The sequence below is a fragment of the Plecotus auritus genome (assembly GCF_963455305.1).
Source record: "Plecotus auritus genome assembly, chromosome: 1".
NCBI classification, from domain to species: Eukaryota; Metazoa; Chordata; class Mammalia; order Chiroptera; family Vespertilionidae; genus Plecotus; species Plecotus auritus.
Genome location: NC_137770.1, coordinates 222901386 through 223045564, shown reverse-complemented (window position 1 = coordinate 223045564; position 144179 = coordinate 222901386). Strand labels below are relative to the sequence as shown.

Sequence of the window (144179 nt, the reverse complement as noted above, 5' to 3'; positions counted from 1 at the left end):
AAGGCTGAAAGGTTTCATTTCTCTCCCGCTCTCCCTTTCTTTCCTTCCTCCCTTTCTGGTAGAATTTTAGTCTTATTTTCATAGGTGTAAAAACCTTATCTCACTGAGAACATTAATTTACTTTTTGAAAAATTCTTCTCCTGTCTGTATTATCTGTTTCCTCTGAGTTCTTTTTTTCTCCTTCTAGTTTATTTATTTTGCTCTCTGTCTTTATGGTTGGAATCTCCTCAAAGATCTGGTGATCCCTCGAAGCTTGTTCAGATTTTAAAATGAATCACTGCAAAGCTGATGGGAAACTGTGGGAGTGTGCAGGTCTTGTCAGTTTTGGGGCTTATTTTTAGATGGAGGCGGCAGTCAGCCAGTTCATGGGTGTGGGTGTGGGTGTGGTCCTCTAATGTCGGTACCTGTAGGTATTTTCTCTGCAGCAATTTCATTGTCTTTAGAGCAAAAGCCTCTCATCTGCTGCCTGGGAAAGATGAGCCTGGCTGTTGGCGCCATAGCACAGGGGGCAGAAGCATTTCACAGCTCAGTACGCAGGCTTTCTTCAGTCCTCACCCTGCCCTCTTCCTACCCGGGAGAGTTTCTCCCCAAATACAGTACTTACGGGAGTGGGGAAGGGCTTGCAGGGCTAACGGCTTCCTTTTCAGTGATTCCACACACCCGCCATTGCTTTCAACGCCTATTCCTACCCCTGCCTTCCAGGCTCCAGGCTTCAGGCTTCAATTCCTAGGCCTTCCTGGGATGGGCTGTCTTGCTTCTTTTTTTGTTTTAATATATATTTTTATTGATTTCAGAGAGGAAGGGGGAGGGAGAGAGAGAGAGAAACATCAATGACAAGAGAAAATCATCTTCCTGCATGCTGGACACTGGGGTTAGCCCGAAACTGGGGCAGGTGCCCTGATGGGAATCGAACCGTGACCTGCTGGGTCATAGGTTGATGCTCAGCCACTGAGCCACACCGGCCCGGCTGTCTTGCTTCTTGAAGGGTGTTCTCCAACAAAATTTGGCTTCTTCTGCGCTGCCAGTTTAGCTGCTATTCTTCCACCTGCTTTTTGTCTTCCTACGTTGTGGGTTTCTGGGTGCAGCTATTTCCCAGTTTTGTTGAAGATGGGGCTTATGTTTCTGTTTCTCGTTCTCATTGTATTGGGAGGAGATTTTCAAAAGAAGAGGTTAGAAAGGTCAATGCTCAGCCATCTTAATCCTGGAAATTGTGGAGGTGACATCCTAGCAGTTGCCGTGATCCTGGCTACCCAAACTTACTTGGAAAAAAAAAATTACAGAAGTAATCTGAAAGCAGTTCTGCCCACACGTTCTCTTTGGACAGTGGTAGTGTCAAGCAGCGCTGTGCCTAGCTATATTGGAGCCTGAGGCAAAAATGAAAATTAGTATACTGACTCTATTTAAAATGTTGATATTTTGTTCATTATGATGGGGGGGGGGTTTGAACCAGATTTGATTTTTTTTTTTAATTCTCACCCCAGGATATTTTTCCATTGATTTTTAGAGAGAATGGATGAGAGAGGGAAAGACGGAGAGAAACATCGATATGAGAGACACACATCTATTTGTTGCTTCCTGCACGTGCCCCGACCAGGCCCTGGCTGGGGAGGAGCCTGCAATCACTGCACGGGAATGGGTATGTGCCCTTGACCTGAATGGAATCTGGGACCCTTCAGTTTGTAGGCCGATGCTCTATCCACTGAGCCAAACTGGATGGGCCAATTTAAATTTTTTAAATAAAAAATATTGCAGGTCACCCCCCCCCCCCCGCCTACCCTCCCCCCCCCCTCCGGGCATGGTTCAGTGGTTGAGCATCGACCTATGAGCCAGGAGGTCACCGTTCAATTCCTGGTCAGGGCACATGCCCAGGTTGTGGGCTGGATCCCCAGTGTGGAGTGTGCAGGAAGCAGCTGATCAATGATTCTCTCTCATCATTGATGTTTCTATCTCTCCCTCTCTCTTCCTCTCCGAAATCAATAAAAATATATATATTAAAAAATTTTTTTTAAATATTGCATCATTAAAATACAATTTATCTTGATTACTGAGTTTTTTGGCACCCCTTAAGTTTTACATCCTAAAAAAGTTTGTTTTTTTTTACACCCTAATTAAATGACCTACTTGATTCACCCTAATCCTAGCCCTGGGGATGGTATTACATTTTTCATCAGCTACACCCCTTATCCCCATGAATGATGACAAACGTACAATCTAAGTAAAAGCAGCTTGCTTGCTATGTAAGCTTTCAGCTTCAAGACAAATCCCACAGTCACCCTTCCCATCAGTTGGCCCTTCTAAGAGCTCCTATACTGGTATTCCTGAGTTCTCTCCTCTGTTCGTGGCATGAGTTGGTCTCTTCTAGGATAATATAGGCTTGGGTTCTATTGTGAGTTCCTCCCGATACAGTAGAGATGCCCGAGCTTTATTGATTCATGTAAAATATAAAAGGAGAGGTGTGACACGGCCATAACCCTTAGTTCCACAACTTGTCTTACTAAGAATATGTGGCAGCTGCAGAATCAGAAGCCTGTCCTCTAAATTCCCTGGTGTTGATTTTTCTGCTAAAAACCTTGAGATAAAGTAAAAGAAGTAAAAATTCTTCAGGTGTTTCTACACCCACTCTTACACAGGGAAAGAATCAGAAAAGGATCCTCCCTGATTATAAGATTTTTGTTGGCTGAGAGGGGGATAGAGCAGGAAGGTATTTTGGCCTGCTTCAGGGCACTCTGATGAAATGAGAGTGAATTTTTAAAAATCTTTTGAGTTCTTGTTTTAACTAACTATGGTGATACAAAGGAGTCTTTCAGGACACTGGGCACTTCCACAGTGAAGAACAGTCACATGAAGGCATTCTCAGTCTTGGTATGTTTATAGGAAGTCTTAACTATTTTGGGATGCTCTGCCTATAGGCCGTAGAGACACCACTGAATAAGACACAGCGGTGACCTCACCTTACTTGCCATAACACACCCTTGAGGAAGATCTAGAGGAGAGTGCTACTCAAAGTCTCCGTGAGCACTGTGGATCAGATTAGAGTTAGTTATTAAACCAGTATTGCCTGTTTAAATCCAGATAATTATGGAAATTCACAACAAGCATTTAGAAACAGTTATAGCATAATTATATATAGACAGAAAAACTCATGTACGTTGAATTTAATAATAAAAACAGCCCTACCTGTTTTGGCTCAGTGGATAGGGTGTTGGCCTGCGGACCATGGGTCCCAGGTTTGATTCTGGTCAAGGCACATACCTCTTGGTTGCAGGCTCCTCCTCAGCCTAGGCCCTGGTCGGGGCTCATCCAAGAGGCAAACAGTTGATGTGTTTCTCTCACATCGATGTTTCTCTTTGTCTTTGCCTCTCTCATCCACTCTCCCTAAAAATCAATAGAAAAATATCCTCAAGTGAGGATTAACAACAACAACAAAAAGACATAGCCCTGTAGCCCTGGTGGGATAGCTCAGTTAGATAGAGCATTGTCTTGATATACCAAGGTTGTGGGTTCAGTCCCCAATCAGGGCCTACAAGAAGCAACTAATGAATACATAAATAGGTGGAACAACAAATCAATGTCTCTCTCCTGCCCCGCCCCCCCATAAAATCAGTAAACAAAAATAAATTTGAGATGGAAACCAAGATGGCGGCATAGGTAAACACCTAAACTGCTGCCTCGCACAACAATTTCAAAACTACAACTAAAAGACAAAACGGACATCATCCAGAACCACAGGAAGGCTGGCTGAGTGGAAAGTCTACAATTAGAAGGGAAGAGAAAAGCACACTGAGACTCAGAGGAGCTGCAGAAGGCAGAGGTATGGAGGCATGCACGTGGAGAGGGCTGGCTTTTTCAATCAGGAGGGAGACAAAAGCTCCCCACTGCTCTGAACTCCAGTTCCAGGCGAGACTCTGGGGACCCAGACTCATACGGGGAGAAGCTAGATTGTCTGGCAGCGGGCAAAACTTGAGGGCGGCTTTCTCTCAGAGGTGCTTGCAGTGATTACCGCAGGACACTGAGACCCAGGGGCCTCTTAGGGCAGGGCTGATGGGAAGCCATTGCTGTCTGCTCTGCCCTGAGACTCCGCCCCATCCAAGCTGAGCACAGAGGCTTTTGCAAGTCTTGTCTCATAAGGCTGTCTCCAGCACCGAAGTTCTCCCAGCATAGACACAGCTGATCCTCACAGCCAATTGGCCTGGAGGTCAAGTCCTCCCAGTGATACCAACAACAATCAAGGCTTAACTACAACAAGACTGTGCACACAGCCCACAAAGGGGTGCACCAAGAGTGTCCACCTCAGGTAACTGGGGAGGCTGAGCCACTGGGCCCTATAGGACACCTAGCACACAAAGCCACTCTGTCAACTCAGGGAAGCAACCAAAATGCAGAGACAAAGAAACAGATCACAAATGAAAGAAATGGAGGAAAACAAACTACTGGATATAGAGTTCAAAACTACAGTTATGCCCTAGCCGATTTGGCTCAGTGGATAGAGCGTCGGCCTGCAGACTGAAGGGTCCCAGGTTCGATTCCGGTCAAGGGCATGTACCTTGGTTGTGGTCACATCCCCAGTGGGGGGTATGCAGGAGGCAGCTGATCGATGTTTCTCTCTCATCGATGTTTCTAACTCTCTATCCCTCTCCCTTCCTCTCTGTAAAAAATCAATAAAATATATTTAAAAAAAAAAACAAAAAAAAAACTACAGTTATAAGGTTTTTCAAGAATTTTCTAGAAAAGGCTGATAAATTTAGCGAGACCCTTGATGATATGAAAAAGGACCAACTAGAAATTAAGCATACACTGACTGAAATAAAGAATAATATACAGCCCTAACCGGTTTGGCTCAGTGGATAGAGCGTCAGCCTGCGGACTCAAGGGTCCCAGGTTCGATTCTGGTCAAGGGCATGTACCTTGGTTGCGGGCACGTGCCCAGTGGGGAGTGTGCAGGAGGCAGCTGATCGATGTTTCTGTCTCGTCGATGTTTCTGACTCTCTGTCCCTCTCCCTTCCTCTCTGTAAAAAATCAATAAAATATATTTTTTTAAAAAAATAAAGAATAATATACAGAGATCCAACAGCAGACTAGAGGATCGCAAGAATCAAGTCAAAGATTTGAAATACAAAGAAGCAAAAAACACCCAACCGGAAAAGCAAAAAGCAAAAAGAATCCAAAAATATGAAGATAGTGTAAGGAGCCTCTGGGACAACTTCAAGCGTACCAACATCAGAATTATGGGGGTGCCAGAAGAAGACAGAGAGCAACATACGGAAAACCTATTTGAAGAAATAATGACAGAAAACTTCCCCCACCTGGTGAAAGAAATAGACTTACAAGTCCAGGAAGCGCAGAGAACCCCAAACAAAAGGATTCCAAAGAGGACCACACCAAGACACATCATAATTAAAATGCCATGGGCAAAAGACAAAGAGAGAATATTAAAAGCAGCAAGAGAAAAACAGTTAGTTACCTACAAGGGAGCACCCATACGACTGGCAGCTGATTTCTCAACAGAAACTATGCAGGCCAGGAGGGAGTGGCAAGAAATATTCAAAGTGATGAATAGCAAGAACCTACAACCAAGATTACTCTACCTGGCAAAGCTATCATTCAGAATTGAAGGTCAGATAAAGAGCTTCACAGATAAGAAAAAGCTAAAGGAGTTCATCACCGCCAAACCAGTATTATATGAAATGCTGAAAGGTATTCTTTAAGAAGAGGAAGAAGAAGAAAAAGGTCAAGATAAAAATTATGAACACCAAATACATATCTATCAACAAGTGAATCTAAAAATCAAGTGAATAAAAAATCTGATGAAGAGAATAAACTGGTGAATATAATAGAACCAGGGGCATAGAAAGGGAGTGGACTGACAATTCTCAAGGGAAAGGAGTGTGGGGGGGGGGTGCGGGAAGAGACTGGACAAAAATCGTATACCTATGGATGAAGACAGTATGGGGGGGAGTAAAGGCAGAGGGTTGGGTGGGAACCAGGTGGAGGGGAGCTATGGGGAAAAAAAGAGGAACAATTGTAATAATCTGAACAATAAAGATTTATTTAAAAAAATAAATTAAAAAAATAGCCCTAGCCAGTTTGGTTCAGTGGATGGAGTGTTGGCCCATGGACTGAAGGGTCCTGGGTTTGATGCTGGTAAAGGGCACACACCTCGGTTGCACGCTCAATCCTCAGCCCTGGGGGCCCATCTAGGAGGCAATCAATGATGTGTCAATGATGCTTCTCTCTGTCTCTCCACCTCCCTTCCATTCTCTCTAAAAACAATGGAAAAATATCCTCAAGTGAGGATTAACAACAAAAAGTTAAAAACACACACACAAACACGAGCTTAGCCCTAGCCAGTTTGTCTCAGTGGATAGAGCGTCCTCAGCCTGTGGACTGACGGGTTGCAGGTTTGTTCGGTCAAGGGCACATGCCTGGGTTGTGGGCTCGAACCCTCATGGGGGGTGTGTAGGAGGCAGCTGATCAATGATTCTCTCTCATCATTGATGTTTCTATTTCTCTCCCTCTTTCTTCCACTTTGAAATCAATAAAAATACATTAAAAAAACAACAAAACATAAGCTTATATTGTTGATGTCTTGTTTATTTAAAATCATTTCTAGTAGTTATTTTTTTTTAAATATATATTTTATTGATTTTTTACAGAGAAGAAGGGAGAGGGATAGAGAGTTAGAAACATCGATGAGAGAGAAACATCGATCAGCTGCCTCCTGCACACCTCCTACTGGTGATGTGCCTGCAACCAAGGTACATGCCCTTGACCGGAATCGAACCTGGGACCTTTCAGTCCGCAGGCTGACGCTCTATCCACTGAGCCAAACCGGTTTCGGCTCTAGTAGTTATTTTTATTATATTTTACAAAAGTTGTCATATTATTGCCCTGGCTGGGTGGCTCAGTTGGTTGTGTTATATGATAGTAAGAAGCTAGGAAAATTCCAGGACCAGAAGAATAGGGAAACTAAGACATATAGTTAAACAGCAGTTTGCAACCACCTAGTAAATCCTATCTTCCCTAAACCAAGGACACTTAGGAGAAATGGTTTGCACTTCCCACCAATCAGAGTGTAAATAGCTTAACTCACCCTACTCTGGGAGACAGATAATAGAAATCCAATCAGTGCCCTTTGCCAACCACACCCAAGGAGAGACAAATTAAGAGAATACTAGTAAATCTCATTTTGTCACATCAGCATAAAGCTGATGAATATTCTGTTGATCCTCCCCTAAGACTTCCTTTAAACACTCAGCCTTTAAAACCCTTGAAAGTGAAGGTCTCAGCATGCCTCTCCCATTCCCTTCCCTCTCTCCTTCCCTCACAGGCAAGTATCTCCTAAACTCCAAGGGACCCGATGAGACTTGCAACCAGGAGAGCAAAGGGCAGCAGCAGCTTGTCCCGGGCTAACCTCCTGAGCCTGTCTCCAAGGCCCCCTTTTCTTTGACTTCCCATTGAGCCAAAGCAGCCCAGCCTAGGGCTCTCCTGTTGCTTTTTCTATGCCCTTCCTACTTTCACTGTCCTAAGGGTGTTTTTGCTGTGGTCAATAAAGTCTTTCTCGTTTTTCTTCTTTCTTTCTTTCTCTTTCTTCCTTCCTTCCTTCCTTCCTTTCTTTCTTTCTTTCTTTCTTTCTTTCTTTCTTTCTTTCTTTCTTTCTTTCTTTCTTTCTTTCTTTCTCTCTCTCTCTCTCTCTCTCTCTCTCTCTCTCTCTCTCTCTCTTTCTTTCTTTCTTTCATAGATTTTTATTGATTTCAGAGAGGAAGGGAGAGGGAGAGAGATATAGAAACACCAATGATGAGAGATAATCATTGATCGGTTGCCTCCTGCACGCCCCCAACCGGGGATCGAGCCCACAACCTGGGCATTTGCCCTTGACTGGAATCGAACCTGGGACCCTTCAGTCCAAAAGCCGATGCTCTATCCACTGAGTCAAACCAGCTAGGGCTACACTTTGTTTCTTGATTGAAATATTTCCTTCTGTCTGTTGATTGAAATATTTCCTTCAAGAAGATAAGAACTGAGGTCTCCTTGTCTCGCTGGTAACACAATGTCATTATGTCAAATATATTTAAGAGAAACCTATAAAAGAATAATAATAGAAATAACCATGCAACACAGTAGTCTATTGGAAAGAGTATCAGCTTTGCAAGGAAAAACATTTTTTGAGATATATTAACATACCATAAAATTCACCCATTTCAAGTGTGCAGTGGTTTGAGTATATTCACAGAATTGTGCAACCATCACCATAATCTAAGTTTGGAACCTTATCATGTTCTAAAAATGAAACTCCATACCCATTAGCACTCACTCTCTATTCCACCCTGCCCTAGCTCTAGGCAATTTACTGATCTATAGTCTGTCTCTACAGATTTGCTTATTATAGACTTTACATAAAAATGGAATAATATGTGGCCTTCTTTCACTTATGGTCAAATTTTGTGGTTCCCTTTTACAGCTATAACATATTTTATCTACCTATTGGGGTGTTTCCACTTTTTGTCTTTTATGAATAATGCTGCTATGAATGTTTGTGCACACATTTTTAAGAGGACAAATCGTGTTTTCATTTCTCTTGGGTATGTATCTGGGAATGGAATTGCTAGGTTATATTGTAACTCTACATTTAAATTTTTGAAGAACTGCAGACTCTTTTCCCAAAGCACCTGCATTATTTTACATTCCCAACAGCAATGTATGAGGGTTCTAATTTCTCTACATTCTTGCCAATACTCATTATTGTCCATCGTTTTAAAATTTTTCTACAACACATCACCACCCAAATCAAGTCTACATCCATCACCATTTATTCCCCCTATACCCTCCTCCACCCCACCCCTCAGCAATCACCACACTGTTGTCCTTGTCCATGAGGTTTTTTTCTCTTTTTTGCTCAATTCCTCCACCCCCCATGATGGATCCCCCCCAACAGCTTTGTTCATCTTTTTGATGACAGCTAACTTTGTGGATGTGCAGATTATTGACTTTTAAGTAAATCAGAATATGTTCAAAATGCAAATATGACCAAATCACTTCCATTCAGTGATTCCAATGTTTTTTCAGAATAAATGCCAAAGGTGTAAGCCTTCCACGTAACCATCCTTACCTCCCTGTCTCTCTAGCTTCATGTTGTATCACTCCTCTTCTTTGCACTTTACACTCTAGCCATACTAAACTGCATGAAGTTTTTTGCATGTACTTTGCTATCTGTATCCTCTGAACCTTTGATTCTGCTTGTTTCTCTGCCTAGATTTCCCCTCCCCCTTTTTTGTCTAATTTTTACTGATGCTTTCATTTTACTGATGCATTCATTTCTCATGGAGTTCTCTAAATTTCCAGTTTTATTTTCTTTTAACTAGGTATTAGCTTATTAGCACAATTTTATGAGGGAGGAAATGTTACTATCCCAATTTTATGCTTAAGGAAATTGTCCTTTAGAAAGAGCCAAAGACAGAGAGAGAGAGATTAAGTAACTTGCCAAAAGTCACATAGTAAGGGAGTCACACAGATTGAATTAAATGCCATTTCTCTGTGTGTTCACAGCAGCCTCTGCACACATGGGTTCTTTTTTTTTAACTTCTCTTTTTTTAAATACATTCTATTGATTTTTCAGAGAGAGGAAGAGAGAGCAATAGAGAGTTAGAAACATCAATGAGAGGGAAACATCGATCAGCCGCCTCCTGCACACCCCCTACTGGGGATGTGCCCGCAACCAAGGTACATGCCCTTGACTGGAACCCTTGACCGGAATCGAACCTGGACCATTCAGTCCATAGACCGACCTTCTTCTTTTTTTTTTTTTTTTTTTTTTTAATATATTTTATTGATATTTTACAGAGAGGAAGGGAGAGGGATAGAGAGCTAGAAACATCGATGAGAGAGAAACATCCATCAGCTGCCTCCTGCATGCCCCCACCTGGGGATGTGCCCGCCACCAAGGTACATGCCCTTGACCGGAATCGAACCCCGGACCCTTCCGTCCGCAGGCCGACGCTCTACCCACTGAGCCAAACCGGTTTCGGCCATAGACCGACCTTCTATTCACTGAGCCAAACCAGTTAGGGCACGCATGGGTTCTTTATCCCATTACATTTATATCTCCCAGTTCAATCATTCATTCGTTTAACTATTCACTCCCCAAATATTTTTTTAAAAATATTTTTATTGATTTCAGAGAGGAAGCCAGAGGGAGAGATAGAAACATCAATGATAAGAATCATTGATTGGCTGCCTCCTGCACGCACCTTACTGGGGATCGAGCCTGCAACCGGGGCATGTACCTGTGACCAGAATTGAACCTGGGACCCTTCAGTCTGCAGGCCGACGCTCTAACCACTTAGCTAAACCAGCTAGGCTCCCCAAATATTTATAATTTACCATGTCAGGCACTTTGGCAGATGCTAGGGACACAGTATCAACAAGACAGACGGGTCCCCTATGAGATCCACTGAAATTAAAGTCTGGGGGATTATGCAAACAATTCAATTACATGAATATGTGCTATAGTGGCAAGTAACAGGGAGGACATAATTAGTAGTTAAGGAAGCCTGGAGAAATGATTTTGAAACTGATAAGGATAAGGATAACTAGGAATTAGTGAGCTAGATTAAATCTTATAATGTTTGCCTTGGAGATTATAGGTAGCATGTCATATTGTATTAGTTCTCTGTTGTTATGCCCCCAAATTTGGTGACTTAAGAAACAAATTTTTATTATTTCACAGTTTTTGTGGTCAGAAATTTGGAAGTGACTTAACTGAGTAGTTGTGACTCAGGATCTCTCATGCAGTTGCCATCAAGTTACTGGCTGGGGCTGCAGGCACCTGGAGGCTTGACAAACTTGACTGGAGGATCTGCTTTCAGATGACTCACTCACATGGCTGTTGGCGGGAGGCCTCATTTCCTCACCACACGAGTCTCCCAGTGGGGTGAGGATCTTTGAAAGGTGGCAGCTTCCCCCAGAGCACGTGATCTGAGATAGAGCAAGGAAGCCACAATGCCTTTTATGATCTAGTCTTAGAAGTCATGCATCATCACTTCTACCACATTCTATTCATTAAAACTGAGTCACCAAATCTATCCCATACTTAAGGGAAGGAGAATTAGGCTTTAAATTTTTAAAAGGAGTAGCAAAGGCTTTGTTAACATAATGTAAAACCACCACATATGCTCAGAAAAATGACAAAAAAAAAAAAAGGTCAGCATGGATAGAATTAGAGTGAAAGGAGGAGAGTGAGGACTGATGAAGAGAAGACTGGTGAGTGATGACACTGGAAAAATTAGCTGGAGCCAAATTCCTCAGTGCTCTATTAATCTTAGTGACTTAGTTTTTATTTTAAGGGCAATGGGAAGCCATTGAAGAGTTGTTTTTAAAAAACTTTTAACAAGTTTATTGAAGAGACTTCATGAACCATACAGTGTACTCATTTAAAGCATTAAATTCAGTGGCTTTTAGTGTATCCACAGAATTGTGCAACTATCATATTACACAATCAATTTATTTTTATAAAGTATTTTATTGATTTTATTTTAGAGAGAGGAATGGAGAGGGATAGAGAAATTGAAACACAGATGACATTGATCGGCTGCCTCCTGCATGCCCCCTACTGGTGATTGAGCCTAAAACTGGACACCAGAAAGCGAAACGTGACCTGGTTCATAGCCGATGCTCAACCACAGAGCACACCAGCTGGGCTCGCACAATCAATTTTAAAGCATTTTTATTACCCACCCCCCCCCCCAAAAAAAAAAACCAAAAAAACCCTATACCTCTTTTTAAAATATATTTTATTGATTTTTTTTTTACAGAGAGGAAGGGAGAGGGATAGAGAGTTAGAAACATCGATGAGAGAGAAACATCGATCAGCTGCCTCCTGCACACCCCCTACTGGTACATGCCCTTGACTGAAATCAAACCTGGGACCCCTCAGTCTGCCGGCCGATGCTCTATCCACTGAGCCAAACCAGTTAGGGCAACCCTATACCTCTTAATGGTTATCCTATATTGCACCTGTCCCTAGGCAACTACTAATCTACTTTTTGTCTCCATAGATTTGCCATTCTAGGCTTTTCATAGAAATGAAATTATATAATATGTGGTTTTTAGTGACTGGCTTCTTTCACTTATGATATTTTCAAGTTTTATTCATGTTGCAGCATATAGCAATACTTCATTTTTTAAATGGCTATATAATGGTCCATTACATTGGATATACCACATTTTATCTATCAGTTGATAGACATTGGTTGTTTCTACTTTTTGGCTATTATGAATAATATTTTTTATTGTTAACAGTATTACAGATGTCTCCTTTTTTCTCCCTTTTTACCCTGCTCCACCCAACCCCCGCCCACCCCAGGCTTTCCCCATATTATTTTCTGTGTCCATGGATTATGCATATATGCATGCATGTTCTTTGGTTAATAACTTCCTGTGCCCTTTGTACCCTGCCCCCCCCCCCACTGAAATCTGTTATTTTATTCCATACATCCATACTTTTTTGGCTCTATTTTGTATGTCAGTTTATTTTGTTCATTAGATCCCACATATAAGTGAGATCATGGAATATATCTTTCTCTAACTGGCTTATTTCACCTAGCATAATAGTCTCCAGGTCCGCCCATGCTGTCTCCAAGGGTAAGGGCTCCTTTTAAAAAATATATATGTATATATTTTTTATTTATTTCAAAGAGGAAAGGGGAGTGAGAGAGAGAAACACCAATGATAAGAATCATTGATCAGCTGCCTCTTGCATGTCCTACACTGGGGATGAGCCCACAATCTGGGAATGTGCTCCGACCGGGAATTGAACCAAGACTTCCTGGTTCATAGGTCGAAGCCCAACCACCAAGCCAAGCTGGCCAGGCTAAGGGGTCCTTTTTACAACCGCATAGTGTTCCATGCTGTAAATGTACCACAGCTTTTTTATCCACTCATCTACTGATAGACACTTGGGCTGTTTCCAGATCTTAGCTATCAATATATATAAAAACCAAGTGACCAGAATGCCCAGAACAACCAGAATGACCAGTCGCTATAATGCACACTGTGGTGGCCAACCGGCTCAATTGGGACCCTGATCGGCGCCCGCCCCCCCCCAACCTCCTGCAGCCCCTCCCCCGAGCTGGCCAACCACCCATGCACAAATTCATGCACCAGGGTCTCTAGTCATAAATAAAACTGCTATGAACATAGGGGTGCATATATTCTTTCTGATTGGTGTTTCAGGATTCTTAGGATATATTTCCAGAAGTGGGATTGCTGGGTCAAACAGCAGTTCCATTTTTAATTTTTTTTTTAAATATTTTTTATTGATTTTAGAGAGAGAGAGGAAGGGAGAGGGATAGAAACATCTATGACAGAGAAAGATCCATTGGTTGCCTCCTGCATGCCCCTCACTGGGGACTGACTCCACAACTTGGTATGTGCCTTAACTGGGAATTGAACCATCACCTCCTGGTTCATAGGTTGATGCTCAACCACTGAGTACCAACCAGGTGAAAATGAGTTTTTAAAAGTATTTGAAAATTTTAAAAGTGTTTGAAATTATTATTAAGGAGAAACAGGTCTGATGACAGGTCGATAACTGAACATGAGGAGTCCAAAGTTCATATGAGACAGTCAAGTGAAAATTTGCAAAAAGGCATTTAGATGTAAGATTCTGGTGCCCACTGGAAATATATAAATTGTAGTTCTAGATTTTGGTGTCATTTTCATACAGCTGGTAATTAAAAATCATTAGATATATTGAGATTATTCAGGGAGCTAATAAGGTAAGAATGGAAGAGGGTGCTTGAAAGGATCGGGGAAGCATCTATGTTTAAAGAATAAGAAAAGGAACTTATAAAGGATCAACCAGAGAGGTGGCAGGAAAACTGAGAGACTCCATAGCACAGATGTCAAGGGAAGAGAGAACTAAACAGTGTGAAATGTTTTTTTGAGAGGCCAAGCAAAAATTGTCTGCTATTTATAGGAACACAGAGATTAGAAGTAAGAGGTGGAGTAGTGAAGAGAGAAGTCAGATTTGCAACGAGTTCAAGAATGAATATAAGAGGAGGAAATGAAGATAATGAACAAAGAAATTCAAGTGTTTTCAGAACTAGGGACTGTAAAGGAAGGAGAATGTGGGATGATAGAACAATGCTTTTTATACGGGAGAAGCATTTAAATGTTTATAAGAAGGCTAAACATAGATATTAAAATACAAGTGAACAGTATTCTGTAGGATTAAAGAAAAAACCTATACAACTCCTGTATTTAGCAAATATGTTTTTCACATTGTATGTGTAAACTAAGATTGAACAAATGGGTGAATATATTGCAGATAATGAGAGCCAGGTTTCTCACCGTTGGAGAAAGAAGTTACAAATAAGGGAAGAAAAATGATAGTTTAAATCTTGTGTTGGATTGGAATCAATGGTGTTAGAGTAAACTCATGGTTTTAAAAAATATCTATACATATAAAGAAGTAATATGCAAATTAGGTCAGGACACCGTAACGGTCATGACCAGCTTAGGAGGAGGGGCCAGGTGCGGCCCCGAGCCTGAGAGAACAACATGCAAGTGCGGCTGGAGCCTGAGAGAACAATACACAGGGGTGTGTGGTCCAAGCCTCTGTGGTGTGGCTGCGAGCAGGCCCCCAGTGGACACACACAGGGGCATGTGGACATCCCCTGAGGGCTCCCAGACTGTGAGAGGGGGCAGGCTGGGCTAAGGGACCCCCCCCCCGTGCACAAATTTTGTGCAATGGGCCTCTAGTCCTATATAATAAAAGCCGAATATGCTAAGTGTCTGATTGTTCAACCAGTTGCCATGACACACACTGACCACCAGGGGGCAGATGCTCTGACTGGTAGGTTAGCTTGCTGCTGGGGTCTGGCTGATTGGGACCGGGCAAGACCGGTCGGACATGCCCTGGAGCCCTCCCGCAATCCCTCTATGGCCCTGATAGTGCACCAGTGGGGCCCCTTGGCCTGGCCTGCATCCTTTCGCAATCTGGGACCCCTTGGGGGATGTCAGAGAGCTGATTTCAGCCTGAACCCCGCAGGCCAGGTCGAGGGACCCCACCAGTGCACGAATCTGTGCACTGGGCTCTAGTATGTTGATATAAGAGTGCCCAGACATGTAAATAATTTTTAATAATATATATTTTTATTGATTTCAGAGAGGAAGACAGAGGGAGATAGAAACATAATGAGAGAGAATCATTGATTGGCTGCCTCCTGCACACTCCCTACTGGGGATCAAGCCGCAACCCAGGCCCTTGACCAGACAAACCCAGGACCCTTCAGTCCCCAGGCTGACACTCTACCCACTGTGCCAAACCAGCTAGGACTAAATAATTTTTATAAGAGTTTATTTGAGCCCAAATTGACTACAATTGCCAGGAAGCAAGATCTCAAAGGCTCTGGAGAATGACAGTTTTGTGTATGCTTTTTTTTTTTAAATGCATTTGGAATTAAGGAGGGAACTATAGACAGTTACATGGAGGTGGGAGAAAGCCACCATTGGACTGGATCACAGGATAGTTAACAAGATTATGTGCTTTTTCGAGGGTGATTACTTTTATTTCAAAGATGTGTTAACCTAAATGTACAAAAACGATAGGCAGGGATCACATAAGGCAAAGATAAGCCTTTTACTAAAAAGTTATATGCCCGAGTGTGACTATAACCTTTTTAGTTAGAAATTTGATTAGATCACCCTGTGAGGTTACTTGACCTTTTTAGTTAGAAATTTATGATCACCCTGTGAGGTTACTTTCCATAGAACCCCTTTTTCATCCACACACATATCATATATAGATAAAAATGTGAAAGTGTGTGCATGTAGGCATTAATATACATACATACATAAAGTTCCTTAGTACTGTTCACTAAGACGGTTTAGGAGCACTGATACCCCAATAGCAATGATCACATCTAGCACCCAGATTGGATCCTTAATAATATTCTTTAACAAATGTAACCTGGGGCTCCTTGGAGAAGTGGTTGATTCCAGGGCTGGGCTAGTATGAACATGGCACATCATCTGGTACCAGAAAATAAAGAAGTGCTCAAAAAATGAAGTAGATTTGTCAAAAGGCCACATAAACCAGCCTGAAGGTGCTCCAAATGGCCAAAGTTGAACAATTTGAGAAATAAAATAATGATAATATTAAATTATAACTCATAGAATAAAGTAAATACCCAGGAATCCATACTAACATAAATATAATTAAACAAAGTGAAGAAACAAACTACTCCTCACAGAGGGTGAAAGTTTGAGGAGAAATAGAATTGTTGCCTACTCTCAAAGTAATCCCCTCAAAATATCCATCAATGCAAAGGAAAAAAAAATAGTAGCTTTATTACCTGGAAAATATCAGCTTCACGAAGTGATCAAGTTTAACACTACCAGTAATAATATGTACTGACACCATGTACACTCTGATATGATACATTGAGAACATAAGATCATATCTGTGGCATTTTTGTCCAAAATGCATAACCTCAATCTAATTATTAGAAAACTAGAGGCCCGGTGTACCGCGCCAGCACAGCCAAGGGTTCAGCGAGCCTGAGGGAGGGCCGGTGAAGGATGAAGAAAAAGACAAAGAGAATAGGCTGGTTCTCGGTGGATCTTTTGTGCCTTGCTGAGGCCACAGAACAGATCCAGACTGCAAAGCTGATGCTTTATTTATAGTCAGGGGCAAACAAGGTAATTTACAATGTTCTTGTAAGTTTCACTTGTTTTGGCAGCACTTGCTGCCCCTCCCACAGCCCATTAGCTACCCAGGAAAGATCTAGGGAGCAGTCACAACATCAAGCTTAATTATGCTTAGAGGACTGTGCCCTCCAAGCTGGGACTTGTTTGCGACTTTGCTAGAAGGTCAGTCTGAGGCTTAACCCTATAACCGCTCCCTACAGCCCGGTGCATGACATTCGTGCAATGGTGGGGGCGGGGGCGGGCCCCCCAGCCCGGCCTGCACCCTCTTGCAGTCTGTGGCCCCTCAGGGGATATCTGCCTGCCGGCTTAGGCACGATCCCCCTGGCAGTCAGACATCCCTCTCGCAGTCCAGAGCTCTCACAGTCCGGGACCCCTCGCTCCTTACTGCCCGCCTGCAGCGGTGGCAGGAGAGGCTCCTGCCACTGCCGCTGCGCTTGCCAGCTGTGAGCCCAGCTTCTGGCTGAGTAGCGCTCCTCCTGTGGGAGTGCACTGACCACGAGGGGGCAGCTCCTGCATTGAGCGTCTGCACCCTGGTGGTCAGTGTGTATCATAGTGACTAGTCATTCCACTGTTTGGTCTATTTGCATATTAGGGTTTTATTATATAGGTCTAGAGGCCCAGTGCATGAAATTTGTGGATGGGTAGGATCCCTAGTTCTGGCTGGCAATCAGGGCCAATCCATGGGGCGACTGGCGGGGTGATATGAGGACCCCCTCTGGCACCCACCTTGGCGGGCCCCTGTGGGCTGGGGGTAGCTCCTGCATTGAGCATCTGCCTCCTGGTGGTCAGTGAGTGTCATAGCAACCGGTTGTCCCCCTGGTTGTTCCGCCGATTTGCATATTAGGCTTTTATTATATAGGGTATCAGATAAACCAAGTTGAGAGACATTCTACTCAATGACTACCAACACTCATCAAAAGTGTAAAGGTCATGAAAGACAAGGAAAGACTGAGGAACTGTTATAGTTTGGAGGAGACTAAGAAAAACACAACAGCCAAATGCAGTATGGGATTCTGGATTGGATCCTGGGACAGAAAAAGGACATTAGTGGAAAAACCGGTAAAATCTGAATAAGGCTGTAGTTTGTTTAATAGTATTGTAGCAACGTTAACTTCCCTGTTTTTTTTTAAAATATATTTTATTGATATTTCACAGAAAGGAAGGGAGAGGGATAGAGAGCTAGAAACATCGATGAGAGAGAAACATCGATCAGCTGCCTCCTGCACACCTCCCACTGGGGATGTGCCCGCAACCAAGGTACATGCCCTTGACCGGAATCGAACCCGGGACCTTTCAGTCCGCAGGCCGACGCTCTATCCACTGAGCCAAACCGGTTTCGGCAACTTCCCTGTTTTGATCACTGTAGTGTGGTTATGGAAATTGTTAACATTAGAGGACTTTTGGGTGAAGGGTATACATGAATACTACTGTCCATTTGTGGGTAACTTTTCTGTAAGTCTGAAGATATTTAAAAAAAAAAGTAAAAAAAAAAAAAAAAAGAATAAGGTGAAGGGTGTGATCTAGAGCACAGGGGAAAAAGTAGCCTGAGTTAGGAGGAGCTATGCCTCTTCCCTGCAACCAAGAGGGCTGGCAGAAAGCATGGATGGTCACTCAGGTAGGGTTACTGGCTTGTTGGCAGGAAGCAGATGGAGTTATTCAAGGCAAGACCATAGCTGTACCCTCCATGCCCATCATAGGGCCTGCCATAGAATAGGGAATAAAAATAATGCTTATTGAATTGGACAGGCTAGGGTTTGAATCATGACTATAATGTGGTTATATATTTCTAGATATGACCTTAGGCAAGTTACTTACTATCTTTGTGCCTGTTTCCTTTGAAAATGGGGATAATAATCCCAGTGTTGAGTCAGAAATTAATATATATTCACCAAAGTCTGTTCCCTTTTTTCCTGGGAAGACAGCTATGTAATGCTTTCCAGCTTCCAATTATGTGAGGCACACACTGACCCGCACACATTGTTGGCTCTTAATGTATATTTAATGAAAGAATATATCACCAACATGTTCCATTATAAACTGTTGTCACCAGTTCTTCTTCTTGATCTTGACTCAAGATGACATCTTGTCTGGCCATGGGGATGGTTACGACCAAATGAAAATTTCTAGTGGATAATTTGTAATGGATATGATTTGTTTTATACAGAACTAATGACACTGATTAATGCTTCCCTAATTATGAGTCATGGAGAAAAGTAATGTATTCTTAATCCCTTGATGCTGGTTAGAACTGAAAGAAAATAATAGTTGTGAAAAAATTTTGCCAGAGTGTTATTTTCCTCCTCACCCCTACTCATCTAATTTAAGAATACATTCTTATTAGAAGCAGTGTGAGGACAGAAGGGTGTGTTGTGGTTAGAGAATGGAAAAATTGAACTATAGCTAACAAAAACTTGGCCACTGAGGTGGGGTTCCTTCAGGTTGTAGTACCTTAGATTAAGCCCGTGGTCGGCAAACTGCGGCTCGCGAGCTACATGCAGCTCTTTGGCCCCTTGAGTATGGCTCTTCCACAAAATACCACGGCCTGGGCAAGTTTATTTTGAAGAAGTGGCGTTAGAAGAAGTTTAAGTTTAAAAAATTTGGCTCTCCAAAGAAATTTCAATCGATGTACTGTTGATATTTGGCTCTGTTGACTAATGAGTTTGCTGACCACTGCTCTAGAGTCTAGAGTAGACAGATCAAATCCTTCTATGTTTTGGAATTAGCCAAAACAAACACACATACACACAAAACAACACACCCCAAAGCAAATAAAGCAAAAAAACCCCAAGGAAACTCACTGACATCATCCTACAAATCATGATTGATTTCTGATTTGGAAGAGATTTTTTTTCAGTAATCCATCCAAGCAAGCAATGAGACATTCTTATGTCTTACCATGAACAAATATCCAATGTAGGACATACTTGAACAAATCACATACCTCTACAAGGGGCCCAAAGAAAAATCTGGCACTGTTTTACACATTAAAAAGTCATTTATGCCGAAACCGGTTTGGCTCGGTGGATAGAGCGTCAGCCTGCGGACTGAAAGGTCCCAGGTTCGAGTCCGGTCAAGGGCATGTACCTTGCTTGCGGGCACGTCCCCAGTAGGGGGTGTGCAGGAGGCAGCTGATCGATGTTTTTCTCTCATCGATGTTTCTAGCTCTCTATCCCTCTCTCTTCCTCTCTGTAAAAAACCAATAAAATATATTTAAAAAAAAAAAAGTCATTTATGTTACCCAGTTGGCATGGCTTAATAGTTGAGCACTGACCTATGAACTAGGGGGTCATAGTTCGATTCCTGGTCAGGGCACATGCCCTAGCGTGGGAGGTGCAGGAGGCAGCTGATCAGTGATTTTTCTCTCATCATTGATGTTTCTATCTCTCTCTGCCTTTCCGTTCCTTTCTGAAATCAATAAAAATATATTTAAAAAAGAAAATTTATGATCAGATCACCCTGTGATGTTATTTGCCATAGAACTCCCCTCTTTTCTTTGGTCCACAAAAGTTTTTGCACAATGCTATTGTAAGTTTAATTGGGAATGAAAACAAGTATGTAACAGCTACCATGTTTTCCCGAAAATAAAACATCCTCCGAAAATAAGACCTACTCACAGGTTTCCTTCTGAGTGAAATATAAGGCATCCCCCGAAAATAAGGCCCCAGGCTGTGTCTCAGAATGAAAATTAATTTACCGTAAACTGGTCGCTAGGGCTGCCCCGACTGGCGTCTAGCAACCAGTGACGTTACGCGGAGTCCTGACGTCACTGCTGTGTGGAGGCGGAGCGGAGGTCGGAGTGAGCGGTGAGCGTGGGGCGGGAGAGAGGAGGAGACTTTCACAGATGCGTGTAGAAGAACAGGAGGATTAGAGCAGACGGGACGCGGCGAAGGTGGTGAGTGCTGGTCTGTCTCTGGTGACACTACCTGATGCTCGCGGCCGCCTTCATGATGACTGAAGGTTCTCAGTCAGTGGCAGACCCTGCTCCAGCCCAGATCCAGGCCCCAGCAAGCCTAGTGACAGTCCCCAGGCAGGCCCCAGGGGGTAAATGTCTGATAAAGGGGTAGGGGGGATACTGGTGAAGGTGTTCAGTGGCACAGGGGTTGGGGGAGGGGGATCACTTAAAATGACACAGGAGGATCAGAGGGGGCAATCAAAATGACACAGGAGGACCAGAGGGGACAATCAAAATGACACAGGAGGATCAAAAAGGGTTACTAAAATGGTAATCCCCCCTCTGATTCTCCTGTGCCATTTTGATTCCCCCCTCTGATCCCCCCTGTGTCATTTTGAGTGATCCCCCTCCCCCCACCTTGATACCCCAATTCCTTTTTTTTTTACCCCTAGAAATGAGCGTAAAAAGAAAAAGCTACTCCGTGGAGTACAAGAAAGGAATCGTGGAAGACTCTTGGGGCCAAAATCTTACTGCTTTCTGCAAAGAGAAGATGTTGAGTATCCGATTGGTCCGAAAATGGCGAGCAGAGTATGGTAACCTCATTGAACAAGTGGACAAGGGAAATGCTAAAAAGCGCAAGTGTGGATCAGGTCGGCAACCATTATTTTCCGAGCTGGAAGACCTGATCTGTGAATGGGTTGTTGACAGGAGAGCAAAGGCTTTGGTTGTGAATAGGGCTCAGATTCAAGAATTTGCCCTTGCAATGGCACCACAGTTTGACATAGCCCCCGAAGACTTCAAAGCATCACAACACTGGCTGGATAATTTCCTTCAGCGAAGTGAACTGTCTTTAAGAAGATCTACAACATTGTTTAGGTTGGAAGATACTCAAGTTATTAAGCGAGCACTTGCATTCAAGTCCTTTATTGATGATGCTGATTTCTCTAAATACAATCTTTCCAACATGATTGCTATGGATGAAACTGCAGTGTTTATGGGCCAATCATCTCAAACAACAATTGAACAGTGGGGTGTCTCCTTGGCGTACATTCCCTCCACTGCTTACGAAAGTGCACGTGTTTCCTGTATTTTGGCAATTCGTCTGGATGGCACTAAAATCCCACCTTTAATCATTTCTAAGGGCAAGAAGGAAAAGATTGAACGTGTTTTGGGCGTTTTTATTCTTGAAACTGAAAAAGCCTGGGCCACACAAGCAGTTATAAGGAAGTGGGTCGATTTAATGCTGCCGCTTGTTATGCGAGGGAGCCAAAGAGGTCTGCTAGTCTGGGCTGCAGCCAGCACTCACCGCGCTAAAGACATGAAGACATTTCTTCACGAAAGAAAAATAGATCAGATAATGATTTCCGCAGGAATGATGGCCTATCTCCAGACTCTTGATATTGCAATAAACAAGCCTTCAACGACAATTTGCGCATGGAAATTAATGACTACATTGAAAATAGAATGGAGAGAAATCAGCGTGGAAACTTTGTGAAACCTAAACTGCAAGAAGTTGTGACTTGGGTGAAGAATTCATGGGAGAAAATCACTGACAGTTGCATTGCAAATGCACTGCGAGCAGGCTACCTTGACAAGTACTCATTTAAAGACAGTGCTATTGCTAAACATGAGAGATTTGGTCCACTGATTCTGAAAGAAATGGAGTCACAAGAAATTCACCAGGAAATTCAGGAATTGGATTGTTATGATGATGTTCCAGAAGATGATGACATGATTGTCATTGAATAAATGAGTAAATTCTTGATACTGTAGGATTCACAGTTTGTCTGGTTTGTGTTGACAACTACCGTACTACCGTACCATATACAGGTAATAAATTTCCTTTATTTTCATTTAACAATAAATGTGTACCGTATTCTTCTTCATGGAAAAATAAGACATCCCCTGAAAATAAGACCTAGTGTGTCTTTGGGGGCAAAAATTAATATAAGACACTGTCTTATTTTTGGGGAAACACGGTATTAGGTAGAAGAGGAAAAAATCCTGAGACAGACTTTCGCTTGATTTGCCATATGCTGTGTCATAGATTAATGCTTACTCATTCTTTCACTCAGGAAATATCCACAGAGTGTTTATTTTATACAAGGCTCTGAGTTTGGTAGTGAGGAATACAAGGCTAAATGGGAGACAGAACCTATCTTTAAGGAATTGATGATCTTCTAAGAGAAATTATAAATATGTAAATATTTAAAATTAAGCAGAATGCTCCAAATCAAAATAAAAGTATAGGTTATTTTTGGAGGAAATCATACTTATGTTCTAAACATAAACAAGCATGTTTAGAAGTTAGCCATTTAATAGACAAAGATGAGTTTGGGCAAAGATATATTTATAATGCATTGACCATTTTATTTACAAAAATCCAAGATGTTTTCTAAAATATAAACTTTATTATTTCCTTAAAGGCTCACTCTTTCACCTAAGGAAATGCCAGCGTTCATCTTATTCAGAATGTTAAGTAGTAGGCATTTTGCCATTCTTCAGATTTATCTGGTATTTTAGAGAATTATATATTTTAACAAAATCAACTGTAACATAACCAATTGGGTTACAGAGAGCAGAGTGTGATCAGGAGTAGTACCTTGGTATTCAAGTTCATAAAGATACTCAATAATTCAGATTCTTAAATTTCTTCTTTGAAATAGAAAGATACATGACCTTGAATAAGAACGAGCATGATAAACAATCCATGTATCCAATGTTTCAACCTAATGCTTATTGATGTCTGACCCTTTAAAAAAATTTGTACTGCCCTGACCAGTTTGGCTCAATGGATAGAACGTCCGCCTGCAGACTCAAGAGTCCCAGGTTCAATTCCGGTTAAGGGCATGTACCTTGGTTGCGGGCAGATACCCAGTAGGGAGTGTGCAGGAGGCAGCTGATTGATGTTTCTCTCTCATCGATGTTTCTGACTCTCTATCCCTCTCTTCCTCTCTGTAAAAAATCAATAAAATATATTTAAAAAAAATTTGTACTTTTCCTATTGGCTTAGAATTTAAACCAATAAGGAAGGAGGAAGTGTTGTTAAATAGTCACAAAGGCAGGCTGGCATTGTGAATGTTGAGTAAAAAGATTGCTTTGTTTTTCATTGGAGTCGGACTTTCAGAACTTTATAATATTGATGTTTTCCTTTTATTGATGTAGGAAGCACTACTTAAAAAAATATTCAGCCTGGGTGATGTCTTGGTGGCTTGAAATATATTTTCCAGTGTTAAGTACACTTCATTTCTTTTTGTTCAGACTCGATGTGATAGTGAAATGTTCATGGGAAAATCAAGAATTTAAATGCCAGTTTTATGGCCATGGTGAACACATTTCCCATGAACAAAACTAATATTAATTTGCTAGACTTGTTTGAAGTTTATAATTACTAGGATTTGTTAAAATAAAACACAAATGGAGATCAACCTTAAAGGTTCCCTGAGCAGAGAGAACCAATTTAGTCATCGAGATAAAGCTTAATTTAGTTTATTTTTCAAGACTAACTTGACCTTGGTCATTTCTTGCTTATGCTTCTGGAAATCCTAAACAAACTTGAACTGTTTCCCAAGTTTGATAGGAGGTAACCAATGAAAATTCTAATAGTTTCCAGGCGTCCTCAAACTACGGCCCATGGGCCACATGTGGCCCGCCGAGGACATTTATCTGGCCCGCTGGGTGCCGCTGCCTGTCCTGCTTAGCAGCCGACTTATCCCAGGCCCACAGTGCGCATAGGAATTTGTTCATAGTTTTTTTTTTTTAAAACTATAGTCCGGCCCTCCAACAGTCTGAGGGACAGTGAACTGGCCCCCTGTTTAAAAAGTTTGAGGACCCCTGGTTTAACCAATCACAGTGTAGAATAAACAGTCATCACTTTCTCACTACATAACTGCTTTATCCTATATAATAAAAAGGTAACATGCAAATTGACTGTCACAGCCTCACACAAGATGGCCACCTCCATGTGGTCAAAAGATGGCTGCCACAAGATGGCCGGCAGGGGAGGGCAGTTAGGGGCGACACGGCCTGCAGGGGAGGGCAGTTGGTGACAACTGAGCAGGAAGGGGAGCAGTTAGGTATCGATCAGGCTGGCAGGGGAGTGGTTAGGGGGTGATCATGCTGGCAGGCAGGTGAGTGGTTGGGAGCCAGCAGTCCTGGATTGTAAGAGGGATGTCCGACTGCTGGTTTAGGTCCAATCCCACAGGGATCAGCAGTTGGATATTCCCCGAGGGGTCCCAGATTGGAGAGGGTGCAGGCTGGGCTGAGGGACACCTCCTCCCCGCCCCCCATTCCCTTCCTCCAGTGCATGAATTTTGTGCACCAGGCCTCTAGTAAAAATATATCCTTGAGCCGCATTCCAAGTTTTGGCTTGAGTGCTCCCAGTTTGCAAACTGTCTTTCTGGTGTGTGCACAGTAACTTTTTACTAATTACTACTTCTACAATTCATTGGTTTTACTTTGGCTATTTCTGAACCTTCGACAGGTTTCTTCATTTGTAAAATGGCATATATAATTGTTATTAGTCTCATTTAATGGCTGTTCAGAGGCAGAATTAGTACTAGGTTCTCAGCAATAGCTATTTACATCTTGTGATTTGGGGTACTTAAAAAAGTTTGCTGTTTTAAAATTAATAAAAGCACTAAAAGTGGTTGTATCATAATGTCTTAACATTGGGACTCAGGGGATCTTTAAAAAAAATCACACAAAAGAAAAAACACCATTTTCCTTTAAATTTTTCTGTGTGGTCGATTTCATGAGAAAATTTACCATCTCGTGGTCTCTGCTTAAATTTTCCTGGTTTCTAAAACAAAACAAAACACACTAGAGACTACTAGACTGTTTTCATTGTGTGTGAGTCGATGTTCCAATTAGACCTAAATGAAGATAAAAATCCATTCGCAATTTTCCCAAATTTCTACTCAAATTTAAAGCAGTTACTATGACAACATTGAAAGCTAGTCTGTCTCTTAGATGTAAAGGAATACTGTCAGGAGGCTATTCATTTCTCTAAGACAAACACTGAAAACAGAATAAAAAGTAATTGCAAAGGGGGGGGGGAAAGAGGGAGTAAAAACCGGATAAGAAAACCACCACCACCACCAGGAAGCAAGAGTGAATCATTCGTGAACCTGAAAACACTGAATGTTTGACGTCAGAACACAGAAGAAACAAACCAAGAAAGCCGAGGGGGACAAGGTACTAACAGTGATCTCAAAAGGAAGGAAACACCTTTGCTTTTACTTGGCCCCTGAAAACTAAAGCTCCAAGTGGAGCAAAGGTCAGGGCCGGCGGTTCCATAAACAAAGGAGCACACATTTTGGTGCTTCCGCCAGCGTGTTCAGACTGCACTTTGCAAGCGCCGGTAGGAACCTGACCTCCTCGGACACTCCGCGGCCGCCGTGGGCCCCTTTGTCTCCGGTTCGCCGTGTCCGCCGCCCGAGCGCGCAGAGGGACCGAGGGCCGCGCGCCCGGAAGCCTGCGGCCACGGGGCGCACGCGCAGAGGCGGGTTCGCGCGCCCGGAGCCCACGGCCCCGTGAGGTCACGCTGAGGCCGTGCAGTTCGGCCCGTGGTCCCAACTTGTAGCCCGGGAATCCGACCCGGCTCCCATGTCCTCCCCGCCTCCCCCAGCGAGTACGACCTTGTGTCTCCGTGTTGCATTTGGGGCTTGGGAGAGAGTAAAGGGATGGAAACTGCGGTGGTTCACGGCGCCGCTGATTTCGACACAAATTTCGGGCTCCTTTATTGTCTCGGCGTAAAACCTGACCCATTGCAAAGGGCTCGCTCCTCCATGTGACCCCCCATCCCCAACCCTGGCCCCCAAGGGAAGAGGGAAACTAGTCAGGCTGTCGGGCGAGGTTTTTGGAAGAAGGAGGAGCGGGTCCCACGAGGCAGGGGCTGCCAGGCCGGACTCGCTGTCCAGCGCAGGCGGAGGAGGCGGGAGCGCCCGGGGGCCCGGGTCCCCGAGGCCTGCCCCGGGGGCGGGCCCACGCGCTTGGCGGAGTCCGGGACGAACCAGAGGTCGCGGCGGGGAACGGGCGGCTGTGAGGGAGGGGGAGGGCGGCGATCCACCTGGGCGACGTGGCAGCCATTCCCTGCTCCCGGAGACCCCTCCCCATTCGGACGCCCACCCGCCCTCTCGCGGCGCGCTGCGGCGAGGCTGCTCTTCCCCGGCCGGGCGGAGAGCGGCAGTGTCTCCCCGCCGGGCGTCCGTCGCTCATCTCCCCTCCGCGCCTGCCGCTTGGCAGCCCCGCGCCGCGCCAGAGAGCGCAGTGGCGGCGGCGGGAAAGGGCTGCGGACCCGCGTCGCCGCGTTGCGCACCCGACGACGCGGCCCCGGTCTCGACGCCCTCCGCGGGCTCCAGGAGCAGGTAAAGTGGCGGGTGGGAGGTGGGGCGGCAGGTCCCAGGCGAGGGTCCCGCCGGGAAGGCGTCCGCGGGCGCCGAGCCGTAGCGGAGGACCGGAGGCAGGGGCGTGCGGCGCTGCGACCGGAACCCAGAGTTCCCAATGCGGAGTCCGGTGCCGGCCGCCTCCAGCCCGGCCCGCGGGCCCGGGCGCCCGGACGGAAGGGAAGTGCGGCGTCGGCGGGAGGCGGGCCCTGGCGCGCCGCCCGAGGCCGGGCGCAGGCGGGGGCCGCGATGTGTCCCCGGCCTCCGGGTTCCTGGCGGGCCTCCAGGCCTCAGCGCAGCCCTCCCCCCGCCGGGGGCTCTTTTGGTTCCCGCCTGGGCTGGACCTGGCGCCTCTCCGGGTGTCTTCGCCGTTTCAGGCAGAGCATTCTTGGAACTTGGGGCCACCCGAGTACGTAGTCCTAACAAAGCTGTTTACTGACTGACTTCTTCACACGTTTTGATTTTGAATACTGCGAGGAGACCTTCGCCTCCCTGGTCCCCACTCCCCACCGCAAGCTTGATCCTCACCGGGACCCTACATGAACCCTCCTGTCTTCCGGAGCCTCTCCGAGGTGTCCGTTTGGAAATCGGGTTTCCATAGAAGAGTCAACTTTACTCTCTTTTGGTTAACACACTTTCTTCCTCACAGAAATAACGCTAAAGTAAGAAAAAAAAGAAAAAGTGTTGGTGCCAGATCACGTTCAGTATTGCCTGTCAATAACCTTCCTTTAGGCGACAGTCTTTAGAACTGGGACCTGGTGTTTGTGGCACGGACGGGTTTGTGTACATTCTCGCCATGCAGTGGTTGTAATGTCTCCATAGCGCAGTTGTGACTGGAAGGCAGGATTGGCTGGTTTTTCTACTCGACACGGTTCAGCCAATCCAGAAGCGCTTCTTGCCTGGAGACTGGTTAACTCTGAAAAGGTGGGGATTGGTTGAGCTCCGAGAAGAAAATCCTGGAGATCTACCTGGCCTTTCACAAAACAGTGATCCGCAGCTGTCTCTCTTCTCCCGCTTCTTAAAAATGCCTCTTTTCACCCCAACACCAGCCTTTTCGTTCTGCTTTTATTCACTGTTTTTCACTCAAACACCAACCTCTCTTTCTGTAACTCGTTTTAACCCTCATCCTTCACTTGTCAATGAAAGAAGTCTTACTCACTTGAAATGTAAACATCATGTGTTTTGATGATCAGTGTGGTTCGATTTTTTTTTTTCTTACGTTTTTAAAGATCAGAAACGACAACAATTTTGATTCTTATGCCAGAACCTTTATGGTTTAAGTGGTTGTGCTAGGATGGGGCCTGCAGTGGTGGAGATGGTGCGAATAGGAAAGTAATGGCTGCTTTTTTTCCTACAAGGAGGCTGCAAATTATTTCATGAAAAAATACTAACGTATAAAAACAAACAAAAAAGCTAACCTCCAGTACAAGTCAGCATACAGTTTGCGTAGCTGTTGTTGCCTTTAGTTGCTTTGCGAACCGTAAAGAGGATGGGAGGATTGTACTTCATAGAAAAAGTTGATTTAAGTTACAGTACAGAATGCTTTTTCTTTATTTAAAGTGGGCATAGTATCTTGTACACGATAGAGGCTAAGTAAATATTTTCAGTGTAGGTCCATTTTATAATACTGAGGATTTTCTTTTAAAAATCTCATTCCTTCATGATCATTTGTAGTTGTGTATGTCTTTTGATAAGCAAACAGTAAATACATGAGTTAGATAATACCTCTACCATCTTTCTTTTTCTTGTTTTCAGCCTTTTATATGCAAATTCACATTGTAAGTCTTAGGGTAGAATCTCAATTTGTGAGGTTATGCATTAATCTTAGATCATGGTTAAATGCCTTTAGAAGTAGTTTGTTGGAATTAAAGAAGAGATTGAACTTTTTTAAAGTAATTACCATGCCAAGGCAATGCGTAAGCCAGATGTCATTACATACTCATCACTCTGATCCTCATAATAATAAAAATGGCTACCATGTTATATATATATAGTAGTTCCCCCCCTCCCTATCCCAAGTTTTGCTTTTGTGGTTTCAGTTACCCATGGTCAACCATGGTCCAAAAACATTAACTGGAAAATTCCAGAAATAAACAATTCATGTTTTAAATTGTGTATGGTTCTGAGTACCTCATTTCATCTCATCACATAGGCATTGTGTCATCTTACATCACAAGAAGTATGACTACAGTACAGTAAGATATTTTGAGAGACCATTTCACATGACTTTTATTACAGTACTAGAGGCCCGGTGCACGAGATTCGTGCACTGGGGGGGTGGAGGGCCCCACAGCCCGGCCTGCACCCTCTCACAGTCTGGGACCCCTCCAGGGGATGTCTGCCTGTCCGATTGGGCCTAAGCTGGCAGTCAGTCAGACATCCCTCTCACAGTCTGGGGCTCTCGTAGTCCAGGACCTCTCATTCCTTACCGCCTGCCACCGCCACTTCGCTCGCCAGCTGTGAGCCCGGCTTCTGGTTGAGCGGCGCTCCCCCTGTGGGAGGCACTGATCACCAGGGGGCAGCTCCTGCGTTGAGCGTCTGCTCCCTGGTGGTCAGTGCGTGTCATAGCGACTAGTCATTCTGCTGTTCGGTTGATTTGCATATTAGGTTTTTATTATATAGGATATTGTTATAATTGTTCTATGTTGTTATTGTTTATATCTTACTGTGTCTAATTTAAAAATTAAACTTTATCATAGGCATGTATGTATAGAAAAAAACATAGCATATATAGGGTTCGGTACTATTTGCAATTTGAAGTATCCACTGGGATCTTGGAATGAATCACCCCTCAGATAAGAGGGGACTGCTGTATTCTTTTGTGGCCTGAACATTTCCCCCTCTACTTTATAATGAGTAATTCAGTTTGCTTATATAAAACCATATGTAGATTTTAACATTACTCTGAATTTTGGCATATTGAATTTACTTTTAAGCACCTTTCTATCCACTGTACTAGTGCCTTTAAAATATGGATAGATGGAAGGTTGGCAGGCTGTTGGAAGAATCTCAGCATTGTCCTCCAGAAATTAATTTTATTAGTACATCTAGATTGAGGTTAATCAGTTTCTGCTACCCAAACTCACATAATTTCAAAAATGAATAGAGCATTTCATTAATTTTCATGGGGGAATAAACTAGCTAAGTAAGCTAGAATTTTATGGCTTTTAGTCACTGGAATTACTGGATTAAAGAACCCACATGTTGCACTTGCCTGAGAAGTGGGTTTGGGTGTACCAATTTCACTAAACCTTACTGACTGATGGTGGACACTTTTTCTAAATATGAATTGTCTGTTCAGATCCTTTGATCATCTATTGGGTCTGTATCTCTTAAAGCTTTGAGCAAAACTCAAACATATGGTTATGTTTTTTTCTTGAAAATATTTTTCTCTAGTTTGCTCTTTCACTTTTTGGTTACTTTTAATTGTCAGAAATTTAAAATGTTCATACATGAATCTATTTTGCTTTGTTAATGCTACATACTTCCAAATTAAGAAATTCCATTGTCCAACAGATGTGGTAGTCAGTTTTTCCTAATATTTAAAAAATTTACTCTATAATCAGAATTTATTTTAGTATAAAGTGTCACATTACTTTAACTGTCTTACAAATTGCTGTTAAATCATTTTGACACTATTAAAAGTTTTCTCTTACTCTCCTGTTTTAGAAAGCCTATCTTATTACACATAAATTTTGAGATGTAATTAGGATTATTTCTGGACTCATAATAGTTTTTGATCTTTTGTTTGATTTTTCTAGTTGTATCACTTTTACTATGTTTTATAGTATGCTCTAGTATTTATTAAGGTGAATTTTCTGTCTTTTTAAACATTTTTATATATCCTTTCTAGTCATTAAATTTAAGAATTAGTTTGGCCCTAGTCGGTTTGGCTCAGTGGATAGAGCGTTGCCCTGTGGACTGAAAGGTCCCTGGTTCAGTTTCGGTTAAGGGCACATGTCTGGGTTGTGGGCTCAGACCTCAGTAGGGGGCATGCAGGAGGTAGCTGATCAATGATGCTCTCTCATCATTGATGTTTCTTTCTCTTTCTCTCTCTCTCTCCCTTCCTCTCTGAAATCAATAAAAACATATTTAAAAAAAGAATTAGTTTGGGAGACTGACATGAATAATATTTAATTTTTCTGTTCTGAAGCAGGGCATCTATTTTTCTTTTTAAAATTCATTTCTGCCCTTGAATTTATTGTTTCTCCTGTCTGGAGTATATTTTTACGGTTCTCCTTATCTTCCTCCCCTTAAACTCTGTGCTAACTTACTTCAAGATTTAAGTGGTTAGTCTTCCTTTCTTTCCCCAGCAAAGATAATCACTTACGATGTATTTCCATTATGCTCTTATTGCTATCATGGGGAAAGGGAAAAATTCCCCCTTTCCTCCTCTGGGTCTTTTGGCTGATGGAATAATCAAATCAACATGAGACAGATTGATGAGAAATTAAATTTCATTCGCATGGGAACTCCACATACATGAGAGGCTCAGAGACGGAAAGGGAAAATGAGGTATATTTGATATTTTGAGCTAAGGATGCGGTAAGATACCTTGGAGTTTCTTCAGAGTGTCATTTGCAGGATGATAAGAACAAGTCTTGGATAATTAGTAGTTTGCCCTGCCATATAGAAAGGTCAGAAGAGGTTATTTCTGATCTCTTATCATGGGCAGGGCCCCTAATTAAAATTCTTTTAGGTAGTTAAGGGGGCTGGGGCAGAAGTTTCTCTGGAGCCAAAGGGTCTTGGTTGCCTTTAGCTCAAAGTAATCTGCATACCACAGAAGCACATCTTGGGGTGACTTGTTCTGAACTCTTACACTACATTTTGAGTTACCTCCTCTCTAGTAATTGTGAGCTTCACTGAAACTTACCCAATGTTCTTTTTCTTAACACTCATCCCAACACTGTAGGTATGTAGGTATTAAATAAATATTGGCATAAAGGAGATGTTTTACTTTTAAAAATATTTCTCTCTATGCTGTTAATTCTCTAATCTCTAGCCCAAAGCTCTTTCCTGATAACGGCCTTTTATATCATCTATGTTCATGATCTGTCCATTTGTATGCTCCTACACATACCTCAAACTTGGCATGTCCAAAACTGTAGTCATCAACCTTTCCGCTCCCATCCTCAAATCAAAAATAGGAAACAAACTGACTGTTTTCTGTCTTTTTTCTAGGGGAAGATTAAATGAGATACTGCATGTGTGGTAAGAATTCAGTAAATAGTAGACTCAGCTAATAATAACTTGGCAGAAATATGGGCTATTTATTGTCTTTTTTTTTTCCTTTTGTATTCTGATTGATCACTAAGCCCTGTTGGATTATTTTTTCTTAATGTCTCTTGAATCTTTGCCTTTTCTTTATCCCCAAGGCTACCATCTTACTCCATGGTTATCATCTCTTAGCTGGATTGCTGCAATAGCCTCCTGAATGTTTACCCTCTTCTAGTCTTACTGCCCAACCCGGTTTTCCCACAGTAATTTGTCTAACACATTTGAGCATGTAACTCCTCTGCTAAAAACCCTTATTTGTGATTTTTTTTATTGCCTTCAAGAAAAGTCTGAACTTCACTTGGCTTTCAGGATTTTCATGATCTGGCTTATTTATCTTTTCATCCTTTTTCACTTTGCCCCCAATGCTTAGTCGTATTCAGTTACTTGCATTTCTCCCTTAAGATTCAAAGTTAGTTAAATTTGGCCTGAGTACTGAAGCTACCCCTGTCTGGAATGCCTTCCCTAGTTCCCTGTTTTTCTCCCTTTGGTTTTGTTAACTCATATTTGTCTTTCAGGTCTCAGTCAGGTGGTATCTCTACGGGGTATCTTTGATACCCACGACTTTGAATTGTTTCTCTACAAATCTGTTTTCTGTTATTATACTGTAATTGCTTGCTTATTTGTCATCTTACCAGGTACTTGTTAGGGTGAAATGAAAGAAAGGTAGATTAAAAAAATGATGTGATTTGCACAGAATATAAGGGAATTAAATAGTAACTTGGGGGTTTACCTAGTAGGAAAAGGAAAGACACATATCTGATGGATGAAAGTTTTCTAAGTTAGGAAAGGCATACTAGGTAGGCCCTTCTACAGCTTCAGTGAAATGTATCTTTTGACATATAATTTTCATCTAATTAGTTTCTCTGTTTATTAGTTAGGACTTGTTGGATTGCAAGTATCAGATACAGTTTGAAATAATCTATGGAGAAAAAAGTTACTGGTTCAGTAACCATACAGGGTGAGGTAAAAGTAGATTTACAGTTGTGAGTACACAGTTTATTATTGTATTATTATTTATCAATTGTATTATCTTTCATATAAACAACTATAAACTTACTTTTGCCCCACCCTGTATAACAGAAATTGTATGGGTAGAGATGGCCAATAACTGATAAGGTGGGAACTTGCCCATAATGAAATTTTCTATACTTACAGTATGTACATTCTGGTGTCATTTCTCCTACTGCTAATATGCTTCTTTACATGGTGGGACCGTGTTTCTGGCAGCACAGGCTTATTTACTTAGAGTCCTATGTCAGTGGCTCTAGATAGATTTGGTCACATGCCCATCCCTTGACCAATTACTACAGTTGAAGGCAGGATGTACTATGCTTAGTTCAGCCTAGGTCATGTGATGTGCCCACGTATGTGACCTAGGGTCTGTTAGCAGAAAATAGATATCTAGGGGAGGGAAGGAGAAGGAGTTCTGGGAAGTTAAAAAATTTCCATGGTAACTCCCCCATCCCCATTATAATTCTTAACCCAGGGAACTGCATCCAGCACGGTCAGTGGTGAACCTGAGGGGGAGGGGGCGGTGAAGGTTTAAAGAAAACAGACAATAGAATATAGCTGGGGCTAGGTGGGACACTGTTCTTGGATGGAGAGATAGTGCCACAGCCTGTAAGCTGAGTCTTTATTTTACTAGTATGGTCAGATCCCACGAGGCAAAGCAAAGGTGTGGTCAAGATGTGTACAATGTTCTCTTGAGTTTCGAATCTACCTAATTACATGCACCTGAGAACTCTGTCAAGCTTTGTTTTGGCAGCACTTGCTGCACCTCCCACAGCCTACATCACTTAGCCACCTGGGACCACAGGTTTGGACCATAAGGTCAAGCTTAAAAACATAGCCTTTGACTATGATTGTGCTGGGAGGGCTTTGCCCTCCAAGCTGGGCCCTGCATGTCGCTTTGCCACGACAGGACAGTGCCCTCTCATTAGTCCGAGGCTTGAACCTGTCCAAACGCTGTAGCCGCTCTCCACAAACCAGCCTTCTGATTATAAATTTACTAGTGGCCTGGTGCACGAAATTCATGCACATTAAAAGGGAATTAATTAGAGGAAATACTTTAATATTGCTATTTGCCCTTTCTCTATAATAGAAGTGTCAGAGATGAAAGAAAATTAGTAAAATGTATATGAAAATCTTCTTGTCAGAGTCTGGGGCATGCCATGGGACCTAGAGTCAAGTCCCTACCTACCACCCGCATGTGCTTCAAAAACGCAGGAGACTCAGACCTGCCAGCCCCACCCCCATTGGGTGAGACCCAGACCCGGCCGGCCCCACCTGCGTCAAGCCCCTCTGGGCAGGGGGCACAGCCTCAGGTCCCCCAGCCCAGTGCTGGTGGGGAGCGTAGCCTCAGGTCCCCCGGCCCAGCGCCAGGTGGGGAGTGCAGACTCAGGTCCCCTGTCAAGCGGGGCGGGGGGTGCGGCCTGAGGTCCCTCGCCCCGGCCAGGCGCCATGCAGCCTCAGGTCCCTGCTGTTCGGTCGTGATGTTATGGCGTCCCAGCTAATTTGCGTATTCTTCTATTATATAGATAGATTTTCCTAGGTACTTTATTTGTGGGAAAGAGATGCCCTGTACTATGGATCTGAGTATTCCAGGTACTGAAATGATAAGTCCAATATTTGAAAGAACTAAATTGGTTTGTGCTAGATTATAACAAATACTTGTTGAGCTGTTTGCTAAACAAGATATCTGTGAGATGCTAATGCTTATAAGCTAGTAGTCTAAACAAATAAATGCAAAGGTGCTAAGGTAGAGGTATATCTAGGGCAGCTGTGGGCAAACTACGGCCCGCGGGCCAGATCCGGCTGTTCTATCCGGTTCTCTTGCTCTCCCCTCCGCTCCTTTACTTTGAATTTATATTAGTTCACTCCATCCATGCTTTTGTTCCGGCCCTCCGGTCCAGTTTAAGAACCCATTGTGGCCCTCGAGTCAAAAAGTTTGCCCACCCCTGATCTAGGGTGTAGTGGGAGCTGTTTCTAAATCAGACTTTGGGATAATGGAGAACTTTCCTGAAGGGAAGTTAATAGAGCGAAGAAATATGGGTTGAGTGGGAAGGGGTAGAAGGACTTGGGGCAGAACCTGTGTAAGACACAGAGATGTGAAATAAGTAATATCTGTGGCATGGTACTTTGGCAACGGCTATATCACTTACCAACCTTTCACCTGATAACTGACTGACATTCTCACTTAACTTTAGATTTCATTGCTAACTGTTGATTCTTTTTTTTTGTTTGTTAATCCTCACCCGAGAATATTTTTCCATTTGTTTTCAGGGAGAGTACAATATAGAGGGAAAGAAGAAGAGAAACATTGATGTGAGAGAAACACATCAATTGGTTGCCTCCTGTGATTGGTTGCCTCCTGCGTGAGCCCCACTAGGGCCCTGGCTGGGGAGGAGCCTGCAACCAAGGTATGTGCCCTTGACTGAAATCGAACCTAGGACCCTTTGGTCCACAGGCTGACACTATCCACTGAGCCAAACAGGCTAGGGCAGTAACTGTTGATTCTTGATCAGCTCTTTAGTTATGGGTTATAAAATGGTAATCAGTTTTGGATTTCATTGTTCCTTTTAATTAGTCTTTTTTAAAAAATGTTTTTATTGATTTTTAGAGAGAGAGTAAGGGAGAGGGGTAGAGAGATAGAAACATGGGTGAGACAGAAACATTATCCATAGGCTGCCTCCTGCGCCTCCGCTACTGGGGATTGAGCCAAGCCACCAATTGGGGCATATGCGCTGACCAAGAATTGGACCTGCGATTTCTTGGGTCCACGCAACAACCGCTAAGCCTCACCGGCCAGGCCATAGTCTTCTTTTACAGAGAGATTTCCCTCATTAAATAGGGCTATTTTGTTACCTTGAAGTAACATTTTACTTAAAAGGCAGAATAAATGCTTAGTTTTTCCTCCTTATATGATCATTTCCAGACTGTAACAGTCACCTCCACTGATGGCAAATGAGGTTGTTTTTTTTTCTTTTTCTTTACTTTTGTGGCTTTCACTTTGGAATATCATATATATTTATATTATAAATACTAGAGGCCTGGTGCATGAAATTCATGCACGGCGGGGGGCGGGGATCCCTCAGCCTGGCATGCACCCTCTCCATTTGGACATTCCTCTCACAATCTGGGACCGCTGGCTCCTAACCACTCGCCTGCCTGCCGGCCTGGCCGCCCCCTAACTGCTCCCCTGCCAGCCTGATTGCCCCTAACTGCCTCTGCCTTGGCCCCTGCCACTGTGGCTTTGTCCAGAAGGAAGTCGGACATCTGAAAGATGTCTGGTTGACCTGGTCTAATTAGCATCTTACCTTTTTATTAGTATAGATTATATACTTTTGGAGCTCTTTTCATTTAAGATTATAGTTTGACATAAACTTTTCTTTATTTATATATTATAATTTTTATATATGTTTTTTGTAGTAAGAAGACATTATTTTGCATAATAGGAAGAGCTGTAGAGTTTGCAGATATCAACTGTGGCCTTAATGAGCACATTGATAGCATCCAGACAGACAGTAAGTATTATTAAAGTCATAGAGGATGACTTTATACATAGGTTTTCAAGCTTTTAACAGATTTTGTTACTAGAATTTCTCAAAGAGCTTGTGGTTGCATAAAACATGTTGACCCAAAAAGCCTTCAGAACTACATTGTGGTCCTGGTTTTAATATGTGTTTTAGTTTCTCTGCTACTAAAATGTCCCTTCTTCGTCCTTCATATTTTACATGTTGTTAGCCATTCACAAATATTATTATGCACCTGTATTTGTGCTTAAGTCCCAGGAGTCTATGTCATAATCCATGTCCTCAGGGAACATGGCCAATTTGGGAAATATGCTCATACAGATGAAAATTTGTCAGTAAAACCAACACTGTGAGACTCTAAAATAAGCAAAACTAATACTCGCAGTAAGTAATGAAGGATTATAGAAAATGTTGAAGAATAATAGAGAAATACACATTCCTACCATTCTTTGGCCAAAAGCTGTATATTGTTCAGCAACTGACTTTTTCCCCTTAAGAATGTGTTTCACATCTTTCTGGTTTTTATATACATCTGTATTTGCATTCCACCTTAAACTTTTTAATAGCTGCATAGTTTTCCAGAAGGTATTTTTCCATAATTTATTTAATCATGTTCTTATCCATCAGTATTTAGGATGTTTTTAATGATCTATAATAATAGTTCTTATGATAGATACATTTTATTTATTTATTTTTTCAAATTTTTATTAAGGTATTATATGTGTACATATCTTACCATTGCCCCCCACCCCCACCCTGATAGATACATTTTAGATTATTGGTTATCTTAATTTGGTTACATTTTTTATAAATTCTCTTTTTCAGTGACGTACTACTTATGCCTTGATGAGATTTAGTATCTACCTTACCCTTTTCACAGCACACTTAAAATCATGTAGTAGATAACTTAATTCCAGGAAAGATTGATTGTTTGGGTTCTTGGTAGCATTTGTTTCTGAGGGAGTTGCTTTTGATCTTGTCTGGGATCATGTCATGTTTGGGTCCCGTAACTTCCCTATGTACTCCTTATAGAGTGATGTTTTTTTTTAATTCTTTTTTTAAAAAATAGATTTTATTGATTTTTTACAGAGAGGAAGGGAGAGGGATAGAGAGTTAGAAACATCGATGGGAGAGAAACATCGATCAGCTGCCTCCTGCACACCTCCTACTGGGGATGTGCCCGCAACCAAGGTACATGCCCTTGACCGGAATCGAACCTGGGACCTTTCAGTCCGCAGGCTGATGCTCTATCCACTGAGCCAAACGGGTTAGGGCTTAAAATTCTTTATTGTTGAATGTTCTTTTTTCCCATAAAGGAAAGTTATTTAAAATTACTATTCCTATATACATATAACAGACTTATTCATAAAATGATATGCTAAATCCTTTTAGTGTTGTGTTGATGATATGAAAGGTTCTTTTTTTTAGTGGAAAGTTTTTTTTTAAAGTGGTATTTATTGGTATATCTACTTTAATGACAGTACTGACCATTGCCGGACCACTGTTAGAAGTTTGTGTTCACTCTACTGCTAATTATAGATTTTTTTTTGTTCACCATGAATTTCTCTTTTTATGTTAAAAGAACATGTCCTTATCTGTTAAAAAACCCCAACAAACTAGGGGTGATAAAATCTCTGCTCACTGTGCTATAACATTTTGATGATGATCAGTAAGCAAGTATATATTGGTTAGGTTCTCTGTCAGGTTAAAATTTAATTATAGAGGTAGAAGAGCTTGAGAACTGTGTACATGAAATGTCTATGTTCATTGTATCACTGTTAATAAAAATATATATTGTTGATTTTTGGGTTTTTCACTTGAGCTAGTCCTTTTGTATTTCTATATAATATATCACACTTTACTTAACCATCCTTTTTCCCCGTATCCTTTTAGAATACACTCTCAATTTAGGTCAGGTATGATATATCTGAAGAAGCTACACAAGCTTGTTTAAACTATTGTATTAATAAGGTTCTCTTTTTGGAAAAAGAAAGATGCATAAGGTCAGGTAATAAAAGAATTAAACATAAACATTACTTAAGTGAATAAATGGGTTTGAAATAAACTAGATTTATAAAGTAAAATTGGTAATTGGAAGGTAATGTCAGCTATGTATGTTTTTATACATATGAGTTTCTTCAGCATACTAAATATTAGTTGGAATTCAGACCACCTCACATATAGTAGATACAAAGAAAAAAGGGGGTGGGAGGGATATATAGTTTATGAGCTGGAGGTAGTATAGAGGGAAGTCCAAGATTCAGCTTTAATTGATAATAGTGATTGTTTTTTTTCCTGATTATTAAAGAATGTATACATAATTGATTATTTAAAAAATATAAAAGTAGTACATAAAGATATAGTGTGTTAAAAATAGTTACTTTTAATCACATTATCCACATATTTTCTTTCTAGTCTAAATCCAGTTCCATTTGGGTGTCTGTATAAATTACATAAGTTTTGTGTCTTGCTTTGTTTTATAGCACTTTATAAAACTCCAATTAGATAATATCTAAAATGTATTTTTAATTATTTATTTACTTGTAATTAAATCGTTGTTGAAAGTATTACATATGTCCCCTTTTTCCCCCATTTACCCCTTTTAGCCTGCCCCCACCCCCTGCCTCAGACCTTCACCACCCTATTGTCTGTGTCCATGGGTTATACATGTATATCTATATAGATATACATAGATATAGATATACTAGAGGCCCGATGCATGAAATTCGTGCAAGGGGCTTGGTCCTCGCAGCCGCTGCTTCGTCTGGAAGGTCGTCTGGATGGTCATTCCACTATTCGGCTGTCTGGTCTAATTAGCATATTATGCTTTTATTATTATAGATATGCATACAAGTTCTTTGGTTGATTACTTCGCTCCCCTACCTTCCCTGGTGTTAGGCAAAATTTTTTTTTTTTTAAATTTTATTTTTACTGATTTCAGAGAGGAAGGGAGAGGGAGAGAGAGAGATAGAAACATCAATAATGAGAGAGAATCATTGATCGGCTGGCTACCTCCTGCACACCCCACACTGGGGATTGAGCCCACAACCTGGGCATGTGCCCTGACCTGGAATCGAATCATGAACTTCTGGTTCTTAGGTCGATGATCAACCATTGAGCCATGCCAGCCAGACGGGATAGGCAAAGGTTTCTTAGGACAGTAAAAGTATAAGTGACAAAAGAAAACAAATAGATAAATTCATCAAGATAAAAATTATTTGTGCTTCAAAGAACACCATCAAGAAAGTGTAAAGACAACTGACCGATGGAAGAAATTATTTGATAAGGGAGTTGTATCCAGAATGTATACTAGTTAATAACTGTTGCAGCTCAGTTATATAGTTGTCAACCTCAATTTGAAAATGGGCAAAGGGTCTAAATAGGCATTTCTTCAAATGTCAATAAGCACATGTAATGATCGTCAACAACAGTTATTAGGGGAATACAAGTCAAAACCACAAGGATAGCATTGGGGTCATAATAAAAAAGATGGATAATAACATGTTTGGTGAGGATATAGAGAAATGGGAGCCTGCATGCATTGTTGGAACTTGAAAATGGTGCAGCCTCTTTGAAAAACAGTCTGGCAGTTCCTCAGAAGGTTCAACATAGAGTTACCGTATGACCTGAATATATTTTGAATTTAGAGCTTGCAAGATTTGCTGAATGATAAGTGTGAGGGAAAGAGGAGGCAAAAAAGACTCTTAGCTAGCTGCATGGAAGAACATATTTGCCAATGATACATCTGATAACAGGTTAACCTCCAAAATTTATAGGAAACTCATACAACTCAACAAAAGGAAGATAAAGAATCCAGTTAAAAAATGGGCAAAGGACCTAAATAGACACTTCTCCAAAGCTGACATACAGAAGGCCAAAAGGCTTATGAAAAAAAGGCTCTAGGTCACTAATCGTCTGAGAGATGCAAATAAAAATGACAATGAGGTACCACCTCACACTTGTTAGAATGGATATCCTATCTAATAAAGAGGGAATATGCAAATTGACCATCACTCCGCCACAAAGATGGCAGCACCCAGTCCTCTTAGCCCCGCCGGAGTCCCCCTGTCCTGGGGGGATGGCTGCTGAGAGCAGGCAGTGTGAGTGGCCACGGCGACGAGGCAAGCGTTCCACCTGGATGTGGAGGGCCTCTGGAGCGGCTGGGGGAGAAGGGAATGCTTGTGTCGTCGCCCCGGCGACGAGGTAAGCATTCTACACCAGGCCACTGAGGGCCTCTGGCCAGGGAGAGCAGTTGGGGGCCATGAGGCCGGCCGGGGAGGGTAGTTGGGGGCCATGAAGCCAGCAGGGGAGGGCGTTTGGGGCGATCAGGCCAACGTGGGGGGGCAGTTGGGGGCGAGCAGGCCAGTAGGCAGAGTGGTTAGGGGCGTTTGGGCAGGCAGGAAGGTGAGTGGTTAGGAGCCAGCGGTCCCAGATTGCGAGAGGCATGTCCTGACTGCCGGTTTAGGCCCAATCCCATAGGGACATCCCCCGGCAGTCGGACATCCCCCGAGGGATCCCAGATTGGAGAGGATGCAGACCGGGCTGAGGGACACTCCCCCCCCCGCCTCCCCACATGCATGAATTTCATGCACTGGGCCACTAGTAATCTCAAATCAACAGGCGAGTGTGACGATGTAGAAAAAAGGGACCCTCATACACTGCTGGTGGGAATGTAAACTCGTGTAACCTCTGTGGAAAACAGTTTGGAGTTTCCTCAAAAAATTAAAAATGGGACTACCATTTGACCCAGTGATTGCACTTCTAGGACTATATCCCAGGAATTCAGAAACACTCATCAGAAAGAATATATGCAGCCCTGTGTTCATAGCAGTGTAATTTACAATAGCTAAGATTTGGAAACAGCTTAAGTGCCCATCACCAGATGAATGGATTAAAAAACAGTGGTACATCTATATAATGTAATACTACACAACTGTAAATAAGAAAGAACCATTTGCAACAGCTTGGATGGACCTGTAGAGAAAGATAAGTATTACATGATCGCACTCATATGTGGAATCTAATGAACAACATAAACTGATGAACAAAAAGAGACCCAGAGACAGAAACATCGAACAGACTGTCAAACCCCAGAGGGAAGGCAGGGGAGGGTGGGGGTGGGAAGAAGAGATCAACCAATGAACTCATGCATATATGCATAACCCTTAGACACGCACAGTGGGTGGTGAAGGCCTGTGGGGAAGGGGGGTAGGTGAGGGCAATGGAGGTGGAGGTGGGGGTGGGGGGGAAGGGGTCATATGTAATACAGCAATAAAGATTTAGAAAAAAGACTTAGTTTTTTAATCTTAGCAATTGAACATTGCTGTTAGCTGAAATTGAAAGGACTGTAGTTAGGGCAGGTCTGCAGTGGAGTATCGTCACTTTTAGACATACCTGGTGTGAGATGTCTATTACACAAAGTGGAGGTGTTCAGTGGGTAGTTTACTGTGGTGGTGGGGTTAGGGAAAAGAGGTGCAGTTAGAGATTTAAATTTGTTAGCATTTTGTTTTACTATCAAAGCCTGCCACGAGACTGGGTGAGTTCACTGAAGGAGTGGGTTAAGTAGGGAAAAGGAGATCCTAGAACTAAGCCTTTTTTTTTTTTTATAGTATGTTTTTATTTCAGAGAGGAAGGGAGGGAGAGAGAGAGAGAAACATCAATGATTAGAATCATTGATCGGCTGCCCTCTGCATGCCCACACTGGGCTTCGAGCCTGCAATCCCGCCCATATGCCCTGACAGGGAATCGAACTGTGACCTTCTGGTTCACTGCAAACTAAGCTTTTGATCACTTACTTCACTGTTTCCAAGTTGAATGATGTGAAAATTCTGAGAGTGGCACTGTCCTCAGAAGATAAATGTGCTTCGGAGAAGGGATTTATCAGCTGTGTAAATCTTGCTGGTAACTAAGTCTGGCGGTTAGATTTACTTTTATTTTCTACTAGAGGCCCGATGCATGAAAATTCATGCACTGGAGTGGGGGGTCCCTCAGCCTGCGTGCCCTCTCTCACAGTCTGGGAGCCCTCAGGGATGGGAGGTGACCTGGCGATCAGGGGAAGGCAATGCCCCATCACACCTTTGCTGCTGCCACTGCCAGCAGTGCAAGCCTCAGCTGGCCCTGGGGGGTTGGGGGCTGGGGGCTGAGGGGACTGGGGGACTCCGGAGGCAGGCGCCCCAGCAGGGCTGAGGGGACTGGGCACCGCCATCTGTGGCTGTGGGTGCTGCCATCTTTGAGGGGTGGGACAGTCAATTAGCATATTCCCTCCTTATTGGCTGTGGGCGCTGCCATCTTTGCAAGGGTGTGAGGGTCAATTAGCATATTCCCTCTTCATTAGATAGGATTGTTGCTGGTTTGGAGAGATGTAGTTCAGCAACCTTGCTAGATTATTTGGGTAATCTAACCGGTAGCCTATAATTTCTTTTGGATTGTATATACATGCAGTCATATTGTCTGTGAATAATGATAGTTGTATATTTTCTTTTCTAATTTTTATATCTTTTCAAGTCTTAATATGTTGGCTATGACTTCTGATACAATGAAGCAGTGTACAATAGGAATGGTAACGGCAGTCATCCTTATCTCATTTCTGATTGCAGAGGGAAAGCTTTCAGCATTTCACAATTAAATACAATGTGTGTGCGTTTTTTTTTTGTTTTTTTTTGTAAATACCTTTTTAATTCCCTTGTATTTTTAGCTTGTGCAGAATATTTTTTTTTGTCTTGAATGGATGTTGACTTTTTCAAACAGTTTTTCTGTATATGTTGAACTGATCATGTGATTTTTCTTTGTTTTGTTAATGTTAGGGATTGATTTTCAAATACTAAACATATATTCTTAAATAAATTCTGATTAATTGTGATGCATTATTTTATAAATCAATGTAATTTTTATATTTTACATATCACATATAATTTATGTATCACTATTTTGTTTAGGATTTTTTGCATCGGTTTTCATGGATGAAATAGGCCTGTAATTTTTTTTCTTTTAATGTCCTTGTAAGGTTTTGGTATCAGGGTTATTCCGGGCCTCATAAAATGAGTTGGAAAGTGTTTTCTCCTTTTTTATTCTCTGGAAAAGTTTGAGATTGGTGTCAGATGTTAATTAGTGGAGTTGACTGATGAAGTTATCTAGACCTAGAATTTTCTTTGTGGGAAGGTTTGAAGTTACAGATTCCATTTCTTAATTAGATACAGAATTATCAGATCTTGTTTCTTTTTATCAGATATGGTATGACTTGTATTCCAAAAAAACAATACATGCACTTCATTTAAAGTTTAAAATTTATTGGCATACATTGTTTATGATATCCTCTTATTTTTTACTAGAGGCCCGGTGCATGAATTCATGCATGGGTGGGGTCCCTAGGCCTGGCCGACAGTTGCGGAGTGCGGAAGGAACGGACGCCTGACGCCGATGTCGGTGCCCCGCCACGGCACAGTTCCCCCCCCCCCCCCACCCTCCTGCTTCCCTCCCTGCCATGCCACCACAGCTGCAGGCAGGCGGCAGGTGGATCAGGGCCTGCCGGCTGCGGGGAGGGACCATGGGTGGTTGACTGGCCGCAGGAGGTTGGCTGTGGGAGTGCACTGACCACCAGGTGGCAGCTCCTGCATTGAGCATCTACTCCCTGGTGGCACATTATAGTGACTGGTCAACTGGTCGGTCCTGTCGTTCTGGTTGTTCGGCCGTAAAGATTGCTTAGGCTTTTATATGTATAGATAATATAGCTGTGGACTTGATAGTGATAAATGCTTTTCTTCATTTCTAATATTGGTTATTTGCACTTTTTTTTTTATCACTTTTGCCAGGGATTTATCATTAATACTATTTTTTAAAATAGTTTTTTTTTTTTTTTAATTTCAAAGAACCATCTCTAGTCTATGTTGATTCCTTTTACTACATATTTGTTTTCTATTTTCTGTTTGTTCTGTAGTTTTTCCTTCTTTCCAGTTTCTTTGGGTATGATTTACTGTGTTTTGTTTTTTCTCCCCTAAATGGTTAGATTGGATGCTAAGATCGTTGATGTTTCAGCCTGTCTTCTTTTCTGATATATGCATTTGTATGCATCTTCAACTATGCATGACTTTAGTTGTATCTCACAAGTTTAGATATGTAACATTTTTTTGGTTATGTCTTTTTCTGCCTTGATTGATATGATTGTGATTTTTCTTCTTAGGCTATTGATATGGTGGATTACATTGATTTAAAAAAATATTGAACCAACCTTGCATCCCTGAATAAATTGCAATAAATCCCTGGCAAAAATTGTTTACATATTGTTGATTTATTTTTGCTAATATATTTTTAAGGATTTTTGCATCTGTAGTTCCTCTCTATTTCTGAAAGGATTGTATAGAGTTAGTGTTAATTTTCCTTAAATATCTTTGGTAGAATTCTCCATTGAAGCCATTTGAGCTTGGGACTTCTATTTTGGGAGTTTTAAAATTGTGAATTAAATTTCATTAAAAGTCATAGGGCTTTTATTTATTTACTAGAGGCACAGTGCATGGATTCGCGCACTGGTGGGTTACCTCGGCCTGGCCTGCACCCTCTCGCAATCCGGGACCCTTTGGGGGATGTCAGAGAGCTGGTTTGGGCCTGATCCCCACAGGCCAGGCCGAGGAACTCCACCGGTGCACAAATCCGTGTACTGGACCTCTAGTATGCATATAAGATCTTTGGTTAATCTCTTCCCACCCTTCCCCCTCCCCCCTTCCCTCTGAGATTCATCAGTCTGTTTCATGTTTCCATGCCTGTGGTTTCCGCTCCTGCATTGAGCATCTGCCCCCTGGTGGTCAGTGCACGTCATAGCTAACGGCAGGTCAGCCGGTTGCTTAGGCTTTTATATATATATAGACTAGTAGCCCTGTGCACGAATCTGTGCGCCAGTAGCTCTCTGTGGGGCCTGGCCGCTCTGCGCCCGCTTCCCAGAGGCTCTCATTGGCCCAGAGGCCCATCCGCAGCCGGGCATGGAATGCTTGCCTCGTCGCTGGGTCAACGCAAGTGTTCTGTGCCCTGGCCTGGCCAGAGGCCCATCCGCAGCCAGATGTGGAACACTTGCCTCATCGCTGCGGCGACAAAACAAGCATTCTGCCAGGTTGCTCATGCTGCCCGCTCTCAATGGCTGCCTCTCCCACCCCGGGACTGGAGGACTCCGGCGGGGCTGAGAGGACTGGGCACTGCCATCTTGTGGCTATCGGGGCTGAGAGGACTGGGCACTGCCATCTTGTGGCTATGGGCGCCACCATCTTTGTGACAGAGTGATGGTTAATTTGCATATTACCCTTTTATTAGATAGGATTGTTAGGTAAGTTGTGGTAGTTTGTGTAGTTTTTGAGAAATGAGTCCATTCATACCTGTTGTCAAACTTTTGTATATACAGTTGTTTATAGGATTCCCTTGTTAGTTTTTTTTTTAGTTTTAATAATTTAGTGTCTGTAAAAAGGATTCCTTAGGTGTCTGTAGGGTCTGTAGTAATATCTCTTGTTTTATTCCTGATATTGGTAATTTGTGTGTTACTCTTTTTTTTTCTTTCTCAATTTTGCCTAGATATTTGTCAATTTTACTGATGTTTTCAAAGAACCATCAATTTATTTCATTGATCTTTTTTCTTTACTTTTGTTTTCAACTTCATTTATTTCTGGTCTTATCTTTATTCCCTTCCTTCTACTGGCTTTGGGTTTATTTTGCTCTTTTTCTAGGTTCTTGGTGGGGGGTGTTGATTATTGATTTGAGACTTTTCCTCTTTTCTAATGTATGCATTTAGTGCTGTAAATTTCTGTCATTGCTGTTTTAGCTGTGTCTACAAATTTTGATATGATGTATTTTCTTTTTTTTTTTTTTTAAATATATTTTATTGATTTTTTACAGAGAGGAAGGAAGAGGGATAGATAGTCAGAAACATCAATGAGAGAGAAACATCGATCAGCTGCCTCTTGCACACCTCCTACTGGGGATGTGCCCGCAACCAAGTTACATGCCCTTGACCGGAATCGAACCTGGGACCTTTCAGTCCGCAGGCTGACGCTCTATCCACTGAGCCAAACCGGTTTTGGCTGATATGATGTATTTTCATTTCCATTTATTTCAATGCATTTTAAAATTTTCCTTGCGACTTCCTATTTGACATGGATTATTTAGTATATTGCGTAGGTTTCAGGTTTTTAGAGATTTTCTTGTTATCTTCTGTTATTAATTTCTAATTTGATTTTGTTGTGGTCAGAGAACATACTTTGTATAATTTCAGTTCTCAAATTTTTTGAGGTGTTTTTTATAGTCTAACATATGGTCTGTATATTATGTTCTGTGGGCACTTGAAAAGAATGTATATTCTCCTGTTATTGGTGGTGTGTTCTGCAAATGTTGATTAGATCATTGTAATGGTATTATTGAATTCCATGTCTTTGCAGATCTTCGGTCTAGTTGTTCCATAAATTGTTGAGAGAGAGTTATTGGAGTCTCTTAACTATAATCGTGAACTTGTCTATTTCTTTCAATTCTGTCAGTTTTTGCTTCACTTCTTTAGTGGCTTTGTTGTTTGGTGCATATACATTGAGGGTTGCTAATCTTTTTGGTGGACAGATATTTTATGTACATTTTTTATATAATGTACTCATGTGGTAATTTTATTTGCTTTAAATTCTACTTTACCTGGTATTAATATGTAAAAAATGTAATTTTAATTTAAATAGGCAAATGTTGTTGGTGGCTGCCATAATAACAGTGCAGTTCTGCAAGATGGAGAGAGCTATGACACAATACATTTAATTAAAAGCTAAAATTTGTTGTATGTTAGAAAGTGTTAAGGGAAGTGGGAATGTGAGGTATTATTTTATTTTTATTATTATTTTTTAATCTTCACTTTAGATCATGTTAAGAGAGAGCGAGAGCGAGAGAGAGTGTTAGGGATTGAGAGAGAGAGAAACATTAATGTGAGAGAAGCATTGATTAGTTACCTTCCTTACGTGCCCCAAATGGGGTTTGAAGCTGCAACCCAAGTATGTGCCCTGACCGAGAATCGAACTGGCAATAGTTTGGTGCACAGGACAACATTCAAGCAACTGAGCCACTCTAGCTGGGCTATGATTTTATTATAATAATTAATTAATTAATTTACTATTATTTTTAAAAAAATACCTTTTTATTTATATCACAGAGAGGAAGGGAGAGGGATAAAGGGATAGAAGCAGCAGTGATGAGAAAGAATCATTGATGGGCCGCCTTCTGCATGCCCCCTACTGGGGGTCAAGCTTGCAACCCGGGCATGTGCCCTGACTGGGAATTGAACCATGACCACCTGGTTCATAGGTAGGTTGATACTCAACCACCGAGTCACACTGGCCAGGCTGGACTATGATTTTTAAATTGTGTAATCAAGAAGAAATTATTGAATGTAATACTTGACCAAAGATTTGAAGGAGTGAGAAAGCAATGCAAATACCTTGGGTAAGAGTATATGAAAGGCCAGCAGGGAGGTAGGCCATTGTAAAAATGTTAGTTTTTACTCTGAGTGACATGGGGAATCAATTGAAGATTTAGAGCAGACCCTGATTCATTCTGATTTATGTTGTATGAAGATCATTCTGGCTGGTAAGTTGAAAATAAACTATAGGGGTCAAGGGTTGGAAGCAGGGAGACCATTTAAGAGACAAGAGTACAGGTGATGGTAGCCAACTAAATGGTTAGAGCAGATTTTCGGGATAATATCAGACATTTAGTTTTAGATATGTTAAGTTTGAAATGTTTATTAGGCAGAGAAAGCAAGTAGACTGCCTGGAGTTCTCCAGATATATGAGTCCCTGTCCTTACAGAGCTTACACTTTACTGGAATATGGGTAGTTAATACAATAAATAAGTAAAACAAATAAAATAATATACTATGTCAGAAGATAATTAAGTCTTATAGGGAAGAAGGATTAAGTAGTGTTAGGGGACTGACTTCCTGAGAAGGTAACATTTAAGTAACGATAGGAAGGCAGTGAGGAAATACTACATGTGAGAATAGTAATTCAGATAGAGCTGTGGTCGGCAAACTGCGGCTCTCGAGCCACATGCGGCTCTTTGGCCCCTTGAGTGTGGCTCTTCCACAAAATACCACGGCCTGGGCGAGTCTATTTTGAAGAAGTGGCGTTAGAAGAAGTTTAAGTTTAAAAAATTGGGCTCTCAAAAGAAATTTCAGTCATTGTACTGTTGATATTTGGCTCTGTTGACTGATGAGTTTGCCGACCACTGAGATAGAGGAATCAAGATGTAAAGAGGCTCCCAGGTGGGCGCATGGTTAGTGTGTTTGAAGAAGAGCAATGAGGGGAAGTGTGGCTGGAGTGACAGTGCTGAGAAAAGGATTAGGGATGACATCATTGAAGTAACAAGTGCCTGGGATACAGGCCCTTTTAAGGGCTCTGGCTTTTACCCTGACTGAGGTAGGAAGCTAGTGGATAGTTCAGCAGAAGAGAGGCATGATCCTACCCTACAGTTTAATCAAGTCACTCTTGATTGCTGTGCTAAGTAGACTGAAGGGGCAAGGGTGGAAGCAGGAAGATTGATGAGACTGTTACAGTAATCTAGGCAAGAGGCTGTGGTAGCAGTGGAGATGGTGAGGAATGTTCATATTCTGGATACATTTTAAGGGTTGTACTGACAAAATTGGCTTACTGATTGGATGTGGGCTGAGCGGAGTCAAGAGCTACTCCAGGATTTTTGACTTGAGTAGTTGGAAGAATAGAGTTGTATTGAGATGGGAAAGTCTGGGAAGAGCAGGTTTGGAGGAGATGATCAGTAGCTCAGTTTTGGATATGTTAAGTTTGTGATCCTAGTAGACCTCCAAATGTGGGTGTTCAGTATTGTTTTATGGTTTTTCTTAATAGAAATAATGATATTAAAACAGTGTAGTCACTGTTCTGAAAATGTTACATTTGTTAAGATCCTAATTTTTAACATGTTCAAACCTGGGAAAACTTGAATATTTTGGAGAAGGAGAAATTGTTTGACTGCTTTTTGGCTTTGCTCCCAGAGATGATAGTACTTTCTTAGAGTTAAATAAGATATTATTCCAATATTGGAAATGGAAATATAACTATATAGTCTGAGTGTTTCTACTTGCTTTTTATTTTAGGTCCTATTACTGCTGGATTGTGCAAGATATTTAACCCTGTTTTCTTTGAGGTATGACTTAAATATTAAACATTTTACATAATAAAGGGAAATATTTTAGTTTTGGAAGTCAGAATGCCAAGGAGAAGGAAAAATCTTGGGGGAAATCCTTTTCGGAAGACTGCAAACTTTAAGGAAGTTGTATCCAGTGTTGCTAGTCATGAGGAACCAACTACTCTTCCTTCCATGTGTGAAACAAAAGTTGATCAGGAAGAACTCTTCGTCAATATCTCAGAGATGTTTTCTGATCTGGATCCTGATGTAGTGTATTTGATGCTTTCTGAATGTGATTTCAAAGGTGAGAAAAAGTTTAGTTTGAACCCTTTGTATCTTATAAGAAGACTTCATGTACTATGCAATGACCGTAGTAATATAGAAAAATGACTGCCTTATTTCTATTTTGTTTATCACTTATTGAGCATCTACTGGGGGAAAGGTTCTAAGTTTGGTATACTGAGGGATGTGAAGAATAAAGCATAGTTTCTGCTTTCAAGAAATGTACAGTTCTTGATGTAAGATGTATATATAGATATCATAGTCCATGCTTATTTACTTTTTTACCTCCCTGCTAGACCAGGTTGGCACTATTGACATTTTGGACTGGATAATTCTTTCCTTTGAGTGGCTTTCTTTGCATTGTAGGATATTCAGCAGCATCCCTGGCCTGTACCCACTAGATGCCAGTAACACCTCCTCCCCCATCCCCAGTTGTGACAAATAAAAATGCCTCCATATATTGTCATTGTTCCCTAGGTGTCAGAATCATCCCAATTGAGAATCACTGTCCTAGAATGTAAGCTCCATAAAGACAGCTTTTTAAAAACTGTTTTGTTTACTGCTGTATCCCCAACCCTTAAAAAAGCAAATGACTCATGGTAGGACCTCAGTAAATATTTATTGAGGGAAAAGGTAACTATAATGGTGAAAATGAGAGCTGATAAGGGTTGAGCTAGTTTCAAAACATTGGCTTTGGAGTCAAGAAACCTGGGTTGTATTTCCAACTCTGCCACTAAACCTCTGTGGGTCTCAGTTTTCTTACCTGTTAATGAGGAAAAATAATAGTATGCACCCCAAATTAGTTATTTGGTCAGGATCAAGGGATGTGTGTGTGTATGTGTGTGTGTGTTGGTAAAACCTTCAGTATAGTAAGTTATTAATGACTTGTAATAAATTATTTAGAAGTATGTTTGCTTCAGAGGGGAAAGTCTCAAAGTTGACTGGATGAATAAATTACATGTTGATTCTTAGTATTGCAATTGACCATGATTAGTAGAAGAAAATTATTCTATATTTGGGAAGTTTTGGTAATGCGTGATAAACTTCCATTTTTATTCATTACATGGTCTGTGATGTGAGTGTATCTATCCTGTTATGATATATATGCAGAAAACCAGTTTTTAGCAGTCCACATGATGCCCAGAAATGATGGTGTGTAGAATTTTTAAGTGTGACTTTAGTATTTATTTCCTGATTTTGATGTCTTTAAAATTTATTTGTTGCGCATAAACTAACATAGCAATGAGGAATTAGAGAAAAATATATTACCCTCAATCCTAACAAAAACATATTTCTCTTTTCTAGGATCTTTTCTACACTTTGTTCATAAATACTGATATTTTGTGTATAAATAGTAGCATTGATGAAATTGTATATTATGCTTTTTAAATTTAAACTAACAAGCATTTTTTTCAGTGTTGCTGGAATCTAAATTTATTTTATCAGCTTTCTAATAGTCCACTGAGTTGTTGTGCTTTAAGTTACTTAATTATATCTAAGTTTTTCATGAATAATAAATATTTCAGAGACCATCGTGGTACAAATTGCTTTTTCTTTCTTTTGGCTTTTTTTCTTAGTCCCAGAGTTTTATTTCTTACATCATGGGTAAGAACAGTTTTCAACTCTTGGAAACACTGTTACATTGCCTACCAAGGAGGTGTGCCAGTTTGTAATATCACAAGCACTGTATAATTATAGTGATTTCACCACTTTTCAGAATTGCGTAGTATTATTTTAATAGGAATAAAACTACTTTTCTCAACTTGTGTTTTTTCTGTTTTTATTTATTTTTTAAGTAAAGAGGAATGCTGGACATTTTGTATATAAATTGTTCATAAATTCTTGTGTGAATTGTTTATGTGTTTTTGTTGTGTGTGTTTTTTTACCATTGTTTTAATTTTTTTCAACAATCTGTGTGAGGACTTTTCATTTGTGTGATCTATATCTTGACCTTTTATTTTAATACTGCTTTTCCTTTTATACACATTACTTTTTTTTGTTCATCTTTTCCTTTGTGGTTTTTCTATCACGTATATTTTCTTTCATAGAAATACCGCTTGTATTTTCTTTCATTTTTTTAAACTTCTTTTTTCTTTGTTTAGGGCTTCTAGCTTTGGTAGTAGTATTGTTGTGATCTCCTAACTGGTCTCTGTCAGGCTTGTCCCCTCCAATCCATCTTTGTTTTTCTTCTTAAGGGAACATTAATTGGGTGCTTACAAGGTGCCAGTCCTTGTGCACAGCAATTTTTCATGGATTATCTCATTTAATCCTCACAGCAACCCTATGAGGTAGGTACTTTTATTATCCCCATGTCGCAAATGAGAAAATCAGGCTTAGGGAAGTTAAGCAACATATTCAAAGTGTCATAGCCGGCAAGTAGGGATTTAAATGGTGGCGTTCTGACTCCAGACGAGAGCTGTTACCGTGCTGTGTTGTTTCCATGTTTATCTTCCTTAAAAGAACAAAAGATAAAAATCTCACATTTCAAATGCTTAATTCTAATGGCTCCCTGTTTGTGTTATAACAGAAAGAGCTCGCCATTGGAGTCAGATCAGTCATGAGTCTGTCACTTGTTATCTGTGTGACTTGGGCCAAGTTAATGTACTTTTTGAACTTCATTTTCTTTATCTATTTGCTAAGAATACTATACCTCATAGCTTTATTTGAGGATTCAGTGAGGTGATACATATAAAACTTCCAGCCCAAATGCTATGATATAGGTCATTTCTTTCCAGTTCTCTTAGAAATAAAATTGATATTTCTTACCATGACATATAGGACACCTGAGTTCCCTTTCCAGTTTTATCTCCTCTTATCCACTGCTATTGTGTGCCCACCAACTTCTCCTAATATCTTAAACATGCTTTCTGTTTTCAGGACTGGCTTTGCCTTTCCCTTTTGTATCTGACAAGTTTCTTTCTATTCTTCAAGTCCTAGTTCACATATCACCTTATGTGATGTCTTTTCTTATCCTCCTATAAGGCTGCTATGACATTTATATATTATTCAAAGTGTGCATTATTTAATCTGTAATGTAATTGTCTTCTAATATAATTATCTTTAATTGCCTCCATTAGACTGTAAAAAATCCTTAAATTTTCTGTTAAATTATTTTTCAATTCCAGTAGACATACAATATTATATTAGTTTCAGGTGTACAACATAGCGATTAGACATTTACATATGTTACAAAGTGATCACCCCCATAAGTCTGGTACCCATCTGGCATCATACATAATTATTATAGTATTATTGATTGTATTCCCTATGCTGTACTTTATATCCCAGTGACTGTCTTTATAACTGGCAATTTGTTTTTCTTAATTTGCAAAGTTCCTTTAAGTGTAGTAAAACAATGTCTTGCTCATCTTTGTACAAAGTATGCCTGATATGTAGGTAGTGCCTGCTCTTACATATATATATATTTTTAATATATTTTATTGATTTTTTACAGAGAGGAAGGGAGAGGGATAGATAGCTAGAAACATCGATGAGAGAGAAACATCGACCAGCTGCCTCCTGCACACCCCCTACTGGGGATGTGCCTGCAACCAAGGTACATGCCCTTGACCGGAATCGAACCCGGGACCTCTCAGTCCGCAGGCCGACGCTCTATCCACTGAGCCAAACCAGTCAGGGCTACATATTTTTTTATTAAGTGAAATTCATGGCATGGATCACATATTCAAATTAGATTTACTAGAAGAGTACCTTAAATACTTACTATTTAAAAGGCCATGCAGTAGGTAAGTATTTTTGAATAGATCAACTGATTTTAGGATTTTTAGAAATAACCCTAGTACATACAATTATAGATCTTTTTACATTTACTCAGTAAATTCATCAGAGAATATCTACTTGATGGCAGTTTATTAGCCTAATTGTTACTGTTTGTAAGTAACAACATTGCATATCTCCATCTTTCTTTATATTGCATTCAGTGCAAAATCCAGTATAATATGTAAGTTTTAATCATTATATTTTAATATTTTCAGTACATGTATGTATATATTTTATTGCTGTTATTGTTCTTATTGTTGTGCAGTTGATAATGCCATGGATTGTCTATTAGAATTATCTGCCACTGAATCCAAGATAGAAGAATCGTCTTCAAAAAGCATCATTGCTTCTGAGAACCAAGTAAGTGCAGGAGTAAATGAAATAATGGAAAAGTGTCCGCCGGAAGAAGAAAGTGAAGATTCAAAAATGGATTCATTCTTCGACATGCAGTTAACTGAAGACTTGGATTCCTTGATACAGAATGCTTTTGAGAAATTGAACTCTTCTCCTGATGACCAAGTATGCTCATTTTTGCCTTTGCAAGATGTTAATAGTTTTAGTGACCAAAGTGCATTCATAAATTCAGATTCAAGTAGTATGACTCCCATTCTTTCTATACAAAATATGGATTTGAACAATGAAAATTTAGAGACTTCTGCCTCTACTTTAAGTTCAAACACCTTAACTTCACAGTCAGTTTCAAATGAGCCCGGAAGTTTTATAAAGCATGACACATTGGAAGATTCTCTTCTCAGTAGTTCTTTAAATGTTGCAGATGACACTGCGGTGGGTTGTAGCAGTAGCAATCAAAGAGAGAATGATCTTTTAGAATCTGAGTGTGTTGAGACTCAGTTCTCTCAAGCCCCTGTAGATTTGGATGCCAATGAACCTCAGGCTCCTTTAAACTCTACTATGCAAAATCCAGGGCTTGGTTTACTGGGTACCGGTGGGAATCAGAAATCTACTTCTATCTCTGATGTGTTTGTACCTTCTGAAGAATTCAATTTCAAGCCACACAAGCATAATGAATTGCCACCAAAGGGGAAGGATGTAAATTACTGTCCAGTGCTTGCCCCTATTCCTCTGTTGCTGCCCCCTCCACCTCCACCAATGTGGAATCCAATGATTCCTGCTTTTGACCTCTTTCAAGCAAACCATGGCTTTGTAGCTCCTGTTGTTACCACAGCTGCACACTGGAGACCTGTCAACTATACGTTTCCATCCCCAATTATTTCTCACCCTTCTCCAACAAAGATATGGAGAAATAAAGAGGGAACAAGTGCTTATCAAGTGCAAGAAACTCCAGTTTCTCAGGTTGTAAGAAAGAAGACATCTTATGTTGGACTAGTTCTTGTTCTTCTCAGAGGGCTTCCGGGATCAGGAAAATCTTTTTTGGCAAGGTATGAGGTTTAATTGAATTTTAAGAACTCTAGTGCATGAACCTGAAGATTTGTAATTGAGTATGAATATGTGCTTTTGCTTAATAGAGATGTTTTGTAACCCCTACAATGTTTCTTTTCTACTGATTTTTTTCTGACTTTGTAGCTGATTCCACTGTTTTCACCAGAATAGAAAAAAAAAAGTGATTCCAAGATTGTGAGTTTGTGAAATCAACAGAAATAACTTTATGTGAAAGAAACTAATTTGAGAGGGAGAAGGATGAGTTCATCTTGGATTAGAGAGTTAAAGAGCCATAATTGATTTGAATTCAAGGAAGTATTAAATGCAAGAATTCTACTGGTAATTGGAAATTTGGAATTGTAGCATTTTGCTGAATAATGCTTTTAGAAATGTGTGATTTGAAGGAAGAGAGCATAGGATGAGTCACTGATTTAATGACAACAATAAAACATTTTAAGCTAATATTAAGGATATTGAAATTAATTTTGATATTACATTTTATGAAAGAGATTGGAATGAAAGATGGTAACTTAAAAGGTAATAGAACTACCTTGGCCGGGTGGCTCAGTTGGAGTGTCATCCCCATACACCAAAAAGGTTCGATTCCTGCTCAGGGCACATACCCAGGTTATGGGTTTGATTCCTTGTCAGGGCGCCGTGCAGGAGGCACCCTATCAGTGTTTCTCGCTCACATCTGTTTTTCTCACTTTCTCTTTCCTCTCTCCGAAATCAATAAAAACATATCCTTTTGTGAATATTTTTAAAAAATGGTAATAGAACTATGACACAAGTTAGATTTCAGGGGCCTTGGAGCTAGAGGCAGCTGCAGTTAGGAAATGGAGAAAGAAGCACTTTTCACAAAGTAGGAACTTACTAATATTCTTTTGCCTTTTAAAAAAGTTTTTATTTATTGATTTTTAGAGAGGGAGAGAGAAAGAGAAATGTTGATTTGTTGTTCCATTTATTTATGCGTTCCTTGGTTGATTCTTGTATGTTCCCTAAACTGGGGATCGAACTGCAACCTTGGTATATTGGGATGATGCCCTAACCAACTGAGCTATGTGGCCAGGGCCTAATATTTTTTTGAAAGAGTAGAGAGTAATAACAGGAAAGTGCAGAGACATAGAAGCTGAGTTTTCTCAGAGAGAATGGTATACAGTATTAAATTAGTGTGTAAGCCCAAGGAAATAAGGGATAAAAAAGGCTTTTGGATTTATTGGAAAGAAGCTCATGAATGGCTATCTTAAAAACAATTTTGTTTCACTGTGAAGGTAGAGGACAAAAGGGTTAAGGACGCATTGATGATGAAACAGTTAAGGAAAGAAAAGAAGTTGGGTAATAGGTGAATGGGGTCCTTAAAGTGTGGTGAAAATTTTTAAAGATAGCTGAAATTTATGCATGTTTAAAGGGAAAGAATTATTAGAGAAGGGAAGATTTAAAAGATAAAAGAGGATAAATGTAGAGTTTCAGAAGGTGGTGAGATCAAGTGAGCATTCATTAGCATGTAAGTTCCATGAATGCAAGAGTTTTTATCTTTTTTGTTCACTGTTGTATGCTTAGCACTTAGTAGATGCTAATTAAAATTAAATTCAAACGACATTTTGGCTTTACATATACTGTACTTACACATATTTTAGAGGAGAGAATAGTGATATTTTCAGTGGATTTTATTTGTTTAGTTTTTGCATGTATTTCAATTATGTAGAAGATAAATTCCAAAATCTGGGAATAGAGATGTCAGAAACCCCTCCCAAATTATTTTAGCTTTGTACAATTTAACAGATTAAATTAGTTATCTATTAATGTTATATTTTTGGATGTTTTTGGCACACTAAATTTATAGAGATAATTTAGAAGAAAAATTAATGAAAATCCATTTATCATTTTCAGGACTTTGCAAGAAGATAATCCGAGTGGAGTCATTCTTAGTACTGATGATTATTTTTACATAAATGGACAGTACCAGTTTGATGTAAAGTACTTAGGAGAAGCACATGAATGGAACCAGAATCGTGGTAAGAATAGACATCAGAATCCAGATAATATTAAGAGTAGAAAAAATTCTCTTAGTATTTATATTTGAGAGACATCCAACTTTAAAAAGTTGTTTAACTTTAATTTATAACTAGATATATAACAAATATGTCTAGTTATAACTGTCACTATTTTTGTGTTCCATAAGAGGTACTCTTATCTCATAACTGTTATGAAGATTAAATGAGTTAATTTTTGTAAAATGCATAGAACATTGCATGGTATGTTTGTTTCATTTATTCAATGGGAATCTTGTCAGAAGTAAGTCAGATTTTCTACTTGGATCTCAGAATAGCTCAAGATGGTTACAGTTGTCTGCTATGCTCTGGTTCCTGTTTCCTAAAATGGAATTTGCATTGTTAACCACCAGTCTTTCCTAGATTGGTTTAATTTTTATGGAGGATAGTGTAAGAGTAAAAATGGCTATCCTCAAACTGAAACTGCAGGGAGATTACAGGTAAAACTTTCATTTCTTTCTTAGTGCAGTGCAACTATCTATTCAGTGAAGACTGTTTATCATGAAATGGTTAGTTACATGATAGTTTAAATTTCATATAGGAAATTCATATTAAATAATACAAACAGCCCTGTCGGGTGACTTGGTTGATTGGAGCATTGTCCAATACACCAGAAAAGTTGTGGGTTCGATTCCTGATTGGGGCACACACCTAGGTTGTGTGTTCCATCCCTGGTTGGGGTGCGTATGGGAGGCAACGGATAGATGTTTCTCTCTCACATTGATGTTTCTCTTTCTCCCTTCCTTTCTCTCTAAAATCAATAAATATATCCTTGAGCGAGGATAAAAAAAAAAGACATAGACAATATTTTACTTAGATTTTCTTTTATGATAAATGCACTATGAAGGAGATACTTGAGTTTATTATCTTCAGATGTTGTTAAATTTTTCTGTACTTCTTGAACTAAATATAGGGGTGGGCAAAAATAGGTTTACAGTTGTGAGTACACAGAACACAGTTTATTTTTGTATTATTATTAATATTATATTATTTTCCATACAAACAACCGTAAACCTCCTTTTGCTCCACCCTTTATTAAAGTGAGAATTTAGGAATATGAAAATGCCAACATAACTAGAAGTAAAGGAAACAGTATGATGTGGTGAAGAGCAGTCTTGGATTTGGCAGTTACTAGTTGGGCGATATTGTGGAAGTTACTTATGCTAAGTCCCACCTGTGTCTTCACTGGTAAATACCCAGGATTGTTGTAAAGGTTAGATGAGAATGAAAAATGCTTAAATTAATAGGCAGAACTCTTTTTTAAACAACTTTATTGAGATATAATTCACATGGTTTTTAGTGTAGTCAGAGTTATACAGCCCTCACCACAATCAATTTTAGAACATTTTTATCACTTAAAGAAGATCCTGTACCCATTGGCAGCCACTGCTCATTTCTTTCCAACCTCTCACAGCCTAGGCAACCATCAGCCTACTCTCTATTTCTATAGGTTTGCTTATTCAGGACATTTCATATAAATGGAATCATATGACATGTGGTCTTTTGTGTCTGGCTTCTTTCATTTAGCACAATTTGTTGTTGTTGTTAATCCTAACTGGAGGATATTTTTTTCCATTTTAGAGAGAGTAGAAGGGAGGGGAGATAAGAGAGAGGGAGAGGAAGAGAGAGAGTGAGAGAGAGCAATATTCATGTGAGAGAGACACATTGATTGTTTGCCTCCTGCACAAGTCCCAACCGGACTGGGGATCCAATCTACCATCCAGGTAGGTATCCTTGTCTGGGAATGGAACCCACAACCCTTCAGTGTGCAGGCTGATGTTCTAACCACTGAGAACACTATGAGGTCCAGTATAATGTTTTCAGGGTTCATTTCTTCTTATGGCTGAATAATATTCCATTGTATAGATATGGTACAGTTTATTTATTTATTCATCAGTTGTTGAACATTTGGGTTGTTTCCACCTTTTGGCTATTATGAATAATGTTGCTGTAAACTTACATGTGTATGTCTAACATTTTTAGGAACTGCCAAGCTGTTTTCCAAAGCAACTGCACAATTTTACATTCCCACTGTAGTAGTTTGTGAGGTTCCAGATTCCCACATCATCACCAACACATTATTATCTGTCTTTTTGATTATAGCTATCCTGGTGGCTGTGAAGTGGTATGTCATTGTGGTTTTGATTTGCATTTCCCCAGTGGCTGATGATGTGCTTATTGGCCATTTGTTTATCTGCTTTGAAGAGCTGTCTGTTCAAGTCTTTTGCATTTTTAAATTGGATTATTTGTCTTTTCATTATTGAGTTGTAAGAAAGTATACAGAACTTTTAAAACTTTGCAAATAATTTCCTTATAAGGCTTATTTATTATGGTTCATTATTAATTTCCTGAGTCGTGTACTTTTTTGGGAAAAAAAGTAGTTTTATAAGAAAATCACTTACACAACAGTGTATGATAATGTTTACTTTATTTCAAAGCTTTACATCTTAGATTGTGTTTGTTTATATTTTTTGTTTTAAAACTTTGGAATAATTTTAGATTTATGGAAAGATTGCAAAGGCAGTATATAGTTCCTATATGCATACCATTCACCCATTTTCTCCTAATGTTAACATCTTCTATAACCATGGTACCTTTCTCAAGACTAAGAAATTAACAGTGGTACTGAAAAGGGCTCCTGAACTCACTTGCAACGTGTGCGTGTGCGTGCGTATGTTTGTGTGTGTGTGTGTGTATGTGTATGTGTGTAGGCTTTCCTACACCAATAAGCAATTGTTGGATTCATCAGGGTGTCCAAGAATTCATCTCAATTCTGTTACTATTTACCCAGAGATAGACTCACATTCCATACGTAAAAGGCTCAGTCTTATAAGACTGCCCTTCACTTTAAATGCCAGTTGAAAGCTTGGGTTGTTACCTGTGCTTCTGACTCATGGGCTACAAATTGGAAGTTCCAATGATCCCCTCCTTAGGTTTGATTAATTTGCGAGAGTGTCTCACAGAACTCAGGAAAACCTGTTTGCTCACAGGTATATCAATTTATTTTTTTTATTTTATTTTTTTTATTTTTTATTTTTTATTTTTATTTTTATTTTTATTTTATTTTATTTTTTTCTCTTTTATTTATTTTTTTTTTAAATAAATCTTTATTCAGATTATTACAATTATTTCTCCTTTTTCCCCCCATAGCTCCCCTCCACCCCTTTCCCACCCCACCTTCTGCCCTTACCTCCCCCCCACTGTCCTCATCCATAGGTGTATGATTTTTGTCCATTCTCTTCATGAACCCCCCCATACCCCTTTCCCCCTGAGAATTATCAGCCCACTCCCTTTCTATGCCCCTGATTCTATTATATTCACCAGATTATTCTGCTCCTCAGGTTTTTAATTCACTTGATTTTTAGGTTGGCTTGTTGATAGATATGTATTTGTTGTTCATGATTTTTTCTCTTTACTTTTTTCTTCTTCCTCTTCTTTAAGAATACCTTTCAGCATTTCATATAGTACTGGTTTGGTGGTGATGAACTCCTTCAGCTTTTTCTTATCTGTGAAGCTCTTTATCTGCCCTTCAATTCTGAATGATAGCTTTGCTGGGTAGAGTAATCTTGGTTGTAGGTTCTTGCTATTCATCACATTGAAAATTTCTTGCCACTCCCGTCTGGCCTGCATAGTTTCTGTTGAGAAGTCAGCTGACAGTCGTATGGGTGCTCCCTTGTAGGTAATTAACTGTTTTTCTCTTGCTGCTTTTAATATTCTCTCTTTGTCTTTTGCTCTTGGCATTTTAATTATGATGTGTCTTGGTGTGGTCCTCTTTGGATTCCTTTTGTTTGGGGTTCTGTGGGCTTCCTGGACTTGTAAGTCTATTTCTTTCACCAGGTGGGGGAAGTTTTCGGTCATTATTTCTTCAAATAGGTTTTCAGTATCTTGCTCTCTCTCTTCTTCTGGCACCCCCATAATTCTGATGTTGGTACGCTTGAAGTTGTCCCAGAGTCTTCTTACATTATCTTCAACTTTTTGGATTTTTTTTTTTGCTTTTTGCTTTTTCGGTTGAGTGTTTTTTGCTTCTTTGTATTTCAATTCTTTGACTTGATTCTTGTGTTCCTCTATTCTGTTTCTGGGTCTCTGTATAATATTTTTTATTTCAGTCAGTGTATGTTTAATTTCTAGTTGGTCCTTTTTCATATCTTCGAGGGTCTCGTTATATTTATCGGCCTTTTCTAGGATATTCTTAAAAAGTCTTATAACGGTGGTTTTGAATTCTATATCCAGTCGTTTGTTTTCCTCCATTTCTTTCGTTTGTGATCTGATTCTTTGACCCCGCATTTTCACTGAATCCCTGAGTTGGTAAGGTAGATATTTGTGCTAGGTTTCCAATATGGCCCAGTGGGTCTGCTTCCCCAGTTAACCTGAGGTGGACACTCTTGGTGCACCCCTTTGTGGACTGTGTGTACAGCCTTGTTGTAATTAAGTCTTTATTGTTGTTGGTATCACTGGGAAGAATTGACCTCCGGGCCAGTTGGCTGTAAGGATCAGCTGTGTCTATGCTGGGAGAAGTTTGGTGCTGGAGACAGCCTTATAGGATTAGACTTGCCAAATTGCAATAGCCTCTGTGCTCAGCTTGGATGGGGTGGAGTCTCAGTCTTGGCTTCCTGTCAGCCCCGCCCCTGCGCGCATGTGCGCTTTCAGTCCTCCGCCTTCCCCAGCTCGAGTCTCCGCCTGAGAGTCCAGACTCCCCCCACAAGAGCGTGGGTCCCCAGGGGCTCGCCTGGAACTGGGGTTCACTGCAGTCAGAACTGGGGCTCGGTGCAGTCAGAATCCTCTGACTCCCCTCCACTAGGGAAAGCCTGTGGCGACCCCCGCAGCCTTTGTGCGCACCGGCACGGCGCGTGTGCGCACTTTCAGTCCTCCGCCTTCCCCGGCTCCTGAGTCTCCGCCCGAGAGTCCAGACTCCCCCTACAAGAGCGTGGGTCCCCAGGGGCTCGCCTGGAACCGGGGTTCACTGCAGTCAGAACTGGGGCTCAGTCAGGATCCTCTGACTCCCTTTCACTAGGGAAAGCCTATGGCTACCTCCGCAGCCTTTGTGCGCACTGGCCCGTGTGCGCCTTCAGACTTCTGCCTTTCCCAGCTCGCGGTCCGAGGCTTCCTTCCCCCTTCCGCCAGAGGAAGTCAGCCAAGCTCTCAGCCGCCCTTCCTCTCTGCGCGCACAAAGCCCCTTTGCCGTACCTCCAATTCTCTGTGAGCTTTTCTCCTTCCTTCTAGTTGTAGAATTTTCACTCAGCCTGCTTTCCTGTGGTTCTGGATGGTGTCCGTTCTGTCTTTTAGTTGTAGTTTTGAAATTGTTGTGCGAGGCAGCAGTTTAGGTGTTTACCTATGCCGCCATCTTGGTTCTATATCAATTTATTAAAAAAGGATATAACTCAGGAATAGCCAGGTGAAGAGATCCACTGGGCAAGGTATGGGGAAAAGGCATGGAGTGTCTATGCAGTGGAGTCCAGGCTCACCACTCTCCCAGTACCATTAGGTGCTCACCAACGTGGAAGTTCTACGAACAGCCCTTTTGGATTTTTATGGAGGCTCCATTACATAGGCATGATTGATTAAATCATTAGCCACAGGTGGTTGAACTCAATCTTCATCTTCTCTCTCCAACCCCAAGGCTGTAAGTTCCAACCTTCTAAACACCAATTAGCTCCACTGAAAACCAGCCCCCATCCTTAGGTGCTTTTCAAAAGTCACTGTATTAATATAACGTAAGAAACATCTTTAAGCTTTCATCGCTTAGGAAATTCCAACAGTTTTGGGAGGTCTGTGCCAGAAACAGGATGAAGACCAAATATCTATTATATCATAATATCAATATCACAGGTACATTACTATTAAATAAAATCCATACTTTATTGGTACAAAAGTCTTTTTGTTTGAGAATCTTATCCAGGATACCTTGTTGCTTTTAGTGTATTTTTAATGATAGCTTTTTAATTATGCTGCTAATACATGTGACACACATGTAAAACTTAGATCATATAGTTTTTATTTAGTAATTTTCTCTGATTATAACTTTAGTGTTTATTATTCAATGTTTTCTTGTATTTTAATTTTTTGTACATTCAAAAGTGCTATTTAGAAGTAGAGTTAAGAGTAAAATTAGCACATATCTGTGACGTTCAAATTATGAAAGCAAGATCAGATTTTTAAAATACCAAGTTCATACTTAATATTGTTATTAAAAATGATTTTCTGTTTATTTGTGTTTTTCAGCAAAAGAAGCATTTGAAAAGAAGGTATCTCCTATAATAATAGATAATACAAACTTACAGGCATGGGAAATGAAGCCATATGTTGCTTTGGTTTGTACCTTATATTGTCATAAGTTTATAATAGTGGGTTTGAAATTATTGGGGATGTCAGTTACATAAGTGAATCTTAAAGCAGTCTATGTATTGTCTTTAACTAAGGTTTCTCTCATCTTCAGCAAAATGAGGAAAACAGTAATAGTTTTTTTCATAAAGCTAAATTTTTTCAATTTTCAATTTCTGAGATTCAATTTTTATTAAATATATTTTTATTGATTTCAGAGAGGAAGGAAGAGGGTGAGAGAGATAGAAACATCAATGATGAGAGAGAATCATTGATTGGCTGCCTCCTGAATGCCCCCTAGTGGGATCGAGCCTGCCACCCAGGCATGTACCCTTGACTGAAATCAAACCCTTCAGTCCGCAAGCCGATGCTCTATCCACTGAGCCAGACCAGCTAGGGTGTGAGATTCAGTTTTAAATTCAAAGATTGTATTTTTGTTGTTGTTAATCCTCACCTGAGGATATTTTTCCATTGAATTTTAGAGAGAGTGGAAGAGAGTGGGAGGGACAGAGAGAGAGAGAAACATTAATGTGAGAGAGACACATCTATTTGTTGCCTCCCGCACACATCCCAACCAGGGATCAAGCCTGCTAATGTGGTACATGCCCTTGACTGGAATCGAACCCAGGACCCTTCATTCCACTGGTTGATGCTCTATTCACTGAGCCAAACCAGCTAGGGCTGTTTGTTTTTGTTTTTTGATGTTTTTTATGAAAAAGTAGTGGTATAAATGTGTGTGAATATATATATGTATATGTGTGTGCATTTTTAATCCTCACTTGGATATTTTTTCCATTGATTTTTTTTTTTTTTTAGAGTGGAAGGGAGAGGGAGAGACTGAGAGAAATACCCATGTGAGAGAGACACATCTGTAGGTTGCCACCCTCATGCCCCCAGGCAGGGTCGGGAGCCTGCAACGGAGGTACGTGCCCTTGACCAGAATTGAACCCGGGACCCTTCGGTCTGCAGGCTAGATATTTTTTCTTACTGCTCTTATTTGGCAGAATCAAAATTTGGTTGTCCTTTGTTATTCCCCAAATTTCTTTTGAACTTTTGCTGTTCCGAAAAATTCAGAGTTCTGTAAACTCCTATTTTCAGTTCTCCAAATTTGCCAGATTCCTTTTTGCCCAGCTTTGATGTACTTTTTTCAGGAAGTTAGCATTCATTAAGTTACTAAAAGGCTGAGTTGGTAATCTTTCTGCTTTCATGGCACCCTGGCTTACCCCTCTTACATCATTAAACACACTTTTTATCAGTATGCCATGGGTTGGGTAACTTTTTTTTATAAAACTCCAAATAAACATTTTAGGTTTTGCAGGCCATATACAGTCTCTATTGCATATTCTTTTTTCCCTTATCTTTCTAAACTTTTTTTCTTCTTATATGTTTTTATTGATTTCAGAGAGGAAGGGAGAGAGATAGAAACATCAATGGTGAGAGAGAATCATTGATCGGCTGATTCCTGCACGCCCCACATTGGGGATCGAGCCCACAACCCGGGCATGTGCCCTGACCGGGAATCAAACCCCAGACCCTTCAGTCCACAGGCCAATGCTCTATTCATTGAGTCACACTGGCTAGGGCAAACTTATTTTTTTAACCCTCACCCGAGAATATTTTTCCATTGATTTTTAGAGAGAGTGGAAGAAAGAGGGAAAAACAGAGAGAAATACCGTTGTGAGAGAAACACATCGATTGGTTGCCTCCTGCAAGTACCCCAACTAGGGCCCAGGCTGGGGAGGAGCCTGTAACCAAGGTACGTGCCCTTGACTGGAATCGAACCCGGGACCCTTTGGTCAGCAGGCCGATGCTCTATCCATTGAGCCAAACCAGCTAGGGCTCTAAAACTTTTAAATATCGTAGACTGTACAAATAAATATTGGCTGGTGGGCTGACTTTGGCCCTAGGCCATCTACATTTTCTTGAGGGTGGGACTGTTGTTGAATTACTAAGGTATAGCACTATGGTTGGCATATAGTAAATATACACTGAGTGGCCAGGTTATTATGATCTCTGAACACATAATAATCTGGCCACTCAGTGTATATCCTATATAATAAAAGGCTAATATGCAAATTGTCCCCTCGACTAGGAGTTTGACTAGCAGGCAGGCTGGCCAACTGCCCATGTCCCCTCTCCCTGGCCAAGCTGGCTGGATTCCACCCATGCACGAATTCATGCACTGGGACTCTAATATATCTATATATATATCTATATATCTATATATCTATATATCTATCTACTCACACTAGAGGCCCGGTGCACGAAATTCGTGCATGGGGAGAGGGGGTGGGTCCCTCAGTCCAGCCTGCACCCTCTCCAATCTGGGACCTCTCGAGGGATGTCTGACTGCCCGTCAGACATCCCTCTCACAATCTAGGACTGCTGGCTCCCAACTGCTTGCCTTCCTGATTGTCCCTAACCGCTTCTGCCTGCGAGCCTGATCACCCCCTAACCACTCCCCTGCCAGCCTGATTGATGCCTAACTGCTCCCCTGCCAGCCTGTTTGCCCCTAACTGCCCTCCCCTGTAGGCCTGGTCACCCCTAACTGTCCTCCCCTGCAGGCCTGGTCCCTCACAACTGCTCTCCCCTGCAGGCCCGGGGCCCCCCCACCTGCCCTTCCCTGCAGGCCCAGTTGCCCCCAACTTCCCTCCTCTGCCGGCCTGGTCACCCCTAACTGCCCTCCCCTGCTGGCCTGATCGCCGACAACTGCCCTCCCTTGCAGGCCTGGTCCCTCCCAACTGCCCTTCCTTGCTGGCCATCTTTTTTTTTTTTTTTTTTTTTAAATATATTTTATTGATTTTTTACAGAGAGGAAGAGAGAGGGATAGAGAGTTAGAAACATCGATGAGAGAGAAACATCGATCAGCTGCCTCCTGCACACCTCCTACTGGGGATGTGCCCGCAACCAAGGTACGTGCCCTTGACCGGAATCGAACCTGGGACCATTCAGTCCGCAGGCCGACGCTCTGTCCACTGAGCCAAACCGGTTTCGGCCTTGCTGGCCATCTTGTGGCGGCCATCTTTGACCACTTAGGGGTAGCCATCTTATGTGTTGGAGTGATGGTCAATTTGCATATTACTCTTTTATTTTATATATATATATATCTACACACACACACACACACACACACACACACACACACACACACACACACTGAGTGGCCAGATTATTATGCGTTCAGAGATCATAATAATCTGGCCACTCATGTATATTTGTTGAGTAAATTGATGAATGAAGCTTTTGTGAGTATTGTTTGGTTATTCCCCCAAGATTAGCACATGACTGGCACATAAAAGCTCAATTTATGTTTTTTTGCGTGAATGAATGTTGTCCTTCCTCTTTCGTGCTCAACACATCTAGCTTCTACCTCCTTTCCTGTGTCTAGTGCACTTGTCCTATTTTGAAGGTGTGATTTTTCACCTTTCTGAAGAAAATTGTCCTTTAAAAGCCAATGTGATTTTACTTTTGTACAGAGGCCAAAGAGGAAACAAAGACTCCATTTTAGTCTAGTGGGAACTGAAATTTGATTTGCTTTCTGGCCTTAGGAGTTCCTAATTTCTACACTAATATATTCACCATAAGGTCATGCTTTCCCCATTAACTTTACTTGGCTTTCTGCTGTGATCTGAGAAAGTTCTTTTTTTTTTTTTTTTCTGTTTCTAATAAATCTTTATTGTTCAGATTATTACAATTGTTCCTCTTTTTTTCCCCCATAGCTCCCCTCCACCCAGTTCCCACCCCACTCTCTGCCCTTACCCACCCCCCCCGCCCCCCGTCCTCATCCATAGGTGTACGATTTTTGTTAGTCTCTTCCCGCACCTTCGACACCCCTTCCCCCCCTGAGAATTGTCAGTCCACTCCCTTTCTATGCCCCTGATTCTATTATATTCACCAGTTTATTCTGTTCATCAGATTTTTTATTCACTTGATTTTTAGATTCACTCGTTGATGAATGTATTTGTTGTTCATAATTTTTATCTTTACCTTTTTCTCCTTCTTCCTCTTCTTAAAGAATACCTTTCAGCATTTCATATAATACTGGTTTGGCGGTGATGAACTCCTTTAGCTTTTTCTTATATGTGAAGTTCTTTATCTGCCCTTCAATTCTGAATGATAGCTTTGCTGGGTAGAGTAATCTTGGTTGTAGGTTCTTGCTGTTCGTCACTTTGAATATTTCTTGCCATTCCCATCTGACCTGCATAGTTTCTGTTGAGAAATCAGCTGACAATCGTATGGGTGCTCCCTTGTAGGTAACTGTTTTTCTCTTGCTGCTTTTAATATTCTCTCTTTGTCTTTTGCTCTTGGCATTTTAATTATGATGTGTCTTGGTGTGGACCTCTTTGGATTCCTGTTGTTTGGGGTTTTCTGTGCTTCCTGGACTTGTAAGTCTATTTCTTTCACCAGGTGGGGGAAGTTTTCGGTCATTATTTCTTCAAATAGGTTTTCCGTATGTTGCTCTCTGTCTTCTTCTGGCACCCCCATAATTCTGATGTTGGTACGCTTGAAGTTGTCCCAGAGGCTCCTTACACTATCTTCATATTTTTGGATTCTTTTTGCTTTTCAGGTTGGGTGTTTTTTGCTTCTTTGTATTTCAAATCTTTGACTTGATACTTGCGATCCTCTAGTCTGCTGTTGAATCTCTGTATATTATTTTTAATTTCAGTCAGTGTATGCTTAATTTCTAGTTGGTCCTTTTTCATATCCTCAAAGGTCTCGCTAAATTTATTGGCCTTTTCCAGAAAATTCTTGAAAAACCTTATAAACGTGGTTTTGAACTCTATATCCAGTCACTTGTTTTCCTCCATTTCTTTCATTTGTGACCTCTTTCTTTGTCTCCACATTTTGGCTGCTTCCCTGAGTTGATAGAGTGGCTTTGTGTGCTAGGTGTCCTATAGGACCCAGTGGCTCAGCCTCCCCAGTTACCTGAGGTAGACACTCTTGGTGCACCCCTTTGTGGACTGTGTGCACAGCCTTGTTGTAGTTAAGCCTTGATTGTTGTTGGTATCACTGGGAGGACTTGACCTCCAGGCCAATTGGCTGTGAGGATCAGCTGTGTCTACGCTGGGAGTACTTCTGTGCTAGAGACACCCTTATGAGACAAGACTTGCAAAAGCCTCTGTGCTCAGCTTGGATGGGGCGGAGTCTCAGGGTGGAGCAGACAGCCTTGGCTTCCCGTCAGCCCTGCCCTAATAGGCCCCTTGGTCTCAGTGTCCCGCTCTAATTGCTGCAAGCACTTCTGAGAGAAAGCCGCCCTCGAGTTTCGCCTGCTGCCAGAAAGTCCAATTCTTCCCCGTATGAGTCTGGGTCCCCAGAGTCTTGCCCGGAAATGGAGTTCAGAGCATTTGGGAGCTTTTGTCTCCCTCCCGCTTGAGAAAGCCAGCTGCGCACTCAGTTGCCAGTCTTCTTCGTGCACGTGTCTCTGTACCTTTGCCTCCTACAGCTCCTCTGAGTCTTAGTGTGCTTTTCTTTTTCCTTCTAGTTATAGAATTTCCACTCAGCCAGCCTTCCTGTGGTTCTGGATGATGTCCGTTTTATTTTTTAGTTGTAGTTTTGAAATTGTTGTGCTAGGCAGCAGTTTAGGTGTTTACGTATGCCCCCATCTTGGTTTTTCCTCTGAGAAAGTTAACACTTGTATTTTCCTACTCAGAAAATAAAAGCAGCCTCAAATTACTGTGTTTCTGTTGTTCATTTAGCCTTCAGCCTTCTATAATGTTTTCTTTTTCCTTTTTTATTATATAGTAACTGAAAATTATTTTTTTAATATTGATGCCTTAGTTCTTCCCAATGCAGAAGTATAAAGGATTCCTTGTTGTAGAGTACCTACTCATTTTTTCTTTGCAAAGAAGTAGACAGGAATTACTGTAGAGTAATTTTTGCTTCTTTTAGTAGCAAGATAATGAGAGCTGTGGAGGGGTGGAATAGATGGGTGATAACCATCTATTACCACCTTTTTTTTTTTTTTTAGGTTAATCCTCACCTGAGGATATTTTTTCCATTGGTTTCTTTAGAGAGAGTGGAAGGGAGGGAGGGTAGAAAGGAGGGGATCGAACCTGCACCCCAGGTACCTGCCCTTGATCGGGAATCAAACCTGTGACCCTTTGGTCCTTGGGCCAATGCTCTTGCCTCTGAGCCAAACCCGTCAGGGCTCTATTCCCATCTTGACTGTCATTTACAAAAGTAACTAAGTAGTGAGTTGGGGATAAATTAGTAGTCAAGTATACTTAGAATAACTGGCAAAACTTATTAGTTTGTCTTAAGTATATATGTATATCTTCCCTTGTAGGCTATCATATAACTTGATCTAAGTCATTCAGAATCCTCTCAAGTAATAATAATACATTAATAAGATTTTCCTGTTGATATGGGACTTGGAAATGTCTTTAAATTTATAGTTTTTACTTTTTTTCTGTTTATTTGCATTTAAAATTAACTTGATCCTAAGAGCTACATGACATCCCTTTAGGCCAGTGGTCGGCAAACTCATTAGTCAACAGAGCGGCAAACCGCGGCTCGCGAGCCACATGTGGCTCATGAGCCGCAGTTTGCCAACCACTGCTTTAGGCAATTAGAGACCCAGGCTGTTGCCAGGCCCTGAATTAGTTGCACTAGTATGAAATTTGGTGCTAAGGTGAGGAAATGAAAGTGATTAGGCTCATTACGGAAATTATGTCTTCTACCTCATTGTCTGGGTTGACTTTTGGGCTTTTCTGTCAATAACGACAGACAGTAGCATCTATCACTTTTGGCATCTTGTCTCAAAATTGAGGGTATCAGTAGTGGGAGACGAGGTGAGAGATGTAATGGTGGTTGGGGAGATGGTAGGGCAGATTATGAAAGGGCCCGTAGATCACTGTAGGACTTTGGGTTTTACTTTGAGTCATATGGAAGATGTATTAGTCTGCTTGGGCGGCCATAACAAAATACCACAGACTGGATGGCTTAAACAACAGAAATTTATTTTCTCAGAGTTCTGGAGGATAGAAGTCCCAGATTAAGGTCTGGCAGGGTTGGTTTCTGGTGAGACTTCTCTTCCTGGCTTCCAGGTGGCCATCTTCTTGCTGCGTTCTCACATGATGGAGAGAGTGAGAGTTCTTTGGTGTCTCTTCTTTTTTTTTTTGTTTTGTTTTGTTAATCCTCATCTGAGGATATTTTTCCCATTGATTTTTAGAGAGAGTGGAAGGGAGGAAGCCAGTGGCAGGGGGGCCAGTTTGGGCAGAGAGAGAGAGAGAGAGAGAGAGAGAGAGAGAGAGAAACATCAATGTGAGAGGGACACAATTATTAGTTGCCTGTCGTTTGATCCTGGGGATCGAACCTGCAACTCAGATATGAATCCATGAGCCTTTGGCTAGCAGGTTGACACTATTCACTGAGCCACACTGGCCAGGACGGATGTCTCATAAGGATCAGTGCCCACCATTATGACCTCGTTAACCATATTTATCTCCTTAAAGGCCATATCTCCTGAAATAGTTAGCTGGTGGGATTTGGGTTTCCACATATGGGGTTTGAGGGGACACAAACATTCAGTCCATAACAGGGTTTTGATCAGAGTAGTGACATAGTAGTGTTGTGTTGAGAATAGACTTGAGGGGAGGGGCGGTGGCGGCAAGGATGGAAGCAGGGAGACTAGTTAGAAGGCTGTAGCAACAAAGAGAGCATGTGGCTCAGACCAACATGTTGGCAGTGAAGGTGCCAGTGAGTAGAGGAGTGATTAGTTATATTTTGAAAGTAGAGCCAACTGAATTTCTTGTTGAATTGATGTGGATGTGGATGTGAAAGAGAGGAGTTGGGTATGATGGGAGCCATTAAGGTTGGTTTTTGGCTGGTGTACTGGAGCTTGTCATCAGCTGCAATGGAGAAGGGTTCAGGTAGAATAGTTTTGAGGTGGGTGTATGTAGGGTAATAGTTCTAGAAAGTTGAGATTTGAATATGTTAAGTTTGCTGAATAGATAGTTGGAGCTATAAGTTTGGAGTTCAAAAATGGATAACAAATTTTGTATTGATTTTTTTTTCCCCATTGATTTTTAGAGAAAGTAGAAGGGAGGGGGAGGGCAGAGAGAGAAACATTGATGTGAGAGACATCTTTTTATAGGCTATTTGAGAGTCATTACCATATGCACTGAGCCAAACCAGCTAGGGCGAGAGTCATTACCATATGGATAATATTTAAAGCCAATGAATGGAGTGATATTACAGAGGAATTGAGTGCTGATCGAAGTAGAGGAGCAAGAACTAAGTGAGGCATTCCATTGTGAGAAGAGGTCTGGGTGAAAAGGAGGGACTAGCAAAAAAGAAAACTCAGTGGGGTAGGAGGAAAAGCAGTAGTTGTAGTGAAAAGTGTAAGAAGAGAGGGATGAATGGTGACAAATGCTAAGGATCAAGTAGGAGAGAGCTGAGAATTAACCATAACATTTTTTTTAATGTGGAAGTAATTCATGGTCTTTGTGCTCAGTTAAAGTGGAATAGTCAATGGGAGTGGGTTTACAAGCCTAGGAGAGAAATTGGAGACAGAATATAGTAATTATTTTGAGACATTTTCCTACAAAGAAGAGCAGGACAATAGGAAGATAGCTGGCAGGGGAAGTGGGATTAAGGGTAAGATGGGAAAAATAACTGAATGTGATGGGATTGATTCAAGAAGGAGGGAAAAATGAATGATGCCTTAGAAAGAGGGGAGAATAGTTGAAATCAGATATCCTTAAGATGGAGAGAAGAGATGGTTCTAGTTAGGGCACAAGTATAGGGTTTGGCTTTTTAGATTACAGTCATATTAGAGTTTAAAAAAATGGAATGAGATATTTTAAATAGTTTTGAAATTATAAAAGTCATGCATGTATATGGTAATATTCAAACCATAAAGAAGAATGCTTAAAGTCTTATTCCTTTGAGGTAGATGCTTTTAATGTACAAACATGTGAATAATCCTCTTTTACCCAGCTGAAAATTCTGTATCTTACTTTCTTAACATTTATATTAAGGACCTTTTCTCATTAATACATACGGAATTTAAAAAATTGTATATTTTCATTGTATGGTTATACACTCACTTATTTAGCTAGTTCCATAAGCTACTGATATATACATATATATATATTTTGCTATTACAAATAATGGTGAACGGGATATCCTGTTGTATACATATCTTTACACTCTTACATAACTATCAATAGCATAAATTTCTGGAAGTTAATTGCTGAGTCAAAGAGATTGTGCATTTTACCAATTTAACATGCTCATCAAGTGGGTTTGGCTCAGATAGAGCATTGGCCCGAGGACTGAAGAGTCCCAGGTTTGATTCTGGTCAAGGGCACATTCTTTGGTTGTAGGCTTGTTCCCTGGTCCTGGAGGCAACCAGTTGATGTCTTTCTCACATTGATGTTTCTCTCTCTCTGTCTCTTCCCCCTCCCTTCCACTCTCTAAAAATTAATGAAGCCCTGACCGGTTTGGCTCAGTGGATAAGGAGCGTTGGCCTGTGGACTGAAAGGTCCCCAGTTGATTCTGGTCAGGGGCACATGACTGGTTGTGGGCTCAATCCCTAGTTGGGGGGCGTGCAGGAGGCAGCCAATCAATGATTCTCTCTCATCATTGATATTTCTGTCTCTCTTTCCTTCTCCCTTTCTCTCTGAAATCAATACAAATATATTTTAAAAAAAAAAAGCAATGGAAAATTATCCTCAGGTGAGGATTAACAAAACCCCCCCCACAAGATTAGATAAGCTTTTGGGTTCTTTCAGTTTTAACATGCTATGAATTGGATACAATGAATTTAATTTCATAAATGTAATTATTTATAAAAGCTTTTTATCTTTTTTGTTTTCAGTCTCAAAAGCATAAATATAAAGTCCTTTTCCGGGAACCAGACACATGGTGGAAGTTCAAACCAAAGGAACTTGCAAGGTAAAACTTGGAGACTACTTAATATATTTTTTATTTCATGACAGTGATAGAAAATCTATTGAGATTTCTCTCCCTTATGAATAATGAATGAAACAAAATGGATTAGATTGCAGCTTAGCCATTTAAACATGGATAACAAATTTTGTATAAATAAAAGCATATAGGCTTTTTATTCAGTTTATGAAGAGTTTGCATCTTTTTGTTCCTAAAATTGAGTTAATTAATAGAAAAATTTCAATTGTCTGTATATAGGCAATACTTTAATACTTACTAATAATATGATGTCATTATCTGAAACTAGAACAGATGCTAAGGTTTGGCATACTTGAACCTTGTGCTACTGGGAGGAACAAATTATTGTAGCTGCCTAGTGACTTAGAATACTGCAAGGAAGTGAGGAGACATAGATGGAAAAGTAGCAAATGCCCAGCTGTTCAGTTGTCCAGGTATTTCACCTCCCCCTTCTTTGTTTGACTTGAATAAAAATGTTACTCAGGACAAGGACAGACAAAGTATTTTTCTTTGTGCTCTGTACTTCCTCAGATAGCCCTAACTTAATTTGGTCAGCTCTCTTGGCAATAATTCCGATACTAACTAAAGGACAACCTAATTTTAGTGTATTCACAATGTTGAGCAACTATTCAAAAAGAAACCCCAAACCTGCTATCATTCACTTCCAATTCCCTCCTCCCTTTGGCAGCCACTAATCGGTTTTTCTTTCTCTGTGGATTTGTCTATTCTGGATTTTGCATATAAATGGAATCCTACAATATGTGGCCTTTTGTATCTGGCATCTTTCACTTAGTTTAATGGTTCAAGGTTCATCCATGTAGAATGGACCAGTACTTTATTCCTTTTTATTCTTTTGATACATTATCTGTATAAATGAGTGAGATTAACCTACAGATTTTTCTTCCTTGCTCTGCCTTGCCTGGCTTTGGTATCATGGTTTTAGGTTCATAAAATTAGTTGGGAAGTATTTCTTCTTTTTCTCTTTTATGAGTTTATGTAAGTTTGAATATTTGATAGAATTTACTTATGAAACTATCTGATCTGGTGTTTTCTTTCTGAGAAGGTTCAGTTGAAATTTTTCCATTACACCAAAGTTTTCAAATTTATTAAGACTTGATTAAAGTAATTATCTTACCATTTAATCTCTGCTGTATCTATACTTAAGTTCCCCTTTTCATCTTAATATGTTTATGTGTATCTTCCTTCTTTTTTCTTGATTATTCTCACCAGAGATCAGACTTTATTAGCCTTTTCAAATAACTCTGCTTGATTGATCTAATATAAGTTGTTTTATATTTAAATTTTTGTATTTCTGCTTCTCTTTTATTCTGTCTTTGCTTTTCAAAAAATTTATTTTGCTTTGTGTATTCTTTTATTTAAAAAAATCTTTACTTTAAAGTTTAGGTCACTTTGTAATATAATTTGGTGCTATAAATTTCACTGGGTACTATGTTAGCTGCTGCCAGAATTTTAATATATAATACTTTCTTTTTATCATTTGTTTTGTAATTTACATTATGACTAATTTTATTCTTTAGCCCCTGGGTTATTCAGAACTATGCTTTTAAATTTCTGAACAGATGGTTTTTAAATTTTTCTTTAAAAAAAATTGGTTTTCAACTTCAGTAGGTAAGATTATGCAGTTTGTGTGATACCAATTACCTGATATTTTAAAAAATGTATTTATGGTCTAGTTCATTGTCAGTTTTTAAATAAATGTTTCATATTTGCTTGATAAGAGTGTATACTGGTTATGGTGTGTTAATATATTATTATTATTTTGTTCACATCTTCCATAGCTTTATTTTTATTTTTAAAAATTTTGCTTGATGGGTTAATGTGAGGAAATCTCCGTGAGAGAGGTGTGTTGAAATTTCTCTGTATTGTGTTGAATATGTTAGTTTTTCCTTATAACTTTGCCTGTTTTCACTCTATATATTCTGAGGATGTATTTTGAAGTGTATAGAAGCTTAAGATTTTTATATACCTCTGATTCATTGAATATTTTATCTTTGTCTAGCAATTTTCTCTTTTTCTTAATATTAATTTTTGTTACAAACTCTAATTTGTCTAATACTAATAGAATTTCACCAGCTTCCTTTTACTTATATTTGAGTGTTATTTCTTTTTCTATACTTTCATTTTCAACCTTTCAGTATCTTTGTGTTTAGGTGTATTTCTCGGAACCAGTATGGTTGGATTTTTAATAAATCCACTCTGTTTATCTTTGTCTTTTAATTGATTAAGCTTAGTTCTTTTATGGTTATTTTGGTTTTTCATATAATTGGTCTTGCTTCTTACTGTCTCTGCTTTCTATTTATCTCACCTTTTCTATCATTGTTTTATCTTCTATCACAGAAAATTATGTATTTGAAAAAATTTTCCTATCATGCTTATTTTTTTATTGAATGAAAATTTTCTTTTTCAGTTTTTTCTTATCTGCTAATTTGGAAATTTTATGTACTTTTTTATTTTTCTAGTGTTACATTAAAAATTTTATCATGCAAATTTTAAAGTTGAAGCATTTCCTTAGCTTTACTCCTCTAAATATTTTAAGTCTAATACACTTACATGCTGTGAACACCTCTCTTCCACCTTACATGCTGTGATTATCCAGAATGTACAGATACTGTTTGATTTTACTCATGGAGTTATCACTTTGTGCTTAATTTTTGTTTCACTATAGATCTTTCATCTGGGAATTTCCTTTTGCCTGACATTGATCTTTTAGGATTTTCTTTACACTCTAGGCCTGCTTTATGTCACACTTTTTTTTTTTTATAATCTGAAAATCCTATTATTGTCCTCATTCTTTTAAAGTACTTTTGCTAATGTATAAATTCTAGATGGACAGTTTCTATTATTGAAGATAACATTTAACTCTCTTTGACTTCCATTTTTGTTGTAAAGTTAGTTGTAATTTTAATTTCTTTGTAGGTGACTTTTTTGTTTTTAATTTCTGGTTGCTTTTGATATCATCTCTTTATCTTTGAATGACCATTTCGGTACTCTGTTTCTAGTTGTGGATTTCTTATTATTTATCTTTTATGGGATTTGTTGGGCTTCTGAAATCACGGGCTTGATTTTTTTCATCAGTTCTGGAAAATTCGAAGCCATTTTTCTTTAAATCGCTTCTGTCCCATGTACTCTCATTTCTCTTTCTGGGACTTGGATTAAACATATACTAGACCTTTTTGCTCTGTCCTCAATGTCTATGTCTCTTAACTTTCCTTTCATATTTTCTCTGTGCTTCTCTGTGATCTGAAACCAGACAAGATCGAGGTAGGTAAAACAAAAGCCAGAGTTGCCAATGGTGGCAAATGCTAATATTAGCCCGGGATCCAGACCCTAAGCCTTGGACCCAACCTTAGACAGAAGAGATGCAAGTAAGATGCTTTCTTTAAGTAAGACTAAAGCATACTATCCTGGAAGATGCAAATTCAGATGCTGTATGAATGAAAGCACTCCCAGTTTAAGCCCTAAAGATCGCAATATGTTAGGTTCCATTAAATATAAGCTCATAAACAAAAACACACAAAGAAATAAACCATCATGAGTGAAGTCACAACTATAACAAACTTCATATTTGGACATCTGAGATTTTAAGTATTAGGGATTTTTTTTCTTTGTTTGAACTTAAAATGTATTAAAATGTATGTTTGCTTTAATTTTGTTAGGTTTCAGTTTTTTTGCAGTAGGAGGGTCCTTTGGAACATCTAGTCTGGAATTTTTTTTACTCACTATTAATAGTAATTAAAACCTTGAAATGGTGGTCATATTCTTATGAGGTTTTTTTTTTAAGAGCTTGAGAATAACTTCTTCTAAAGTTATTAGGATCTGTGCATTTTTTTTCCAAGTTGATAAAGGATATTGGAAAAAGATTAAATGGAATGATTAAGAAAATGATAATTTAAGACATCCTGAATAAAATGAAAATTAGATTTAAATAGTATATATTATTTTCATAATCACCTTTTTTATTTTTATGCATTATAAATATATTGTTTTTTTTATGACATTATTTGTTCTGATTGTTTTAAAAGCTTAATTTCCCATATCCTTATCTTTTTCTCCTCTGGATTTTTCAGGCGTAATATTCATGGGGTAAGCAAAGAAAAAATAACAAGAATGTTGGAACACTATCAACGTTTTGTTTCAGTGCCAATAATCATGAGTTCTTCAGTGCCAGAAAAAATTGAACGTGTTGAGATATGTGCATATTCTTTTGAGGACCGAAGTTCTAGGTAGGTTCAAGTCCCTATGTACAAATTTTCAATTTAAAACATAATTAAAAAAAATTATATTGTGAAATCACTGCCTTGTGAAATCACTGCCAGATAACTTGTATAGCTTATATATATTTTTACCTGAAGCAAGATCTATATGATTAGCAGGGAAAGTAAATGTTTTGAGTGATGATATGAGAGTTTTTTCATTGTCTGGGGGTTTTGTGAGGCCATGTTTATACTCTGAATATTCCTGTCTTCATTATGTAACTTCCTGCTTTTTTAATCTTTATCTGTTACCTTATCTCCTCATTGTATTATTTGTATACTAGAGGCCAGGTGCATGAAATTCATGCATGGGTAGGGTCCCTAGGCCTGGTGGGCGATAAGGGCTGTTGGCCAGGGCCTTCCTTCCAGCTGCTGTCTGGGGCCTCCCTTCCCCAGCTGCTGGCTGGGGCCTTCCTTCGTTCCACGCTGCACCCTTGTGGTCAGCGCACGTCATAGTGAGCGATCGAACTCCCGGTCTCCTGGTTGAACTCCCGAGGGGACACTTTGCATATTAGCCTTTTATATATCCTATATAATAAAAGGGTAATATGCAAATAGACCGAGCGGCAGAGCAACCGAACAACCAATCAAAGCGTAATATGGTAATGATATGCTAACAATGCTCAACCACTCGCTATGACTTGCACTGACCACCAGGGGGCAGATGCTCCAACAGGTAGGTTAGCTTGTTGCTGAGGTCTGGCTGCTTGGGACTGAGTGAGATGGGCCAGGCATGCCCTGGAGCTCTCCTGTGGTTCCTCCCCAGCCCAATTTTGGGTCCCTCAGCCTGGCCTATGCCCTCTCACAATCCAGGACCCCTGGGGGGATGTTATAGAGCTGGTTTCAGCCCAATCCCACAGGCCACTCCCCTTGGGAGGGCGCCAGACTCAGGGCTCATGGCTGGCAAGCGCTGCTGTGGCAGTGCAAGCCTCTCGATTGAGACTGATTGGGCGAGAGCCTGCGACAGGCACAATGGGGCCAGGATGAACTGGAACGGCAGGTAGGAGCTGCAGGCGGCATTGGACTGCGCGTTTCGGCCAATCCCTGCAGGCCACCCAGAGGGACCCCACCGGTGCACGGATTAGTGCACCGGGCCTCTGGTATATAGATAATAATATATAGTTTCCTTAGATATTAGTAAAATAATGCTGTCATGCTAGTATAGTAAAAATTAAAATTTTTAAAAAATATCTATTTTTATTGATTTCAGAGAGAAAGGGGGAGAGAGAGATAGAAACATGATGAAAGAGAATCATGAGACTCATTGATTGGCTGCCTAATGCATGCCCTGTACTGGGGATTGAGCCCACAACCCAGGCATGTGCCCTTGACTGGAATCAAACCTGGGTCCCTTCAGTCCCCAGGCCGATGCTCTATCCACTGAGCAAAACCAGCTAGAGCGTAAAAATTAATTATTAATGGATAATTTTACTAAGTAATGCCGATCATAGACTTTTTTAATTATTGATTTTAGAGAGGAAAGAAGCGGGGGAGAGAGAGAGAGATAGACAGACAGACATTGTTGTAAGATACGTCTATCACTTGCCTCTCATATGGACTCTGGCTGGGTATCAAGCCCACAACCTAGGTGTGTGTTCTGACTGGGAATCAATCTTACGACCTGGTGCATGAGACGATGCTCCAACCAGCTGAGCCTGGGCCAACTCACAGCCTTTGGAAAGTTTGTAATCCAGGAGAGTACTGATTCTGTGAAAAATTTAAGACACATAAACAATTGATTAAAGAGTAAAAAACTTTAAATATATATAGAGGTCTGAATTGTCCATATTTTATGATGGTAATGGATGGAGAGGTTCTATTAAAAAGAAGTTGGGAGTTGGAAAGGCAAAATTCATAAATTCCTTTTCATTGAGGTGTTGCAAAATGGTGAAGAACATGGATTCTTGAGCCTTATTTCCTGGCTTCCACCCCAAGTTTTATAATATGTAACTATACAATCTCTCCATTCTTCAGTTCTTCATTTCTAAAATGGTAAAACAGCACTTTACTCATAGGATTTCATAAGGATTATGAATTAACACTTGTAAAGGACTTAGATTAGCATAGCATCTGGCATATAGGAAACTCAATCTAGATGTGATTTTTGTAGGAAGGTTTTATGGGAGAGGTGAGACTTTGAGAGCTCCTGGAGTAAAGAAAGTAAGAAAGGTTGACAAATTGATAAGGAAAGTAATGATTAGGCAAAAGTGCTCTCTGGGTCTGAAGTTAACATTAAGGATGGTTTTAAAAAATCTCCACTGAGCGCTCTCTTCCCTATCTCTCATTTCTTTTAACTGTGCAAATCATATTGGTTGACTCTCTGTGATTTGTAAATGAAACTTAAACATTTTCCTCTGTAGCAAATGACTGGTAGGTGATATGGAGGCAGACCTAGTTTCACATTGTTAAGCTTAAACAGGTAGGAAAAAAAACAGGGAGGTGTGCCCTTTTCTGGGAACACATTTAGAAACATAACTTTAATATTTATGGATAATAAACAACTTAAAATCTCATATTATTCAGTTCAAAAAAAGTTTTAGTGCTTCTTAGATGCCAAGCATTTTGCTAGGTTGGGGTTACAACAAAGGGATTTGTTCATAGTGTATTACAGAAAGCTTTTATAATTTTAATGTATTATATTTCTAGAACTTTTAGACTAAATAAGTGTTACGTGTCTTTTCAGTTGAATGCTTTTTAAATTTAAGTCACAATGTTAATAGTAACATTAAGAGGCTTCCTTATAACACCTTAAAAAAAATCTTACAGCCCAAGAGACAATGAAGACATTACCTCTGAAAAAGAAGAAAATGTCTTATCTTCATCTCTGAAGCATATAGAATTAATCGAAGAGAAGAAACTTGAAGTGATCAAAGAAGCTGTGTTACCTGAGAATGTCACATGTCTCCCTAGTGCAGATTTAAACAAAGGAAGTGGTGTGAATCCTAACATTCAGAGTGCTTTGATTCAGGAAGTTCCAGACACGTATTTTTCTGATTCTGAAAGCAAAGTAGGAGTAACAGACAAAAGTGAAAAAGAAGAGCAAGTAGAAATGGCTTCTGAAAAAGAATATAGTAAAACCGATACAGATAGTTTTGTAGAGAGATTGTCACAAAGTATTAGCCATGGTGAAAATAATCAAGAAGACTGTGATCTTTCAAATACTGTATCACTTCAGAATGAAAATTCACCTGGTGAAATATTGGGAGAAAGAGCAGCAGTAAAGAAAAAAGCCTTTGGAAAACAAAAAAGCAAATCAACTTTAGAAAAGTTTCCGAGACACGAGCTATCAAATTTTGTTGGTGATTGGCCCGTTGATAAAACTATTGGTCAGAGGACAAAAAGAAACCGAAAAATGGAAAAGGCTTCATCTGTACAAAATGACAAAATGTATAATTGTCCTCCATCATGCAAAGTATTAGATAATGGTATGTCTGTGAATATGGGTAACACCCAGCAACCAGGATGTCCACATGAAAGTGTAGAGGATGACAAGAAGTCACAATGTGATGATGATGCTTCAGAAGCTTTTAGTAGCTGTCACTATGATGCTTACAAAAATACTGGAAAAAACTCATTCAACATTGTGGGCGACTGGCCTTCATCTGATTCTTTAGCTCAGAGAGAGCACAGATCAAGAACGCTAAAGGCTGCTTTAAATGAACCCAGCCTAGAATTTGCAACTAATGATATTATAAGTGAAATATCCTCATACACAGCACATGAGGCCTGTTGGGGCACAAGCCCTGAAGAACTGAAAACGTTGGGTAGCGCTCTTCTAGGAAGTTCTGAAATGCTATCTAGTGAAATGACCTGTGAGAATAAGACTTGTCCAAATGAAATGATTCATGGGCAACACACATTGTCTCTTCCTTTTACCAATAGTGCTCCAACTATTCCTGGTGTAGTAGGAGCACAGACTTCAGCTGAATTTCCAGAGGGAAAGCCTGAAGAAGTCCCTGGGACAGAAGTAGGCATGTGTACCCAGACTGAGCCACAGGATTTTGCTCTCTTATGGAAAATAGAAAAGAATAAAATTAGTGTTTCAGATTCTGTGAGAGTATTAACAGGAAGATTAGATGGATTTAAACCAAAAGCTTTCAATATTAACACAAACTTAGATGTTCAAGAAACAATTCCCTATCGGGTAATGTATGATAAAAGCACGTTTGTTGAAGAAAGTGAGCTTACCAGTGCTGATGAATCTGAAAATCTTAATATTCTTTGTAAACTATTTGGATCTTTTTCATTAGAAGCCCTAAAAGACTTATATGAGAGGTGTAACAAAGATATTATTTGGGCCACAAGCCTTTTGTTGGATTCTGAAACTAAATTATGTGAGGATACTGAATTTGAGAATATCCAAAAATCATATGATGAAACACAAATTGGGCCATTTTCTCTAGGATTTAATTTGAAGGAAATTATTAGCCAAAGAGAAACCTTGGAAGATTCTAATTCTGTGCCAGAATTTAGCCATGAGATTGATATCACTGACATGAATGTACAGTCTACCTGTGATTCAGAAAAGGGAAACTCAGAGCAGGCAGAAATAAGAGCTACAACTACTGAAAAACCTGGATTAATAAGTCTATTTCCTAATGTCACCATGGATCTAAAGAATACTAATGAAGTACTTCCTAATAGTCAGGCAGAACTTCCAGTTGAACATAATATTAACCAGTCTTTTTCAGGTGCTGTAAAAGCTACTCCTGCTCAAGATTGGAGTGAAATGGAGAAGACTCTAGAAGTTACAGAAATTGGAAACAGTATGCATTCTTCTTTGAATTTGTCTGATATTTTAAACTCTGTATCAAGCACTTCAAATCTTGAGTTAAATGAAATTTATTTTCCTGACACTTGTGAAATAAAAAAACATGAAAATCTTCCAAAGGACTATATGAAATTTCCAAACACAGAAGAATGTATGAATGAAGATGAACAGGAAATAGAAAAAATTCTAATGACAGGGAGTACTTTGCCAGCTGGAGTTAGTGAGGAAGATAAAACTGAGATGTTGAATCCCACACCAGTGATGACCAAATCTCTTACCATAGACTGTCTGGAATTGGCATTACCCCCTGAACTGGCTTTTCAGCTTAATGAATTATTCGGCCCTGTTGGTATTGATTCAGGTAAGGAAAAAGTAAAATAGCTGTATGTGTGTCTTTATGTGAATAGAATATAGAGAGTTCTATTTCAATTTAAAAATTATTTCATATGTTAATTGAAATATAAAAGTAATTTGTGTTGTCTACCTTATTTTCTTTTATTTGTGAGAGGAAGGGAGAGAGAGAGACAGACAGACAGACAGACAGACAGACAGACATCAATGTGAGAGAAATATTGCTAGGTTGCCTCCTGTATGTGCCCTGACTAGGGATTGAACCCGCAACCTGGGTATGTGCCCTTACCAGGAATCGAACCTGCTACCCTTTGGTGCACAGGACGATGCTCAACCAACTGAGCCACACCAGCCAGGGCAGTCTACCTTCTTTTTGACACTGTATTTGTAGAGGATTTTAAAAAATGTAATTTGAATAAGTAGTATTTATATAGAGTTTGTATTTATCCCATGCATATATTTGAAAGTTTTCTCTGATACTTACTGCATACTTATTTACACAAATGAACCTTTATTAACCCTTAGGTGTTACTCCAGATACATATAAGGCAAGATTAATTTCTTAGAACACACTTATTGAAAAGTCTCAACTAATGGAAATGAATAAATAAATTTTAGACTAATGGACATGAATAACTTAAATATATGAAGTATTGTATAATTGCAGCAGCCAAGAAATGTGAAAACAGTGACATTAAATAAACAAAAATATTGCAAGAGAGCTAGAAACATAGGTTAATAATGACACAAATTAGTATTATGATACATAAAGTGGTTGAGTATGTGTTCTGCAAATATATGAGTAATGATTATAATTTTCTTTTTTCTCTTTACAAGGGTCTCTAACAGTTGAGGATTGTGTGGTTCACATAGATCTTAATCTGGCTAAAGTGATTCATGAGAAATGGAAAGAATCTGTAATGGTTGGTAGGCTTCTTTTTTTTTTGTAATCCTCACCTGTGGAGATATATAGATTTTAGAGAGGATGGGAAAGTGAAATAGTCATATGAGAGAGAAACATTGATCCGTTACCTTTCCCCTCCACCTTACCCCTTATGCACCCCAAGCTGAGATAAAACCCGCAACCTAGTTATTGCCCTGACCAGGATTTGAGCCTGCAACCTTTTGGTGTATGGGATGACACTCCAACCAACTGAGCCACCTGACCAGGGCTGTAGGCTTACTTCATTTTTATTTTTTAAGATATATTTTTATTGATTTCAGAGAGGAAGGGAGAGAGAGAGAAACATCAATGCTGAGAGAGGATCATTGATTGTCTGCCTGCTGCACGCCCCCCACTGGGGTTCGAGCCCGTAACCCAGGCATGTGCCCTTGACCGGAATCGAACCTGGGACCCTTCAGTCTGTAGGCCAATGCTCTATCCACTGAGCCAATCTGGCTAGGGCTGTAGGCTTATTTTTATAGAGTGCTCCTTTTGTATTCATTTTGTCACCTTTGCTTTTCAATATAATCTGTTATATGGAAGAGTTTTGTTGAACTTCGACTTTGAGAGAGAATAAACTTTTATAATTTAAAAGATTACTGATTCCTCCCGCCCCCCAATATTTTAGATTATTTCTAGACTAGCTAAATTATGTAATTAATGATGAAGCTCAATATTTTGATTTTTTTTTTTTTAAGGGGAAAAGTCATAGTTTTTACTTCCTAAATTAAAGACTTGCAGTACTGACTGATTAAATACAGCATAAGAGCTCTATAAGTGGAAAAAATATATAGATGTAGTCATACTTTATAATTTTATTTACCTAATTTTATTGTATTCTAGAGGCCCGGTGCACGAAAATTTGCGCACTTGGGGGGTCCCTTATCCCAGCCTGCACCCTCTCGGAGTCCAGGACCCCTTGGGGGATGTCCACCTGCTGGCTTAGGTTCGCTCCCTGGGGGAATCAGGCCTAAGCTGGCAGTCAGACGTCCCTCTGGCAGCCTGGGAGCCCTCAGGGGATGTCTGACTGCGGCTTAGGCCCGCTCCCCACGGGAAGCGGGTCTAAGCCATTAGTCGGACATCCTTAGCACTGCCAAGAGGCAGGAGAGGCTCCCGCCACCGCCGCTGCACTGGCTAGCCATGAGCCGGCTTCTGGCTGAGCAGCACTCCTGTGGAAGTGCACTGACCACCAGGGGGCAGCTCCTGCATTGAGCATTTGCCTCCTGGTGGTCAGTACACGTCATAGCAACTGGTTGTTCCCGGTTGTTCTGCCCTTAGGGTCAATTTGCATATTACCCTTTTATTATATAGGATTTAGATTTTAGCAAGAACAATTAATTTTATAAGGAGAGATTATTTCTAGAGAAAAATGATATAATCTTTTTTTTTTTTAATATACCTTCATTTTCCAATCCCCTGTTCTGTATTTGTGTTTAGGAGCGACAAAGACAAGAAGAGGTATCCTGTGGCAAGTTAATGGGAGGTAAAAGCACTTATCTTTTACTTCTCATGATCTTGTCTTGACATTGAAACTTGGTGTGTGTGTGTGTGTGTGTATGAATTTTAACTCATTTCAAGCATACTTACATAAAATATATTACCCAAGAATTTGGATTTGCAAATAAAAGTTCTTTAAAAATTGTTTTATTTTATTTTCATAATGAAGAAAACACACACCCTATAATACAATTTAGCTTTCATGAGTGCTGTGAAACATGTAAGATTTTCTCTAATATACATAGTCAAGGTGTTTCCTGTTAAGATTTGCTCTGAATGAAAGAAAACTGTTCTGGTTTGAGAGCAATAAAAGTGTTCATGTGTTTGATTGAGAGCATCATTGAAATATTACTTGCCTATTAAAATGTTTTCTTGATGTTACTATTATTTGAGCACAAAAGTCAGCCTGCTCTTTTAGGTACATCTGCCAAATTGAAAATATTTGATTCTAGACTTCTCTTTGATAGCATTGTCCTCAGTGATTAGTGCAGGTTGGCAGACCTGTTAATAAGGGTCTTCCGTTTGTGTATGAGTTCCTCCATATACTTGTTTTGTTCACTCCACACTGGGACTGCAGGTTAAAGATTCTTAGGATGTGCTTGTGTTGTAGCTTTAAGAGCTAAAGCTGTTAGAGAACTAGAGGTGCCCAAAGGGTATCAAGAGTTGTATGAATGACAGTATTGACTGTTTTTTTCACTCTCCAGGAAAGCAAAGGAAGGTATCAGAACGTGTTGCTATCCCTTAGAAATGCTGACATTACACATGGTTGTGAACTTCTTAGGATGTTCAGTTCCTTCCTTTTGTTGAATGTTGAGTATCATTTGCTCAATATTTATTGGGTGCCTCCAGTGGATTGGTTACAGATTTGCCCAAATATTTATGTTTCAGTCCTTGGAGTTGACTGGACAGAACTGACCAGAGCTGCTCTCAGTGGTCACTTTGAGTTGGCTGCAACTTCCTGTATTTACTGCTGTATATGTCACTATTTTCTGTGTGTCGATGTGGTATGGAAAAGAGTGGGAAGCGTTGAGTTGATTTTTAGTGATACCTAGTCATGGTTCATTTGAAATATTCCTACATTTACACATGTCATTTCTTGCTTGCAGTTATATGAAGATGTATTTTGAAACTTCAGAGTTGCTTTATATTTAAAAGCTAAAAGTAAAAAAAAAAAAATGTTTCCCCTGGGTCTCTCTGAGGTAAATGTAACAGTGTATAATGTTTAATTTGTATGTTTTTTTGTTGAGGGTCTGACACTATTTATACTGCTTTTGTAGATCCTTCCCTGGTTGGGCATATTGGTCCTGATAATACTGAACAAAAATCATCTCAAAGAACAGGCAAAAAATTACTGAAGACTTTAGCAGCATCTGAAATGCTACCCTTACTGGATCATTGGAATACTCAAACTAAAAAAGTATCACTCAGAGAAATAATGTCAGAAGAAATTGCCTTACAGGAAAAACATGATTTGGTATGAGTTAGTATAAATATTAAGCTTTTGTCTCTGACTCTGTGTTGATCATGTATGTTTACTTTGTGATTTTCATTTGATTATATATTTCCTAATCTGGAATCTGTATTTAACTTGACTGCCCTTAATGTTTAAATTGAAAAATGTTTTAAACATAGTAGAAAACAGGAGTTTTTTACTTCTGGGAAATTAGTTGATATTCTACATCAATAAACCAATCTGTGTTAAAGTATGTTGCTTTAGATTTAATTTTTCAGGCAATTGAGCTGCATATTTCTTAGCTTTTTAACATTTATGCAATTTTTAAATTCTAGAAACACGAAAGAGATCTTTCATCTATATATATATATATATATATATATATATATATATATATATGCCTGTTCAACCATCCAACTGGTAGCTATGGTGCACACTGACCACTAGGGGGCAGATGCTCAACTCAGGAGCTGCTGAGCTGCGGTGACTTGGCCGCTGCGGTTCTTGGGAGACGCACCTGGAACCAGAGAGGAGGGAGCCCGATTCTGGGGTGCGTCACCCAAGAACTACCCTCTTGCAATCTGGGACCCCTCGGGAAATATTGGAGAGCTGGTTTCGGCCCGATCCCCGCAGGCCAGGCCAAGGGACCCTCCCGTGCACCAGTCCTCTAGTTTAAAGATAATTTCATTCATAAATTAGTAATAAGAAATGTCTGTCTGGCTTTTAAAGAAGTATCCACCTTTGGAACAAAATTTTTTAGAGAATGTTTTAGAAATTTAACAATTTGAATTAAAAATTTAAGTACCCTTATCTAACTTTTCAATTAAACAAATTCAAACAGAAACTTCATTTCATTTTGAACTTTGTTTTTGTTCCTTATTCAGTGTATCTAATTATATGAAACTGTAAGTGAATTTTGTTTCCTTTGTATTGTTCTTAGCCTTTTTTGGAATTCTGAAAATTAGTATTAGAGAATTTCAAAATCAGAAGAGGAAAGACCCTAAAAGTCATTTAGTCCCATTTTCAAGGAAAAAAATAACTCTTAGCTGGTGATCTTAACAGTTTTCTTTTCTTTCTTATTCATTTGACTGTTCAAAGGAACACCTTTATATTTGGTTGAAATACATAGAATTGGGGCATAAGAAGAATGATGGGGTTCCTTTACCTTTATATTTACTTTCTCTAATTATGTTGTTAATTAAATTGGAAATGTGCTAGCATTCCCATCTTTGCATGTTTATATAATCCAAGAAACAGTGTCTTCAGTAGGATCTTATAATTTAGTGTTTTTTCATATATCCTAGTTTATTTATGTAATAAATTAGATAAATAGATTTTTTTTTTAAAATAGGGAAGCATAGAACTTACGCCCAAATGGTGTGATACTTTTTGTTGAAGTACAATTTTCCACTGCTAAAACTTGTTTTTACTGTTTTTTTTTTTTTAAAAATATATATTTTATTGATTTTTTACAGAGAGGAAGGAAGAGTGATAGATAGTCAGAAACATCGATGAGAGAGAAACATCGATCAGCTGCCTCTTGCACACCTCCTACTGGGGATGTGCCCGCAACCAAGGTACATGCCCTTGACCGGAATCGAACCTGGGACCTTTCAGTCCGCAGGCTGACGCCCTTCCACTGAGCCAAACCGGTTTTGGCTTGTTTTTACTGTTTTAACCTGCCTTTTAATCTCTCAATATAATAGTGAATGATTGAACATCTTTGACTTCCCAACTTAATGCACTGTTCTTACTATCAGTAATTTTTGCTTGTCTTGTCTGGGTTGTGTAATAGAAAATTATATGCTTTGGTCCCAAGGTAAAACATCCAGTAAGAGAATTTTGTGATGCTTTCTCCTCATTTTTTTGTCCCCAAAGGAGAAATACACTTTTTTTTTTTTAAAGCAAAGACTATAAAATAAACCAGATGTAATGTATGGATAGAATAATTAATTGTAAGATGATTAATACTACGTGTTTTAATTTCTTTGAATTTGAAGTTTCGAAACTATGGCCTGGTAGATTGCCAATAAATCTGATCACTGAATATTTTAGTAAGTTCAGATTATAATGCATATTTTAAATAAAACATGAAATACTTTTAATTCTTGAGGTGTCTCTTTCTCAGGAGAAGTACTTCTCCTGAGCAACTCTGGGATATATGATGCCGTCAGCTTTACCAATCCGTTCTTTTACTGGTCAGATGGTCACCTCTTGTGGTTCCTCTTTTATTATTATTTGGTGTCATAAAAGGCCTAAATATGGTTAGGCTTCAAAACTAGTAACTATTCTAGGATTGTCCTAGATTTACATAATTTTTATATTTAAGAATTTTCAGAATCACCTTTGAAATTTGATAGGAGCTTGTTTTTCAGACATTAGGATCTTTATAGCAAACAAAGATATTTAGTTATATCATAATGCCAACAAATTGTCCTAAAGTTAGAAATCACTTTAAGAATGTTTACTGTAATCCTAGGTTAGGATTAAAGTAGCACAATTTATAAAAATTCTTTTGGTTTAGCAATTTGAACAGGTCCAAATATGGCTGGTGAAAAAGCAACAATTAGTAACAATTTTCATACAGTTATTTTGAAGTAATAAATATGCTTGTGAAACTTAGAAAAATGGTGGATTTTAAGATTTCCTGTCAACCTGAATTTGCAACTTATTTGTACATTGTAGTTTCTTCCCATTGAGAATTTGTTTTTGAGGACATTGTTGACAGCATCACACAGTGTCCCTTTTATGAGGACCCATGGGAGAAATTTCTCTCAGGTCTCAGTACCAGAAAAAGCTGTACTTCTCCTGAGCAACTGGTTTGTTTTTATTTTATGGACACTGAGAATCTTTGTTTCCCCCTTTGCTTTGGCCATGAAGAAGCTCAGAACTGAATTTGTGGCCCACCATTAGCAATTGAACAGGATTTTGTGGCATGCATTTATATACTGATTTTACTTTCTAGCTTTATCTGTATTCTTACATTTATTTTCTCTACTCTCCGATTTATTTATATCCTATTTATTTATATAGAAGATACCTTCATCCTGTTTTATATGTTTAAATGTGTTGAGTGTGTATATGTGAGAGCATGTATGTATATATATATGCATGCACACATATGTATATGTGTGATTGTGTGTATATATATTTATGAGCAGCTTCAAATACTTTGTAAAAATGGGATATAGCCCTAACCGGTTTGGCTCAGTGGATAGAGCGTCGGCCTGCAGACTGAAAGGTCCCAGGTTCGATTCCGGTCAAGGACATGTGCCTTGGTTGCAAGCACATCCCTAGTAGGAGGTGTGCAGGAGGCAGCTGATTGATGTTTCTCTCTCTCATCAATGCTTCTAACTCTCTATCCCTCTCCCTTCCTCTATGTAAAAAATCAATAAAATATATTTTAAAAAAGGGATATAAATAGTGCAAGAATACTTAAATTACTAATTTTAGCCTTTAATCAGTGAAGGAAGTCTGTGATTGCTTTTAAATTATTAGTCTTTTGCAATAAAATAACCATGCTTTTGGATCAGCATAATTAGTATTACAAATTCTATTTTAAGGATTTTTTTTTTTTTTTTTTTTTAGAAAAGGGAGTCATTTATGTTTGAAAAAGATTGTGCCACTAAACTAAAGGAGAAGCAGCTCTTTAAGATATTTCCAGCCATTAACCAAAATTTTCTGGTGGATATTTTCAAAGACCACAAGTAAGTGCTAAAAAGATTACCTGTAGTTTCTACTGTGATGTCATTGAAAGCATATATTATATATTGTAATCTGATATTTTTCTGATAATGAATGTAATATAGGTATGTTATAAACCATTTAATGCAATGTACCTAATGTAGCAAGTGAGCAGTTTCTGGCAATTGGTTTATATGACTCCTCAATTTTTTTCACATGTAGCAATTATACGTACATGTGTACCTCTTTGCTTTTGTGTCTACATACAAATATGTGCTTCACCGAAGAAGAGGTTGTTTTTTATGTACTATTTTGTAGTAGTTTTGCTAGTATTTATTTTTCCCGTCTGTACTTAGTCATCTGCTCTTTTCTTTTTAAAGTCTACAGAATATTCCATAGTATTCATAAAGTGATTTCTTAAATTATTGTAATTTATACATGCTCCTATTATGGACTTTTTGACTATGAGAAAATTGGAAACCATGTTGCTGCACTGAGCATCCTTGAACAACATATATTTTTGTGTACATTGGTGAATGCTTTTGTAAACTAGTTCCTAAAAGTGAAATTACTGGTTGAGAGTGTGTGCATTTAAAATGTTTATAGTTAATGCCAAATTTTCTTTGATATAGGCTTTCTGCATTAGTTATATGTACTGATAGTGTAACCCACCTTGATAATAATAATCTTTAAAATTTTTGCCAATCTGATGGGAAAAATATTGTTTAAATATTTGTTTTCCTGATTATTAGTAAGATTGAGTAATTTCTTTCATTTCCTATTCTACTAATTGCTTGCTTTCTTTTTGTCTGTTTTTCTTTTAGTTGTTTGTATTTCTTTCTATTTTTAAATTTTTTATTTATTGATTTGAGAGAGCGAAACATTGGTTTTTGTTTTACTTCTTTATGCCTTCATTGATTCTTGTATGTGCCCTGACCAAGGATTGAACCCACAACTTTAGCATATTGGAACAACACTCTAACCAACTGAGTTACCTGGCCAGGGCCTGTAATTTTTTTCTAGATTTGCAAGAGCTCTTTATATATTATTTATAGTAATTTTTGTCTGTTAACGTAGATTATAATTATTTTTCCTGCTGTAATACTTACCCAATATAGTCACTTTGGTCATATACATGTTTTAATTCTAATGTTTTATCAGAAAATTATTTTATTGTTTCTGAGTTTTATGTCTTTTTTAGGAAGTCTGTTCTACACTCATTTTATAAAAAATATTTTCTTGCTCTGGCCAGGTGGCTCAGTTGGCTGGAGTGTCGTCCCATATACCAGAAGGTTTGATTCTTGGTCAGGGCACATACTTACGTTGCAGATTCGATTCCTAGTCAGATTGTGGGTTCCATCCCTGGTTGGGGCTGGTACGGGAGGCAACCAATTAATGTTTCTCATATTGATGCTTCTCTCCTTGTCTTCCTCTTTCTCTGAAGTCAATAAAAAGGGTCGGTTGGTTCAGTTACTGCAGTATATACCTGAGGTGTAATTTTCTAGGGTTGAACCCTTCAAGCAACATCAGTAGTGGACACTGGCTTCCAGCCCCATGAGTGGGTAAGCTGGGTGATTTTAAGGACTAGTTAGGATGTAGATAATTGCTGGTAGCTTCCAGGCCCTAAAAGCTCCTGTGTGTTGAGCATGTCTGAGACAGCAAGTTGAGAGAAATCTAAAGTGGAATTGGTGGTTCCAAATGATGCTCCTTCATGGGTTGTCTTTAATAAATTGAAGAATAGGAAAATAATCACATTATTTTAGATAACTAGTTATCACATTTCAAAAATATTTCTTAGTGCTTCAGTTCTTGACTATCTGGCCATTGGAAAAATCAGAGGTGTAAATAATCTGAAATAATGAGCAGTATAAAATCATTTATAATTTGCTTTGGAATGAGTTTCTTCAGATATTAGAACATGAGAATTTCAGATGTTTGTCAATTTCTAGAATTTCTTACTACAGATAATATAATACCACCATGAAAACATGCCTAAGAAATGTAGGGGTGAGAGGTAGGATAGTGTTTCACTTCTTCTTTTCTGTATCCCTGCTTAGATTTCTTTGACTAAAACCCTATTGTGTAAGTAAAAAGTGAAATTCAACACAATAAGAATATCAGTTTAAAGATCTATTGTCTGTATTTGATATTTGAAGGATACTGAACCATGTGTAAATCCAATAAGGGATTTAAGAAGTATTAAGTGATAAGATGAAAGATTTGTTATGTACAATCTAACTAGAATAAAAGATCAGAAAATGAATTATCAATATGTTCTTTTAGTATTCATTTTTAAAAAATATATTTTTATTGATTTCAGAGAGAGAGAGAGAGAGGGAGAGATAGACACATCAACAATGAGAGAGAATCATTGATTGGCTGCCTCTTGCATGGCCCCCACTGGGAATTGAGCTGGCAACCTGGGCATGTGCCTTGACCAGGAATCGAACCATGAACTATGACCTCCTGGTTTATAGGTTGATGCTCAACCACTGAGCCACGCTGGTCGGGCTAGTATTCATTTTCTAAAACAGTTTTTGAGAGCCTATACTTGGTAGTTTCCCTCTGTCATTCTTGAGTCTTTGAGATGCATGATGGGCATTTACTATCTTTTTCTGAAATGTTTAAAGGATTGCTTATGTTAATGTTTTCACATAACTTTTATTTTTATCTATTGACATTATATTTGTACTTAAACTCTCTACAGCTATTCATTAGAACACACAGTGCAATTTTTAAACTGTGTTCTTGAAGGAGACCCTGTAAAAACAGTTGTAGCACAAGAGTTTGTTCACCAAAATGAGAATGCCACTTCTTATACTGCACAGAAGTCTAAGGAGAAAAAGGTATAGAATTGCTTATTTTTTATTATAATGATAAATGTATTTGAAAATATTATTGTTTTATTGAGATAATTTTGATAGATCCTCCCTTCCCCCAACTGGTGGGTGGAGTATGACGTAACCTGAACCTGCGGCCTGGACATACCTGAGTACCTAACCAGGCACCTTATATAGACTATACATTGAACCACCAATCAGCACCTGCCAAATACCCTAAGCCCTTGTCCCTAAGTACCTGCGTGACTAACTATGCACCTTATATGGGCCATACATTAAGCCACCAATCAGCGCATGCTGAGTACACTAAGCCCCCATTCCTTCCCCCTCAGAAGGCGTGTTCACCTCTGCACGTGTTGCAGTTCTCCCCTTGCGAGACAGCCCGGCAGGTCCTTCTCCTCAAACAAAGCCTGTAGTCCTGGTTTTTCGGCCTCTGTCTGATCTTTCATTTGGTGCACCGTTTTGACTAGATTGGAAATTTAACCACTGATACCATATTTGGTTTAGAATGTCTGTTTACTCAAAGTAATGAATTTATAGCTGATTATGATTTTTCCTTCAAAGTCATTGTCATTGTGTACCACTAGCACTTGAATTTCTGTAACTTTTTCTGTGTAGACTACACAATAGAGTATGAGGCTTAATTGAACAGCAGTGGGATTGTAATATAGATGGGTCTTAGGCTGTAACTATGTGGGCAGAGATATTTAACCATTTGAGAAATTGCTAAACTTTTCCCCAAAGTGGCTATTTTACATTCCCACTGGCTGTGTATGAGGGTTGCAATTTCTCCACATTCTCTCTGTTAACTTATTATTGTCAGTCTTTTTGATTATAGCCATCCTAGTGGATGCGAAGTTGTTTTAAGGGTACCTGGTAAGACACTAACACATGGAGATGGCATGAAGGAAGTTTATTACATGCACAGATCTCTAGCAACAGGAGGTATGGCCCACCATCCAGGGCCATATGGGAAGAACCAGGTTGGTCAGGAGCCAGAGGGAGTGGGGGAGGAAATATGGGCAAGAGGCTTTTTTGTAGTTTCTGTGGGAAGGAATGGGTGAGGCAAGGTAAGCAGGCTTAGGATTGGCTAGTTTGAATAATTTCTGTAGGCTTTGGGGCATAGGAACCATCCCTAGTTTTCTGGTACTTGGCCTGGGTGACTAGGGTATGTTGATGGTGGTCCAGAGGATGAGGACTCCAAAACCCAAAAGGGAGTGGTTGCAATATGGATTCTAGATTGGTTGGTTTGCATATGTAAGTTGCACCAGCAGGTGAGTTATTTGTTAACCCCAGGGTTGGGGGTTGGGGGTTGGGAGCTGTTTCTCCAAGGGTTAGCAGGGCCCTAGATGCCAAAGAATCAGAATTCAGGGAATAAAAGATAGGGTTAACACAGAAGTGATTTCTCGAGATTTTGATTTCCCTGATGACTGGTGATGTTGAACATCTCTTCATGTGCTTATTGGCCATTTGTGTTTCTTCTTAAAAAATGTCTTGTTCTTATCCTTTTTCCATTAGAAATTTTTTTTTTTTTGAGGAGTTCTTCATATTAGATTTCAAGTTCCTTATCAGCCATGTAATTTGCAGAATTTTCTCCCATTCTGAGGGTTGTCTTTTCACTTTTTTGATGGTGTTATTTATTTGTTTATTTTAATAAATCTTTATTGTTCAGATTATTACAATTGTTCCTCTTTCTTCCCCCATAGCTCCACTCCACCCGGTTCCCACCCCACCCTCTGCCCTTATCCTCCCCCCTCCCACTGTCCTCATCCATAGGTGTAAGATTTTTGTCCAGTCTCTTCCCGCACCCCCCGCACCCCTTTCCCCCCGAGAATTGTCAGTCCACTCCCTTTCTATGCCCCTGATTCTATTATATTCACCAGTTTATTCTGTTCATCAGATTTTTTATTCACTTGATTTTTAGATTCACTTGTTGATAGATATGTATTTGTTGTTCATAATTTTTATCTTTACCTTCTTCCTCCTCCTCCTCCTCTTCCTCCTCCTCCTCCTCTTCTTCTTCACCACCTTTCAGCATTTCATATAATACTGCTTGTCTCATTTTCGGTTCTTATAAGTGTATTTCTAGTGTCACATGATCTCACTCATCTGGGGGAAATAATGAACAACATAAACTGATGAACAAAAACAGACCCGGAGACAGGGAAGCATCGATCAGACTGTCAAACCTCAGAGGGAAGGTAGGGGAGGGTGGGGGTAAGGGGGAGAGATCAACCAAAGGACTTGTATGCATGCATGTAAGCCTAACCAGTGGTCACAGACAACAGGGGGGTGGGGGCATGCGTGGGGAGGGGTTTAGGATGGGAATGGGGGGATGAGGACAAATATGTGATACCTTAATCAATAAAGAAATAAAAAAAAATACTGGTTTGGTGGTGATGAACTCATTTAGCTTTTTCTTATCTGTGAAGCTCTTTATCTGCCCTTCAGTTCTGAATGATAGCTTTGCTGGGTAGGGTAATCTTGGTTGTAGGTTCTTGCTGTTCATCACTTTGAATATTTCTTGCCACTCACGTCTGGCCTGCATAGTTTCTGTTGAGAAATCAGAAGACAGTCATATGGGTGCTCCCTTGTAGGTAACTGTTTTTCTCTTGCTGCTTTTAATATTCTCTCTTTGTCTTTTGCTCTTGGCATTTTAATTATGATGTGTCGTGGTGTGGTCCTCTTTGGATTCCTTTTGTTTGGGGTTCTCTGCGCTTCCTGGACTTTTAAGTCTATTTCTTTCACCAGGTGGGAGAAGTTTTCTGTCATTATTTCTTCAAATAGGTTTTCAGTATGTTGCTCTCTGTCTTCTTCTGGCACCCCCATAATTCTGATGTTGGTACACTTGAAGTTGTCCCAGAGGCTCCTTACACTATCTTCATATTTTTGGATTCTTTTTGCTTTTCTGGTTGGGTGTTTTTTGCTTCTTTGTATTTCAAATCTTTGACTTGATTCTTGCGATCCTCTAGTCCACTGTTGGATCTCTGTATATTATTCTTTATTTCAGTCAGTGTATGCTTAATTTCTAGTTGGTCCTTTTTCATATCCTTGAGGGTCTTGCTAAATTTATTGGCCTTTTCTAGAAAATTCTTGAAAAACATTATAACTGTGATTTTGAACTGTATATAGTCGTTTGCTTTCCTCCATTTCTTTCATTTGTGACCTGTTTCTTTGTCTTCGCATTTTGGCTGCTTCCCTGAGTTGATAGAGTGGCTTTGTGTGCTAGGTGTCCTATAGGGCCCAGTAGCTCAGCCTCCCCAGTTACCTGAGGTGGACACTCTTGGTGCACCCCTTTGTGGGCTGTGTGCACATTCTTGTGGTAGTTAAGCCTTGATTGTTGTTGGTATCACTGGGAGGACTTGACCTCCAGGCCAATTGGCTGTGAGGATCAGCTGTGTCTACGCTGGGAGAACTTCTGTGCTAGAGACACCCTTATGAGACAAGACTTGCTTCAGTGGGGCTTTGGTGCTCACTGAGTCTGCCCCCTGAGTGTGTCTCTTATGGATCTGAGGAGTTGTGATCTGGATGGTCCTACTGTGACCCCTGGGTACACTGGTTCTTGGATCTCCAAAGAGGTGCTAATTTAGCCTCTGCCTTAGGCCACCCAGCAGGAGCTACCGAGAGATCTGCAGATTCCACTTCTTTGTTTGGGTTTTGGAGGTGCCCAGATGAGGCCCAGCTGTGAAGCAATGCAAGCTGCTGTGGGGCCTTGGGCCTTCTTTTGGATGATCTGTATCTTTCTGACTCAGCTGCAGTTTGTTAGGTAAGTTTAGAATTCAAAGGACCAGGCCATTCATATGCAAAAGCCTCTGCACTCAGCTTGGATGGGGCAGAGTCAGGGCGGAGCAAACAGCAATGGCTTCCCATCAGCCCTGCCCTAAGAGGCCCCTGGGTCTCAGTGTCCTGCGGTAATCCAGGAATTGCTGCAAGCACCTCTGAGAGAAAACTGCCCTTGAGTTTTGCCTGCTGCCAGACAGTCCAGTTTCTCCCCGTATGAGTCTGGGTCCCCAGAGTCTCGCCTGGAACTGGAGTTCAGAGCAGTCGGGAGCTTTTGTCTCCCTCCCGCTTGAAAAAGACAGCCACAAACACTGTGAACATAAAGGGTGGGGTGGGAACCGGGTGGAGGGGAGCTCTGTCTTTACTTCCACAGCTCCTCTGGGTCTCAGTGTGCTTTCCTCTTTCCTTCTAGTTGTAGAATTTCCACTCAGCCAGCCTTCCTGTGGTTCTGGATGATGTCTGTTTTGTCTTTTAGTTGTAGTTTTGATAGTTTTGAAATTGTTGTGTGAGGCAGCAGTTCAAGTGTTTACCTATGCCGCCATCTTGGTTTCTCCCTCTGATGGTGTTCTTTAAATTTTGATGATGCATAATCATCTTTTTTCTTTTGTTGCTTATACTTTTGGTGTTATGAAGATTTACACCTATTTTTTTCTAAGAGTCTTATAGTTTTAGTGTGCATTACGTTTAGGTCTTTGATCTATTTTGAGTTAATTTTTGTACATGGCATGAAGTAGGGGTCCATGTTCATTGTTTTGCATGTTCATATCCATTTGTCATAGAATCACTTGTTGCAAAGACTGTTTTTTCCCAATGAATTTTCTCATCACTCTCGTTGAAAGTGAATCGTCTGCAAGTTTTTTGCTAGACCCTCAATTTGATTCCATTGATCTGTATATCATTGTTGTCAGTAACATACTGTCTTGATTTTGAAAATTAGGAAGTTAAGTTTCCAACTATATTCTTTTTTCAAGATTGTTTTGGCTGTTCTGGTCCACTTGCATTTCCATGTGAATTTTAGGATCAGCTTGCCAGTTTTTACAAAGAAGCTAGCTGGAATTTTTATGGGGATTGTGTTGAGTCTGTAGATCAATTTGAGGTGTATTGCCATCCTAACAATATTGTGTTCCAATCTTTGAACATGGAGTATCTTTCCATTTATTTAGGCCTTCTTAATTCATTCAACAGGATATTGTAGTTTTGAGTATTAAGTTTTGCATATCTTTTGTTAAATTTATTTTAAAATATTTTTTTTTACCTTCAAATATGAAAAGCTATTTTTTCTAATTTCTTTATTTTATTCTCTTTGATGCTATTATAAATGGGATTGTTTTCTTAATTTTATTTTTGGATTGTATAAGTGCATAGAAATAGAATTGATTTTGTATATTAATCTTGTATGTATTAGATTTAGTTTTTTTTTTTTTTCTTTCTTTTACAGACCTTTTGTATCCCACTATTCTTACTTATTCATAAGACCACTCAGGGATAACTTGTGTGCTCCATTTTTACTTTTAATATTTCACCATCACTTAGTTGATATATAGGACGTAGCTAATTTTGATACTCGTGTGATCTGTTAATGCTGTACATGGGGCAAGAACCAAGTGATACCCCTGGTGTCTTGAGTTCATCATAGATAGACGGGTGCAGCGTACTATAAGGTGCAAAGAGTGTATAAGATGACGATGAGGCCTTCCAGGCCAAACTGGGAATGAAGGTAGCCTTTCCTGACAAGAGAGCAAGGCACCATGGATCATTATGGCACTATGGATCATTATGGTGATGGGAAGAAGGTGTATTGCTCAAAGTTGGAGATGATTGGGAAATGTTGGAATCAGAAAAGGAGATTTTGTGTTATGTAAATGTTGGCTAAAATGGAAACTTTAAGTTACTTGGGAGATTATTCTTAGTCTTTGTCACAAAATGTAGTTAGGTATCACAACACTGATAAAAACCTTCTTACATTTGTGAGAATAGTGTGTCTTTGATATCCCAGGACCCTAAGGGACCACATATACTAAAGGGAAGTATCATGGTACCAGTTATGTTTTGGTTTATCTGTTTTCAAGGAATTAAAAATTTACAGCTGTGTTTTATTAATTCTACTGTTTTCCCCTTTAGCCTTTAATAAAATTTATGGGCTTGTTACCATAGGAAATGGTTTTGGTATTATAGTATATCATGTTTTCAACAGAGTAAGTGACACTAATTAGGTGAATTCCTAGGAAGCATATATTTCAATTTCACTTGGCTCCTGTTAATAGCAGTTTTTTTCCTTTAAAAAATAAGAAATGAAGGGTCTCTTCCCAGAGAAGCAAATGTGATTTGCATTTTTTAGTATGAACACCAACTAATGCTATGAAATATTTATGTTCATAGTGTTTGTCACTCTGGGCTTTCAAAAGTCATAGAAAGTGTTTTTATTATCCCCTCCCTGCAAAATTTTTGATTTTATCAGAGATGCCAGCCATACACTCATAGAATATTTAAACATTAATCTGTAACCAGCTTGTGATTAAGTATTGGCAAGTGTGACATAGGATGTAGGTCCTATGAATATTCTATGCCAGAGAGAGCCTTGTGCTCTTTTGTAAAATAAACTGAACATTTGTTACAAAAATAAATTGACTGCATATTTATAGATTTTTGACCCTGGTAATGAATTAGAATATGATGATACCTTTATTTTATTCTTCTCTCTCTTTTTAAATTTATTTTCTATAACTCTTTCAAGCCTCTAGAATTCTTGGGGCTAAGTAAGCAAAATGTAATGCGTGAAAAATTATACAACCAACTATCAAAGGTTTTTTCTCAACCTTTCTTGGCTTCTGAATTCCATTCACAGGCAGAAAGTTTGAAAAATTATTCTTATCAATTAGTGATATATATTGCATAATACATATAATGTTTTATAATATTAATATAAAATTTTATTACATAAAATCCTTACTTGGCATTTATTAAAGATCGTCTTATAGAGTACATTATAATTATAATCCTTCATAATATTTCTAATTTAATGTCAGTTTTTAGCTTTTGGAAATTTAACAATTAAACTAACTGATTTCTTTTCAATTAATTATATCAGAAAAACATGATTTGTTTTTATTTTTTATTTTTTTAATTTAATAAATCTTTATTGTTCAGACTATTACAATTGTTCCTCTTTTTTCCCCCATAGCGCCCTTCCACCCGGTTCCCACCCCACCCTCTGCCTTTACCCCCCCCCCCCACTGTCCTGATCCATAGGTGTACAATTTTTGTCCAGTCTCTTCCCGCACCCCCACACTCCTTTCCCCCCTGAGAATTGTCAGTCCACTCCCTTTCTGTGCCCCTGATTCTATTCACCAGTTTATTCTGTTCATCAGATTTTTTTATTCACTTGATTTTTAGATTCACTTGTTGATAGATATGTATTTGTTGTTCATAATTTTTATCTTTAACTTTTTCTTCTTCCTCTTCTTAAAGAATACCTTTCAGCATTTCATATAATACTGGTTTGGTGGTGATGAACTCCTTTAGCTTTTTCTTATCTGTGAAGCTCTTTATCTGCCCTTCAATTCTGAATAATAGCTTTGCTGGGTAGAGCCTCGGTTTGCCGCTCTGTTGACTAATGGGTTTGGCCTACCACTGGATAGGGGCTTAATCACAAGGAACAACAACAGCCTGTAATTATTGGATTCGAGAGTCTAGGCCAGTGGTCGGCACTCATTAGTCAACAGAGCCACAGTTTGCCGACCACTGGGGTAGAGTAATCTTGGTTGTAGGTTCTTGCTATTCATCACTTTGAATATTTCTTGCCACTCCCATCTGGCCTGCATAGTTTCTGTTGAGAAATCAGCTGACAGTCGTATGGGTGCTCCCTTGTAGGTAAACTAACTGTTTTTCTCTTGTTGCCTTTTTTTTAAAAAAAATATATTTTATTGATATTTTACAGAGAGGAAGGGAGAGGGATAGAGAGCTAGAAACATCGATGAGAGAGAAACATCGATCAGCTGCCTCCTGCACACCTCCCACTGGGGATGTGCCCGCAACCAAGGTACATGCCCTTGACAGGAACCGAACCTGGGACCCTTCAGTCCACAGGCCAACGCTCTATCCATTGAGTCAAACCGGTTTAGGCTCTCTTGCTGCTTTTAATATTCTCTCTTTGTCTTTTGCTCTTGGCATTTCAATTATGATGTGTCTTGGTGTGGACCTCTTTGGATTCCTTTTGTTTGGGGTTCTCTGCGCTTCCTGGACTTTTAAGTCTATTTCTTTCACCAGGTGGGAGAAGTTTTCTGTCATTATTTCTTCAAATAGGTTTTCAGTATCTTGCTCTCTGTCTTCTTCTGGCACCCCCATAATTCTGATGTTGGTATGCTTGAAGTTGTCCCAGAGGTTCCTTACACTATCTTCATATTTTTGGATTCTTTTTGCTTTTCTGGTTGGGTGTTTTTTGCTTCTTTGTATTTCAAATCTTTGACTTGATTCTTGCAATCCTCTAGTCTGCTCTTAGATCTCTGTATAATACTTTCAATTTCAGTCAGTGTATGCTTAATTTCAAGTTGGTCTTTTTTCATATCCTCGAGGGTCTCACTAAATTTATCGGCCTTTTCTAGAAAATTCTTGAAAAACCTTATAACCGTGGTTTTGAACTCTATATCCAGTCGTTTGCTTTCCTCCATTTCTTTCATTTGTGACCTGTTTCTTTGTCTCCACATTTTGGTGCTTCCCTGAGTTGATAGAGTGGCTTTGTGTGCTAGGTATCCTATAGGGCCCAGTAGCTCAGCCTCCCAAGTTACCTGAGGTGGACACTCTTGGTGCACCCCTTTGTGGGCTGTGTGCACAGTCTTGTTGTAGTTAAGCCTTGATTGTTGTTGGTATCACTGGGAGGACTTGACCTCCAGGCCAGTTGGCTGTGAGGATCAGCTGTGTCTACGCTGGGAGTACTTCCGTGCTGAAGACACCCTTATGCAGCTGTGGGCAAACTACGGCCCGCGGGACGGATCCGGCCCGTTCGGCTGTTCTGTCCGGCCCGCAGAGCGGAAAGAGCGGAGGGTTCTCTTGCTCTCCCCTCCGATCCTTTACTTTGAATTTATATTAGTTCACACAAACACTCCATCCATGCTTTTGTTCCGGCCCTCCGGTCCAGTTTAAGAACCCATTGTGGCCCTCGAGTCAAAAAGTTTGCCCACCCCTGCCCTTATAAGACAAGACCTGCAAAAGCCTCTGTGCTCAGCTTGGATGGGGTGGAGTCTCAGGGTGAAGCAGACAGCATTGGTTTCCCGTCAGCCCTGCCCTAATAGGTCCCTGTGTCTCAGTGTCCCGTGGTAATCGCTGCAAGCACCTCTTAGAGAAAGCCGCCCTCTGGTTCTGCCTGCTGCCAGACAGTCCAGTTTCTCCCCGAATGAGTCTGGGTCCCCAGAGTCTCGCCCGGAACTGGAGTTCAGTGCAGTCGGGAGCTTTTGTCTCCCTCCCGCTTGAGAAAACCAGCCGCCTACTGAGTTGCCTGCCCTCTCTGCTCGCGTGTCTCAGTACCTCTGCCTCCTGCAGCTCCTCTGAGTCTCAGTGTGCTTTTCTCTTTCCTTCTAGTTGTAGAATTTCCACTCAGCCAGCCTTCCTGTGGTTCTGGATGATGTCTGTTTTGTCTTTTAGTTGTAGTTTTGAAATTGTTGTGCGAGGCAGTAGTTTAGGTGTTTACCTAGGTCGCCATTTTGGTTTCTCTCCATGATTTGTTTTTAAAAAAAGAAATTGAAGTTTATATTTCTTTGGGGGGGGGGGATTTTGCTTTTCAGTGTTCATAAAATGTATGGCACCCAATACTTGGGATTCTTTTAAGCTTTTAAGAAAATCAACTCAATCATAGTGATTAAACCCCTCCCCTAACCTCCCCACTCCAATTACATGCTAAGGAACATCAGATTTCTGCTTGCAAATAATATTTTGGAGAGTGGGTAAATAAATGAAAGCCAAATTGGATATAGAAGTCACAATATTGTGCTGTTTTTAAATATTGACTTTGATATTTTAGAGACATCTGGATGTGTACTGTATAAGAATTTTCTTCAGAAAAATGGAATTTTCTGTTTGGTGGCAAGCATTAAGGCAAATTTGCATAATTATTATTTCCATTACCTTGTGTTTTAACTTAGAGTTACTTTTACTTCTTTAAATATAAGGTCTATTCTGGATAGCATTTACTTGAAATACCATTTTCCAAAAGCTTATTAGGAAAGTCAACACTACCATAGCAGCTTGTTGGGGGCCAGCTGATTAAAAATTGCTCCTATAAGCCCACTTATGATTTTTACTGCCTACCAGGCATGGTCACTCCACATGCCCTTCTGTTTTAAAAAGAATATAATTAAATTATTTTATTAGTTTTAAAAAAATTTATTGGGGTGATATTGGTTACCAAAAATAGGTAGATTTCAAGTTACACTTCTATAATACATCACCTGTATATTGCATTGTTGGTTTACCAGCCAAAGTGAAATCTCCTGTCATCATATATTTGAGACCCCCTTTACCCTTTACTACTCCCCACCCCTTTCCCTCTGGTAACCACCACCCTATTGTCTGTGTATGAGTTTTTGTTTGTTCATTTGTTGTTTTTAGTTTTATATCCCATATGAGTGAAATCATATGGTTCTTGATTTTTTTTTTCTGACTTACCTTGCTTAGCACGATATTCTCAATATCCAACCATGTTGTCTCAAATTGGCAGTATTTCATCTTTTATGTACTACATCTTCAGTCATCTGTCAAAGGACACTTTGGTTGTTTCCATGTATTGGCTACTGTGAATAATACTGCAGTCAACATAGGAATACATATATTTTTATGAATAAATGTTTTCAAATTTTGGGGGGTAGATACCCAGAAGAGGGATTTCTGGGTCATATTCTTATTTTTTTTTTTGGGGGGGGGGGCGGCAGGGAGGGATCCTCCATAGTGTTTGTACCCATTTACGTTCCCTTGTAAATTCCTTTTTCTCCACAACCTCTGCAATACTTGTTACTTATCTTGTTGATAATAGCCATCTAACAGGTGTGAGGTGGTATCTCATTGTAGTTTTGAGTTGCATTTTCCTAATAGCTAGTGAAGTTGAGCATCTTTTCATATAGTGTTGGCTGTTTGTATGGACAAGTGTCGTTTCAGGTCCTATGCTCATTTTTTAAAGTGAATTATTTTGTTGAATTGAAATATGCCATTACAAAAAGTATGAGTTACCTGCCATTCTTCCTTTCAGTGACTGGACCCTTTGAATGGGTTCACAAACTAAAATTTGAAAAATTTTGCATTAGTCGATAAGTGCATGGCTAACTAGGTAGACACTGGGGAGATTTTTTTGTGTGAGAAGAAAGATGAAAAATAGTAGAACCTAGTTTTCCTATATATTTTTCTGAAGGTAAAGCCTATATTTTCTACTTTCTTTGTATTGTACTTATTGGATAACATCTTATAGGCAAAGAAATCGAAGGAGACTGAAGATACACCGAGTGAATCACCCTTCCAGGATTTTGAGTACCCTGAGTACGACGACTACAGGGCAGAGGCTTTCCTGCATCAGCAGAAGAGGATGGAATGCTACAGTAAGGCCAAAGAGGCTTATCGGATGGGGAAGAAAAACGTTGCCACATTTTATGCCCAGCAGGTAGAGAGGAAAACTGGTCATTGTTTTTTTCTTTGTCACTTATGATGTCTGAATAATCTGGAAGCAGATAATACTTGTATTGTGATGAGATTAAGTTATTCTGGGGAATGTAGATTATATAAGTGACATAAGGTTTCTTGATATATAAGAAATGTATGGTTCTGAGACTTTCCATCTTCTTTGAAATGCTCAGTTTCTGTGGTTGTTATTGCATTCACAGCTTACATGAACTGCAGTTTATTCTGACAGTCCGTATTTTCTTTTAGGTTAATTCCCCCATTCAGTACCACTTCTAAACAGATACAAGTCTTCTGGAGCAATGACAGCAGAATGTTAACATTGGCCATCTCAGGGTGTGATCACAGGGGCCTTGTGCTTTAAATCATGTTTGAATTTTTAGTAATGTATCACTTTTATAATCAGAAAAAGAAAGTTACATTACTATCTTTCAGAGAAGTAAAATTTCATTTGGCAAAGCATTACAAAAAATCTGCTTGATTTACCTTTTTTTAAAAATTTCTTTGATTTCAGAGAGGAATGGAGAGGGAGAGATAGAAACATCCTATATAATAAAATCCTATATAATAAAAGGATAATATACAAATCGACCCAACAGTGGAATGACCAGTCGCTATGACTGACCACCAGGGGGCAGACGCTCAATGCAGAAGCTGCCCTCTGGTGGTCAGTGCGCTTAGCCAGAAGCTGGGCTCACGGCTGGCAAGCACAACAGCGGTGGCAGGAGCCTCTCCCACCTCTGTGGCAGTTGGACATCCCCTGAGTGCTCCCGGACTGCGAAAGGGCGCAGGCTGGGGCTGAGGGACCGACTACACCACCCCCCCCCCCCCCCCCCCGAGTGCACGAATTTCGTATATCGGGCCTCTAGTCAATAATAAGAGAGAATCATTGATTGGCTGCATCCTGCACACCCCCTACTGGGGATCGAGCCTGCAACCTGGGCATGTGCCCTTGGCCAGAATCGCACCTGGGACCCTTCAGTCCACAGGCCAGTGCTCTATCCACTGAGCAAAACCAGCTGTGATTTACCTTTTATTTTTGTGGTTCCATATGGCTTACTTTTTTTGTGATTGAGCAGAGAAAGGCATCAAGCTGGTATAACCTTGTGAGCCCTAATAGCAAACCTTGAGAGATGGCTCCAGGGGTAATTACAAGGTGTTGAAAGGGATGAGACTTGGTGTTGAAAGGGAGGAGACTCGGGATTATCAAAGGATAAACCAGTGGATTCCTTCTTGAGATGGATGGTGTTTAAGTTTCTGTTTTCTATGATTTTGGGATCAGAAAATATGTTAGAAATGATTTAGTTTGAGAACTCTCTTGTTAATACACGGAAATTTACCTAAATTTTGGTGCATTCTTACATATTAGCTCATTGCATTAAAAACAATTTTCAGTGAGCTGTTCCCTTTTTTTGTTCTACCTTTTATTTGGTCCACTATTTGTTTCCTCATTGCCTACCAAGTAACAAGGATTACAAGTGTTTACTGGCGCTATGTTTGTAATTAAAGGGTAGTCTCCATGAGCAGAAGATGAAGGAAGCTAATCACCTTGCTGCTATAGAGATCTTTGAGAAAGTCAATGCCTCCCTGCTGCCACAGAATGTTTTAGACCTCCATGGACTGCATGTGGATGAAGCTATAGAACATTTGATGGCAGTTTTACAGCAGAAAACTGAAGGTAGGACTGTGAAAATGACAAATTTTCAATTCAAAATATGTCTCTGCTCATATTGGTATAAATTACAAATTCAGGAGAGTCTGAATGTGCAAGCTGAGGATATATGTGCCACATTTATAGGCTCTTTCCTGAAGAGAACCTTCTTGGGAAAGAATTGTTATGGGCATGGCCACTAACAGTTTCTTTTTTATTTCCCTGTTTCACTAATATTTATATTTCTTTGATGTGTTTGTTAAAGGAAGGGCACAGTGTAATCTCGGAATCCTGAGACTTATAAAGTGGGACCTTTCAGAAATATTATACATCTTTGTTCAATAGACATTTATTAAAGCTAATAGGTATTTCTTACATGTCAGTTGTTCAATAGATGTTTAATAAAATACAGAAGTAAATAAGGTGATAGAATTTTTACAGAATTCTCACAAAAGGCAGGATTTCTGAGTGTTTGCCTTATGGTGGTTTTCCCTTTCTGCTTGCACTTTGTCTCTGCAGGTCAATACCTGCCTCTTATCTAAATTCTGCCTCTTCCCAGGGCTTCGGATGAGGATCTTTTTCATGTTCCCATTTAACATCATGCAGTTCACATACATTAAAGTATCTTGTTGGTTTAGATTCTTGTTTCTTTTTCATGATCAGATGGTAGCACTTAAAAAAATTCAATCTGTTTTAGTTACCCCAGACTTCAATAGTAGATGTCATCTCCTTTCATCAATAGAATAGTATTTTTGAATTCTTAACTTGGCTTTTTCTTTATCTTCCTTTTTATTGTGAAGTCTCAGCTCTTACTTTGTGGCTCCATAGCCCTTGTCATTTATAGCTGCATTGTTCTGCTTAATTGATTTATATATATTTTAGAAAGCTTTACACTATACTTTATACAGGTTTATCAATTCAACACATATCACTGGTAAATAATACTTGATTAAATATGACTGATATAAAAGATTGATACTCCGTGACTTTGTGAACTGTTCTACAATATTTCGCCTAATTTTAATATCTATTGATAATCCTTGGCTAAATCAGTTATATTGGTGGTTGCTTATGGTGGGGAGGGAGAGAGGGAGGGAAGGAGGGAGAGAGAAACATCAATATGCCCTTGACCAGGAATTGAGCCAAGCTGGCCAGGGCTGCTTACGGTGTTTTATAATTTGTGTCCATTCTGTGTTTACTAGAGGCCCGGTGCACGAAATTCGTGTGGGGGGTGGGGCGGGTTCCCTCATCCCAGCCTGCACCCTCTTCAATTGGGGACCCCTTGGGGGATGTCCGACTGCCAGCAGTTGGACATCCCTCTTGCAATCTGGGACCGCTGGCTCCTAACTGCTCACCTGCCTGCCTGTCCAATCGCCCCTAACTGCTTCTACCTGCCAGCCTGATCACCCCTAACTTCCCTCCCCTGCCAGCCTGGTTGCCCCTAACTGTCTCTGCCTGCCTGCCTGCGTGATCTTGCCCCCAACGGCCCTCCCCTGCAGGCCAGATCTTGCCCTCAACTGCCCTCCCCTGCAGGCCTGATCTCACCCCCCAACTGCCCTCCTCTGCTGGCCAACTTGGTTCTGATTGGTCGATTTCTATGCCAGTCAGTGTCAAAAGTTCCACCTCCTAGGCAGCCATTGGCTCCCCACAGCACCCAGATTTGGTTCTGATTGGTCAGTTTCCATGCCGGTCAGCATCAGAAGCTCTACCTCCTAGGCAGCCATTGGCTCCCCATAGCACCCAGATTTGGTTCTGATTGGTCGGTTTCAATGCCAGTCAGCATCAAAAGCTCTGCCAGCTAGGCAGCCATTGGCTCCCCATACCACCCAGATTTGGTTCCGATTGATTGGTTTCTATGCCAGTCAGCGTCAGAAGCTCCGCCTCCTAGGCAGCCATTGGCTCCCCACAGCACCCACATTTGGTTCTGATTGGTTGGTATCTATGCCAGTCAGTCTCAAAAGCTCACCCTCCTAGGCAGCCATTGGCTCCTCACAGGTCACCCAGATTTGGTTCTGATTGGTTGGTTTTTATGCCAGTCATTGTCTCCGGGCCTATCTCTGGGCCTGATCAGAGAGGCGGGGCTGATCAGCAGCCCCCACGGAGGCCCAGAGAGAAAGAGAGATGCAAGGGCTGATCAGCTGCTGCCACTGAGGCTACGGATCAGACCCTACTTCTCTCTCTGGGCCTGATCCACAGCCCCTCGGCAACCCAGCACTGACTGTAGAACTGACTTCTGGTGTTCAGTTGAGCCTTCGGTCATTACGGTCACTGCCTTTTTATATATATAGATATTCTGTCTAGAGGATGAATTTACTCAATTTGATTATTTTCTATATTCTAGGCATCAAGGATAAAGCAGTGAAAATGATACACAGTTTCTGTCTATGGAGTTTGCCATCTATTAGGGCAGATGATAATGGACAAATAGTTACATAAATAATTAGCATTGTGATAAGAAAGTACAGGTTGCCATGTTTCATTTAGCATAACTTCCCCAAACCCTATATAATCTGTTCCTTGCCTGCCTCTTCTTTTCTGTATGTTTATCTACACTTTCATTTCTTGGCCTATAAGACTAAGTTAGGCTCCCCATTTATAACCTCTCATAGTATTCCCTGTGTATCACAATATTTGTAAAAAAGCTTATTGTATAATTATTAAATGTCTTTCTGGCCTAGAATTGAGCCAGTGATTATTATTGACTCATCATTTGTATATAGAGCCTTTTCAATATTCAAAAAAACTTTTGAATAAATGACTGAATAAAGGGTAGGTATTCCTCATTTTGTAGATGAGGACACTGATTTTAAAAGTTTATAAGTGTTGGTAAGAATGTGGAGAATTGCAACCCTCATATATTGCTAGTGGGAATGTTAAATGGTGCAACCACTATGGAAAGGTTGGCATTCCTGCTAGTGGGAATGTTAAATGGTGCAACCACTATGGAAAGATTGGCATTCCTCCAAAGGTTAAACATAGAATTACCATATGTCCCAGCAGTTCTGCTCTTAGAGAATTGAAAACAGTCCAGTCACACAAAAATTTGTACATGGTTGTTCATAATAGCCAAAAAGTGAAAACAACCCAAATGTCCACCAACTAATGATTGGGCAAACAAATGTGTAATATCCATGCAGTGGAATATTATTCAGCCATAAAAAGGAATGAAGAACTGATACATGCTACAAAATGGATGAACCTTGTAGACATTGTGCTATATGAAAGAAGCTAGATACAAAAGGCCACATATTTATATGATTTCCATTTAGATGAAATTCCCAGAACAGGCAAATTCACAGAAGCAGAAAGTACATTAGTGATTGCTAGAAAGGAGGAAAAGGGCTGGAAAGGGCGGAATAGGGAGTGACTACTAAAGGCTCTAGAATTTCTTTTTGAGAAGATGGAATATTCTGGAATTAGATGGTGTTGATGGTTGCACATCATTAGAATATACTAAAAATCACTGATTTGTACATTTTAAAATGGAAATTTTTATATTATGTGAATTTTATAGCAGTACAAAAATTACAAGAAAAAAGGAGTTAAATAACTTGTATAACCTGATAGATACTTACTTGGTCAGACCCAAGATACAAAACTCTTTCTGGAAGCCACGGCCCATTTTGCTGCCACCTGTGGTGACCTGTAGTTACTGCAGTTACCACCAGGTGGTGATATTGTTGAACAGAAACGTGTCCAGGGGAAAATCTGTGGCTCTGCCCTGAATTGCTTTGTCATAAAAAATGATTGTCAAAATTGGGGGTTAAAAAAAAAAGATATCTGACCCTTCTGTCTTTATGATTGAAATATACACCACCACCACCCATCAAGTATTTTTGTCCCAAAATAAACCAGAAACAAATAAAGCCTTTAGATCTCACAACTACTTCACAGGGATTTACAGGGATCATAGAAACGTGTTAAATGGCACCATGGAAATACAGTCAGTAAAATCCAGACTGGAAATCTAGGATAAATGATCCAATTTTTCCAACAAATTTCAAAGAAAAACACAAGGGGAGGGAGAACCTTTTTTTTTATTTTTTATTTTTTTATTTCAGAGAGGAAGGGAGAGGGAGAGAGAGGTAGAAACATCAATGATGAAAGTCCCAGAACATCATTGATCGGCTGCTTCTTGCACGCAGTCCGGGCATGTGCCCTGACTGGGAGCGAACCGTGACCTCCTGGTTCATAAGTCTATACTCAACCACTGAGTCAAGCCAGTCGGGCAAAGGGGGCGGGGAGAGGACCTTTAGATTAAAAGTTCCTTAAGAAATATATCAACCAAATACAATGTATGGACTTGTTTTAACCCTGATTCAAACAAATCCCTGTAAAAATAGTTTTTGTGACTGGGGATATTTTTAGAAACATGATACTAAGGAACTGTTTTTAATTTTGCAAGATATTGGTGACATTGTGGTTATGTTTTTTTTTTAAGGGTCCTTTTTGAAATAATACTGAAATACTGTTAAGAAATTTAGCATATGGCCGAAACCGGTTTGGCTCAGTGGATAGAGCGTCGGCCTGCGGACTGAAGGGTCCCGGGTTCGATTCCGGTCAAGGGCATGTACCTTGGTTGCGGGCACATCCCCAGTGGGGGGTGTGCAGGAGGCGGCTGATCGATGTTTCTCTCTCATCGATGTTTCTAACTCTCTATCCCTCTTCCTTCCTCTCTGTGAAATATCAATAAAATATATTTTCAAAAAAAAAAAAAAAAAAAAAAAGAAATTTAGCATATGCTTAAAAATGAGTTAGTTTTTTAAAAGGTGGTAAACAGCAGGAATAACCTGAAATTTGTGAACATATACCAGTACATTCATTTGTTCAACAAACATCCTTTGAACACTTACTTTATTTGAGGCATGTGATTCAACTAGACAGTGTTTTCAGAGCAGTAAGTGAACTATTGAAAGGGGGGATTGGTATAAATGACCACCCTAACTGATGAGGGGAGCAGTAGTGAAGGAGTGGCGAGTGAATTATAGCTAGTTAAGTAGTGAAGGAATGGTGAGTGAAATTATACTTAGTTAAGTAGTGAAGGAGTGGTGAGAGTGAATTAGTTAAGAGATTCAAGTTTTGTTTTTTAAAATCCTCTCTCGATATTTTTCCATTGATTTTTAGACAGAGTGTGGAAGGGATAAAGGGGCGGGGTGGGGAGAGAGAGAGAGGGGGGGGGAAGAGAGAGAGAGAGAGGGGTGTGGGGAGGGGAGGGGAGGGGAGAGGGAGATAGGTCGATTGGTTGCCTTCCTCACATGACCTGAAGGGGGCCAGGGATTGATCCTGCAATTGAGGTGTGTGTTCTTGACCAGGAATTGAACCCGTGATCCTTTGGTCTGCTGGCCAAAGCTCTAACCACTGAGAAAACCAGCCAGGGTGAGACTCAAGTTTTTTTTTATTTATTTTATTTTATTTTTTTTATTTTTATTTTTATTTTTTTATTTTATTTTTATTAAGGTATTATATGTGTACATATCTTACCATTGCCCCCCCCACCCCACTCCCATACATGCCTCACCCCCCAATGTTTTGCATCCGTTGGTTACTCTTATATACATGCATATAGGTCCTTCAGTTGATCTCTTATTTCCCCCACCTCTCCCTAACCTTACTGCTGTAATTTGACAGTCTGTTTGATTCTTTACTGCCTCTGTATCTATCTTTTTGTTCATCAGTTTATAATGTTTTTCATTATCCCCAAATGAGTGAGATCATGTGGTATTTTTCTTTCATTGACTGGCTTATTTCACTTAGCATAATGTTCTCTAATTCCATCCAGGTGCCTATAAATGGTAGTAATTCCTTCTTTTTTATGGCAGCATAGTATTCCATTGTGTAGATGTACCATAGTTTTCTGATCCAGTCATCTGCTGACGGGCACCTAGGCTGTTTCCAAATCTTAGCTATTGTAAGTAGTGCTGCTATGAACATAGGGGTGCATATATCCTTTCTGATTGGTGTTTCTAGTTTCTTAGGATATATTCCCAGGAGTGGGATTACTGGGTCAAATGGGAGTTCCATTTTCAGTTTTTTGAGGAAACTCCATACTGTTCTCCACAGTGGCTGCACCAGTCTGCATTCCCACCAGCAGTGCACGAGGGTTCCTTTTTCTCCGCATCCTCGCCAACACTTGTCGTTTGTTGATTTGTTGATGATAGCCATTCTGACAGGTGTGAGATGGTATCGCATTGTCGTTTTGATTTGCATCTTTCGGATAATTAGTGACTTTGAGCATGTTTTCATGTGAGACTCAAGTTTTTTTAAAGCAAACTTTTATTTGTAATATCACACCCATAAATAAAAATGCACAAATAATAATTGTATGGTATATAAACTTTTTACAAAGTGAATACCCTTGTACAGCCAGAATGCAGCAGAGTTGAATTTTGAATAAAACATTGCTTGAAGTATTAGATATAGCTTAAAGTAGAAATGGAGATCTTAAGCAAAGAAGGAATTAAAAATGCAAGAGAAACATGTCCTCTTAAAATTCCAGGCCAAATATTGCCCTGGAGACAAGGAACTTGAAAAACCATCTGCTGTGGATCTGCTGGAGTCTTAGGGCAGCTTGATGAGCAGAATATGGAATGTTTTTATTGTATGTATATGTATTTTATGCTAAAAGTAAAAACTTGTGCTGTTTGTAACTGAGGAACAAGTGTTTATTAAATTCATTATATTGCAGCTATATTGACTTTCAGGATTTATATATTTGATTTTCTCAAGGTCATTGCCAGAGTAGGAGCGGCAGTCTTCTAAGAGGCACAGGTTCACTCAATATTTAAAAGTCACCTATTTGGAAGAAATTCTTAAGTTAATAATTATCTTTTAACAGACTGCAGTCTATGTTATATTTAGCGGATTTGTTGTAGCCATTTCTGAGGGTGATACTTGATAAAGTACTTGCTTTATATCCCTCTTTACTGATGAGGAAACAAGCACTGATAGGCTAAGTAACTCGTCTGTGGTCACAACACTCAGTCACTTAGTGGCAGAGCAGCTAATTAGGCCAAAGCTGACTGGCTTCAGAGCATTTAACTAATAGGGTTGTTGTGAAGATTCTTAGTAAATATAAATCACTTAAAGCAATGTCTAATTCCAGGGGTGTAATAATTTTTAGGTATCATTGTAATTATCGTTATTTCAGAGAGATATTTTGATAGCACAAGGAAATCTCCTTCCCCACAGGGAAAAAGTTTCACTTTAGTTTTTAGGCACATGAATTGCTATCAGGCTTCCATACTTCAACAGTGTAGATAAAACTTACATTTAAAAACATCAGTTCTGGGCTTTTTAAAGTAATGAATCTCTAAATCCCCATGGAAATAATTTCGCATGTGTTTTGAGTAGTTCACATTTGTTTTCTATTGAGAATGTAATTTAAATTATTTGAACTATTCCAATTCCTTTTGTAACAGAATTTAAGCAGAATGGTGGCAAGCCCTATCTGTCTGTGATTACCGGGAGAGGCAATCACAGCCAGGGAGGAGTAGCTCGCATCAAGCCAGCTGTCATTAAATACCTCACAAGCCATAGCTTCAGGTGAGTATAAAATGCTGTTACTGATAATTGACAATTGCCCATATCTATAGATAGTAAATACTAAGAGTGTACTCAGAACGATATGTTAAAGTAGTTAACTAAATTTGACCATCTGATTTTAGCTATAGTCATGCTTAAATTATGAGTCCCTGCTGGATTTATGATGTCCAGTAAACCAGAAATGAAAGAAAAATGTGTTTGTTATCGAAGTAATAAGTCATCTGACAAAACTATTTTTTTTATCATAAATTTAAAATCTAAAAGAAAGTAATAATATTTGTATTTCTTTGATAATGTATTATCCAAGATAATTAGGTTACACATATCATAGTTTAAGATTGCTGTTTAATTATCCCTTTGAAAGTAGATGTATATCTGTGGATTTTGGAAGGAATTAGGAGCTTCTGCTGAAATACGGTTATAATTTAGATGTGTTTAAATATTAGCAGAAACACTGTAGTCACTGTGAATTTATACATCTTTATAAGTTAAATGCTATTAATGATCTTAGCTGACAAATATGAACTGTTCTTTTTTATTAAGTGATTATTATTCTGCAACAGAAAGAAACAATAAAAAAAAAAGTCCAAGATTAAAGATCTGTTGATAGATAGATTTCCTGAGGATGTATTTCATTAAGTAGCCTTCTCTCCCTACTACTAGTTTCAGTTAGTGTAGCATAGTTTTTTTTATGCTACACTAATAAATGTAATAAATGTTGTTTGGCTACATTATAGAAAATGGTAGTGTTTTGAGCATGAAAACAGATGACATTATAGTTACTTTTACAAAACCAGAAGATTATCACGTTGGGATTAATGATCTATTTTAGAGACAAGTTTTTTTTTTTAATTTTAAATTTCACACTGAGGGAGTTGGAACCATTTAATGACCTAATGAATCAAACTTTCCTATTAGATTTCTTCTTGTTACACAAAGCATAGAAATAATATAATGTAGGCATCATCTTATCCTTGATATAGCATGCTCTTCTTCATGAAGGTCAAATTCAGGCTTGAGAGTTTTGATAAATCTTAAATTGTAATAACTATTAAGTTAGGAGTAAACCCAAGCCTTAGGATTGTATTTATTTTGACAACAGATTAAAAGGAACATAAGCATAGATACTGATCCTGGATATTGAGAGTACTTTGATAGTAAATACATTTGGTACTAGAAGCCCAGTGCACAAAATTCATGAACTGGGGTGGGGGGGCGCGGGGGAGTGTCCCTCAGCCGGCCTGCACCCTCGCAGTCCAGGAGCCCTCTAGGGATGTCACTGACGGCTCAGGCCTGCTTCCTGTCTCCACCACCGCCGCTGTGCTTGCCAGCCATGAGCCCGGCTTCTGGCTGAGCGGTGCTCCCCCCCTGTGGAAGTGCACTGACCACCAGGGGGCAGCTCCTGCATTGAGCGTCTGCCACCTGGTGGTCAGTGTGTGTCATAGCGACTGGTTGTTCTGCCATTGGGTCAAAGTTGGCTCTCTGATGTCCCCTGAGGGGTCCCGGATTGCGAGAGTGTGCAGACCAGGCCAAGGGACCCCACCGGTGCATGATTGGGGTCAGGGAGGGACATGGGAGGTTGGCCAGCCGGGGAAGGACTGCAGGAGGGCTCCAGGGCGTGTCCGACCCATCTTGCTCAGTCCCGATCGGCTGGACCCCAACAGCAAGCTAACCTACCGGTCGAGCATCTGCCCCCTGCTGGTCAGTGCACGTCATAGTGACTGGTCGACCAATCAACTGTCTTCCCCCTGGTGGTCAGTGCATGTCATAGTGAGCAATTGAGTGGCCTTAGCACATCATTAGCATATACGCTTTGATTGGTTGAATGACCAATTGGACTGGACACTTAGCATATTAGGCTTTTATTATATAGGATAGGTCTTTGGAATTGATTATAATATACATTTCTTACTAGTTAGAAATTTTTATCTTTAAAATTACTCTTTTCTCATTTCTGCAGGTTCTCTGAAATTAAACCAGGGTGCTTGAAGGTCATGCTAAAGTAAAATAAATGTCCTTGACTTAGAAGTGTGAAGGTTTGTAGGTTAAAATTAGTTTTATTTGCAGTAATTTAGTCAATTTTACTATCAACATGTGTTTTATTAGAAATAATGTCGTTATAAAACAAAAATGTTATGATGTTTTTTAAAATTCAAGAGTTTAATTTTTTATTGAATTATATGCCAAATATGTTAAAATATTAAAGATAATTTTCTTAGATAAAATTATCAGATCCAGTTTTAAAGTTTGAAAGTGCACAGATTCTTTCTAAAAGAGAAATTATCTTTCTATTAATTGTTGTTTGACGTTTAGTGAAGATCTAATGGTATCTATGAGAGGCATTTAAGTACTTTGAGACTTGGTTCATGCCTCAAAGGCTGGTGTTAAAAAAAAAGAAGCAGTAATAGTAATGAAAGGAAGGAGAGCTAATAAAAACACTTGAATGCTTTTTCAAAACAAAATTTTAAAAAATCTTTTTATTTTGCTATATCCTATTGGAAGGAAGACATGTTGTTGTGCTTTCTTCTGCTTTGTATTTGTATATAATTTTGATCTCTTAACCTTCTGTCTCTTTTTTCTGCGTGTGGGCATTTCCAGGAGGAAAGTTGGGGTCTGAGATTATATTGCAGTTTTATACCTTCCAAAGGCAGAAAAATTTTCAGAGAAGAAGTGGTTAGATACCTACCAAATGTTGCCGTCTTATAGAACTGCTTCTAGAACTGTCTGTGTAAGTGGTATTTAAGATAGTTCTAAAGAGCTGTCTTTTATATTTGAGGTGTGTAATTTCTAGGCTGCAGTAAGGTCAAAATTCTGTTAACTTAAAGACAAATATAGAAAACATTTTTGATATAAGTATAAAAAGAATGACTACAATTTAAAAGTTTTTAACTTTTATTTTTAAAAAGAGCCAACTTCCTGGAAGAAAACCTTCATTGGCTTCTGTGTTTTGGTCAGCTAAAAAGTCCTGTTAGTGTGTTAAAGTATGTCAATTGAAATTTTCTTTATACAAGTTTAAGGTGATAAAGTTTAATTTTCCAATATGAGACAGTGGTTTAAATAAATTTGACTTTGGATATGGAGAATACTTTCAACATAAAATTTTAACAATTGTGTTGCTCTTTGATAAGCTTAAAAAATCATTTGGATCAGGAATTATAGGATTGAACTGTTACTGAAAGAACCCTGGATTACAGAAGGGTTTCCTAAAATAACACATTAATGAAAATAGAACTCAAAAACACACTTTTATATATCATGAAAGCATGCTTTTAAAAGAAGAGCTATGTTGTTGAATTTATTTCCACAAAAATAAAAATACGTTTATTATTTAGAAATGGTTAGTGACTGATAATTGAAGTATTATTCATATTCTATGTTTGTTATAACTTGTTAAAAAAAGAAAAAATGCCAACAGTTTAGCATATGTTTTTAGTAATGTCTAGAAGAGTTGTATACATTAAAAATAAAACAGTTCATTTCAATTGTTAATGATATAAAGTACTTCCATGTATAAATTAATATGATGTAAGAAATGTGATTAACAATACTAAAACCTAGAGTTATTCGAGTGTGCAGCTGCATATTTTGTGTTTTTATATTTCCTCACCCAGTTTAAAAATTGCTTTTGAGCACTTCAGCTAAACTTATTTTAATATTATAATTATGATTAATGTGGGAGCAGTAAAAAAGAATAAGAGGTGAGGTGTTTTGTGGCAAAAACCAAATGAAAGAAGCTTTGTTTTATGTTGTATCAACTTTAATGTTGTACTTTATTTTGCTAAACCTAGGGTATTTCTCCTTAATCGTCATTCATAAATATATAGGCACATTTTAAGCATCGTATGTATTTTTGTAAAGCTGTTTAATGCTATACTGCTACCTACCCCACTGTCTAGCATAGTTTAAGCAACACATAATTATGAAAAACATTTTTATAATCGCTCCTTGTTTTGCCCATTTCTAAATCCTATGTATCAAAAGTAAAGATAGTGTGGGGATTTTCAAAGTTTTTATGTGTTGGTATATTTGTGCTAGTACATTGTTCATTAGGGTGGCTCTTTGCAGAAGTACTAATATTTTAAAAGTGCAACACTTCTGTAGTTGGGAAGGTTTTAGTAACAGTTATATCCTTCAGTAGTCGCTTATCCCAGTATCTACCAGGGGGAAAGAGAACAATGTGGAAACCACAGGGAACGTGCAGTTGGACTGAGGGGACCCTTAACAGTACTTTAATCCATCCACTTCCTTACTTGTACCTGAGAAATGGAAGCATGTTATTTTTTATTTTTTATTTATTAGCTGTTCATATATGCCTATGTTATTTTCAGATTGAGTTATTTTTCCAATTTATTAGTGTTTTCATACTATTTGTAATTCTATGGCCTTTAAATATAGGACATATTATATAGTAGAATTCCTGACATATTTTAAAATGTCTTGTGTATTAAAACACATTTTGAGAAGAAAAGCCAAACAATTCTGTTGGATTGTTTCCAGTCCTTTATTTTTGTTCTGTTTCTTTTAAAATTCAAGTGTTTTGTATGCATAGAAAAAGGACACACAAGTTTGGTCTGAACTGGAAATTGGAAAGTTTGAAACTCAGGAAATTGCTCTGACAATGTCTTAACTGCTCTCAATTTAAGAAAATGACAAAATGTGTAAAAAAGATACAAAAATAATGTTTGCTGTTTTTTTCCAAGTGCTTTTTCTAAGTGCTTTTCCATTGTGCAATGAGATGAAGTTTGATCATTTTTCCGTGCAGTGGTTAAATCGTGTTTATTTTTAATTACATGTAAAAGAAACAAATTTAAATGTTTGTGTGGCCAAAAAAAAAAAGTAAAGTTTATGTAGAATGTTTGTTAATGGTGCTTATTTTTGAAACGTAATTCAAGTTTACAGTGTTACTTAATGCTTCTTTAGGGAATTCAATAGGAAAACAAGGCTAGACTACATGTACATCCCGAAGAGCCTTTTAGAACTTCACATTGTATGATGAGAAATTTTATGATTTTCCATAAAGTTGAGCAATTGACTTTTATGGTCCAAGTAATGAACCTGTTATTAACACATGACTGAATTAACCGTGAGACTTCTCATTAAAGTACATCATTGCAGCTATCTGTTGGAGAATATATAATAAAAATTTCAGACAGTATATCAGAAATTAAATGTTTTTATTTGTACTATAAAGAAAATGTAATTTTGCTGTTAACTCTACTTTTTTATTGAAAATGTTTTGTAACTTTGCTTTAAAAATTTCTTATGAAGCCATTTGCAAATTACATATTTAATTTAATAAAATACTTCAGACACAGTCCGGTGTGAGGAAATCTTTTATTTGATATATGGTAAGGTTAGTAGTTTAAATATTAAAAAATATATATTTATTTAAAAAAACATTTGGCCTTAGCTGGTTTGGTTCAGTGCGGACTGAAGGGTTCCAGGTTCAATTCTGGTCAAGGGCACATGCCAGAGTTCCGGGCTCAATCCCCTGTGTGGGGCATGCAGGAGGCAGCCAGTCAATGATTTTCTCTATCATTTATGTTTCTATCTCCCTCTCCCTTCTGCTCTGAAATCAACAAAGATATATTTAAAAAATTTGTACTTTATTTTTTTTTTAATTCTTGACACTATTACAGATGTCTCCCACTCCTCCCTCACCCCTTAGCCACTTCTGGCCAACCCCTCCCCCGCTGCCATCATGCATACCTGTGTAATCTCAAGGAAAAAGTGCCATAAAATTTTATTACTATACCACAACTTTTATTCAGTTTAAATTATTTTGATATAGCAAATAAAGGATCTACTTTTGAACCAGATAAATGGATTATCTCTTCACACCTTTGACAGATGTCAAAATTAAGGTTTGTTTTTTTAAAGGAATCAAGTAATTTTAGTTAATATTAAGACCTTTAAACTTTCACTCCTAAATAGAATAACTTATTCATTTAGCAACTTAAAAATATTTTTTCAGTGTTTATTGAATACTTGTTACTGGGGATATAATGTGAGACAAGACAGAAAATCTGTCCACCAGTATCTCATAATTCTTTCATCAACTCTTGTGTTGTGGAACACTTTCACATACATTATATTTTAAGACTCAAAAGAATTTTTTAATATAGATGTCTTACAAAGGCTTAGAGAAGTTGATGGATTTGCTAGTTAGTGGCAAGGGTAAGACTTGAACCTAGTATTGAGTAACTTCCATCATAAGAGTAAGAATTTATATTTAGATACTAGAGGCCCGGTGCACAAAATTCGTGCACGGGGAGCGTGTGTGTGTGTGTGTGTGTGTGTGTGTGTGTGTGTGTGTGTGTCCCTTAGCCCAGCCTGCACCCTCTCCAATCTGGGACCCCTCTCACAACCCAGGACTGCTGGCTCCCAACCGCTCGCCTGCCTGCCTGCCTGATTGTCCCTAACTGCTTCTGCCTGCCAGCCTGATCACCCCCTAACCACTCCCCTGCCAGCCTAATCGATGCCTAACTGCTTCCCTGTCGGCCCAATTGCCCCTAACTGCCCTCCCATGCTGTCCTGGTCACCCCTAACTGTCCTCCCCTGCTTGCCTGGTTCCTGCCCCAACTGCCCTCCCCTGCAGGCCTGATCGCCCACAACTGCCCTCCCCTGCTGGCCATCTTGTGGTGGCCATCTTGTATCCACATGGGGGCAGCCATCCTGTATGTTGGAGTGATGGTCAATTTGCATATTCCGTCTTTATTATACAGAATTATATAGGATAACATCCTATTATCCTCAACTAAAAGAGATGTGGCTCCACAATATATGTCTCTGAAAACCTGCCATTTATACATCTGCCTTCTTCCTTTATCCCAGGGAAGCTGGTATTACAGTCTTTTCCAATGCAAAGATAAACGTTTATTTCTCAATATAAAATTTGAGAGGTATAGAGTCTAGGACTGATTGGTGTGCTCTTGTACATAAAGTTTTTTTTTTTTGGATCTAAGATCGTTTTAGCTCACCACTCTACCCTACTCAAGATGTGGCCCTCATTTTTCTGAATCAGGGTGGGTGGCTAGAGCTGTAACCATTACAGGCCTAATTTTATTGGAAGAAGGACAAAGAAGAAGGGAACAATGGGCAAGTGTCAGCAATCTTTTATAGAAGATTTTTGGAAGCTGCCATAGTTACGTAGTTCGCACCTAGCTGCAAGAGAGGCTGAGAAATTGTCTTTATTTCATACTGCCATATGTTCAACTAAAATTTGGAATTCTCTTGGAGGAAAGAGAATGGATATTAGGGGCATGAATAGCAGTCTCTGCCACATTTAAAAAATATATATTTTTATTGATTTCAGAGAGGAAGGGAGAGGAGAGAGAGAGAGAAACATCAATGATGAAAGATAATCATGGATTGGCTTCCTTCTGCATGCCAAATTCTGCTTGTTAGAAGCAAGTCACTAAGTTCAGTCCACATTCAAGATTAGGGAAATGAGCTCTACCTTTTTTTTTTTTTAATATATTTTATTGATTTTTTACAGAGAGGAAGGGAGAGAGATAGAGAGTTAGAAACATCGATGAGAGAGAAACATCGATCAGCTGCCTCCTGCACACCCCCTACTGGGGAAGTGCCTGCAACCAAGGAACATGCCCTTGACCGGAATCAAACCTGGGACCCTTCAGTCCGCAGGCTGACGCTCTATCCACTGAGCCAAACCGGTTTTGGCTGAGCTCTACCTTTTAAAGGAAAGAGGGTCAAAGGATTTGTAGACATCTTTTATTTTTTAATATTTTTTTATTGTTTAAAGTATTACATATAGTACATATATCTCCTTTTTCCCCCCATTGACCTTCCCCCAGCCTCCTCTACCACCTCATCCCACCCCCCCCCCCCCAGTGTCTTGTGTCTATTGGTGTGCTTATATGCATGCATACAAGTCCTTTGGTTGATCTATTTCCCTCCCTCCCTAACACTCCCCAGCCTTCCCGCTCTAACTTGACAGTCTGTTCGGTGCTTTACTGCCTCTGCATCTATCTTTGTTCATCAGGTTATAATGTTCTTTATTTTCCATAAATGAGTGAGATCATGTGGTATTTTTCTTTCATTGGCTGGCTTATTTCACTTAACATAATGCTCTTCATCTCCATCCATGCTGCTGCAAATGGTAAAAGTTCCTTTTTTTATAGCAGCGTAGTATTCCATTGTGTAGATGTACCATAGTTTTCTAATCCACTCATCTGCTGATGGGCATTTAGGCTGTTTCCAAATCTTAGCTATGGTGAATTGTGCTGCTATGAACATAGGGGTGCATATATCCTTTCTGATTGGTGTTTCTACTTTCTTGGGATATATTCCTAGAAGTGGGATTACTGGGTCAAATGGGAGTTCCATTTTTAGTTTTTTGAGGAAACTCCATACCATTCTCCACAGTGGCTGCACCAGTCTGCATTCCCACCAGCAGTGCACGAGGGTTCCTTTTTCTACGCATCCTCACCAGCATTTGTTGTTTGTTGATTTGTTGATGATTGCCATTCTGACAGGTGTGAGATGGTACCGCATTGTTGTTTTGATTTGCATCTCTCTGACGATTAGTGACTTCGAGCATGTTTTCATATGTCTCTTGGCCTTCCTTCTGTCTTCTTTCGAAAAGATTCTATTTAGGTCCGTTGCCCATTTTTTTATTGGATCTTTTATCTTTTATTAAGTTGTATAAGTTCCCTGTAGATGTTAGAGATTAAACCTTTATCAGTGATAACATTTGCAAATATGTTCTCCCATACAGTGGGCTTTTTTGTTGTTTTGTTGATGGTTTCCTTTGCTGTGCAAAAGCTTTTTATTTTGATGTAGTCCCATTTGTTTATTTTCTCTTTAGTTTCCATTGCCCTAGGAGCGGTATCGGTGAAGAAATTGCTTCGGCATATGTCTGAGATTTCTCTGCCTGTGGATTCCTCTAGTAGTTTTATAGTTTCCTGTCTTATGTTTAAGTCCTTTATCCATTTTGAGTTTATATTTGTGTATGGTGTAAGTTGATGGTCTAGTTTCATTTTTTTGCATGTATCTGTCCAATTTTCCCAACACCATTTATTGAAGAGACTGTCTTGACTCCATTGTATGTTCATGCCTCCTTTGTCAAATATTAATTGAGCATAGTGGTTTGGGTCGATATCTGGGTTCTCTATTCTATTCCATTGGTCTATATATCTGTTCTTGTGCCAGTACCAGGCAGTTTTGAGAACAGTGGCTTTGTAGTACAGCTTGAAATCTGGTATTGAGATCCCACCTACTTTGTTCTTTCTCAGGATTGCTGTGGCTATTTTGGGGTCTTTTTTTATTCCAGATGAATTTTTGTAAAGTTCTTTCTAGGTCTGTGAAATATGCCGTTGGTATTTTAATGGGGAGTGCATTGAATCTATAGATTGCTTTGTGTAGTATGGACATTTTAATGATGTTGATTCTACCAATCAATGAACACGGTATGTTCTTCCATCTGTTTACGTCTTCCGCTATTTCATTTTTCAGTGTCCTGTAGTTTTCTGTGTATAGATCTTTTACCTCCTTAGTTAAGTTTATTCCTAGGTATCTTAATTTTTTTGGTGCGATGGTAAATGGGATTGCTTTTTTAGTCTCTCTTTCTCTACGTTCACTATTGGTGTATAGAAATGCCATAGATTTCTTGGCGTTAATTTTGTATCCTGCTACATTGCCAAATTCATTTATTAAGTCTGTTAGTTTTTTGATGGAGTCTTTCAGTTTTTTTTTATGTACAATATTATGTCATCTGCAAATAAGGACAGCTTTACTTCTTCTTTTCCAATTTGGATGCCTTTTATTTCTTCTTCTTGTCTAATTGCAATGGCTAATACTTCCAGTACTATGCTGAACAGGAGTGGTGAGAGTGGGCATCCCTGTCTTGTTCCTGTTCTTAGGGGAAATGGTTTTAGTTTTTGCCCATTGAGTATGATGTTGGCTGTGGGTTTATCATATATGGCTTTTATTATGTTGAGGTATGATCCTTCTATTCCCACCTTGCTGAGAGTTTTTATCAAGAAAGGGTGTTGGATTTTGTCAAATGCTTTTTCTGCATCAATTGATATGACTATGTGATTTTTATCTGTCATTTTGTTTATGTGATGTATCATGTTTATTGATTTGCGGATATTGTACCATCCTTGCATCCCTGGGATAAATCCTACTTGGTTGTAGTGTATGATCTTTCTGATGTACTGCTGGATCCGATTTGCTAGAATTTTGTTGAGGATTTTGGCATCTATGTTCATGAGGGATATTGGCCTGTAATTCTCTTTCATTGTGTTGTCTTTATCTGGTTTTGGTATTAGGGTGATGCTGGCTTCATAGAAAGGGCTTGGAAGTGTTCCTTCCTCTTGAATTTTTTGGAATAATCTGAGGAGGATAGGTTTTAGTTCTTCCTTGAATGTTTGGTAAAACTCCAGCCGTCTGGCCCTGGGCTTTTGTTTGCTGGAAGCTTTTTGATGACTGCTTCAATTTTTTCCATAGTTATTGGCCTATTGAGATGTTTAGATTCTTCCTGATTGAGTTTTGGAATGTTGTATTTTTCTAGGAATATGTCCATTTCCTCCAGGTTGTCCAGTTTGTTGGAATAGAGTTGTTCATAGTATTTTTTAATAATCCTTTGTATTTCGATGGGGTTTGTTGTTATTTCACCTCTTTCATTTCTGATTTTGTTGATTTGAGTCCTCTCTCTTTGCTTCTTGGTGAGCCTGGCTAGAAGTTCATCAATCTTGTTTATCCAGTCAAAGAACCAGCTCTTAGTTTTGTTGATCTTTTGTATTGTCTTTTTGGTCTCTATGTTGTTTATCTCCGCCCTGATCTTTATTATTTCCTTCCTTCTGCTTACACTGGGCTTTTCTTGTTGCTCTCTTTCTAACTCTGAGTTGTAGGGTTAGGTAATTTATTACCATTGTTTCTTGTTTTTTACAATAGGCTTGTAAAGCTATGAACTTCCCTCTCAAGACTGCTTTCGCTGTGTCCCATAGATATTGGATTGTTGTGTTTTCATTGTCGTTTGTTGCCATGATGTTTTTTATTTCTTCCTTGATCTCTCTGGTAACCCAGTCATTGTTTAATAGCATGCTATTTAGTCTCCATGTGTTTGATTTTTTTGGATTGTTTTTATTGTAGTTGATTTCCAGTTTTATGCCACTGTGATCTGAGAAGATGCTTGATATGATTTCTATCTTCTTGAATTTGAAGAGACTTTGCCTGTGACCCAATATATGGTCTATCTTTGAAAATGACTCATGTGCACTTGAGAAGAATGTATATTCTGTGACTTTGGGGTGAAATGTTCTGAAGATGTCAATTCCATCTGGTCTAGTGAGTCATTTAGGATTGATGTTTCTTTGCTGATTTTTTGTTTATAGGATTTGTCCAATGGTTATAGTGGGGTATTAAAGTCTCCTACTATGAATGTATTGCTGTCAATCTCTCCCTTGATGTCCTCCAGGAATTTTTTAAATGTATTTGGGTACTCCTGTATTGGGTGCATATATGTTTACCAGTTATTTCTTCTTGTTGGATTGCTCCCTTTAGTATTTTGAAGTGGCCTTCCTTATCTCTTTTTATGTCCTTCACTTTGAGATCTAATTTGTCAGATATAAGTATTGCTACCCCAGGTTTTTTTTCCGATTCCATTCGCCTGAAAATCCTTTTTCCATCCCTTCACCCTCAGTCTGTGTGCGTCTTTTTTTTTTTTTTTTCTGAGGTGGGTTTCTTGTAGACAGCAGATATATGGGTCGTGTTTTCTTATCCAATCCGTTACCCTATGTCTTTTGATTGGGACATTTAACCCATTTACATTTAAAGTTATTATTGAAAGGTACTTGTTTGTCGCCATTTTTATTCTTTACCCCTGTGTTCCTTCTTCGCTTCCTATTTCTGTTTTTTTTTTACAGCAGACCCTTTAGCATTTCTTGCATTGCTGGTTTGGTGGTAATAAACTACCTTAGTCCTTTTTTGTCTGTGAAGCTCCTGATTTCACCTTCAATTTTGATTGATAGCCTTGCTGGGTACAGTATTCTTGGATTCAGACCCTTCCTTTGCATGACTGTGTATATTTCATTCCATTCCCTTCTGGCCTGATGTATTTCTGTTGAGAAATCAGTCGCTAGCCTGATGGGGATCCTTTGTAGGTAACTTTCTGTCTCTCTCTGGCCGCTTTTAAGATTCTTACTTAGTCGTTGGTGTTTCCCAGTTTAATTATAATGTGCCTTGGTGTCGGTCTTTTGGGGTTCATTTTGCTTGGGACTATGTGAGCTTCTTGGATTTGTGTGGGTTTTTTCTTCCCTATATCAGGGAAGTTTTCTGTCCTTATTTCTTCAAACAGGTTTTCTATTCCTTGCTCAGCTTCCTTTCCTTCTGGAACCCCTATTATGCGGATGTTGTTTTGTTTCGTGTTGTCCCAAAGTTCCCTTAGGCTCTCCTCCTGCTTTTTATGTTTTTTTTTCTAGAAGCTGCTCTACTTGGGTATTTTTTCCTACCTTGTCTTCTTGCTCACTGATGCGGTCCTCTGCTTCTTCTAGTCTACTCTTGATGCTTTCTATTGAGTTCTTTATAGCAGCGATGTCATTTTTCATTTCTTCTTGGTTCTTCTTCATTTCCTCTTGGTTCTTACACATATTGTCAAATTTGTCTTCCATTCTTTTCATCCACCTTATGACCATTTCTCTGAATTCTTTCTCTGACAGGTTGCTTGCCTCCATTTCGTTTACTTTTCTGGTGATGCCTGCTGTTCTTTCATATGCGGGCTGTTTCTTTGTCTCCCCATGATCTCTCTTCTCCTGGTGTCTGGTTATATAGTTCTCTCTCTCCTGTGTTGATTTAAAAGCACAAAATACAATACAACAAGGTACAATGCACAAGGCACTGAACACAAATGTATTCACGATATTAATAACCCCAAATAAAGGTGACCACCAGAGAAAGGCAAATTAAGGGATAGGAGAGAAAGAAGAAGAGAAAAAAAAGAAAAGAAAAAGGAGTGCAAAAATGAAATTTGGAAAAGGAAAAAAAAGTAAAGGAAAAGAGAATAAGAAAGAAGTGGGGAAAAAACTATATATATGGGGAGAAAACTCCAATAGAACAGCCATTAATCCCAACAAATGCCAGCAACAATTACCTGGAGATGAATGCAAACTACAAACAACCACTAATATCAAGCAAGGCAGGGGAAAACAAGCAAAAAACAAACACACAAAACAAAAAACGAAAAAGAAAAAACAAAACAATCTCACAAACAAGCATAAAAAAATGGATATAATCAACAATCAAGCAAACAACAACAAAAGGACAGAGAAAAAAATTTTGGATGGTGAAGAAAGAGAAGGGAGAGGTGTGTATAACTTGGAGCAGGGGATTGGAAATTAGATATATAAGTAGGGTGAAATTTTAACGGGGTAAAAAGAAGGAATAGGGAAAATCTAAAGCAGGAATAGGGTAAGAGAAACAGGACAACAAAAGGGGGAAAGTGAGGAAGAGAGTTGGCATAAAGGTAAAGTTGAGATAGTGTTAAAAAATGCTAAAGGAAAGATGAAAATAGAATTTAGAAGACTAATCCCAAAGTAAAATAAAGAGAAAATAAAATGACACTTTTTTTTTAAAAAAAGGTAAAATAGTAGTAGTAATAATATTGGTTGAAAACAAAAATGTAATAATTAAAAAGGTAAAATCAAGTGAGGAAAAAAGAAAAAAATTTAGTTTCTTAAGTAAAAGATGAAAAAAATAAAAATAAAAATATGCAGTAGTGAAGGTCATTTACTTCCTCTACTGTTCTGTTTGGCATGCCTGTTTCCTAGTCAGGACAGTTTTGAAGTTCCCTGCGTTCCACTGCTCCTCAGTGTTGTAAGCCGGTCCTGATTTTTAAGCAGGCGGTACGTCTCCATTTCTTATTTTCCTTTATTTGTTTTTACACAAGAGTCAATTTATGATTCAACCCCTGGGTGGCAGTGTTTCTGGATTGACCTCCAGGTCTATAGGTCCTCTCTAGCTAGTGTTTAGATTTGTTTTCCCTGTGGCACTTAATATCGGTTTGGGGGAGTGGGTTGCCCCAGAGCTGGTTCTCTGATGGTTATTCCCCACTCTGATCCCCAGGTTCCAGAAAAACAACTTACCCCTGCAGTCTCTTAGAGTGACCCCAACTGGGTGATCCTATGTATTGGGCTTAGTAATCAGAAGCAAGGATTTAAAGAGGAAGAAAAAAAAAAAAAAGCCAGAGTAAGTGTGCGAACTCCAGGGCTGCACGCAAGTCTGTGCAGTCTTTTTTCCCCCCTTGGGTCTAAGCAGCCGGCACACTTTTAAAATTTTTAGGCTGTCCTTTTGCTCCCAGATCAAAATGGGTTGCTTTTTAGAGTTCTCTTCTGTTAGCAGCTCTGCAGACCCCCTTCCACATTCACGGATTACGCCAGCCCCAACGGCCATGGATTTTCCTAGGTGCAGACTTCCCCAGGTTCTCCAGCTCCTGCAGTGTGCATTTCTCTCCTGCCAGGACCACAGACCTCACCTTCTCCCAGGCGAAATCTGACCTTTCTGTGAGGGAGTGTAGAGCTCCTCTGAATCCGCTTGCTTGCGCCAATTGGGGACCAGTGTTCTTGGGTTCACAGCTGTTTGGTGGGTGCCGTAGTTGTAGATTCCCCGATAACATCCACTTTCACCTTCAAGATGGCGCGGTCTCCACCTCTGAGCCAGTCGCTCCAGGAGGGAACCCAGCAGCAGTGGGGGCTACCTGGTCAGGGGAGCCCCGTCCAGCAGTCCCCCACCGTCTCCTGGAGTATAGTTGTCCCTCAACTCACCAACAAACACTCCCCCAGCGACCACACACTCTCCCTTTGTTTTCTCACTCACACACTGTCTTGCAGTCTGCCTTCCAGTCGGCAGCCATCTTCTTTTTCTGTAGACATATTTTAAAACCATCATTTCTATCATGTGCCAGATTCTATTCGATACTTTGCAAAATATACCTAATATGATCTCTATAAATGCATGAGATAGGTTGTTGGCCTATCCAATAGGTATTCTTTCTTATTATCACAACTTTTTGTTCAGTATCTGGTTGCATTTTGCTCAGGAAAGATTGACCCTCTCTAGCCCAGAGGGTGAATTTGTGATTGGTTAAAAAGGCATTCTGGCAGTTCCATTTCCCTTTGCCAGTGATTGGTTAAAGAGTAGACATATGATCAAGCCAAAGGGACTTCAGTAGAATTCTACTAGGAAGGTTCTAGGAAAGGTTTTGTCCCTAATATAGAGAGGCCCCTGGGAGGAAGTGCACCTTTCTCCCCTAAGACTTTGTGTGTGTCTGTAATGCCTGAAAATGCATTTCCAACATTATAACTATGAAAAGATAAACCTAAGTCCCAAGCCATGTGCTAAGGATGATGAAGCATAAAAAGAAAAGAACCTTTGCTTGGCCGGTGTGGATCAGTGGTTGAGTGTTGACCTATGAACCGGGGTCACAGTTTGATTTCTGGTCAGGGCACATGCCCAGCTTGCTGGCTCGATCCCCAGTAGGGGGCGTGCAGGAGGCAGCAGATCAATGATTCTCATCGATGTTTATCTCTCCCTCTCTGAATCAATAAAAATATTTTTTTAAAAGGTTTTTTTTTTTTTTTTTTAACGAAAACGAACTTTGTTCTTGATGACATCATTGAGTTCCTGAATTAACCCTGAGACCAATCTTCAGCTACCTTGTTATAGGAAATAAACTACTTTTGGTTGAGTTTTCTCTTCTAACGGAAAGCATGCTGGTGGATATGCCCTATTTTACAAAATTAGGTAACAGACGTTCAGAAAATTTATGTTACTTGTCCAAATTTTCCCAGTTAAAAATAGCAGAATTACATTTCAGACTTAGATCCGTATATCCTAAACACCTGGTATTTGTTTATTGTATCAAGTAACTTTTCTCCAGCAAGTCTCAGGAGTCAGAGAAGAGAAACAGAGACATCAGTTGTGTGAAGCAAGGGGGAGTGATTGGCAAATAGGCATGGTAGAGGGTCAGTGTGGAAAGTGAGAAGGAATTTAGGGTGCTTTGTGTATAAAGTTGAAATAACTAACTGGAGATACAGCCTGGATAAGAAGTCAAGTAGGATCCAGAGGGGCCTGATAGAAATGGCGGTGAATAGTGAAGTTGTCATGCAGGTAAAGAATAGATTTACACAGTGTGAGGGACAGGGAAAGTGGAAGGAGGCTGTAGGAGGCGAGGGAACTTCAGAGTTGAAGATGTTAGGAATGCGGCTATGTGTTCCCAACAGAGCTTCATTTGTGGCTGAGTTTGGAGATGATGGTTATCAGAGTGGAGGTGGTCACAGAACTGATACCAAATTTCTGGATCATCCATTTATGTATATATTGTCCAGGATGGTGACAGGCAACAGTGGGGAGGGAGATTGAAAGACAGTCTGCTGAAAATATTGATGGATTAAAAAATGTTTTTTAAATTTGCATGGTCCCCATCCTTTACAGGATAGGATCTGACTCACACAGCCTCACTTTGAGGAAAGAATTATTCTGCTTTAATCAACTGTTTTGCACCCAGTGGAGGGATGAGAATGGGATGGATGGAGCCATCAGGAGGACTGTGGGAAAAGGAAGGTTTCTAAGTGCGTTCTGAGCCAATTCCTTGAAGTGGTCTTCACTGTTTTGTGTGAAGTCACTTTTCTGTTCGTTTATCCATCTGAATATATGAAAACCTGTGAAATATACTTAAAAAATTACCCACTATTTTGGATTACCTCTGTTTACCTGTTTACATCAACAATTGAGAATTGATGGCACTTTCCTGAATCTCTTTGGAAACTGACCTGGATAGAGCTATATAGTAAGAAGTGCTCACTGTCTTTTTTAAAGCGCTGGGTTTTTTCTTTTCATTGTTCTGTCTTTTTTTAGGTAAAATTAATTTCTTTCCCCCCAAATTTGGTTATGTAGAAATCTATTTTGAAAGCACCTTATTTTTTGTATTACACTCATGAAATTTTTGACTAGAATTTCTGAATATAGTCTCACATTGGCTGCTTTTATTTTTTATTCCTGTCCTTGGAGTCAGGTTAATAATTTTAGGTTTTGTGTCTGTGATTTCATTGTAAACCAACTCAAACCTTTTTAGTAAGTAGGCAGTATGTAAATCAATCAATCTATATGTTTAAAGGAAAAAGAAGCCAGATACATAAGTATGATCCCATTTGTGTTTTTCAAAAAGGACATACGTAGATAAATGTACCTATACACTCTACACCTCTGTACACATACACACACACATACACACACACACACGAATGCAAACCCACACATAGAGTGAAGAGAATAGATCCTGGGCCCCGATGACTCAGTCTCAGAGGGTATCATGTTCAGAATACAGTAAAAGTAATTCTAATCTTTATTTATAATCTTCAAAGTACTTATATGAAACACTTGTATCTTAGGTAGCACAAGCTATGTAAAACATGATTTGTATGAGCACCTCTTTAAGTTTGCATTCCCACACAGTTTTTCTGTCTTCCACTCTCTCATAAGCTGGAAGTACCCCGAAGCCTGTGTCCATGTTTCTTACTCTCTTCCATCTTCTGAAACCCACCCTGCTATCTGCAGGTGCTTAGCCTCACCTACCACTCCTCCCTCCTTTTCTCTCTCTCTGTCTGTAGTGAATAGGCCTAGGCCTTCTGGTTATAAAGCTCCTATCTCACTTTTTTATTTTTATAACTTATAAGTCCCCCCCCCCCAATTTGTCTTATCTGCATAATAAGGCAGTGGGAGGTAGGAATGTAGGAGGTGGGAAGGGGTCAGGGTATAAATGTCAGAAATTTTCGTTTGTAGGTAGGAGGATGTAAAGAAGCTATGAATACTCCCATAGTAATGCGTGTGTGCGTGTGTGCGTGTGTGTGTCCCTGCTCACCCATGTGTGTCTCGATACTATGCAGCAGTAAAAAAGAAGGATCTTTTACCCACATGAGGAATTTCTAAATAGTTCTATAAAAAACTGAAGTGCAAGTCTCCTTAGGGGTGGGCCTGGGGAATCAGAGGTGGGAGAGGGAAATTTTACTTTCATTGAGCAGTTCTTTTTTTTTTTTTAAACTATTATATATATTGCTTTTAGAATATTACTTTTAAAAAATAGACAATTTAATGGATGCATAATTTAAAATAAATGGTGTTGGGATAATTGGACAGGTACATGGCAAAAAATGAAACTAGACCACCAACTTATACCATACACAAGAATAGAATCAAAATGGGTAAAAGAGCCCTAACTGGTTTGGCTGAGTAGATAGAGTGTCGGCCTGCAGACTCAAGGGTCCCAGGTTTGATTATGGTCAAGGGCATGTACCTTGGTTGCGGGCACATCCCCAGGAGGGGGTATGCAGAAAGCAGCTGATCTATGTTTCTCATCGATGTTTCAAACTCTCTATCCTTCTCCCTTCCTCTCTGTAAAAAAAAAATCAATAAAAAATATTTTTTAAAAATGGGTAAAAGACTTAAATATAAGCCGTGAAGCCATAAAAATCCTAGAAGAAAACTTTGGCAGCAAAATATCAGACATCTCCTGTAGCAGAGTTTTTACTGATATATAATGCCTAGGGCAGTGGTCGGCAAACTCATTAGTCAACAGAGCCAAATATCAACAGTACAACGATTGAAATTTCTTTTGAGAGCCAAATTTTTAAAATTTAAACTTCTTTTAACGCCACTTCTTCAAAATAGACTCGCCCAGGCCGTGGTATTTTGTGGAAGAACCACACTCAAGGGGCCAAAGAGCCGCATGTGGCTCGCGAGCCGCAGTTTGCCGACCACTGGCCTAGGGCAAGAGAAACAAAGAAAAAAGTAAACCAATGGGACTGCATCAAACTAAAAAGCTTATGCACAGCAAAAGAAATCAGCATCAAAATGAAAAGGGAACCCACTGTATGGGAGAACATATTTGCTAATGATACATCTGATAAAGGGTTAATTTCTAAAATATATAAAGTACTCATAGACTCAATACAAGGAAGACAAACAATCCAATTAAAAAATGAGTACACTTCTCCAAAGAGAACATACAAATGGCCAAGAGGCATGAAAAAAATGCTTAACGTCACTAATCATGAAAGATAAAAATTAAAACAACAATGAGGTACCACCTCACACCTGCCTGAATGGCTGCCTTTAATAAATCAACAAATAAGTGCTGTTGAGGATATGGAGAAAAAGGAACCCTAATACACCGCTGGTGGGAATGCAGATTGGTACAACCACTATAGAAAACAATGTGGAGTTTCCTCAAAAAAATTAAAAAGGGAATGCCATTTGACCCAGTGATCCCACTTCTAGGAATATATCCTAACAATCCCAAAATACCTATCAGAAAGAATATATGCACCCCTATGTTAATAGCAATGTTATTTATAATAGCTAAGATCTGGAAATAGGCCATGTGCCCATCAGTAGATGAGTGGATAAAAAAGCTGTGGTACATGGGATACTATGCAGCAGTAAAAAAGAAGGATCTTTTGCCCTTTGAGACAGTGTGGAGGGACCTGGAGAGTAGTATTGTGCTAAGTGAAATAAGCCAGTCCGAGAAAGACAAGTATCACATGGTCTCACTCATATGTGGAATCTAATGAACAAAATGAACAAAAAAGATCCAGAGACATTGAAACATGCAACTGACTGATGTATTTCAGAGAGGAGGGGTGGGGCAAGACGAGATTAGCCAATGAACTTATATGCATATATGCATAGCCCATGGACAGACAATAGTGTGGGGAAGACCTGAGGAGGGACAGGAGTAGGATGGAGGGGATTAATCATGGGTGGGGTGGGGAAGAGGGGATATCTGTAATACTTTCAACAATAAAGATAAATTAGAAAAACCTGTATATTGCTTTTAGAATATCATTTCTTTTTTATTTGCTTTTTAAATATATTTCTTTATTATTATTATTTTTTTAATTTAATAAATCTTTATTGTTCAGACTATTACAATTGTTCCCCCTTTTTCCCCCATAGCTCCCCTCCACCGGTTCCCACCCCACCCTCTGCCCTTACCCCCCGACCCCACTGTCCTCATCCATAGGTGTACGATTTTTGTCCAGTCTCTTCCCGCACACCCCACACCCCATTTCATCCAGGAACTGTCAGTCCACTCCCTTTCTATGCCCTTGATTCTATTATATTCACCAGTTTATTCTGTTCATCAGATTTTTTTATTCACTTGATTTTTAGATTCACTTGTTGATAGATATGTATTTGTTGTTCATAATTTTTATCTTTACCTTTTTCTTCTTCCTCTTTTTAAAGAATACATTTCAGCATTTCATATAATACTGGTTTGGTGGTGATGAACTCCTTTAGCTTTTTCTTATCTGTGAAGCTCTTTATCTGCCCTTCAATTCTGAATGATAGCTTTGCCGGGTAGAGTAATCTTGGTTGTAGGTTCTTGCTTTTCATCACTTTGAATATTTCTTGCCACTTCCTTCTGGCATGCATAGTTTCTGTTGAGAAACCAGCTGACAGTCATATGGGTGCTCCCTTGTAGGTAACTAACTGTTTTTCTCTTGCTGCTTTTAAGATTCTCTCTTTGTCTTTTGCTCTTGGCATTTTAATTATGATGTGTCTTGGTGTGGTCCTCTTTGGATTCCTTTTGTTTGGGGTTCTCTGCGCTTCCTGGACTTGTAAGTCTATTTCTTTCACCCGGTGGGGGAAGTTTTCGGTCATTATTTCTTCAAATAGGTTTTCAGTATGTTGCTCTCTCTCTTCTTCTGGCACCCCCATAATTCGGATGTTGGTACGCTTGAAGTTGTCCCAGAGGCTCCTTACACTATCTTCATATTTTTGGATTCTTTTTTCTTTTTGCTTTTCCGGCTGAGTGTTTTTTGCTTCTTTGTATTTCATATCTTTGACTTGATTCTTGCGATCCTCTAGTCTGCTGTTGGATCTCTGTATATTATTTTTTATTTCAGTCAGTGTATGCTTAATTTCCAGTTGGTCCTTTTTCATATCCTCGAGGGTCTTGCTAAATTTATCGGCCTTTTCTAGAAAATTCTTAAAAAACCTTATAACCATGGTTTTGAACTCTATATCCAGTCGTTTGCTTTCCTCCATTTCTTTCATTTGTGATCTGTTTCTTTGTCTCCACATTTTGGCTGCTTCCCTGAAGAGTTGATAGAGTGGCTTTGTGTGCTAGGTGTCCTATAGGGTCCAGTGTCTCAGCCTCCCCAGTTACCTGAGGTGGACACTATTGGTGCACCCCTTTGTGGGCTGTGTGCACAGTCTTGTTGTAGTTAAGCCTTGATTGTTGTTGGTATCACTGGGAGGACTTGACCTCCAGGCCAATTGGCTGTGAGGATCAGCTGTATCTATGCTGGGAGAACTTCTGTGCTGAAGACACCCTTATGAGACAAGACTAGCAAAAGCCTCTGTGCTCAGCTTGAATGGGGCGGAGTCTCAGGGCAGAGCAGACAGCATTGGTTTCCTGTCAGCCCTGCTCTAATAGGCCCCTGTGTCTCAGTGTCCTGTGGTAATCACTGCAAGCACCTCTGAGAGAAAGCCGCCCTCGAGTTCTGCCCACTGCCAGACAGTCCAATTTCACCCCGTATGAGTCTGGGTCCCCAGAGTCTTGCCCAGAACTGGAGTTCAGAGCAGTCGGGAGCTTTTGTCTCCCTCCTGCTTGAGAAAGCCAGCTGCGTACTCAGTTGCCAGCCCTACTGCGCTCGCTCTGCCTCCTGCAGCTCCTCTGAGTCTCAGTGTGCTTTTCTCTTCCCTTCTAGCTGTAGAATTTCCACTTAGTCAGCCTTCCTGTGGTTCTGGATGATGTCCGTTTTATCTTTCAGTTGTAGTTTTTTTTTTTTTTAATATATATTTTATTGATATTTTACAGAGAGGAAGGAAGAGGGATAGAGAGTTAGAAACATCGATGAGAGAGAAACATCGATCATCTGCCCCCTGCACACCTCCTACTGGGGATGTGCCCGCAACCAAGTTATGTGCCCTTGACCGGAATTGAACCTGGGACCCTTCAGTCCGCAGGCTGACGCTCTATCCACTGAGCCAAACCGGTTTTGGCTCTTTCAGTTGTAGTTTTGAAGTGTTGTGCAAGGCAGCAAGTTCTGGTGTTTACCTATGCCGCCATCTTGGTTTCTCTCCCATATGCAGGCTGTTTCTTTGTCTCCTCATGATCTCTCTTTTCCGGGTGTCTGGTTATGTAGTTCTCTCTCTCCTTTCTGTGAGGGAGTGTAGAGCTACTCTGAATCCGCTTGCTTGCGCCACTCGGGGACCGATGTTCTCGGGTTCGCAGCTATTCGGTGGGTGCCGTAGTTGTATATTTTCAGGCTCCCGATAACATCCACTTTCCCCTTCAAGATGGCGCGGTCTCCACGTCCAATCCAGTTGCTCTGGGAGGGAACCCAGCAGCAGTGGGGGCTGCCTGGTCAGGGGAGCCCCGTCCAGCAGTCCCCCACCGTCTCCTGGAGTATAGCTGTCCCTCAACTCACCAATGAACACTCCCTGTGCGACCACACACTCTCCCTTTGTTTTCTCACTCACACAGTATCTTGCCGTCTGCCTTCCCATTGGCAGCCATTTTCTTTCTCTGGTTGGATGATTTTTGCTTCCTTTATTTCAAATGGTTGATTTGATTCTCAGAATCCTCTACTCTCCTGTTGAATCATTGTATATTATTTTTTATTTCAGTCAGTGTATGCTTAATTTGGACTGGCCCTTTTCCATGTGTTTGGCATTCTCACTAAGATCCTTGGAAATCTCACTAAGTCCCTTGGAGGTTTCTAGAAGATTCTTTGAGTAACCTTATAACTGTGGTTTTGAACTCTATATCTAGTAGTTTGCTTTCTTCCATTTCTTTCATTTGTGACCTGTTTCTTTGTCTCCACATTTTGGCTGCTTCTGTGTGTTTGTTTCTATATATTGGGTAGAGCTGCTATATCTTCTTGAGTTGGTAGAGTGGCCTTGTGTAGTAGGTATCCTTTAGGGCCCAGTGGCTCAGCCTCCCCAGTCACCTGAGCTGGGAGCTCTAGGTGCACCCCTTTGTGGGCTGTGAGCACAGTCTTGTTGAAGTTGAGACTTGATTGCTGTTGGTGTCACTGGGAGGAATTGACCTCCAGGCCATTTGGCTATGAGGATCAGCTGTGACTACCGTGGGAGAACTGCTGTGCAGGAGACACCCCTATGGAGCAGGACTTGCTTCAGTGGGGCTTTGGTGCTCACTGAGTCTGCCCCTTGAGTGTGAGCTTATGGATGTGTAGAGTTGTAATCTGGTATGGTCTGACACTGACGACTGGGTACACTGGCTCTTGGGTCTCCAAGGAGGTGCAAAGTCAGTCACTGTCCAGGGCCACCCAGCAGGAGCTATGGAGAGATCTGCAGATCCTTCCTCTTTGTATCAGGTTTGGAGATACCCAGATGAGGCCCAGGTATGAAGCTAGGCAGGCTGGTGCTGGTGCAGGGTCTTGGGCCTTTGATTGATAGGTTTGGAGCTCCCTGACCCAGCTGCAGCTTGTTTGATGTTTTCAAGGACAGGCCATTCATATGCAAAAGCTGCTGCAGGCAACTGGGGCGGGGTCTTAGAGAATCACCAGGGCGGAGCAAACAGAAATGGCTGCCAGTCAGCCCTGCGACTGGGGAAGTCCTAGCACAGGAACAATGATCCCTGGGAGCACCTCTGTCTGGGAGAAAGATGCCCCCAAGTTCCTGCCCTGATGCCAAATAAATGTGTCCCCCAGAGCCTCACCCTGATGCTGGAGCTCGGAGGAAGCAGGACCTTGTAAGTTCAGTTCATGGTGTATTTTTTACAACGGATAGATTTAATTACTTCCTCTCTTTGTTTGTTTGTTTTGGGGTTTTCTCCTAAGCACCAGGACTCTGAAGAGGTTGTGGAGAGGAAGAGAAAATAATCTGAATGCAAACCCAGGGTCTATTGCTTTGTCTGGAGTTCTTGGATGAGAATTGATTGCATGAGGGTTGAAATCAGATTTAAGTGGAAATCAGCCAAAGAATTCACTAATATTCCAGAACTCCCCAGGGTCAAAGAGACCAATGCCCTCTGGAATTGTGGGTGACTATCTTCCTTTTAGACCTTTAGAGATTTGAAGGCCCCGTTACAGCTTTACCACTAGAGGTCAGAAATTAGCCCGTGAACCCTGTACAACATCAAGAGAGTAGATAGTACTTTATTTTCATTTGGTTCACACTTCCCGTGAGGTTCAGAATACTAAGCAGATACTTTTGAGATTTAAAGGGTACCCTACCCCTGTATCGTTTTTACATCAAATTTTAGCAGTTGGATTACTTGGAGTCTTCACTCTAATCCGCTCTCTATCATTAACCTCCCAAAATTTATTGGCCACTTTCTCACTATACACACTCACCATCCCAACATGAAGCGCTCATTTGTGGTAATAGATTTAAAGGTTACAAAGAAAACAGAAAATGAACTAGGTAGACTTCTAATAAGGACACATGCAATGAGCTCAGCAGGCCTCATCATCCATTTTTGTGCCCTGATTAAAAATGGTCGGCGACATATATTTTGTTTCAGCTGTATCTTACAGGCCAGATGCTACCGAATGAGGTCATTTCCTGTTCAATAGCTATATCAGTTATGCATTAACTTAACTATTGAGTTAATGTGTCATGGGCCATTTAAGACAGTGCAACTGTATTCCGAATGTGCTCATTTTCTTAAATATTGTCTTTTCTACTTTAGTTCCTCTTCGGTGTGTTGGAAAGGGATTGAAATAAGTGATACGATATGTATCTTTTTTTTTTTTTTTTTTTTTACAATGGATAGATTTAATCACTTTTTGGAACTTGTGCAAGGCCGAAGCATGCTGCCCCGTCACTGTTTGCTGTGGGCTATCCCTGCTGCCAGGGGCGAGACAGAAAAGCAGGAGCTGAATCCGGGCAAGGCTGCTCCCCTCGGCAGGACCAGAGTGCTATCCTGAACGTCGTTGCCCTGTGATGGGTGTCCCTGCTCCCTTTGCTCCCAGGGAGGATGCTGGGTGGCAGGCCTCATGCAACATGGCTAGAGGAGCAGTTCCATACTGCCTGGTGACGTGTAGGGTTAGCTTTGGATTATCCCCTAAAATACGGGTGGGCGTTATGGATTGGATAGTCTCCTCCCAAAATTCATAACCCCAAGCACCTCAGAATGTGATCTTATTTGGAGAGGAATGGTCTTTATGGGGATAATCAAGTTAAAATGGATTATTTGGGTGGGTCCTAATGAAAAGACACTTGTGTCCTTATGAGAAAGAGGACTTTGCACACAGAGATATGCAGAGAAGGAAGACGATGTGAAGACACAGAGAGAAGATGACCATCCCCAAACCAAGGAGAATGGCCCAGAGCCGATCCTCTCCTCACAGCTCTCAGAAGGAACCAACCCTGCCCATGCTTTTATCTTGGACTTCTAGCCTCTGGAACTGTGGATGATAAATTTCTGCGAAGTCACCCAGTCTGTGGTAACTTTGTTACGGCAGCCCTAGCAAACGAATACATTGGGTTTGGATTCATTCATGCTGATGGACGTTTTCATCATTGTCATCATTGTCAACGTTCATCACTGACGTTTTCATCATCTGTCCCCATTTCTAATCCCTTCCAAAACTAGATTTCTAGGTTCCTTTTCACCTTTTGTTATATCCCCTCTTCTTTGATTAATGGAGAGTGTATCAAAAAGTGGAGAGTATATAATTTCAACAGCAACAAAAACACACACCTCAGCTCCAGTTAAAAACTGCAGGATTAAGGCAATGAAATCACTCTATGGCAACTGGGAGAAAAGTATGAGAATAGGAACCATAATAAAGGCCCAAATAATTGTGACGTATCTTTTTTCTTAGAGTTCTCTTTAATTACTCAAGCTCCCTGTGCCTGCTTCTAGAATTCACAGTCAAAGCAGATGTCACCAGCAGCTGGCTGTGTTCTTTTGGCTTCCAGAATTTCCCTCCAATTTCCACCCTGCATGGGGAGGAGGAGGCCTGGGGCAGTGACTAGCTGATGCTCAACTTTAAAAACAGAATTCACACACTATTTCGAATTTGGGTTGATGATGAAAGGTTCTCTGTGGATATTGGATGATCTGGTATGCAAAGGGAAGGAAGGGAAGGAAGGGAGGGAAGGGAGGGAAGGAGGTAGTTCTCTGCTGCTTTGTTTGCTAAGATTTCTTACTCAGAGGCTCAGTGGAGAGGACATCAGATTTTTTTTTTTTTAAACCTCACCAGTGTGGAGAGCGGCTACAGTGTTTGGACAGGTTCAAGCCTCGGACTAATGAGAGGGCACAGTCCTCTCATTGCCACGTGCAAGTCCCAGCTTAGAGGGTAGGGCCCTCCCAGCACAATTATAGCCAACAGCTATAGTGTAAGCTTGAACCTATGGTCTGGACACGTGGCCCCACGTGCCTGAGTGACGTGGGCTTGATAGAGTTCAGGTGCATGTAATTGAGTGGGATTGAAACCCACGAGAATGTTGTAAACATCTTGACCACACCCTTACTTTGCCTCGTGGAGCCTGGCTATAAAATAAAGACACTGGCTCGTGGGTGCTGGTGCTGTCTCTCAGAGAAGCAGCATCCACCGAGACCCAGCTTTCATTCTCTGGTCTGTCTTTTCTCAATCCTTCACGCCCCCACTCAGGTTCACCCTTTGGCCATGCTGGTGCAGCACACACCAGAGGATATATTTTTATTGATTTGAGAGAGAGGTCGGAAGAAAGAAAGAGAAAGAGAGAGACAGAGAGACAGAGAGAGAAACATCGATGTGAGAGAAAAACATCAATCAGTTGCCTCACTTACATGCTCCAACTGGGATCGAACCTGCAACCTAGGCATGTGCCCTGACAGGGAATCCAACTATTTTTTGGTGTATGGATTGCGCTCTAACCAACCAAGCCACCCAGTGAGGGCCATCAGACTTGTAATATCAGACAAATTATCTCATTATCTGTCAGCAGATCCCTCATTTGTAGGACTTTGGTTCTTCCATGTTCTCCGCAGTCATCTGACACACAGGTCTTCCTCTGAGAGAGCAACTCTACTTTTATGAATCATATGGAGACTAGTTGTCTGCTGGGGTCACCCTGTCCTTTGAAATTCAACTAAAATTGCCACCACTAAATGCTTTTATTATGAAATGAGAGTCACTGAAAAGAAAATGACTGAGCATTTAATTTAAGCAACCAGGAGGAAAGACACACACAAAATAAAGCAAAGAAAGTTCCAGGGGATTAATTGTTTGCTCAGAAATGAGTATAATCTAAAAACACTCTTTACCTTTCTGCTACCTGTTAGTCTCAATACAAATGAAAGCTAAAATCAGAAATGAATGAAATCTCCCCCCCCCCCCGCCAGCTCCTGTACATAAGGCCACATTCCTTGGCCCTCCCACCCCTTCCTCCGGGGTCCCCCTGGTGCCCCTCAAGGAAAAAAATCCATCCTAAGTAACTCGAAGGAGGTTTCCTGGCACCCTCAGGGAGACGAGCTTTCAACGGTTCCCTCTTCCCTGTCTCCCCGCAAGCCCTTGTCCCCTTCCCTGCTCTCACCCCCTTCTACACCGAGTGCAGGTCCTTTAAGGTGACAGGACTTCTCGGAACCTGGGGGACACCGACCTGTTTCTGGAAGGTGAGGAGGAGGAGCTGGAGCCGTGGCAGAAAATCAGTGATGTCATTGAGGATTTTGTAGTTGAAGATTATAATTCAGTGGATAAAACTTTTACAGTTTCTGTGAGCCAGCAGCCAGTCTCAGCTCTAGTGCCCATGGCTGCCCATGCTTCTGCTGCTGGGCACCTCTCTACATCCACCACACTAGTAGCAGCGGGCACAGAGCAGCTGCAGGACAAAGAGGACTCTTGTCACAATAACTGCCAACAACAATGCCCAAAGAAGCCGGCGAGTCGACAGAATATGTCTGAAGAGCAACGATTGGCACAGCGTGTCTCTGATGCCGAAAGAATGTGGCGTCGTGGACAGAATGTGTCTGAAGAACAGTCATGGACAAGTGCTACCAATGCTGGTGGGAACTGCCTTCACAGTGAAAAGGGAGTAAATGAGGACGCAATTATCGCACACAGTTGTGGTGGAATGTAACACATGTGGTGTTACATGTCAATTTTGCCTATCCCTAAATTTCTCCAATGAAATGGAGTTAGATGTTGCTTTCTCTCGAGTTCGAAGAGCGTGTGATGTTAAAATTGTAAATACTTCATCCCAAGGGAAATTAGTCAAGCACTCTGAAAGTGTTTTTACTCTTAATGTGGTATACAGGGAGATATTAGAATAAGTTTAATCAATTTATCAGTCATTGTTTTTATCAAGTTGTTTTTATATCATGTTTTTGTTGTTTTTATATCATGTTTTTGTTGTTTTCATGTCTTTGTTGTTGCATCATGTTGTTATTGTTATTTATTAATAAATTTATATTTCATTTTTATTGGTATGGGCAGGTGGCAGAAAGGTTAAGACCATTTTACTAATTTTCTTTTTTTCTATATAATTTTATTGATCATTGTTAAATAAAATATTACTTTTCATTTGCTTAAAAAAAAGAAATGAATGGATTAGAAAATAAAAATGTAACAAGAATTGGTAAGTAAAATCAAAAGCTGCTCTTCAAGATATATAAATGTTATAGAGAGAATGCTGGCAAGACTCACCAAGGAAAGGAAAGAAACACACATTCAGCTGTAGGCACAAAAACATACCCACAGATATGGAAGGAGAGGAGAGAACTCTAAGAAGATCTAGCAGAGCTCAGGGCTGCATGAGCCTTTTGGGTAGATTCCAGTGATTATTAACAAAACACGGGCACACTTTATCATTATGAAAACAGTCCACAATCTTGGTCTTCCAGCTGCAGTGCTTCATAAGGACAATGATCAAGCTCTAGACAACAACACGAAGTTGCCCAGGACTAACAGAGTTTTTGGAAGGTTTGAACACAAGGTTGTCCAGTGAGCCTTGCTAAATGTATTGGCTAAATGTGTGGGAACTGAGCTTCCTTTGAGTAGAATGGCACGTTTGCCTTGGGTGGGATAAGACAGGTTTGTGCAGCTGCTGCTTGAGAGCCCTATCGGGACAAGACTCACAGCTGCAACACATCGTTCCTCTTTTATGCGCTTTGATTTGCTTATAACTTGTTGAGTTTTTGTAGCTGGTACTTCTGTTTGATTTGCTGTGTGGCAACCTGCCCTTCTCATTTGCAGTCTTCAGTTTTCTGTCTGTCTTCAGTTGCAGAGTTTCATTTTTATTGGTATGGGCAGGTGGCAGAAAGGTTAAGACCATTTTTAAGGATGAGATGCATTTCTGGAGTGTTTATTTATGGGTCATATCAGATATGAAAACCCTTTGGAAAACTGCTGTCATAATAATAACTGATGTTTACTGAAACTCTGTGTTGCAAGGAGGGTTGCAAGCACCTGGTATGTACCAACTCATTTAATCCTCACAATAGCTCTCTGAGGTGTAGATGCTATTATTATCCCCATTTAACACAGGGGTGGGCAAACTTTTTGACTCGAGGGCCACAATGGGTTCTTAAACTGGACTGGAGGGCCGGAACAAAAGCATGGATGGAGTGTTTGTGTGAACTAATATAAATTCAAAGTAAAGGAGCGGAGGGGAGAGCAAGAGAACCCTCCGCTCTTTCGGCTCCGTGGGCCGGATAGAACAGCCGAACGGGCCAGATCCGGCCCGCGGGCCGTAGTTTGCCCACAGCTGGTTGAGAAGATCAAGGCACATAGAAGCTAAATAACTTTCCTGAGGTTACACAGCATAGTCAAGATTTGAACTCAGGCAGGTTGGTGCTAGAAGATTGTACCCTTAACTATTAGCAATTTTGAAAGAATGATAGATCACAAAATTTAGGAAAATATTGTCTACAGTTTGGGTGGTAAAGTCTTTCTAAGGAATTTCTAAAATTAAAAATGTGGGCATGGCAATAGTTACCATAAACAAAGACAAATGACAGATCTAGAGATATTTTTGTAAAATATATATAGACAAAGTATTGATAGTTTTAATATAGGAACAATTTTTAAAAGTAAATATGAAAATAATAAACAATTCAATAGAAAAACGAGCACAGG

The 144179-nt window shown here is 39.8% G+C and overlaps 1 protein-coding gene across 1 annotated transcript; it reads left to right on the top strand.

Moving 5' to 3' along the window:
* The first annotated feature begins 26623 nt into the window (after positions 1 to 26623).
* Positions 26624 to 117426, top strand: N4BP2 (NEDD4 binding protein 2). The gene is made up of 20 exons (XM_080656473.1): positions 26624 to 26967; positions 32167 to 32196; positions 36691 to 36785; positions 49906 to 50241; positions 54265 to 55399; positions 57291 to 57415; positions 63671 to 63759; positions 73593 to 73669; positions 77770 to 77925; positions 80722 to 83087; positions 83915 to 84000; positions 85458 to 85503; positions 86795 to 86991; positions 90559 to 90677; positions 93362 to 93500; positions 104725 to 104913; positions 106440 to 106608; positions 114000 to 114123; positions 116084 to 116159; positions 116722 to 117426. The coding sequence occupies exons 4-19, from the start codon at positions 50019 to 50021 to the stop codon at positions 116127 to 116129; spliced, it is 5286 nt and encodes a 1761-aa protein (XP_080512599.1). The 5' UTR covers positions 26624 to 26967; positions 32167 to 32196; positions 36691 to 36785; positions 49906 to 50018; the 3' UTR covers positions 116130 to 116159; positions 116722 to 117426.
* Positions 117427 to 144179: the final 26753 nt, after the last annotated feature.

What these genes read in the sequence shown, in the direction of transcription:
- N4BP2 (XM_080656473.1), top strand. Translation starts at nt 50,019, where the DNA reads ATGCCAAGGAGAAGGAAAAATCTTGGGGGAAATCCTTTTCGGAAGACT. An exon ending in TTCTGAATGTGATTTCAAAG is followed by an intron (nt 50,242 to 54,264) that starts GTGAGAAAAAGT and finishes ATTGTTGTGCAG; the next exon opens with TTGATAATGCCATGGATTGT. An exon ending in TGAATGGAACCAGAATCGTG is followed by an intron (nt 57,416 to 63,670) that starts GTAAGAATAGAC and finishes TGTGTTTTTCAG; the next exon opens with CAAAAGAAGCATTTGAAAAG.